Raw genomic sequence first — 144,179 nt, forward strand, 5'->3', positions numbered from 1 at the left:
GTATTTTTGTTCATTATCCTGTGATCCTCCTAATCATCATTGGTAATGGGGCAAAGATTAGAAATGTAGCTTGCTGCTGCAAGGTTTGAGGCATGATAACTCTGAGATAATAGCTGTTTCATATGAACTGTGCAAGATTTATGTTTCTTACCCAGTAAACAGTCTAATTGGCTGTCCAAAATGAAGGAAATATATCTAGAAAATTGAGTATGGTGCACTCACTGAATTCTAGATGAATGTTCAGTTTAACAAATCTGTCACAAGTTGACTTTCTGTACTTGTTTAGCTCTGATGTGTGTTTCTACCAAGGCTTGCTGATTAGCCTTATTTATGTATGCTTGTTTGCTCTGTATGTATGCCTTATCTGGAAATGGTTGTCTTGGATGCTTTCCTGGAACTCTGTAAACACTAGTTGGATAATTTTAAAGTAGCTTCCTTAAAACTCTACAACTGCCAAATGCCACTTAATATCTTAATCTCTCTTTTTCACATAGAGAGATGTATTGCCAACTGTTGTGGCCCAGCAGGAGCCGTTGGAGTTGCCACCAGACTCCGACAGCGAGGGTCCCTCTGAGTCGGCTCAGGATGTGGAGGACCCTGGACAGGGTTCCGACTCTGAGCAGGGCGCAGAGAGGCTGGTTGGCCACCAGGGGGCGCCTGAGGCATGGAGCAGTGGTGAAAGCCAAAGGAAGGGGGCTCCTGATGTCATGCCTTGGAGCAGTGGGGAGGAGTCACAGGACAGTGAGTCAGACATCAGCAGTGAGCTATTAGATGCTCATACCGGCGTGCTACCCGGCGAAAGGAGCAATTGAGCAATTACAGGAGGTAATGGCTCTCAGCTGCTGATAATTAGACTCCTCTCCAGACTATAAAGGGACTGCTTGTGGACACACCCTTTGCAGGAATCAACTGATCATTGGAGTTGGAGAAGCTCAGATCTGTGTTGTACTTTGGCAGGCTGGATTGCTGCCAAAGGGTGTAGCTGGATTGCTGCTCAGAGTGCTATCTTGACCTTGGCAGGCTGGATTGCTGCCAAGGTTGAAACTGTATGTAATAAAAGCATATTGCAGAGATGTTGTTTCGGAGTGACTTGTTATACAAGAGGAGGGGGTCAGAACAGCCAACACTCTCTTGGAAATCAAATCGAAGTAAACTTCGCGATATTTCAGGCACTGCTAGCACTAAGAAACTCTTCTGGATTTTAACAAATGAAGCTGTGTATGTATGCTGAGACAGTCAAATATGCAATGGGAGATAAATGTTTCATATGTGAATTTAAGAGACAAGTGTCATAAACTGTAGGCAAAATCTGCCAAAGTCTTTTCCTGGTGCTTTCCTTCAGAATAGAGGTCAGAGACAGGGTTTTCTGTTAAGTTATCAAAAATATTTTATGTAGTGATTTTGTACCTCTTCCCCATTTAGGATCCTTCTCTTGGATACTGCAGAGTAGAACATTAAGTTTGTCAGATGATTTCCATTTCAATAAAACAATATGAACAGTAACAAATTGATCTCCATGTATTATTTGCACAACTACTAGCTTCAAGGAGTTCCTCTGCTGCCATTTTTGGGATCCCTGGCATACTGAAAGGCTTTAACTGGAATACCTTTCTCTGTTAATTTTCTTAATACTCAGTAAAATCCTTTTCTGCCTTCAAATCTTAGTAGCATCAATTTGCCCCTGAATGGCGCCAGGGTGCCAGTACATAATTTGGCAACAAGGATGGGATTTGAAGCAATGGCTTTTTCGGGGGGGGGGGACCACAGAAGAGAGGGTGAAGAATGCCACCAGTTGGGCTCCAGTCAATCAAATTTTGAGTGCCGCTCCCTTAGGGTCATGGGAGTTTATCAGCCTTTTGTGGTAGGTCAGGCCAGGAAATGAACTCCCTAAGTTTCACTGGCACTATACTATGTTGATATAGGCTATAACAGAATCTCAAACACCTCACTGCATTTTCTCTTCCTTTCTTCTTATACCCTAGGACAGTGATGGCAAACCTTTTGGCTCCTGTGCCAAAACTGGTGGGGGGAAGGAGAGCACAGGGGGGTCATGCGCTGGCATGCCACACCCATAATGCTATGCGCGCAACCCCCCCTGCGTGCATGCGCACATGACCAGCGCCCCCTGCTTTTGGCAGTTTTTTTTTCGCCCTCCCCAGGTTCCAGAGGCTTTCTAGGAGCCTGGGGAGGGTGAAAACAGCCGCCCCTGCTCCCCCGGACGCCCTCAGGAGCTTCCCTAAAGCCTCCAGAGGGCGAAAAATGGACCTACGGGGAACCCAGAAGTTTGGGAATGGTGACTCCCGGTTTCTCCATAGGTCCATTTTTCGCCTTTCGGAGCGTTCAGGAGGCTTCCCTCCTTCCCTTCCAAAAAATGGTCCTATGAGCAAACCGGAAGTTCAGGAACAGACTTCCAGTTTGCTTGTAGGACCGCTTTTTGCCCTCTGGAGGAAGGAAGCCTCAAGAAAGCCTCCGGAGGAGAAAAACAGCCTCAAAAGAAGGCTGAACTCAGCTGGCCAGCGCACGCATGCGCGCTGCCCAGCTGACAGGGAAACGCCTCTCGTGCCCTTAAAAATGGCTCCCATGCCACCTGTGGCACGTGTGCCATAGGTTCGCCATCACAGCCCCATGAGATAAGGTGGTGTTTCTTCCCAATATTTTCTTTCTCAGCCTTAAAGCATGCTTGAATACACATTGTTGAAACTGTCTGTGCATAGTTTTCCAAGGTCACCTCTGGGCTCAATACAGAATCTGAGTTGGTTGAACATGCTGCAGTGAAATGCTTGCAGGCTTCTTGAGTGTAGCAGAGAAAAGGGAGAAGTCAGTGAAGGGAATGAGATGGATCCTCCTAACTGTGCTGTGAGATGCATGGAAAATTTTAGTAGCCACTCAGAAGGTGAGCAGCAGGCTCCATTGAGAGAAGATGCTCAGAAGAGATCAGAGACAATGGAATAATGCATTATTGTCCTGGCCATTTTGTAAATTAAAAATAAGCAAATAAGAGATAATGTGTCTAACCCTGGAAAGGTGATGTCATCGTTTTTTGAATGCTGGTTCAGAGGCATAGGAGGAGTTGTTACCAGAACCATCTGATGGAGAGGACACAGTCCTCTCTGAATGAAGAGTCCAGGGGCTGAGGACGAGGTAATGCCAGGAATATCTGGCAGGGGCGGGGTGACTGGATGAAAGCTACCTGCAGGAGTGGAGCAGCTGCAGAGGGCCAGCAGAAATGACAGACTCCAAACTACCTCTGGTGAGGAATAGCACAGTGGAGGGAAGCACAGAGGAGGTCAGCAAGGCTGCTTGCAAGGAAGATATCTTATAGCTAAGGATTGAAAATAATCAATCTATTTTCATGATCCACCTCTAAAAAGAGCTGAAAGCACTGGCAATCAATTAGCTCCATGGGCTATGAATATTATGAGAACAATGCTTGAAAAATTATTTATTTGGTAATTTGTTCATCAACATCAACTATATTGACTTTGATTTTAATTTTGCAGTAAAAGATAGCTGTACTCAATATCTTTGCATATTTGTACAGTAGTTTGTATGTTATCATTGAAAAATAGAGCAAATTTAGAATCAATGTTCATAGAACTAATACATGGAGAAAGTTAACAGATGTTATTCAGGCAATGATGGAACAAAAGAATCTACTGAAAAAACCTTAAATTCGGCAGCTGAATTATACATAGAAGACTTTACCTAAAAGAAAATGAGTTAAGTGACTGTAAATATAGAACTAGCTATTTCTAATTTCTTTTATCACTTTGTTCAGGGAGTTCTAAATTTCTAATTAAAGATAGGCAATTTGTTCCTTAGCAGAGAAATGAAGTATTTCAAAATATAGCCACTTTCCATTTAATTTGAGGATCTGCCTCAGAACTTTGTAACTTTCTCACTCTTATTCCTTTGTCTGTTTTGTTAAAAAAACTGTCTGCTAAGCCCTTCAAAGAGAAAGTGAATCACAGTTTAGAGGTATCTATAAAGATTTCTGGGACATTGTGTGGTCATATTTAATTTTATTCATTCATGCTTTCACTCGTTCAATTTATGTGATCACTCACCTCAAATGCACGAAATTAAAAATAAACAAAGCAACATATAACATAAAGTAATGATGCATAGCAAACATGCACAATCAATGCAGCCAAAAAACAGGCTCACCCACATTTCCAGGGCCCCAGAGAAAATGAACACCTACAGTATAAAACTCTTCATGGCACAGGGCTATTTGTGGATCCACCTGTTCAAATTTCCTTTGATCATCCCATGAAATCCACTCACTCTCTCTCTCTCTCTCTCTCTCTCTCTCTCTCTCTCTCTCTCTCCCTCCCTCCCTCCCTCCCTCCCTCTCTCTCTCTCTCTCTCTCGTTCTGGGTATTTATTCTATTTTGCTTTTAGTTCTTGTTTTTCTGCTTCTGTCCAATTGTAAGATGCTTAGAGTTGCTTTTGTGAATTGAGTGTCCATTTAAATCAAATAATACAAGTACTCCTCAACCTATGACCACAATTGAGTCCAAAAATGACACTGCGAAGAAAGATGATAGTTGAGTAAGTGTTGCCTCATTTTATGACCTTTCTTGCCAAGTTAAGTAAATCACTGAAGTTGTTAAATTTGTAACATGGCTATTAAGTGAATCTGGCTTCCCCATTGACTTATCAGAAGGTCACAACAGGTGATCACATGATCTTGGGATAATGCAATAAATACAATATTTTTCCACATGAAATATTCTTATCCCAAATCTTATTTCAAATCAATCTGGACCCTTATTCATTTGTAATTTCCCATCCATTGCTGTTTATATTTAAAAAAAATAAGTCCATAAACTTCTATTTAAAACTTATGTCACTAAGGAAAACATCCAGTGTTTTCAGACTAGTCATCCTAAGGCTCCCTAATAGTTGAAAAGCAGTCAACAAGCAATTTCTGAAAGTTAGAAATGAAGTTAAACTAAGAAATACCCAAACTTAGTTCTTAAAGGTGCTGGCTGTGGTTTGAGCAAGATGACTAGCACCTCATGCTCCCAAAACTATAGGATCACTTGTGGGTGATCTCAAGTCCTTTTTTTTAAATCCAGAGAAGAACAACAAAGAGCCACTGAACTTGATGGATCTTCCTTCCACCAGTTGTTGGCTCTGTCTTCAGTTCATATTTCTTCCCTTAATGTAGGCAATTTTTTCCATGTCACAGTAAAGGAAATAGTACTGCCATCACAACTAAGAAGCCCACCTCCTTTCCCCCAAACAAGTCTTACTTTGGGATGACAAACTAACAATGTGAAATATTTGGAATCAGTTTATTTCCCATTCACTTGTACAATTAAGAATATGCATGTTTATTCAAAAAATAAGGCTACCAAAGCCTGTCCCAAAATATATTACAACATTCAAAATGCTTGGCTTTTACAAATGACACAAATATTGAGATGATTGGAATGAACAAATTGGGGACAATAATGTGTGGATAGGCACTGTTGCCTTTCGTGAAGCAATTTCAATAGCCACTCAAATCAGAAGAGACAGAAAGTCATTAGTTACTGACAATTTAGTGGCTTGTATAGAGATAACTATGTCGTGTCACATCTGCTCTCATTCAACACATGTCTACATCACAGATGAGATCCTTATATAGCTGGCAGGCATGAGAGCTGGTGAAGGAGCAGATGGGCTTGGAAATAAAATGCTTACATGCCCTCCCTCAGACTGGAGAGCCTGCACTAGTTAGTTGTACAAAGAGCTTCAATAGTTGAATAGTAAAAAAATGGCCTGAACATATCATTTGAAAAATAAAATAAAAAATAGTAAATGAAATGTCACTTGAGGGTCTCAAGTCAGACGCATGCTCACTCACAATGTTCCAGTCAGGATTCGACAGTTTACCAGACTTTTTGGACTAAACAGAAAAAAAGACCAGTAGGAATAATCCAGATCATGGTTTAAAGCATAGTTCTCACAGAAATCATTCAACAAGGCAAATCTGTTACCATGCCTATCAACAAAGGGACATCCTGTTTCTATGTCTAGTTCAATGAATATTCATCATTCCTTTTCTGCATTAGCATCTGCTTTTATTTAAAAGGAATCCATTCATTCTCTCACCCCATCATTAAAATCAGATAAGCAATAGAATCAGCAGTAGCGAGTCTGTGCAGTTAATGTTGATGGTTCTGAATTCTGAATCCATTGGTACTCCCCAGAGTCCTAAAGGTATCCAACTTGTCCTAAAGGTATCCATAAAAGAAAAGAACTCCCAACCCCAAAATGTGACCACTCTGAGAAGGAAGAGCAAATTATCTTCATTTTTGTGCCCCATTGAGAATCTCAGATGAAAGCTGTATCAAGTATTCCACTCCTTGAGAGAGAAAACCTTTCATACCAGTTCCAGTACCTGGTGGAAAAAAACAGAGGGAAAAAATTAGTCCCCAAAACACAAATAATCCCGTCTCTTAACCAAGGTTAGATGTGCTACAGGAAGCTGGAGTTTTTCTTTACATGCCTGAAAATATAATGCAGGATGATAGTTATATTTTATCAAAGGAACATCTATGAAGTTGGTGAGCAGAACATGATATCCCTTATGCATTGTAACTGTTGCTTAATTGCTCTTCCCTCTTGTTCAGTTACCAAGTATCACAAACAAAGTGGCAGAGCAGTACTGTATTTAATAATAAAACTACTTATAATACTACACTTAGCTTTATGTGGGAACTGAAAAAAAGCAAAATGGCTGACTTTATTTTAAAAGCAAAAGGTGCCTTTTTCACCACCATAGGCTCCGGTTCAATGGACTAGGGAGCTCTGTTATGAACCAGTGTCAAAGGACTCTTGTATCAAAATGGCAGAGAAATCATTTCACAGTTGATTCTTCTACTTGTAACTTCAGGCTTAACAGGAATGTTAATGTCAAAAGTTTTAAGTTAATAAGCATCATTCCATCATTGCTATGGAAAGCAACTCAGAATATACCACCTCTGAACATGAAATCCCTCAAAAGCAAGGGATGAGGGCGTTAAAGCAGCTTCAGTTTGGAAACCAGGCTGATTTGCAGCAAGTCAGGCGAAATAGCAGATGATCAGAAGGTTCATTCAGTTTCAAACTAGCTCCATAATTTATCCCAGCTAATATAAAATAGTTCCCAGTTTTTTTCCCCAACTCAAGACTAACCGTACTTTTCGGAGTATAAGACGCACCTTTTTCTCCCCAAAAAGAGGGTGAAAATCTGGGTAAATCTTATACACTGAATACAGCATTATTGGCCTCCCCAAATCCCGCCTTGGACATCCTGTTTTTTTTGCAAAAATGGACATGCAGAGGGTTTGGGAGGTCTGCAAAGTGCTCCTGGGGGGCTGAGGAGGACAAAAATGAGTGAAAAACGGGCCTGTTTTTTGCAAAACCTTCCTTGTTTTCCCCAACAGGCCACTGCTATGGAGAGTTTGAAAACAGTACTGTCCTTGACTTACAACCATTTGTTTAGTGACCATTTCAAATTACAACGGCACTGGAAAAAGTTACATATGACCATTTTCCACAGTCCATTGCAGCATTCCTATGGTCACATAACCAAAATTAAGACGCCTGGCAACGCCTGGCAACATATTTATGATGGTTGCCATGGGGTTATGTGATAAACATTTGTGACTTTCTGACAAGCAAAGCCATGGGGAAGGCAGATTCACTTCACAACTGTGTTACCAACTTAACAACTACAGCGATTCATTTAATAACTGTGATAATAAAGTTGATAAAATGGGACAAAACTCACTTAATAACTATCTGACTTCGCAACTGAAATTGTGGCTCAATTGTGGTTGCAAGTCGAGGACTACCTATAACAGTGATGGTGAACCTTTTTTGGCTCACATGCCAAAAGCGGGGAGAGCACAGGGGGGTCGTGCGTGGGCGTGCCACACCCATAATGTTTTGCGCATGACCCCAGTGCGCATGCGCACACAACCAGTGCTCGTCCCCATTTTTGCTGTGCTTTTTTTGCCCTCCCCAAGCTCCAGAGGCTTTATAGGAAAGCCTCCTGAGGGTTCCTGAACACTCCGGAGGGCTAAAACCGGTCCTACGAGTAAACCGGAAATGACTTCCGGTTTGCCCGTAGAGCCGTTTTTTCGCACTCCGGAGGTTTCAGGGAAGCTCTTGAAGCCTCCGGAGGGTGAAAAATGGTCTCAAAAGAAGGCCAAAGTCAGCTGACAGGGTTGGCAAATGGCTCCATGTGCCACCTGTGGCACGCGTGCCATAGGTTCGCTATCACGGACCTATAACCTTCATCTGTCATATCCCTCATGGGTGTGTCATTGAAAAGGTATTGCTCAGCTATCCCATGACCACATCTGGAGATCTTCCAGTTGGGTGAGGATTCACTTGCAATCAGCTGTTTTTCACTGTGAAGCGCATGACACAAGAGATGTGGGGCTATGCTGTTTCAGGACTGGAGATATAGCCTCTTGCTCAGCCTCAGCTATCAGAAAAATCAGTGTGTGTACAAATCAGCAAATATATGTTCAGTAATTTGCAAGCCCTGGAGCAAATTTTATCCATTTTATTCATTTATAGCAACTTTTAAAGAAAAATATACAAGAATAGGATACAAAAACTAAAACCAACAGCCAACAAAAGTAAACACTTTTGTGGAAAAAATTAATGATGTGTTAAATCCTTCCCTCCCAATTATCTAACTGCTAATTACAACCTAAATATTTGTACTTTATATTAAATGTGGTACATTCAATATTATTGCTGGCATTTGTTGAAGTGATTTCTTCTATTGCTTTTAATTGGTCTCAATACTCTTTTCTAGCCCCCATTTTTCAAAGTTCTGTATTTGCCTTGCTATGTAATGCGTAGTATATAGGGACCCATTCCTGCTTAAATTTAGTTAAACCTCTATGTTAACTATCACTTGCCATTGCTATATATTGTCCCATTTTAGTTTCCCAATCTTGTATGGTAAACAAAATTTAATTTTTCCAATGCTGTGCCAAATTTATTCTTGAAGTTATCAACACGTACTGTATCAAATTATATTTTTTCATCTTTTCTGGGATATAATTAAAAATATTTGTGATTACAAATTTTATTTGTAGAATTATCTGATTATTTTGGTGTATTTCTTTCTAGCACTTCTGAGGTTTTTTTTTTTTTTACAAGACCACCATTTTCCTTATTGATTCTCACATTTCCAACATTTATTGTTATATGATTTGTCTATCTTGGTAATTACTTATGGAGTTATAAACCTTCAGGTCCTTGGTGCTCTCTGAACTACTAACTACTTTTTAAAAAGTTTGCTTCCACTTTAACACAATTTTTAATTTGTTTCTTTTCTTTTCCATATGTAATTCAGTAACAATTTATATACAGTATAAATCTAACAGGTGACCTTGATTTTGTATAAATGTTTCAATTCTATCATTTTTCTCAAGGTCCTTCCTTCTTTCTTAAGATCTCTTTTTATTCTTCCAGCAATTTGTAAATACACCAACCATGCTGGATTTCTACTTTAATTGAGCAGTTCTTGCTGTGTCTTCAGTTAACTTTCTGAGTCTGACCACAGAGCTTCTGACTCTAACAATTGAACTGAATCATGTAGTGGAAAAAGAAAAAAATGATTACATTGAGAGGGGCTTGGCAATTTAAATGACTGATGGGAGCTGACCAGCTGGGTGCACTTATTTATTTCCTCCACAGGAAGTAAAGTCAGTTGTACAAATTGAAGGATTATATCCACAATAGGATATTCACTATTTTTTGTGTGTATATATATTGTACCTTTAAACTAGTAGTGTATTGTTTTGGGTTGTTAGGAGGCTGTCAAAACCCCTATAATGTTTGCATTATTTAGGAATTCCACCAATTCATTAAGACTCTGGGCAATGTAGAAATGATGGAACAGATCTCCTTAGAGAGATTTAAAAGTTTTGATTAGCCATTTAATTGCTAATTACTTTAGTTTAATTTTTAACACTTAATTTGGAAATGACAACTGTGACTTTCTTTGTATTATAAATCATCATGATATTTTGAGAGTTGATGTTATGAAAATTGATGAATAAATTAGTAAAACAAAGTAATTTCAATGTCCAAAGTACTGCTATTGAGGTGTACATCAGAAAGGTTTAAAGAGAGGAGATAACAAAATTAATTTTCACTCATTTAATGACCAAAGGGAGATGTCTAAACATTCCCAATCCTTTTCATGAAGGCCAGAAAACGTGAGCTATTTATGAGTGCAATCTGGATAGACAATAAAGAACATCTCATATGAAGTTTATGAATCTTTTTGAATTTTCAATATTTCTGCATAAGTATGATCTAAGTTGTGTTGTGTTCTCAGAACTAGATAAACAAACCAAGCCAATTATACAAATGTGTGAAAAAGGTTATACTTATTCATTGATTTATTAAGGCAATCATCCAAAGCTATATATTTGTGTGCAACAAATATGCTGTGAAACAGTGGTGGCTGTACCATTGTTTGGGCCTGTTTTGCTGTCTCTGGACCAAGACAGTTTTCTATCATCTGACTTTTGAATTATACCAGTATTTTACAGGAAAACATCAGGCTATCTGTCCATGAACAAAGCTCAAGAAAATATGGGTCACACAGCAAGTCAACCACCTCCAAACCACGAGACATATAATCAAAGAATAGTTAAAGCAGAGGAAAGTTAATGTTTTGGGGCCGTCAAGTTATAGTCCTGACTTTAATCCTATAGAAATTTTGTGGAAGGACCTGAAATGGGCAGTTCATGCAAGGAAGTATAGCAACATCCCTGAGTTAAAGGTGTTTTGTAAGGAGGAATGGGCTAACGTTCCTCCAAGTCACGTGTAGGATTGATCAACGGTTTTCAGGAATGCTTAGTTGCAGTTATTGCTGCCCAAGAGTTCACCAGTAACTGAAAGCAAAGGTTCATAAACTTTTGCCATACACAAAGATGTAGCTATGTAGATATTTTTCTTAATAAATAAATGAACAAGTAGAATGTTTTTGACTCATTTGTTTTAATTGATCTACTTAATTGTTCTACTTTTGGAACTTGTGTGGAGAACAGATAATATCTTAGGTTATACTTATACTGAAATAGTGAACATTTAAAAAGGTTCATAAACTTAAGCATCACTTCATTCGTTTGACAATGTAGTGTACATTATTTTTGTTCTCTATACATGTCTTGAAAACCAGTGCCTGCTAAATACATTGCATTCCACATTGTTTCCTAACTGGACAGCACCAATTTGCAGCTGACATTACCCCCATCTCCTCAATAGATGCAACTAAATAATTTTAATTTACAAACAGCTGCATAAAAATGGAACTCTTGAAAATGTCTCTTCTAAGTTTCTGTAACCTTGTTGCTATCCCCGGTCAACATTTTAAAGCTTACCTTAATTGTACCCTGACTGTTAGCAGCAATCAATACATTGGACTCCTGCAAAAGAAGAAAAATTAATAGGTATTATGCTGCAGACAGTAAACCAAGTACATTGGGTGCTGTTTGCCTTAACAATCAGATATGGTTGTTTCCAGTATTCAAGAAAAGTATAGAATTTGACATAACTTTTGAGAAGGTGTGCCTGTATAGTTTGGGAACACCACCAATTGGTGTCATGATATTTCAAGCCATCTGACATACATGAAATCATTGAGAGATCTGTGAACATGGGAAATAAGTGAGAAATTCAAATTCAAAAGTGCTTCAACTGAACTCCTTCACTGACTACTGGAACAAACTAAGCAGGCAACTTTCACTATGTAACAGAATGGAGAATGATTGAATTTAACCATAATTTTGTAATCTATGTATTAATAAAACTCTTGTGTCTGTAACCTTTAATTGGTGCATCATAGGATAAAACCTTGTCAATAAAAGTACTTAAAACAAGCAAACCTACAGAATACCTGGATCCAACAGCCCAGAGACACTTAGGGTAAGATGGGCAGTGTAAAAATTTGATTGACTGATTGATTGATCGATCGATCAATCCTCCTTTGGGAAAACTGTGATGTTTCTGTGCTGCCAGCCTATTGAAAATCTTCATTTTCACCATTCTGTGACAGTTTTGCGACCACTCATGCAATCCCTCACTCTCTGCTTCTCCCACCGAGCATGTTGGGAAAGAAAAGGTAGGAAAACAGACAAGAATCCCTTGCACCCTTCCTGTCCCACATCATCCTGCCTCACACTCTCCCTCTGCATCTTCTCCAGCTGGTGTGGCACCTCGTGCACATCCCTACAAACCTATCCATGTGCACCTTCTCTGACCCACGTAATAGCACCTATACCTTTCCCAACCAACGCCACCCCCACCCCAACATGTGCTACCTCTCATACATTTATGCCTCACAAGTCTGCTAGCCTTGAACCTGCAACTTCCTGATAGCAGGAAGTTGGAGCCGCTTCCATTCCATGCCCACTTTTTTTTTTGCCTGCCTGTGGTCATTTTATTTCTCTGTTTAGGTGAGGAAATATCTCTGAAATGATGACTCAATGGATCCTGGATTGTCCAGTGTCTTCCAATATGCTAGCTGATCCTTTATTATTGTCAGTTTCTTTATGTTCAGCATAGCAATTCAACTTGCCATGTTGAAGCTCTCCAAAAGTTTAAAAAACCCAGTTTATAGTACACCCAAAATCTCTACCATTGGAAGGCAAAAAATATTTGGATGGAAAAGCATAAATTACATCAGATATAAAACAATTAAGAAGCAATAAACGTATTCAGGTATTTAAAGCAAATCCTTTGGTTTAACATTAAGAAGGGGTACCCTAAACAAGGAAGTTGCAAGTTAAAGTAATAATCCTATAACCTATAACAGTGCATGTTAGGGGCACTGTTTCCTGGCTACATTAATATCTATAATTATGCTTTTTATTTATTTTATTTTATTTCTATATGTATGTATTATGTTTGTATTTGGTTTTAATTGAGTTTATGATTGTTTGCCACCCAGAGTCATTTGTTTGAGATGGGCAACTGTAGAAATTGAATGAATGATGAATGATCAAGGTCTATCTAGTAAATCAATGACAAAGGTGAAATCAACCAATGTTACATAAAGTTGTTTTCTGAATACATTGATGTACTGTTAAATTAAGACCTTCAAAGTGACAGAGTGATTTATGTGCTCTGACTTTTATGAAATCCTACCTGCTCCAGATGTATACAGTTTGTCGCTTCCTCCTAATCCTCCAGTTTATTCAGAAGACATTAGGCTAAAGTTTGGAGTATGTCCAAAAAGGCTAGGAGATATTATTGCTTGCCATCTTTTTAAAAATTGGGACATATAATCCTTTCAATTTTCAATTATTAGATCCAACATGTTTTGTTTATTTCCTAAAGAGTATTTAGTTAGAATAGGGACTCACCAGTGGAGATTCTGCTTATATACCTTTGGGGATATCATATATTCTCCAGGGACTTTTCAAGGACCAATGCTATCATCTACATTCTAGTTTGAGACAGGTGACCACTAATGTATTGAGTTCTATGTGAGCTGTTGGTGGTAAAGTGCTATATAATACATAGGCAGGCTATTAGTCACCAATTTCTGGAATCTCTCTCTCTCTCTCTCTCTTTCTCTCTCTCTCTCTCTCTCTCTCTCTGTGTGTGTGTGTGTGTGTGTGTGTGTGTGTGTGTGAGAATTATACTGAGGCTGAAATCCACTTTATTGAGTTACACAAGAAATGTTTGGATTTTAATAATTATTTATAATGGAATTAAAATTGGACTAATAGCTGAATTAGAGAATTACATTTATCCTTCTTAACTCTACTTTGAATCTTCCTTGAAGCTTGTCACTGAAATCTATAGTCATGATCAAGCCATCTCTTTTTTATATTGATCTTTTTGGGATATCATACAATGGTCACCTGAGCGTAATGCACATGATTATGTTGAAAGTTAGATATGTTTCAGTTAAGTTGCAATCTCTTTGATTCAGCATCTGCTAGCTATTTAATACAGCAATAATTTTCGCACTGAAGTTAGAACTTCATCTAAACTGATCTTTAAGTTGAGTAATACCATCTGGATCATCTCATCTCACAGGAAGAGGGCCCTTGTATAACAAAAGAGTCAGAAAGAGAGGTAGATAGAATTTCTCTGCTCTGTTATGAATGTCAAAAGAACTAACCTGAGGAAGACATGTAGGTTTGATCAGAAATAATGATTACTGCTGCTTTAGAAATGTCTAGTGCCAGTTTGAGTGAATCAGATCAGTATCATGCAGATTATATAGACCAAATCTAAAGGACAAATTCAACAAGGAAAACCCATGATTGTGTTCCACAATTGTGTTTAACACTTTATTCATGGAGGATCAAAGGAAATGCCACTTGGCTTTTCTTCTTGGCTAGCTTGTGTTATTCCGATGTAACATTCCAATGTTATCTTTATCAATTCTGCCAGGCAATAAAATGTCTGTGTTTGGTAGTGATTGTTCAATATACTCAAAAAGTATTTGCAGAGAGGACCAAAACTTAAACCACAGCTTTAGATTCCCACTAGCAAGGAAATAAACATTAGTACAAAGAATTGACCCAAAAGATTTGCTATCTACCTGGATTAGCTGGGTATGACCATAATAAGACCAGACTTCTCTGGTATAATGTCATCTGAAATAAAAATTGATATCCTATCACGTATTTCATTCAAACCCAATTTCACTACTGGAAAGTAACATGAGGAGAAACTTGACAAGTAAAGGCAAGAAATAGTCTGGCACCAGGTCGTATGCAAAAAAATAGTATCTATTTTTTTTCAAGCAGTATTCAGATTTGTGAATTCCTTTTTCCCCTCATCCTGTGAATGACTGATATTGAGCAAGGGCAGATCACATACACATCAAAGGTGGGCAAGGCTTTTCAGCCTGAAAACCAAGAAGGCATTCCTAGAGACTCATCAAGGAATATGATAACTTTCAGGGTCCATCCCCTCTCCCAATTGTTGGGAGATATGCTAAAAGTGAAAAATGGGCACATTAAGCATGAATGTTAACACACGTATTTTGGATATTTTTATTCCCATTGCCCCTACAAAAGTCCCAAACGCATAGTATCATGTTTGTAGAGTTTCTTGCAAACTTTCAGCAACACTCTCTTGGAATGCTCTAAAGATGACAAAGTGGGGACTAAGGGGAGTATATATGGCCTTTGGGACACTTTAAAATATAATGTATTATAATATTAAGTCCATGAAGCGCAATTAACAGTGGCTAAAAATAAAATTAATTGGCAAATGAAAGCTATTAATCTCCTCTTTACAATATGTCAGAGAATGGAGGAAGAGCACATGAGGCAGAAGCATAAAGGAGGCCAAGTCAATGCTTGGCTTAAGACTGAACAAGAACACTGTTCAGATGATCAAAACATATATAGTAGCTTTGCCAAATGAATTTTATACACTCAATTTATTTAGCTGTCAGTCTCACATGTGTGACTCTGGCAGCCCACAGTTAAAGTAGCAAAAATCAAAACACATGTAATAAATAACCTTAACCAAAGTCCAACAAAAAATTAAATTTAAGTCATATAAATTTTCTAAATAACATTAAAAACAAGTTAAAACAAACATAAAACACAATATGTGAGAGTACCAAGCAGCAGATTACGAACATCTCACATATCTCTATGGGATCCCCAAACCTGATGGCAAAATCATGTCCCCGGGATTTTCTAAAAGGTCAGTTGGGACAGGGACAATCTGACCTCAGGGAGATGACCCAGAAGGCAAGTTCCTTGGCAGAAAAGGGCTATCATCCTGGATCCCAAAACTTCTTATTAGATGGGACATGCGCCCCTCTGTTGGATTTGATGGAATGGGTGGATGTAATCAAGAAGTGGTAGTCTCTGGGCCCATACCATTATTAAATTAATACAGCATGGGAAAATGCAATCATAGCAGACTAGAAGCCTTAAAAAACTTTGAAAGTCATGAGGCCAAATAATATAAAGAGGGAGAAATATGTTTAGAACCATATTATTTAATTTATAAAAACGTTTAAAAACCATATCCATTAGTTACAATACTATTGTAAAAATATAATTAATTAAGAAAAGTGAGCCATTTATGGAATTTCATGTTTGTTTTAGATACTATCAAGAGATGGAACTCTAGTTATCTGGTTATATGTATCAAAAAAATAAATTAAGGTTCTAAGAATTAGGAGTTAGCTTTAGCAGGGTACAATACTTGATTGTTTCTTGATACTTGTAATGCAACTTACTTTCCCTACCATAAATGTTAACTTTTCTGTATTAAATTACAATCTCTTTAAAAAGTGATATAACTAAACTTTAAAATTAAGAATCACTTGAAGTGAGTAATTAAAAGTAACTAAGCAACTAAAAACTTTTTAATTGCTTGACAAGCCTGAAGATAATACTCCATATAGATAGATTTTATGCTATTATTTATCAGACTGATTGTCTTCCTTTCTTTATAATATTTTGTTCAATTTTCTTTTAATTCACCCTGTTGTCCACACCATGTTTAATATCCTACTTCTCTGGGGGCGGGGCTGAAGTCGTGATGACATGATGTGCGATCTCAATGCTCTGAGATCGTAATCGACACTTTTGCCACTGGGGGGAGGGGTCCAAATGGATCTAAACTGTCCCGTAGAGACAGTGAACAGGAAGAATATGTCTTGCTGAACTCGGGGATATTGCAAAATTCCCGAAAGAAGCAAGAGAAATTTCTTCAAGCCAATGACAAAAAATCCAGCCAAGACTGATGAAGTCGGGGCGGCCCCAAAACGGAAGAAATGGAAAGTGAAAGTGTTTCCAGCTGGTGAGGAATCTTCATTGTTTTAAAAGAGAGACTGCCTATAAAAACTTAAAAATTGATTTGAATTGAAGAATAGAAGAATCAAGCGGCGAAATTAATCTTGCAACAGTTCTGGACAGTGGTTATCCCATTTTTTTATATGCTATCTTCATGGCTGAAACCTTTATAAGCTTTTTAAAATGGACGGATTAAGTTTTCTGTTTTTATCTTTTTTTTCTGTGACTCTCGGTGATTTATAGACCAAAGCTTTCCTCTTTCATCGCTGTGAGTATTATTATTATTTAATTCATTTAAAGACTGGACCTCTTTTTCTAATTTGAAATATAAAACAGATATAAAAAAAGAAATATTTTAAAAGTGCTACATGCCAGGAGGTTTTGTTGATTGGAGCTTGTATATTCAAGTGGAACTTTTCCCTTTCTTCGCGGTTTGTTTTGACGGCTCATTACAGAGCGATAGGGGTAAGCCAAATGTCCCTTTGAAGCATGTTTCAACCAGAGAAGAGGGGGAAAATGGCTTTTGTGAATCCACGTTTTAACTTAAAAAAAACCTTCCAAGTGAAAGCTCTTTGTTTAAGATGGCGGAGTGTCAGGAAAATGGAGAGATTGTAAGCCTGCAGACAATATTTTCAGAATTACTAAAATTAACAAATACATATGAGAGGATTGAACAAAAACTGGATCTTTTGGAACAGTTAACAGAAAGACGTGATCGAAAATTTGATGATATTCACCAAATGCAAAATGAGGGGATTAAAATCCAAAGAATTGAAGTGGAAAATGAATATAAAGCAATTAAACTTGCTGACATTTATGGTAATTGGTTTGTTTTTGAAAACGCAAAGAATGGAATACTGAAAGAGGAAATAAATGGAGAGGAAACCTATTTCAAAGGGCAAGACATAAAAGAAGAAGAAGAAAGTAAAGAATTTATGGTCTATGAAAGTTTATTAACGAAAATATGGATAACACTGCTGACAACTAAAGACAAGTGGAATAAAGAAGCAGAAAGAGGGCATCAGGATTATATGAGAGATCTTACAAGCAAGGAGTTGCTAGGACTAGTCCATACAAAGCTGTTTAAGAAGCTTAGAAGATTGATACTACAAATGGCAAAGGACATAATATTATTTTGTTATTGGAAAGATACACGTATACTGTATACAATGTGTAGTGTTATGATAAGCAATAATTGGATATGAATATTGAATGATACCCGAGATTATATATAAAGGTGAATAATAATAATAATAAAAAAGAGAACTAAATTAGACACAGTCAAGTTTTGATTATTAGGGGGAAAATGTTGTGACATAGAATATAGCCAAATAAAGAAAGGATAATAATAATAATCTATATATATGTATAGGTATAATATAAGGAAATTGGATGCAAATTGTAAACAGTGATTTGGAAAGGAGGATTAGAAAACTTTGTTATTAAATATTATGGATGTTTAGCTAGAATAGGTTATAAGGCTTTAATTTTAATGGAGGATTTTATAAATAAGTAAATGAAATGCCAATATGTGGTTATGTATTATATTTTGCTATATTTCATGATGGACGTTTAAACAATTATAGTCAAATAAAAGTGGAGGTATGATGATGGTAATATGTATAAACATTTGAGTTAAGATGCTAGAGTTAATATGAATTATATTTGATGACGGTAGAAGAGATGCACAAAAACCGTTTGTAACCAACTGATACACTTTCTACAGGATGTAAAGAAGGAGGATGTTTATGTTTGTTTTGAAAATTAAAAATAAATAAAAAAAAATTTGGCAAAAAAAAAATCCTACTTCTCTAAGACTGAGAATAGTCACCCGGGAAAAATTATCCATTTTCAGATTTTTAAAATGTTCTTATATTTGCAACTACTTAAAGTAAAATTGAGCCCCAGGTTTTTTCACATTATTGCATTGATCTTCCACAAAAAAACTTATAACACAGTACAAAAATCCTCTAAATTATCTTTATAAATTCTTAATATTTCAATTTTCACATTCATGTCCCTGTGCTGAAAGCTGCAAGTGGAAATCTAGCCAAAACCGCTTCTCAAGAGAGAATGAAGTTTTAGCACAACAGGACTCCGATCCATCATATATTTTAACCTTGAAACTTGTTGACAAGCAATAAATTGTCAAAGGTTGCAAAACAGAACCAACCCACAAGAATACCAATATATTCCAAGTAATTGGACTTGTTTTTGCTTTTGGAAATTTTGGTATTTAATGACATTCACTGAATAAGTGTTCTTTATACAATAAATAATAGTCAGTTATTACTGTGAAACAAGGCCTGATATTCCTAATGAAGTTGACAAAAATATCATACAACTATTAAACAGAGCATTATTACTGAAGGACATAAATAAATGATTTTTTGTGAAGTAGTTTAGGGACACTTCCTAATTTGAATATGAATTCTGTGGGTCGCATTATATTGCTAAATAAAAATCAATATAAAAATATTTTTTCTGTATCATGGGATTACCATATAAAGATATGAGATGTCATTTTAAAATAAAATGTGTGAGGTTTTAGATGGTTAGATATAATCTGATCAAATATCTTTAGGGTCTCCGGAATGTATTTTTGATTCAAGAAGTAACAGTTCATTATACAAAAGGTTATCATTACCAAACTCAATCATTGTATTCAGTTTTGCAAACATAAAGTTGGAGTCCATCTCCAGTACATTTCTAGTCAGTTGTATATTTTAATAACTAATTTTAATTAAAATATGCTTTATTATAGAACAAACTTAATTATGAAAAATAAATTGAAGAAAGAAAAGCAGAAATGTGGGAAGGAGATTCATGGGAAATATTAAAATCAACAAAAGTAGAACAATTTTGATTGTAAAAAGAATTACACATCTTCAAAAGATAATTCACAAGTCTATGAGATTTATTCTTAAGTTATCTCCTACATCTGTAATTATTTTGTTTCACAAGGCTTTTTTGCCTTAATTTATCAATGCCTATAAAAAAGTGACTGACGGAGTCTATTTTGGACTTAAAATTTTGAAAATGTAATTGCATTACTCATCGACAATTTTTTCTCCTGTGCACGTCTCTTCTAACACTTGATAGATAATATAAGCCAAACTTAATTTTAAAACTCTAACATACTTTAAATTCAGTTAATTTATTAGTAGGTTAGAAATGGAACACCCAAAGGTGCAAAGAAAGCAAGTTACTTGAAATAATAAGTTGTAAATCCACAAATTTAAATGTTCATTTTTCTGTTTTATTAATGTTCATAAGAGAATTCCAGTCAGCAATATATGTAGAAATTGAATTAAAATAGAAAGCATTCTAGTACACATTTCTATGGTCTGAAAATGCATATTTTGTGACTGGCCATGGTCAACAATGAATGCTCATAATTCCAAAGGCAACCAAGATATATTCCAACTAAGCCTTTGGAGTTAATTAATTGGAGTCAATATAAAAAACTATTATTTTAATTGAAATTGCACTCTCCTCCTGAAGTACATTAAGGCCCAATTACTTAACAGTTTACAGTATCCTTGGGAGAGGAAATGGCACAGATTTCCCAACCTTAATTTTCCCTCCCAGTATGCAATGAGCCATTAAGATACTACTCTACCTACTTCTAAGCTTAATGCACAGGCCAAATTATAAGCAAGCACAAAATGTGAAATTGTAGAAATTATTTATGCCCACACTGCACTAAAGTTGAGATCTGGCAATCTGACTTGCATTTTCTTTTAATTAAGTTTCCCCACACTTCCCTCCCTAATATAGTAGCAAATACTTGCATGATTTTTGCACCTGTGCATATTATACCACAAGACTGGGCCCTTTTGTTAGTTTATAACAATGAAGTCCAGAGGTAAGTCATCAGTTAACATTTATTATATTTTTAAACAAATAGTTTTACTGAATCAAAATGTCTACCTGCAAGAGAGGCTCCATGATTCACTATTTTAACCCTGCTTCCCTCCACTTTCCCACCCTATGCAAATCAATACCAGGTATTAACATGCTTACAATTTTAATTAAGAAAAGAGTGCTGCAGTTATCAAAAGATGGGTGACACTGACTTAGCACTATGTGGCATACCCAAGTTGTAATAGATAACTTGAATTTTTTTCTGGAATACAAGAACAACAACAACAACTTCATTCATGACTTTTCATACTAGGCACAGCAAACAAAAATCCCTCATGTTGTTCTTAGTAAATCCGATTTAGATGAAGTTATAAAACCTTCATATTCTACCAGTGGCACTTTTTGATGAATATCCATGGTTCTTTTGCAAGATTTGTTGTCTTTATAATTCTTGACTTTGGAATGTAAGATAGAAATAGAGACTCGGTGTGCTGATCTCTAAAGCCCAATATTGCTTAACTACCTCTAACCACCTAGTTTTAGATCCACTGATAAAATGCAATATAATAATTTCAAGTATTATTTTTACTGGATGAATACTTAATTAGATGTGCACATATAACTGATTTATTGACATGATAGGATGAAAATTTAATAATGTACATTATTAATGTCAAGGTTAAGTCCATCTAAAGCTTGCACCAAGATCTTCATTATAGGATAGAAGTGTAATTAACAAAGCTAAGAAGGAATTGGAGGAGACAGGAAAGGGCAAACTGTGAAACCTTCTGATTGCTGTTTTCCACAGAGATATGACACTATTTCAATTATTCTGACTGGGATTAATTCAAGAACATAAGGTTGAAAATACCATGTCCCGTTTCCTCTACAATAGCTAGAACCTTTAAAATAAAAATGTGATCTATGTTAACATAATCGTGAAATCAAATAATTAAATATCAATCAACCAGCCAAAATCTGGAGATCTCTTTATGGACGGATTAAAATTGGTTTATGCCAACTATAAAGTTAAAAAGCTTTTCTTTTTTCATTTTGCTCTACACAATGGCTTGTCAAGACGAAAATGATATTTCCTTCACTATATGGTATTTTCTGCAGTTATTAAGATTGTTGGAGGAGAAGACACAAAAAACCACCAGGGAAGTGATTGAAGCCTGGGAAACGGCCCCCTTGTCAGTCAACAGCAGTGCTAATCTACCAGTTTATCAAGTAATTAGATAAGAGAGGCTATGCAGCACATGTAAAAGACAGCCAACAACTTAATAGCCAACCATCAACACCCCAATCAACATCTAAAAAACCACATACAATAGGCACCACATAAATACCACACACAGAATAGCACATACTCTGCTAGAGAGAGGTTTCCTGAAGATGGGCTCCAGCACGAATCTGAAAACTCAGAAAACTAAACCTCTGGTTCTGGTGACCAACCCAGATTGGATCCTGCAATCAAAAACTTTTTTTTATTATATTCCCCTTCATTTCTAATTCCAGATTGTATCATATCTTAAACTAATGCATACAAGCAGATAGTAGGAAAGTTAACTAAGGAAGTGGGTTTAATTAAGGTTAGCTCAAGCAGATTTCTCTAAAGAATAGACAAATGCATGTATCCCACTTTAAAAAACATGTTTTCAAGGTTTGTATAAAGTTAGGATGAAATTTTAGATTCCCTAACCCAAACCTTTCCCAGTGCTCTGACTTAAGAGAAATTTAAGAACAGTTCTAGACCTGCACCAATTCATTTATACCGTATGTATTTATTCAAGTATTTTGGGGGGAACTGCTAGAAAAAATGGCAAGAAAAGCAATTCTTTTGGATAGATTTATTTGTAAATCTTACTGCAACTCAGTTTTCTTTCCCATCTAAGGCAATGCTCATGAACTTTTAACTGATCAGAAATAGCCAATTATCTAAAATTTTAGCTAAATTGATTTCTAAAATAGAGAAATGATTTTTCATATTTGTCTTCCTGGGCCCTGAAGCCATTTCCCACACTTTTTAAATCATGTCCTTATGGCAGCTGAGAGTGCTATGCTTAGAGTGTGTGTTCTATTTATATCCCGGCTTTATTTATACAAACAAGGTGGCAAACAAATGCACGTCTTCCTCCTTCTATTTTTCCCACAACCACCCTGTGAGGTGGGTTGGGCTGAGAGTGTGTCTGGACTAAGGTCATCCAGATGGCTTCCATGATTAAGGCGGAACAAGAACTCATGGTCTCCTGGTTTCTGGCTTTGTACCTTAATCACTATATGTGTTTATTCAGGAAAAGACACGTTGGTCCTACCTGAACATTGTTTCTCAGGATATTGCAGGAAGGTTCAGGAATGGAATGGGTATTATCATGCCTTGATTGGTCCAGAGACTGAGTCATAATTGTTAAGCCACATCTCTGACTCTCTTCCTCCTTGGCCCAGTTTCAACGAGGTTGCAGCTGCATGAAGTTTCTGGAAATGAATAAACAACCAGGCCATCCCCCGCTAGGTGAAGTGAACTACGGACACGTCATTGGGAGGTGCCTGAACTCTCCTGCAGTATCCTGTGAAACAACGTTCAGGTAGGACTAACATGTCTTCTCTAGGGATACTGCAGGAGGGTTCAGGAATGGGACGTACCAAAGCTATCATCCTAAGCCTGGCCCGGAGTTCCTGATGCGTGAACAACCTGCTGGGGCACCCTTCGGCTGAAGAATGCTTCTGCAGATGCGAACACGTCCAGCCAGTAATGCTTAATAAGCGGTGAAGGTGAAGCCCAGGTGGCTGCCCTACAGATATCCTCTATGGGAGCGCTGGTGCTTCAGGCCGTTGAGGTGGTCGCGCTCCTAGTGGAGTGGGCCGTGATACCAGCTGGCACCAGCAAGCCACGGGCCTCATAGGCCCTCGCAATTGCCGCCCTCAACCATCTCCCAATAGTGGCAGGGGAAACCCTCGCCCCCAGGGTAGATTACTGGAAGGAAATAAAAAGGGCCTCCATCTTCCTAATGGAAGCAGTACGTTTCAGTTAGATCTTAAGGGCCCTCCTAACATCCAGCCCATGCCATAGACGTTCCCTGTCGTGAGACAGGGTGGGGCAGAAATCCAGAAGGACAATCTCCTGGGATCCGTGGAACAAAGAATTAACCTTTGGGAGGATGGTTGGGTCAAGTCTAAAGACCACTCTATTGTCTTGGAAGGGCAAAGATCTTCCCTCCAGGAGAGAACTCCCAATTCCGAGATGCGTCTTGGTGACGTGACAGCCATCAAGAACGCAACTTTGAATGATAGGAACTGCAGACTAATCATCCTGAGAGGCTCGAATGGCTCCCTCACGAGTGCCTGAAGGACTGTGGAGAGATCCCAGGTGGGGAACCGGTGAACCACTGGTGGACAGAGGTTGGACGCCCCTTTTAGGAAACGTTTAATGATGGGATCGTGAGCTAAGGACAGCTGACCTTCTCCTGCTATCACCATGGCCAGAATCATTACCTGCCGACAGACTGTATTATGGGATAAGCCCTTTTCCAAACCGTCCTGCAGGAATTCAAGGACCTGAGGGGCAGAGGCCCCCATTGGATCTATGCTAGCCTGACTGCACCACCTAAAAAAGGTGGACCATGTTGCATTGTATATTCTAGTGGTCGAAGATGTCCTAGATGCTTCAATGGTGGAAATCATCCTTGTTGAGAAATTGGCTACCCTCAAGAGACTCCTTTCAAGTGCCAGGCAGTCATCTGGAGCCATTGGATGGACCAGGAGCCCCTGGCACAGGGAGACCTTCTTCCGAGGGGTCCTCCATGGAGGGGACAAGTGAACCAGATCCATGAACCAGGGCCTCCTGGGCCAGTGGGGAGCTACTCTGCTTCTTCTGCCTCTATCTTCCTGAGGGTCCCTGGGAGGAGAGGAAGGGGAGGGAAGGCATAGAGAAGTTCTAGGGGCCATTGGCTGCAGAGAACGTTGGTGTATTCTGCCCCTCAGGATAGGAAACGTGAGAAGAACCGAGGAAGCTGGGCATTCACTGGCGTAGCCAAGAGATCCACCTCTGGTGTTTCAAACTATCGACAGATCTGTTTGAATAGCTCAGGATGTAGTTGCCACTCACCATGGTCTACTATGGCCCTGCTGAACCAATCAGCCTGGCTGACCCTGAGATATGTTCCTATATGAGCGATTCCAGATGCCTCTCTGCCCACGTGCCTCGATCCACAGTGCTCTCGATTGGGTTCCCTCCTGGTGGTTTACGTGGGCTTTGGCAGCCACATTGTCCATCAGAAGTACGTGCTTCCCCACAGGAGGTCCCAAAAATTTCTTAGCACTAGACATGCCGCCTTGAGCTGAAAACCAATTGATATTGTGATGCAGGTCTGTCCAGCAACCCCGCACCAACTGTGACCCCATCAGGGGCTCCCAGCCATAGGTACTATGGACCCCCTGCTTGGTGATCTAGATCTGGCAGGAAAAGGACTGGGCCTGAAACCCCTGGCGTCCCTTTGTCTCTCAGCCCTGGCTACTCTTTTCTCCAGGGACTTTTGCCTCCACTGTTCATCCCTTTCCTGGGCTTTACATGGACGCTTAGGGGCTGGAGCCTTGCCCTTCTTCTCCCATGTCTTCAGGGAGACTGATACGGGCTGAGTGCCCTTGAAGAAGACGGCCCCACTGGCTCTGAAGATCAGGCATCTGCCATCTTGTAACCGCCACAAGTGCAGCCTACTCACGACCACCTGATGTGGTAGCTGCTGCCCAATGCTTCGGCTCCTGAAGACGCTGCCGGCTTGGCTGCTGCATCTGCACGGGCTGGTCTCTAGCTGTGCTCTCCCCATGGCGCGATGTGCGTGCTTGTCTGATGTCAGCCCCTTCGCACGTGTTGGGTCCAAAATGGCCACCGCTTGCAGCCGTGATACTCCTGATGCCGTCCTCCATGTGGAAAAGCTGAACTCGGCTTTTCCCGCTGACTGAGCTATTGCCGCGGTGCCGGTGAGGCAGAAAAATATTCAACGAGCAGTTAAGCCACCCAGCCTCAGCCAGACAGAGGCTCCCTCGGCTCCTCACTGGAAGAGGCCGAAAAAGGCCTCCTGTAAGCCTCCGGTGCTCCAGAGCAGGAGGCAGCGCTAAACGGGCCCTATATCTCCCCAGCAGTCCAGAGCAAATAGCAATAGTCATATTTGGAGCCAACTTGAGAAGAAAACTGTTTTTGAAAAAAAATCAATTAAATTAGAAAGGTTCCGGAATAGATATTTAAGAGCCAAGGCAGATCAAACCTCTCTTGGACCAGACTGAGTTGAAACTGGGCCAAGGAGGAAGAGAGTCAGAGGCGTAGCTTAACAATTATGACTCAGTCTCCGGACCAATCAAAGCATGATAATAGCCATTTCATTCCTGAACCCTCTTGCAGTATCCCTGGCGAATGGGACTGAGCAAAGGTTTGAAAATGCCATTTAGTAAAATGTTACCAGAAAAAAAGCACACTTCTTTGAAGCAGTAAAGCAAATAAATCCTTTGGAAGAAGCATGGAGTTCCTTCAAAGATTGTTCCTAGTCTTTTATATGTGTATATGAATGTCTAGATAACATTTTTGCTGGAACCATCAATGATAAAAAGAGATGTGCATACACACATACTTATAGCCCCAGCCCTTGAAGCAATAGTTTGAGCCTTCCAGAGAAAATGGCTGCCTATATTGCTTTTCACTTCCCTATTACAAAGGATTCTTTATTACAGAAGGAAACATAATTCTCTAATATAGCTTGTTAAATTCTGGTAGCACACAGATGTCAGACAAGCTTTAAGTGAGAAAGTCTATTATACTCACTAATAAAAAGTTAATTACTTGAACATTTACCATCAACATACTTGCGGAATGCTATTTCTTAGTAACCTCACAAGTTTTGAATTCATAGGAACTGAATTGGGTATTCTATTATGAAGCAGAGCAGATGGGAAAGAAATGAAAATTTAAAAATAGTGTTAGAAATTGAAAGGGTTAGTAAAAATGTTTATGTGAAACACTGCACAAACAATCCACAATGCAGCTTCATAAGCATCACAAGAAAATACTGCCAAATTCTACAGCAGAATAGCTGGGTTTTAGTAAAGGTAAAGGATCCCCTCTCACATATGTGCTAGTCATTACTGACTCTAGGGGGCGGTGCTCGTCTCAGTTTCAAAGCCGAAGAGCCAATGCTGTCCAAAGACGTCTCTGTGGTCATGTGGCCGGCATGACTAAATGCCGAAGGTGCACGGAACTCTGTTACCTTCCCACCAAAGGTGGTTCTATTTTTCTACTTGCATTTTTATATGCTTTTGAACTGCTAGGTTAACAGAAGGTTAATCTCATCCATCTGCAGTCCAAATAAAAAAAAAAACCCTCTTTTTAATTTTTTTTGGGGAGAGAGATTTTATTCGGAGTCTAGAAAAGGGGCATGTAAGAAAACTGATGCAGAGGGATGTTGGTTCAGTTACGTCATTTCCTTTCAAACAGATATGCCTGATCAATTATGCCACAAACTAAGATTTTTCTGGGTGGTCAGTGCAACATGGCATGTATTAATTGTAAGTTATTTTTCCTTCAATTTGCCAAGCAGAAAACTAGAAAATTCCAAAATTTTTGAAACACACACCTGTAATCTAACAAGACAAGACAAGGCTAGAATCACAGTATTTTATTAAATTAGATTCTTGAAATGGAGTAAGATTGATAAATTATGAAGAACTCAAAACAACACTATTTTGACTTTATTACTAAAGATTATAGTTACTCATGCAATTTCTAGTTTATTGTGATATTCTAGAACAAATTTTTAAACTAATTTTCAACCAACCTCATTAACATCTATTTATATAGCATTAAGGTGTGCTGCAGTAGACAGCAAAAACATAATTATTTTCACTCTGAAAATTCTGATACCATTCATTTTTAGGGTATTCTTTCACCAATTTCACACATAAGAAAAATATTATGAAATGCTATTTGGTACTGCAGATACCATATAATGTAGAGCTGCATAGGAGAACACTCTTCAAAAGTAGATTATTGAACCTCAAAGAAACACAAGGCTAATAGTACAATGAATCATAAAGAATAATTAATGGTATCCAGGAATGTTGACTTTGTAATACTCTTGCATGAAGTGGAAACGTTTCCTGGATCAGATGCATGTATGTATGTATGTATGTATGTCAGTGGTGGGATTCGGCCAGTTCGCACCACTGCGGGAGAACCGGTTGTTAACTTTCTGAGCAGTTTGATGAACTGGTTGTTGGAAGAAATCATTAGGGCAGAGAACCCACCACTGATGTATGTATGTGTGTGTGTGTGTATGTATGTATGCATGCATGCATACATGGAAGGAAGGAAGGGAAGAAGGAAGGAAAACACATTCTAAATTCACTTTTTTTATTTTCTCTAAAAACTTTCAGAAGAAAGAAAGTGTCAAAACACTAAGGTTTTGAGTTGGCAAGTGTGCCACTAATAATAACAGCTTGACAGACTAATGTTGATCTCAAGAGTGTTACTGTTGAGGCGATAATAATGAGTAAAGGAGTTGCTAAACTGGCCACCTTTTCTAATTATTCATGTAAAATGATATTTGCGATGGTATCCTAGAATATAGCAGAAGTTGTAATGCAAATGCTTTTTATGCAAATGCAAATAAGCACAATTTACAATTACTTTACAAAACTGCTGTTTAAAAATCACTTAGTATGGAACAATTTGTTTCTAAAAATACATATGTCAGTTCATGCTAAATAAATGATAGCATTTCTAATCTTACTGTCAACCCTGAAGCCATTTGGAGCGTCTTCAGGGCTGCCACAGCAAGGCTGATTGGAGCTGTGGGAATGGGAGGGGGGAGTAGAGATAGCTGGGGACTTGTAGCCAAAATAAAATTCTTTCTCCTGGGAACCAAGGATGTTCTCACCAGGTGCTGGGGAGGTGTGGACTGAAACCAACTGGAGTTGGAACTGTGACATGGTTGGACCATGTGATGGATATGTGGACTGGAGGAAGAACTTTGATTTTTAATTTGGGTGGGGAAAACCTCGGAACCTTCAGAGTTGGGTTTTCACCAGATGTGCCAATATGCCTAATAAATTTGGACTTTGAAGAGCACCTTGGCCTCAGAGTTTTGATTGCATTGGGTCTGTTACTTGGAACCCTGACACTTACACATTTAAAACTAAGGTGGACTCTTCTACAATTGGAAATATTAGAGCTCAAACTAAGGAAGATAATCTGCTAGTCCTATAATTGAAAAAAATTAAAGATTGTGTTCATAGATAGCAGATTGTATAGAAACTGGACAAAAGAAATTATGTAAAATTAATGATTATAGAAGGAGATTAGAAATACGCATTTTTAAAATGTTTGAATTTACTTAGCATTTTATTCATAGTAAGTTTAATAATGATTGTCACCGACGTGCCGTTCACATTTCATTAATTGATTATTCCAAATTATTATTATTTAGCATATGCTGAGAACATGACAGTAGAGAAGTAAACATATATACACAGTCCATGTAATTATATATGAAATTTTATATGGGGGTAAGGCATTCCTTAACCTACACGTGCTCCCTGGGTGGTGTTAAATGGTTGGCAATGACCAGATGCAGCTATACAGTTGTTTTGGGCCTCACAGCCATTACAAACAGAAGTGCATAAAATCAAATTCTAAATAATTCAAAGGTGACACTGAAGTAGTTTCTGAAAATCATTTTAGGAATTTGTTCAGTTAATATAATAGTAAAAATGAATTGACATTCCCTATATTTAAAGAAAGAGTTTATTACTTCCTATTAAGGCACATGGTATACTGTTGTATACCATGTGCCTTTATGTTATCAAATTTCAGAGTAGATGAAATGGCTCTATATTAGCTGGGAGAAGTCAAAGAATGTTCCAGAATTCTTTCTTCTATATGGAGCTTAAGGTCGTAGGGAGGGGCAGGTGCGAGGACAGTTTAAGAGCACGTAGTCGGTTGGGAGACCGGGGTTTTTGGTCATTCCCGGTCGTTTGTACCAACCCCGGCATACTAGGTGGTCAGGATCTACAGACCCAAGGCCTGAGACTGCTGTTATGCAATGCGAGGTCCGTTGTCAATAAGGCCCCCCTCATCCACGATCTAATTTTGGAGGGGGACCCGGACCTCGCCGGAATAACCGAGACCTGGTTGGGCCACGAGGGAGGTCTACCCCTTGTGGAAATGTGCCCTCCAGGTTATCGAGCATTTCACCAGCCTCGGGCCCAGGGAAGGGGCGGTGGGGTAGCAGTGATTATCCGGGAAGACTTAGAGCCGAGAGAGTTCACTGTGCCGCAGACATCCGGGTGTGAGTCCCTCGTCGTGAGATGGGGCCCAGGGAGGCAGTTGGGCCTGCTGATAGTATACCTGGCTCCTCGCTATACTTCAGCGGCCCTGCCCGAACTCCTTGAGCTGATCTCATCGGTGGCGGTTGAGACCCCCAAACTTTTAGTGATGGGGGATTTTAATCTGCCGTCGATGGGAGAAGCGTCTGAGGGGGTTCGGGAGTTCATGGCTTCCATGACAGCCATGGACCTGACCCAGTTAATTCAGGGCCCTACTCATGAGGGAGGCCACACCCTGGACCTTGTTTTTGTCTCTGGCCAGTGGACGAGTGATCTGGGAATAGGGGATCTAGACACTATTCCCCTGTCATGGTCGGATCACTCACTTCTCCGGCTGGACTTCCCTGGTGCTACCCCCCGCCGCGAGGAGGCGGAACTGGAAGGTATTAGATGGTTCCGCCCCAAGCGCCTGATGGAACCGGATAGGTTCCAGACGGAACTTGGGCCACCTCCTGTGGACCTGACCCGCCCCCGAGTAGAGGACCTGGTAGTCGCATGGAATAGTGCGGCTACCGGGGCCCTAGACCGGGTGGCGCCTTTGCGGCCTCTCCTGCGGCGAAGAACCACCCTGGCACCTTGGTTTACCGAGGAGCTAAGGGTGATGAAATGCCACAAGAGACGCCTAGAGAGTCGTTGGAGATCCTCCCGTTCCGAATTTGACCGAGCACAGGCACGAGCTTATTTGAAGACGTACCTTGTGGCACTAAGAGCGGCCAAACGTCAACATTGCGCCGCTCTTATTGCGTCTGCAGATAACCGCCCTGCCGCCCTGTTTCGGGTGACCCGTTCCCTCTTGTTTGAGAGACCACGGGAAGCCCCTCTACAGGGTAGAGCAGAGGAGTTTGGGAATTATCTACAGGACAAAGTCGCTCAAATCCGGATGGGATGGACCCCTTTCAGTGGTTCAGTAGAGACGCCCGTTGCGAGTCTTGAGGGACCGCTTTGGGAGGAGTTTGACTCGGTTGCCATCGAGGATTTGGACAGGTTGCGTGGACGTCTGCGACCCACCACATGTTTATTGGACCCGTGTCCCTCCTGGCTTGTACTGGCATCCTGGGAGGTTACGCGCGACTGGCTCCTGGGCCTGGTGAACGCCTCGTTGGGTGAGGGGTCTCTACCGGCCGCCTTGAAAGAGGCGGTGGTGAGGCCCCTGCTCAAGAAGCCTTCCCTGGACCCAACGGACCTAGTCAATTATCGTCCAGTCTCCAACCTTCCTTTTTTAGCGAAGGTTGTAGAGAGTGTGGTAGCACAGCAGTTCCCACGTCACCTGGAGGAAAATGATTATCTAGACCCGCGCCAGTCCGGCTTCCGACCCGGGCACAGCACGGAGACGGCCTTGGTCGCATTGGTCGATGATCTCTGGAGGGCCAGAGATAGGGGTTGTTCCTCTATCCTGGTCCTATTAGATCTCTCGGCGGCGTTCGATACCATCGACCATGGTATCCTGTTGCACCGGCTAGAGGGGCTGGGAGTCAGAGGCACCGTTTTACGGTGGTTTGGCTCCTACCTCTCTGGTCGGACGCAACGTGTGTTGACAGGGGAGCAGAGTTCGACCCGGAGGCCACTCACATGTGGAGTGCCACAGGGATCGGTGCTCTCGCCCCTCCTGTTCAACACATATATGAAACCGCTGGGCGAGATCATCCGTGGTTTTGGAGTGGGATATCATCTGTATGCTGATGATACTCAGCTATACATTTCCACTCCGAACCACCCCAATGAGGCCGTCGAAATGATGTCCCGGTGCCTGGAGGCCGTACGGGTCTGGATGGATGGCAACCGACTAAAACTCAACCCTTCCAAGACGGAGTGGCTGTGGCTTCCGGCCTCCCGGTTCAACCAGGTGCTTCCATCTCTGGCCATCGGGGGCGTCCAACTAGCCCCCATGGAACAGGTGCGCAATTTGGGCGTCCTCCTGGATACCCGGCTGTCCATGGATAACCATGTAACAGCCGTGGCAAGGGGGGCGTTCCATCAGGTTCGCCTGATGCGCCAATTGCGCCCCTTATTGGACCGGGATGCCCTACGCACAGTCACCCATGCGCTAGTGACGTCTCGCCTGGATTACTGCAATGCTCTCTACATGGGGTTTCCCTTGAGATGCACTCGGAGACTACAGTTGGTCCAGAACGCGGCCGCGCGGGTGATTATGGGGAGGACCAGATACTCCCCTGTAACACCTCTCCTGCGCGAGCTGCACTGGCTGCCTGTGGTCTACCGAGTGCGTTTCAAGGTTTTGATTATGATCTTTAAAGCGCTCCATGGCACAGGGCCTAGTTATATGCAGGATCGCATCCTGCCCCACACATCCCTACGACCAATTCGCTCACACAGAGAGGGACTTCTCCGGGTGCCGTCCGCCAAACAGTGTCGGGGGGCGACACCCAGGAGCAGAGCCTTCTCTGTGATGGGCCCAGCCCTATGGAATGACCTCCCCCGTGACATCAGGATTACTTCCGATCTCCGCTCCTTCCGTGTACAGCTGAAGACCCACCTCTTTCAATTATCCGGCCTGGCTCAATCACAATCGTAATTTTCCCATTCCCCCAAACTGTTTTTTAAATTGTTCTTAAATATTAATTTTATTGGGTTTTTACAATTGGGGTATTTTAAAGTAGATTTTTAACTGTCTATTGTTGTAATTTGTTTCCTCCTCCGTGTATATGTATATGTGTTTGTATGTATGTACGTTTGGTGTTGTTATGTATTTTATGTTATATGCTCCATTGTACGCCGCCCCGAGTCCTACTTGGAAAGGGAGCGGCTAATAAATCCAAATTTATTATTATTATTATTATATATTAGTAAAGGGATGATCTGAGTCCAATATTTCACTATTGCTAAAGGCTTTCTGAAGCAGTAATATAGATGAAATGCAAGTCGTCTTTAAAATGTCACTCAACAGAAGTCAATAATCTGAAGAGAGATATTTTCCCCCCATTTACAATGTCTAATTTTTAATTAAATCAGTTTAAAAATTACTGCCATGGTGAATTTAGAATTTATAAAAAACCGTAACTATATCAATTACAGATAAGCAGTGTTCTTCTAGTTATGTCATCTGTTTCTCTCATGTTTGTTTCATCCGATTTCTACACTAATCTGTAGAATATATTCCATTCCTACATTATTTGTCTAAGAGTTGAGGATCAGATCACTTCATACTGATAATTACAAAGCGGGTTCCTCAAGTGTCAACAAATTCAAATTAGCCCCATTTCTCAATAAAATGCATCAAAGAGCAAATCAACATATAGGTATAAAATTACAGGAGATTTTTACCTAGTAGTACTGTTTTATATTCTCTTGAATATTCTAAAATATGGAACAGGGTAGTTTTTCACCTCTAGCTTTCTTAGCGTGCTTGTTAACAGAATACCTTTTCAGTGATGCAGAATAACTATGCAATTAAGAGAGCTTGATTTAAGTAAACCAATAATTCTGGCCTCTTCAGTAGAACTGAAATTTATGAGTTTTCCACAATTCCCTATTATCATTATTTCAGAGTTTCTTTCTGGGTTTCTCTCTGGTAAGGATTCTAGATATTTTTTGACTAATTTGCATTCTATTTTCTCTTATCTTCATTTCCAGATAGTTTTCCAAAACACTTAAATTCTACTTTCTTTCCAGGCTAACCTATTTAAAATATTACAATGAACATAGCGATTAAATGACTTCTTTTATAATGATGCTAATAAATTGAAGCTATGCATAATCTATGAAATCACATGGCTTATATATAATGCCTGTACTCTGAACAGCAAGAGCTAAAATAAGTTTTCTTACAATACACTTAGTTAATGCCTATGTGTTTTTTTTAAAAGCAACATCAGCAGAAACATAATAGGACCTTTGCTCAAATGTAATCCAATCTAATGCATTTGGAAACCCATATCCCAGCTCCAAGATGCACGATGACTGAGGTGTCCTTAGAGTCAGTCTTTAATTAGACTCCTGGTGATGGCCTGGATTTGATGCTACAATTTTCTTGGTAAATTTTGCAAACTTTTTGACAGATTGACTCAGCCAAGGTCACCCAAGCTGGCTTTTTGTGGAATATGGAACTAGATCTCATGGTCTACTTGTTCCTATCTGGTGCCTCATTACTATACCAAACTGGCTCTCTCACAATGGTATTGCTAAGTTTCATATTCTCTGTTTTCATTGTGGGTTTATGATTAAGTAATACGGGTAGTCCTCGGCATACAACCACTGGGGCAGCAAGCATTCCAAGTTATGGTGGGGTAACTGAATCATGGTTATTGGATGACTAGAACCCTTGGAGTTCTATTCATCCCAGCAACCCCACAATCATGCAATTCCAATCTAGGCATTTAACCAGTTTGCCCTTACAAATGGTTGCAGAACCTTTTGATCACGTGAATGCCATTTGCAACCTTCTCTGCTGACTTCCTCAGAAAGTCAATGGGGAAGCCAAAAGGGAAAGTCACAAGTCACTGCGATAAGTGCCCCCCACCGATGCTCTCTATGCTTATGATAGCCATTTGCACCCATCTATACATCCTTCCCAACCCTCAAAATACCTCTTGCATCCTTGCACACTCCACAACGCTTTCCTGACCTGCACCCTGCCTCTGTCACACTCTTGTGCACTTTCCTGGACCCATACCATGTTTCTTGCACACCATCTCTCAACTTCAATGCATACCTCATGTACTCCCTCTCTGACCTGGGATCCCTAGCACACACCCTCATATTATCCCTGACCATGCACCCCTCTTGCACATTTACTGGCCCAAACTGTATCATGACTCTTACATACAACCTAATTAACCCTCTCTGATCTTTCCCTATCCAGCAGCAGTCACTTATCTGTCTACAGCCCTGGGACTTGAACTTACTACAAGGTTGCCCAATGCCTTTGGTTGTGAGAAGTTGGCAAGAGGTTTCTTTGTCTAATCACCATGGGATTTGGTTAATGATGGCAGCTAGGACTAGGGATTGCTGTTACCACATTAGTGGTAGCATGACTACATCAGTTAGTGATGGAAATTCTGGTCCCAATTGCTTTACGGTCTATGTTGTTGGCATCCCTGGGATGTGTAATAAAATATTCAAGCTAATGATTGTGACGTGATTGAAGCCCTAAACCTTTGTCCCTTCATGCAAAATTAATGCAAAGCATGGGGTTTCTAGCTTCTTTTGACCTCCCTAGTGTCCCTGGAACTTTCTCCCCAAAACAATGCATGAGGAGTGTTAATCTTCTCAATAGTTTTCCAATATATTGCATGCCCCAATTGATTTAATTATTTTCATTATTTCCAATTATGAAATGCCAAACATAGGCCCTAGAAACACTCTTATTTTTGTTTAAAAAAATAGTGAATAATCGAATCAATACTTTGTTTGGAAAATGGAAAGATTGAGAGAACATAACTAGCCCCAAAGCATGATAAGCTTCCATGCCGGACGACAGACTTGAATCCAAGCTTTCGAAGACCTAGCCCAACACCTTCGCTATTATGGATCACTAATAGACTCTTTTTAAACACTGCTTGTGACCCCTTTATTTGCAGAAGACTGAAAATTACATTTGCTTTTGTTTTCTTTCATTACTAATTTGAAAGCTATTTTATTACCATGATCTGGGCAACAGTATAATTATCTTTCCCTACAGTGATTGTTTATGTATTTTTTAAAGAGTGGAGATTAGGAAATTACATTTTATCTTTTTTTAATGATTGGGTTATTTCTATTACTCCCGGGGTGGTGGTGGTGTTGAAATCTCTAGCTAAGATACCTCTATGCTACATGATATGTAGGTGATACTATAAAAGTGATTTCAACTTTTGCATTTTAACCTTTAATTGCTAGAAAGCAACCAAGAGTGTGAAAGCTCTATTTCTCTCACATACCAGGTGAAACATTCCAAAGATTGATAATGGCAGCAGGAACTACCAAGCCACTGTTCAAAGCATGAGGTCAGGTCAGTATGTGGAAACTCAGCCAGAAGAGGTTTTCACCTCCAGCTTCTACTCTGGTGCAACTCAGCATTAAAATGCAGACAAAAGTGAGTAATGATGTTGAAAGAGAAAACTAGTTGCTATAATTAAAGGGAATAACAGAGCACTGAAGTAACACAGCCATACTTCCTGAACAACATAAACCTGCAAAGATTGTTTTCTAATACAACCAGAAAGAAAATACAATATTCCATATGAAAATGGAAAAATAATAATTTCAGAGAAAGCTAAGAAAATGGATAGAAAACAAAGTATCCTCCCCAGTCCACTTACTAAAACATGATATTCAGAGCACAAGGTAAAATTGGTACTAACACAGAATTCTAAAATTTCATGAACTCAAATAAGCTTTGTTGCTACAGACTTATGACCCTAATTGAGCCCATGACTTGCTGTAGTCATAGGTCGAGGCATCCAGTTGTCCGGAAGTAATTTTCTTTACGTTTTTATGGTAGTTGTTAAGCGAATGTTTTTTATTTACAAACATGTAAAACACACACACAAAACTTAGACGTACACCACATTTACACAATACAATACGAATAGGAGCTTCCTGTTCTTTCTAATAGCAATTGCCAATCGATATCGCTCACCTTATATTATTTCCCCTTCTATTATATTTCATTTGTATTTCACCATTCTTAACCCTCTTTTTTTATTTAAACAAAGTTTTATTGGTTTTCAAGTATATAGGGAAGGGTAAATAGGTATACAATTTTTTTTGGCAGCTTTCATACTGCTGGTAGAGATCCCAGCACGATACTCATTTATATAACATTGTACAACAAATTTATAGAAGAAAACAGTGAACCAAATCTTACTCTATATTGTTAGTCTTGTGTTCTTACATGTTTCTCTTTGTCGTTTTCTAATATATCACTAACTGCTATTGTTCCGAATAATTTTATTTTTGAGATCTGAGCCTTTTCGATATTGCTTCTTCCTCCCTGTCGCTAGAGAGAGCCTCAGTGCCCCTCTCCTTCCTGTCTTGGATCTTACTGTCTTGTGTTTTACTGACTCTTTCACTACTCCCACTCAGTTCCTCCTCTGAGAGTGGAAAATTCTTTTTAATGAAGGCCTCCGCCTCCTGGACTGTATTGATTCTGATCCTATTTCCGTCCCAGAAGATTAACATCCCTTCCAGAATCAGCCATTTAAACCAGATCCCTTTTTCATATAATTTTTTTGCTAGGGAGGAAAATTTCCTCCTTCTATCTCTTATTTTTTTCGGGATCTGTTTGAGAATGGTGATCTCTTCACCCTTATATTTCAATGGTCCCTCCCTTTGGGTCGCAAGTACCTCTTCCCTTGTGGATCTCCTGACAAACTTAACATGTATCTCCCTCGGAACATTGTGTCTTCTAGCATATGCTGAATTTATTCTATATGCTAGATCCATATCCCACATTTGTTTTTTATCTCTCTTGAGATAGTCTGCTAGAATTGTACTCATAATATCTTTAAGGTTTTCATTCTCTGTTTCTGGTAAGTTCTGGAATCTAAGAAAAAAGGACTTTCTTTCAAATTCTACTTTTGTCTGAAAATTTTCCATATCTATGTTTCCCTTATGCATTGCTTTCACTTCTTCCCCCAGCCCCGCCATTCCGTCCTCTAACACCAAAATTTGTTGTGTATTTCCAGCTATATGTTCTTTAACCACTCTGAGTTCTTCTTTGATCTCAGCCCTCATTTCATTCTGTCCTTTCATAAGTTCTTTAAACATTTCCGTAACAGATAATTCCTTAGGATCTTCCCCAGCCACTGCTTTCTGCAACATTGACGATATCTTAGACTGTTGCATCGTGGGACTTGGGGCAGCTGATGAGGGGGCTGAGTGCGCTTTGCCGTAGGGGGTTTCCTTGCCGCCATTTGTTTAAGTTCAGAGATGCAAATCCTTGCCAAGGGAAGTGGTGTCAGAGGGTTTCACAGCTATGCTGGTCTCCAAAGGAAAACAATCGCAACGGCACCCAATTTGCAGTTCCAAGAGTAGAATACACCAAGATGAATACAGAGAAAAGTCAGCCAAAGATCAGAAGATCCATACACAGGAGGAAGTCCCAGTTTCCCCTTGGGAGAGTAAACAAGCAATCCACTTTTCTTTGTTCTCTCTTTGGGAGTAACTTCCGGGATCGGACGACGACGGACGTGTTTGTCCGCCGCTCGTCTCCCCGGGGGGTCCCTTAGGGGACACAGGAGCCCTTGTAGGGGGGTCCTGCCGAAGGGCGGCTGGCCGAGGCACCCCGCATGTGGCGGCAGCCAGCTGGGGTGCTTTTCGGCTTCGCCTAGGAGCTGGGGAGCGGAGGGGGGGGCGAGAGACAGCTTCGCACTGCCCGCCCTCTCGTCGGATGGCTCCGGAGGCTAAAAGAAAAGTTGGAGAAGTGCAGCTGGAGACTGAAGGTGGGGATCCTGACCGATGCTCTTAGAGGACTTAGGAGAAAAGCAACAATCACTTTGTGAGTCTTTTGTGTTTCTGTCCTTGAAGAGAGATTGGGGGGGGTTACCATTCCCCCTCCTCGGACTAAGCGGCTTTGAAAATGGATCCTCAGGAAGAGAGAGGTTAAAAGACTGATTTATTTGACTTTTAATTGAAAATGACTTTCACAATTGCTAGAAACGACTCTGAACTGTTGTTTTAAAACAAAAAACTTTTGGCAACTTCTTTCCCTGCGAAGGGGAGGGCCAAGATGGCGCTCGCCCCTCTTTCTTTGTCATTCTTAACCCTCTTATTTTACTCATCTGTCTGCTATATTGGCTGATTATCTCTAGTAAATTTAAACCACTTGGATACATGTATATTTGTTAATTCTCCTTAACTATTTTTGGGCTTCGTTGTCTTCCTTCATTGATCCTTGTTTCTTTCCTCCATCCACCTATACCATTTATCCCATATCTGGTAGTATTCTGTTTCTTTTTTTCCCTGGATTTCTTTTGTTAATTTGTCCATTTCAGCACAGTCCATAACCTTTCTTATTATTTCATCTTCGCTTGGAATTCATTTGTTTTTCCATTTCTGGGCAAAGGCAATCCTCGCCGCCGTAATTATATGTAATATTAAATACTGGAATTTTTTTTTGTATTTCGCAGTCATTATTCCTAATTTAAAAACTTCAGGTTTCCATTCTATTTTGACATCTGTTATTGCCTCTAGACATTTTTGATCCTTTTCCAAAAATTTTTAGCCTCCTCACAGGTCCACCATAAGTGGTAGTATGTTCCATGTATTGATTCACATTTCCAACATTTTGGGGAGGTATTTGTTGAGATTTTAGCTAACCTTGTTGGTGCCAGGTGCCATCTGTAAAACATTTTGTACTGGTTTTCCTTGTATGCAACTGATAGTGTCATTTTTAAGTTTGTTCTCCAACATTTTTCCCATTTATCTAATTCAATATTATATCCAAAGTTCTGTGCCCATTTTATCATTTGTTCTTTCATGATTTCCTCTTCCATTTTATGCTTCAGGAGAAATTTGTATATTCTCCCTATCATCTTTCTATCTGAGCTTTGAATTATTTTATCCAATTCGTGTGGTTCTGTTTTGATGTCATATAATTTAGCATCATTATTGTGTTTAGTTTTGATTTGCAAGTAGGTTAGCCAGTCAACTTTCATGTTTTGTTCTGCCAGTTCTTCAATTGTTTTTAAATTTCCCTGTCCGTCAATTAAGTCTCTGTTTTATTCATATCTATAAAATTTGGATGGATCGTCCTATCTGTTGGTGATAGTCAATTCGGGATTTTCACATAGTGGATTTTTTTTTTTTGAGCCAGTTTTGCAATAACACTCTTCTAATTAAATGTTTTTGAAAGTATTTGTGCATTTTATGTTTATCATCCCATGGGAATGTATGCCAGCCTGCTTGCAAATCATGGCCTTCTAAGGTCAAAATTCTTTTATTCTTTAGCTCTATCCAATCCTTCACCCATGTTATTGTTACTGCTAATGTGCATAATTCCCAATTTGGTAATGCTAAACCTTCCCTCTCCTTGCTGTCTTGAATTGACTTTAGTTTATTCCTCGCTTTTCATCCTTGTCAAATGAATCTAGCAGTTATTTTCTTTAATTCTTGAAAGTTTTACCTGGGTTAATAGGTGCGACTTGCAACAAGAATAAGATTCTTGGTAAAATATTCATTTTGACTGTGGCTATACGTCCCATTAGTGATAGCTGAATATTTTTCCAGCTTTCTAAATCTTTATTTGTGTCACTAGTCTATTATAACTATAGTCTTTAATTGTGGAACATTTTGCCGACACCCAGATCTCCAAGTATTTCACTTTCTTAGTTATTTGCATTCTAGTTGCTAATTCCAGTTCGAGTTCTTGCTTTTTTGTCATGTTTTTGGTTATCATTTTTGTTTTGCCTTTATTGGTTTTTAGTCCTGCCTCTTCGCCATATTCTTCTAATTTTTGAATTAATTTCAGATTGGGTTCTAATGGATCCTCTAGAACAAATACTAAGTCATCGGCATAGGCTTGGGACTTATATTCTTCATTTTTGAGCCTCAAACCGTTTATTCCCTGGTCCTTCCTAACGGTCCTTCCTTATCACCCCAGTGTCTTCAGAGTTTCCCCCTTAATCTGCCGGCCCCTTCAGGATCCACAGCGCTCAGAAATGAGCTCAAACGAAGACGTTAGAGTTAGACGTTATGAGAACTCCCGTTCCTCAGCTCCAAGCACGATGACATCACCATAGGAACTCCCCAAATGTGATGGTTTTTAACTGAACCCATTAATCTCAATGGACTTTTTTTTTTTTGCTGGAAACCAGCAAAAAGTACTGTGAATGAAGGTCATGTGACCAGACAACAATACAACCAATCATAAAGCTGACTTCTTAACATGCAGCCATGTGATTGAGGAGGGACAACAATTTACGATGGCTAGGGATGCTTAACAGGCATCTATTTGGGCTGAGAAAGCAATAAGAGGCATTATGTTTGCTAGGAGTAAAAGACTCCTAGCAAAGGTCATAGCTAAGAAGTTATCTATTCACTAAAACCACTATACAAAGAAAAAATTAAATACAATCTTTGTCGAAAGAGGAAAGCTACTGAATTCTGAAGTACAAAGCCTGATACAGGTCAAAGATAAGATTTGTTGCATAATAGTCCAGTGATATCTGTTTGGATAATCCATTAACATCTGCTTATATTCCTCTTTCTTCACTGGTAATTCTAAGTAGAAGTAGTTGTTATTATTCTAGAAAAAGCCTAATCTTGGCCATTTAAGGATCCAAAATGAAAACTTCCATTAATCTGACATGTTCACAACTAGACTGAGGTTGATCCAAATAAATGACCTGCAAATTATTTCGCTCCTTGGTAAGAAGAAAAAAATTAGCAAAATATTTACCCCATCTGGTAGTGCCCTCCAGCATACAGCACTGACAAATTCATTTGTGTCATCCTCCTTACGGTCTTTGTCCAAAACACTTTTGACAGTGTCAAATTTGAAGGTTAGCAGTGTCTTTGAGAGACCTTTATAGTACAGGTAAAGTGAATTATTTTCACTTCCTACAATCAAAAACAAAAATACAGGTTGATTTACAATATTTATTTCTGTCAGTTCCAGCTCAACCTAAATTTTCTACTAAAACTTTTCTACTGGTTAAAGTACAAAACTCTAATACAGGAGTTAGATTAATTATAACATGTATGATTTGATATAAGCAACTCATTCCAAGTATTCAATACTCAGAAAGTGAATGAAAGGTGGCAACTACCAAGGTTAATTCAATTTAAGAAGCATACATCTGAAACTGTAATGTTTGCAACTTTTTTGTGCAATAGCATGACTCCAGATTCCAGAAGATATTTTCTATGGTCTGTTTTAGAAGTTAGAGTTCAAGGAGAATGCTGAAATACCAAACAGGATTTAGAAGATAAGAAGAAATAAAAAGTTCAGCATATAGACCAAAGGAGATTACGCTGACGAACTGGAGATATTTTTCACTATGAAAAGACCAGTAAGCTATGTTATGGTACTAAGGTTATGTTATATTACCAACTGCAAAATTGAAAAATAGTTCTTTTCCTTGTCGTTTTGATTACTCTGTTTTTTCAGTTGGTTTGAACTATAATGATTTGGGATAAACAAACATTTTCTACGTATGTTCTCAAAGTTTTGAACCTCCTTCTTTTACATTTCTTGAAAACAGATGGGCAGGCAGCTGTTAGGCATATTTTTAAACATAAGTTTTTCTTTTTTATGAAGAAAAGGGATGGATCCATTCATGAGTTTGTTGATATTTCATAGTGTGTTCAATTTTATTGTAATATATTGTCATAAACTTGACATTGATAAATGCTTAAACTTGACAGTATATTTAAATTTCTTTGCTCAAACAGCTGTTTACTTACCACAGGCAATATAGTCTCCATTAGATGCCAAGCCTACAAAATTCTTCTCATTGATGTGACCCTTAAAAGAACGCAAACAATGTGGCTTCCCTACATTCCATAGCTTTAGTTGACTATCTGTTGACCTGAGGACAGAGATACAAATTTATAAATAAATTGGAAATTAGGAAAGACTCCCAGGTAGGCAAAATCAGCACAGTGTAAAACTTAAGTTAGGCAGAAAACAGATTTCTGGTACCATCTGTGTCTGGGATAATGCAAGCAGAGAGGGAAGCTGCATTTAACAGAAACCACTCCCTGGGTTCTGCAAAGGTTTGTTTTCCAAGCAAAAACAAGTCCTTTGGGAAGAGGTAAATAAAACTTGTTTCAAGTAAAGAAGTCAGCTTTAGTATTAATCGCCTTGTAACTTATTAAACGATACATATTTATAGAAAAATGAAAAGCCATGGAGAATCCCAAGATACATTTTCCTGTAAAACCATGTTGAATTTATTGAAATTTACATAACTTTACTCTTACATTTAATTCATTGAGGCTTATGCTGCTGGAATGAATCTCAAAGAATACCTATTATATAGAATCACAGAACTGTGGAATTGGAAGGGATGATAAGGATCATCTACTCCAACCTTCCTTAATGTGAGCAAAACCAATTAAACCATCCACAACTGACTAGACTCTTTTTAAAATTCCTAGAGTTAGTGAACCCAAATGTACATAGTACACTATTCCATTATTATACAGGTAGTCCCCAATGTATGACAAGTGGGATTGGAGTTTCCATCATTACACAAAATGGTCATAAAACACAATGCCATGTGACCACATCACTTAGCGACAGCAAACACAGCAGTCCAAGTTGCCTTTGTAACTCCATACACATGTTGTCGTTAAGCAAGAGAGATGCATCAGGGGTGAAGAGGAAGCCTTCAGAGGCCCAGTGCAAGCTGTGTGTAAATTGGGGTCCCGCTGCACTGCAGCATGAGTTTAGGGAGGCCATGGAAGGAGTAGGCTCTGACTCTTGAGTTTCTTAGTACACTATGACTATGGGGTTGCAAGAAGCCTCTGAGCTGCAATGCAGGATGAAGCCATAGCTGCCATTACTTCAGGGACTAGTTTAGATCCCTTCTTTCAGTGCTGCTGTAACTTTGAATAGTTACTAAACAAATGGTTATAAATCAAGCCAATAGCACTTAGACTTATTTACCGCTTCACAGTGCTTTCCAGTTCTCTCTAAGCCAGTGGGTCTCAACATTCCTAATGCCGCGTTCCTCATGTTGGGTGACCCCCCCAACCATAAAATTATTTTATGTTTTCTGTATTTTTTAAAAAAATATGTGTTTTGCAATGGTCTTAGGCGACCCCTGTGAAAGGGTCATTCGACCCCCAGGTTGAGAACCGCTGCTGTAAGCCGTTTACCCAGTCAACATATTGCCCCCAACAATTTGGGTCCTCATTTTACCAACCTCAGAATGATGGAAGACTGAGGCGACCTTGAGCTGGTGAGACTCAAGCTGCTGAATTGCTGAATTAGCCTGCAATACCACATTCACTGTACCACCATGACTACCTGTACAGATCTGAGCATCAGGCCATTTTTGCTTACAGTTAAGCAAAATCTAGATAGCTGAAACTTGTACCCATTATTTCTTGTTAGTTCTTATCATGTGCAGGAACCGGAAGCTAAGGGGATTTTTAGTAAAATGTTTTTTATCTTTTTTAGGGGGTTCCAGGGTGGGGGGGAGGGCTAATCAGACCGGGAGGAGAGCCAGCGCCAGACAGACAGGTGAGTCCAGGAAGGACGGGGATGCGGTGGAGGGGGGGAATATAAAGGTCACTAAAGCAGAGGGTTGTCCTATTACAACGGTCGCGGGGAGGAGGGGATGCGAGGACAGGATAAGATCCCAAGGTCGGTTGGGAGACCGTGGCTGCTGGTTACGCCCGGTCGCTTGTACCAACCCCTGCAGTCTAGGTGGACAGGTGCTACAGAGCCAGGGCCTGCGGCTGATGCTTTGCAATGCAAGGTCTGTCACCAACAAGGCCCCCCTCATTAATGAGTTGATCTCAGAGGGGGAGCTAGACCTTGCAGGGATAACGGAGACCTGGCTGGGCCACGAGGGTGGTTTACCCCTCGTGGAAATGTGCCCACCGGGTTTCCGTGCATTCCATCAGCCTCGGGCCCTGGGAAAGGGTGGTGGGGTGGCGGTGGTTATGCGGGAATGTTTAGAGCCGAGGGAGTTCACTGTCCCTCAGATACCCGGGTGTGAGTCCCTTGGTGTGAACTGGGGCCCAGGGAGGCAGTGGGGCTTGCTGATTGTATACTTGGCTCCTCGCTATGCATCAGCAGCCCTGCCCGAGCTCCTCGAGCTAATCTCAGCGACGGCAGTTGAGACTCCCAGACTTTTGGTCATGGGGGACTTCAACTTGCCGTCAACGGGAGCGGCTTCCGAGGTGGCTCGGGAGTTCATGGCTTCCATGACAGCCATGGACCTGACCCAATTAGTGCAGGGCCCCACTCACGAAGGGGGCCACACACTGGACCTCATTTTTGTATCTGAACAGTGGACGAGTGATCTGGGAATAGGGGATTTAGTCATCACGCCCCTGTCATGGTCAGACCACTCATCCCTCCGGCTGGACTTCCCTGGCGCTATCCCCCACCGCGAGGAGGCGGAACCAGACTCTATAAACTGGTACTGCCCCAGGCAGCTGATGGAATCTGATAGATTCCAGACGGAGCTTGGGCCAATACCTGTAGCCTTGTCCCGCTCCCGCTCCGAGGACCTAGTGACTGCCTGGAATAGGGCGACGACTGGGGCCTTGGACCGGGTTGCGCCTTTGCGACCTCTCCTGCGGCATCGACCCACCCGGGCTCCTTGGTTTACTGAGGAGCTTAGGGTGATGAAGTGCCACAGGAGACGTCTAGAGAGCAGGTGGAGGTCCTCACGCTCCGAATCTGACCGAACACAGGTAAGAGCCTATTTGCGGACTTACCTTGTGGCAATAAGAGCGGCCAAACGTAGACATTGTGCTGCTCTTATTGCGTCCGCGGATAACCGCCCTGCCCCCGTTTAGGGTGACCCGCTCCCTTTTATCGCAGGGGGCGCGGGAGACACCCTTACAGGGTAGAGCAGAGGAGTTTGGAGAATATCTTCAGGACAAAATCGATCAGATCCGGAGCGGGTGGACCTCCGTCAGTGGACCAGACGAGCCGCCAACAGCGAGTCTTGAGAGACCATTCTGGGAGGAGTTTGACTCTGTTGCCCCCGAGGATTTGGACAGGTTGCGTGGACGGCTGCGACCCACCACATGTTTAACGGACCCGTGCCCCTCCTGGCTGGTACTGGCAGCCTGGGAGGTGACCCGAGGCTGGCTCCTGGGCCTGGTGAACGCCTCATTGGGTGAGGGATACTTACCAACCGCCTTGAAAGAGGCGGTGGTGAGACCCTTGCTCAAGAGACCTTCGCTCGACCCAATGGAGCTAGCTAATTATCGTCCAGTCTCCAACCTCCCCTTCTTGGCGAAGGTTGTTGAGAATGTGGTGGCGCAGCAATTTCCACGACACCTAGACGAATCCGACTATCTAGACCCACGCCAGTCCGGCTTCCGACCCGGGCACAGCACTGAGACAGCCTTGGTCGCGTTGGTTAATGATCTCTGGAGGGCCAGAGATAGGGGTTGTTCCTCTATCCTGGTCCTATTAGACCTCTCGGCGGCTTTTGATACCATCGACCATGGTATCCTATTGCGCCGGTTGGAGGGGATGGGAGTCGGAGGCACCGTTTTGCGGTGGTTCGGCTCCTACCTCTCCGACCGGAAGCAATGTGTGTTGACAGGGGGGCAGAGGTCGTCCCTGAGGCCACTCACTTGTGGGGTGCCACAGGGGTCGGTCCTCTCGCCTCTCCTGTTCAACGCATATGTGAAGCCGCTGGGTGAGATCATCCGTGGTTTTGGGGTTGAGTACCATCTTTACGCTGATGATACTCAGCTGTACATTTCAACCCCAAACCACCCCAACGAGGCTGTCGAAGTGATGTCCCGGTGTTTGGAAGCCGTCGGGGTCTGGATGGGGGACAACAGACTCAAACTCAACCCCTCCAAGACCGAGTGGCTGTGGGTACCGGCACCTCGGTTCAGCCAGCTGACTCCATCGCTGGCCATAGGGGGCGAACAACTGTCCCCCGTGGAGCGGGCGCGCAATTTGGGCGTCCTCCTCGATGCCCGGCTGTCAATGGAGGACCATGTGGCAGCCGTGGCAAGGGGGGCGTTCCACCAGGTCCGCCTGGTGCGCCAATTGCGCCCCCTACTGGACCGGAGTACCCTGCGCACGGTCACTCATGCGCTGGTGACATCTCGCCTGGACTACTGCAATGCCCTCTACATGGGGCTTCCCTTGGGACGCATCCGGAGACTGCAGCTAGTTCAGAACGCAGCCGCGCGGGTTATTATGGGAAGTACACGTTACTCCCACGTAACACCTCTCCTGCGCGAGTTGCACTGGCTACCTATGGCCTTTCGGGTGCGTTTCAAGGTATTGATCACCATCTTTAAAGCGCTCCATGGCATAGGACCTAGTTATCTGCAGGATCGCATCCTACCACAGACGTCCCTGCGACCTATCCGCTCACACAGGGAGGGGCTCCTCCTGGTGCCGTCTGCTAGGCAATGCCAGCGGGCGACACCTAGGAGTAGATCCTTCTCTGTGATGGGCCCAACCCTCTGGAATGACCTCCCCCCAGACATTCGAACTACCACCGACCTCCGTTCCTTCCGGCAAAAGTTAAAGACTCACCTATTTCAATCAGCTGGCCTGGCACTTTCTTAGTTTTACCTCCCGGGGATTTATTTTATTTTAATTGGGTTTGGGGTTTTAATTGGGATGTTTTTAGGATTAGAATATATTTATTTCTTAGTACAGCCTATCTCCCCCTCCAAATGTATCTTAAATGTATTTTATTATTATGACTGATTTTATTTGTATTGACTGTACACCGCCCCGAGTCCCTTTCTGGGAGAGGGGCGGTCTAAAAATCTAAGAAATAAATAAATAAATAGAAATAAATCATCCCTATGAGCGAGCTTGGTGTAGTGATTAAAGCCCCAAGGTAGAAACCAAAAAGCCGTGAGTTCTAATCCTGCCATAAGTACAAATCAGCTGGGTGACCTTTAGCCAATCACTCTCAGCCCTAGAAAGCAGGCAATGGCAAAATAGAAAAAAAAAGTCTTATTGCTTCCATTCATGTACATAAAAACTGATATGCCTCTCTTCAATCTTCTGAACTAACAAAAGTTAAAATAAAGAATAAGGTTTTGCCTGGAGTGTTTTTAAATTCCAAACGTAGTTTAATCATTACATAAATTGCCTTTTGCTAATTGTTTACTCCTTAATTTGATCGAACGATTGCTGCCTAAGTCTCCAAAGTTCAACTCGTCAATTGCAGCAAATCTCAGGTTGCATGTTACCACATGAGGGCACTCCTGCAATTCTTAGAACATCGGCAAGTAAAAAAAATCTACCTTTTAGAAAAATAATGGAATCAAATATTGCCTCTTTTTCACTGATTACTATACTAAAGAGAAACGTTAATTTAAGTCTTCACAGACCTAAGTATTTATTTCAGTATGTTGCTGGCAACTCCTAGAAGTGTGGCTGAACAGACGAGAACTAAACAAAACAAAAAACTACTAGTTATATACCTCTATCTTTCTCAGTTTCTTCAGCACTAATGAGACACTCTGGATCCAAAAGAAGTGAGAAAGAGTTTTCTATTTTTGTTCTAATAAAAGTACTAGAATATGCTGTGCAAGTTGACAGTTCACACAAACACATAGTATGAGCCTACAATCTTGCTCATAAGCTGTGCAAAATACTGATTTTCTGAAATTCACCAAGAATCAAAACGTGTAGAAGCTTTTTACAATACTCACGCAGAGACTATTTCTTCTCCACTAACAAACTTTGCATATGAAACAGCTTTGCGGTGTCCTTTGAAGACCATAATGGGCTGTTTAGTGTTCCGAAGATCATAGTAGTGGACACAGTGATCTTGGGAGAAATGTGGGGGAAAAACCCAAATATATTAGTCAAGTCAAAATCGAAAATAATGTAAAGACAGACTGAACATAAGGTTACATAGATTGGGGGAGGAGGTGTTTATTTCCCATTTATTGTAATTATCAAGCAAGACAAGTTTCTAATTTTTCCTCCTAATTAAAAGAAAGAACATCTCCTTCACATAAAAGAAAAAAATATTGCTGCTGCCAGCATTCTTTTTAAATCACTGCTGTCTGTCTTGCAAAGTAATCCAAATAGAAAGTATGCTCAGATGAACTAATTCTATTTTAGTGTAAGGTGACATTAATAGAATCTTGCAAATCTGGATGTAAATTTTTCCACTGTCACATTTATAGCCCAAGAAATTAGGTGTGGTCCCTTCTGAGTCATTTGCCACACCAGATACCTTCTGTGGGCTAGGACACCTCTTCTCTTACTGTTACCCCGACTATCCCTTTCCTGTTTCCCAAGATCATTCACATGTAACATTACATCTGTCATGAGTTAAATGCTGCTTGGCACCTTCAAATTTAAAGTCCTCCATCATGCCCCTGCTTAAATCCCATGGATTTCAATCCTAGGCAGGATTTTGACCCCTAGAAATGACTATTTCTGCTCAGAAACTGTGCTTCCCTATTCAACATGCCCTGATTTGGAAGAGAATCACCTTGCTAGGAGCTGGAACTGCCACAAATAAGTATTGTAGGTCAACTGGATATTTCTGCTACAGTGCAAAGAAGAGATACTTGACCAGTTTGATCAATCTTAGTTTATTTGAGACACCTAATTTCTCAGGATGCTTCCATGTAATAAATTCTATCTATTATGCTAGTTGTTCAAATTTGATCAGCAGTAATGCTATACAGTACATTCTCGAGTTATGATCAAAATGGAGCCTGCCTATTACAGTTGTAAGTCAAAATGGTCATAAAATGGGTTGATCATGCGACCAACCTGACTTTACAATTTTGTTTTAGAGCGTTCATTAAGCAAATCCATTGTTTGCTGGCACAGTTTTGCTGAAACCATGAAAGTGCTAGTTTTCAGCAAAAACATTGTAAAACATGTCACATCACCACGGAATGTTGCAATCCACCATAAATGCAGCAATGTTGCTGAATGTCCAAAATGCGGTCATGTGTCCATGGGAGAGGAGGGACCCCTGGAATTTCTTATCTGGCTCCTAAGGCTCTTTTTCGGGTAAGTTGTAACTTAAAATAGTAGCTAAATTACATGTCATAAGTTGAAAACTACTTGAATTACGCAACATAGCACTGCATAATGAAATGGGTCTCCTCAATCAGCAAGAGTATTCTAAAACTATTCTGTGAATTTGTAACTGATCTACAGATTCAGACAAAAGCATTGGCATAGGAGTTTTTGTGGAAGTGTTCAATGTTTTATGTAGCTGGCCAAAGTGGACTATAGATCATTTCAGCCTCAACAAAACTATCTGTCTAATATTTATTAAAGTCACTCTTATGTTGTAGTTACAAGAGAATAAAATGAACATTTCTCTGGAAAAAAAGTTTTAATAACATTTAAATGCAAAATAAAGTATTTGCTAACTGATGCTTTCTTTTCAGCTAAAAAGCTAGAATCTATGTTAACAGCCACATTTTAAATGATATGGACAATATATTAATCTATGGCAGGAAGAATGACAAGTATGGGCAATAAATGAAGCAAGCCAAAACATCTGCTTGCAGCTTTGAATTCTTCTTCCAAATATTGTAATAAACAACTGTATCTTGATGGCATATGGCTCCAGCCAAGCATATGTAGCATATGCTATCAATCAGCTCCTGTTCTGATTAATATCTGAATGGCTATTATGCTCTTAAATTAGTCGCTCAATAATTTATTATTTTACAATGTAGTCTCCATGCCCAATTGAGCTGTCATTATTTTTTTTAATCCATCCAAACTTGCCATTTTTGACATCAGGATTAATGCCCATCACATTAAATAGTGCTTGAACAGTGTGACATGTTTCGTAATTAAACATTTTATCAGACTCATTATATTTATTTGTTATATTTCTATCCTGCCTTTTTCTCCAAGTGCTAAAAACAACACATATGCCATTCTCCACTCACAATTTTTCCTCATAACCACCTACTAAAATAGGGTGCACAGGGAGACTGTGTGTACATGATTGGCTCAAAATTATCTAGTGAATTTGTATGGCTGAGAGAGGGAATTAGAAGTTGAGTCTCCTTGATGACAGTTAAATACTTCAATACAATATCTACACTAACTCACAACAGATCATATGAACCTTTGGCTGAAAACGATAAAAGTGTGATCTACTAAACAAAATTATTGTTTTTACTGTAAGTAAGAAATATAAAAATATCAGGTACTCTAGTCACTGCAGAAGCTTCTCAAAATGATTTATGATGGTATTGTCACAGCTAATACTGTTTAGGGCCTTTCTATTCCTTTTGGACTATAGATTTAAGATGCTCTAAAAATTGAGATAATTCCAGTAATATCAAGAATCAAGAGCATACAAGGAAACAGTGATAAATGCTTTTTAATCTTCATTCTTTAGTCTCCTTGCCACAGTAGTGTAGAACGATGGCTCAAACAACTTTCAACCCAGTCAATATTCTTTTTAATCTAGATCACAGGCAGAAAATACTTTCAGGGTAGGAAACAAGCTAAATATTTTGAGGAATATTAAATCAATGTTTATATTAGCTAGTCTAGGAACATAACAAAGATTGATATAATTTCATCTACATCCTAAATTTCAGATTTTACATATTTCAATGGTTAACTTTTTATTTGATGCGAAAAATTTAAAAAGACAACTCTTATGTGACAAAGACATTATAGAATTTGAAAGCTTGGAAGACAACCAAATTGAGATTACCACAATAGGACTATAAAAGTCAAACCAAGAAAAGGATCTGGACAAGGAATAGCTGCAAGAAGAAATCCTGAATGAAGTCAAACCTCTTTATGGAATTTACAAAGTAGGCTGCTGAAACCTTTGAAGCCTTCTTTTGAAAGTCAAAAAATTGAGGAAATATCAAATCCCATGATGCTATTGTAATGTTTAAAGGTCAAGATTGTGAAGAGCAAAAAGAGGAATACAAAGCTACGTTATCTGATATTTGTTCAACATTTCTGGTAAACACTAACCAGGACTAAAAAGATGACAATTTGTGGCTTGCTAGGTTAGGCTATGGGAAGATTTTTTTCATTTGTAATTTTAAAAGAGAGTGAAAAACTTACTATATTAGCTTATGCTCGATGTGATGAAGATTGGAAGCCAATCTTTATTATTCTTTATTATTGCCATCTGTTTTCTTTTTCTTTACCCTTTTACTTTTTTCGTTTTTCTCCCCTCGTACCTTCTAAATGTTTTTTTACTTTTCTTTTTCCTTGTAGTTGAATTTGTAATAGTTTTTACTACGTTTACTAAAAAATTCAATAACATTATTTTTAAAAAGCAGGAAAAAAATTGTTAAAATGCAAGGAGGGGAAACTAGAGGGGAACAAATGTTTTTTCACTGCTTTAACCTATTCTAGATCCCCTCCAAGTACTGTATAATCTACAGAATTAGTTTATTAGTATTAATACTATTATCTATTTTAGATGGGTTGTTTTTTCTATTTATCTTTTGTGAGACAAAGATTTAACTCTGCAATCAAACTTCTTACAATACTGCACTCCATCAGCTGTTTACTATATTATTTTTAAATGGATGTCTAATACCACCATTTATCTGCAAGGTAGACCAAAAGGTAGCCTAAAAGTGAACGCCAGGCAGGCTTTTAAACTTTTGAATTAAACAGTTTCCATATAGCTTGAGGTTACAGATGACATTCATCAAGTGATGGAAAGTAAACTTCACACATCAGGGAATTTTTATATGTATGTATGTATGTATGTATGTATGTATGTATGTATGTATGTATGTATGTATGTATGTATAGTTGCAAGAAAAAGTATGTGAACCCCTTGGGATTACGTGGAGTTTTGCATGAATTGGTCATAAAATGTGCTCTGAACTTCATCTAAGTCACAACAATAGAAAAACACAGTCTGCTGAAAATAATACTACACAAACATTAGATGTTGCAATGGTTTAATTGAACATAACATGTAAACATTCACAGTGCAGGGAGGAAAACGTATGTGAGCCCCTAGCCTAATGACTTGTTTGTTTGTTTTGTTTGTTTATTTGGATTTATATGCCAAGAGCTTCTCCAAGAGCTAATTGGAGCCAGGAGTGAGCCAACCTTGACTCCAATCAGTGTGATGATATTGGATGTGTTGCTGACAGCTGTCCTGCCCTTTAAAAACACACACCTGTTTTGGGTTTACTGGTTTCAAGAAGCACTGTCCGATGTGAACCATGCCTCGCAGAAAAGAGCTCTCAGAAGACCTACGATCAAGAATTGTTGACTTGCATGAAGCTGGAAAGGGTTACAAAAGTATCTCCAAAAGCCTTGATGTTCATGTGTCCACGGTAAGACAGACTGTCTACAAATGGGAGAAAGTTTAGCACTGTTGCTACTCTCCCTAGGCGTGGTTGTCCTGTAAAAATGACTGCAAGAGCACAGCACAGAATGCTTCATGAGGTAAAGAAGAATCCTAGAGTGTCAGCTAAAGACCTACAGAAATCTCTGGCACATGCTAACATTTTTGTTGACACATCTACAATAAGGAAAATATTAAACAAGAATGGAGTACATGAAAGGACACCACGGAGGAAGCCATTGCTGTCCAAAAAAAATATTGCAGCACGTTTGAAGCTTGCAAAAGAGCACCTGGATGTTCCACAGCATTACTGGCAAAATATACTGTGGACAAATGAAACCAAAATTGAGTTGTTTGGCAAAAACACACAACACTATGTGTGGAGAAAAAAAGGCACAGCACACCAACATCAAAACCTCAACCCCACTGTAAAACATGGCGGAGGGAGCATCATGGTTTGGGGCTGCTTTGCTGCCTCAGGGCCTGGACGGATTGTTGTCATTGATGGGAAAATGAATTCCAGAGTTTATCAAGACATTTTGCAGGAAAACGTACGACCATCTGTCCACCAACTGAAGCTCCACAGAGGATGGGTGATGCAACAGGACAATGACCCAAAGCATACAAGTCATTCAACAACAAAATGGCTTCAACAGCACAGAATACGCCTTCTGGAGTGGCCCAGTCAGAGTCCTGACCTCAACCCGATTGAAATGCTGTGGCATGACTTTAAGAGACCAGACATCCCAAGAATATTGCTACACTGAAACAGTTTTGTGAAGAGGAGTGGTCCAAAATTACTCCAGATTGTTGTGCAGGTCTGATCTGCAACTACAGGAAATGTTTGGTTGAGGTTATTGCTGTCAAAGGAGGGTCAACCAGTTATTACATCCAACAGTTCACATACTTTTTCCTCCCTGCACTGTGAATGTTTACATGTTATGTTCAATTAAACCATGGCAACATCTAATGTTTGTGTAGTATTATTTTCAGCAGACCGTGTTTTTCTATTGTTGTGACTTATATGAAGTTTAGAGCACATTTTATGACCAATTCATGCAAAACTCCACGTAATCCCAAGGGGTTCACATACTTTTTCTTGCAACATGGAATGGCTTGTAGAAGTTCTATTAAATATATTTCTACCAAAAACATAAAAGTAATCTCATTCAAAAATGTAATTGGCCAAGATGAAAAGGTTGAATGCAAGGTGGTTTTAAAATCGTTTTAAGCCATTCATTATTAGAAAAAACTGATGTTTGAATTTGTACACAAAAATCAACACACTTTAATTTTTGTAACTGAGAATTAAAAAGTATCTGCTTGTGAAACAGCACAGTTTTGTAATTGTGAGAGCTGTTGAACACAGCTGCAGACATTAACTTAACTATGAATTTTGCAAAAGAAAGAGAATTTACCATATATATTGGTGTCCCTGAAAAGTATTGGAATTGATGCATGTCAGGGCTCAATATCCTCAATTTTATCCTCCAGGAAAAACAAGGTTGCAATCATCATTGCTATGAGAAAACAAATAATAAAACAACTGATGTAGTGACTCCTCTGCAGGAATGGGATGTACTGTCAGCTAGGAATGCCTAGATGGAATACTGTGGGCCAAAATGATGCAGTCTCTCAGTTGAAGTGACTGACCTGGGGATCTTTTGTTAGCTAATATAGAAAGACAGTGCAGCAACAGAGGCACAGCCATATGCAACCTCAGAAATGTGAATGTCTGGCTTGTAATAATACAATTTCTCCTGTAAATGTAAAACCCCAACAAACTATATAATTTGAAGTTTTATACACAATTAAATTGGAAATAAGTAAAAATGTGAAGTATGGAAAATCATTCTAATCAGTGAAAAGGGCAAAGTTTGATTAGAACAGGGAACTGAATTCTGTGCCCATTTTCTAGCTGAGACAACCGTAACTTGGAAGAAAGTTTTAAAGTACATTTTGAAAGAAATTATGTCTATAAGTTTAGAAATAGCATCCCTAAAAGCTATGAAAACTCAGTTCAGACAGGCCGGAGAAACAAGGTTCAAAATGGGTTGACCATTCATGAATCCATGAATGCACTTATGGCACTTATAACACATTGATTCTTTAATGTCTTCGTAATGGCAGAGTAGAATTCAATGTAAGCAACTGCAAAGTGATGCACATTGAAACAAAAATAAATAACTAAATCAATCAACTAATATCTATGCACACACTAATGTCAAAGGGGACCTGGGGTAACTTATTGAAAGAGATCTCAGAATGGTGGATGATTGCACAATTAAATTTCAACCTAATTTTTGATGGATAAAGCATTAGGTAAATTTCATGTTATGAAATATTTGGAAACAGGTGAAAGGATAAGTATACATTTAGGTAATATAACATCCTGATTTTAGTGGAATGCAGAAAGAGAAATAATATTCAATTCTGAGGACTATGAAAGTGATTCCAAAATCTGTCTCCCCCCCCCCCAATAAATGCTTCACAGCTAATTTAAGATACAATTTGATTTTTAATGGGGGCAATTTGAACCTTGTTTAAACCAATAATACTAATAATCGCTAATAATAGGTGAATAGTTGAATGAAAAAAGAGAACAAAGTCAATATTAAGACTGTTTAATATAGTGATAATGGTATACAAACCAGGAAACTGTGAGTTCTAGGCCCTGCCTTAGCCCTGCAAGCTGGCTGGATGATTTTGGCCAGTCATTCTTTCTTTGGGCAGAGAACAGGGTGATGACAGGTCCTGCTAGTTCCTGCCATCAAAGGCTGGAGGGGGGTAGTGGACAAATGGCAATATGATTGGGTGTATGTGATGGAAAATAGGGAGTGGGGAATAACAGGTGACGAAGACCAGAGAAATCCAGAACTGGCTCCAAGGCCATGCAACCTGGGAAGAGAATGAGAATTGCCCACGATATTTCAGTGTTCTCATAACATCTTAGCAAGCTCCAATTGGCAAAACAAGGACTGGTCCCAGTGGGGAGGGGAGAAGGAATCTTTTCTGCATCTTTTTTGTGTGGGGAAATCTTAGAACTAGTCTAACAGTAGACTTGCCCAATCTGACTGCATTAGGTTGAAGCAAAAGGTTATTTTACTAGAGGAGTTGGTTGCAGTAAAGTCAGGCTAGCTCAAATGCGCAGAAATGGGGGGAAGAGAATAACTGAAGCATAAGTAAGCATGATAGGGCAGGAAAAGCAGGAGGTTGTCACCTAATAATGGTCTGGTCCTTGCTTAACAATTGCAATCAGGACTATCAAAATTGCCATCTCTAAGCACTGTGGTATGTGATATTTTGCCTATTGACCACTTTGCTTAATAACAGGAAATCTAATCCCAAGTAGGTTCTTTCAGCGAGAACTACCTGTACAGTATAAGGGGAATGACAGCAATGACAGATTATTTTAAAAAAACTACTTATAAAGCAAGTTCCAGCAGAAGTTATTAAGAAACATTTATGTTTAAAACAGTAAGCTAATCAGTTGTCAGGTTTAGTTCAAAAATACAACTATTAGTTTGTACATGGATTTCTAAAACAATTTTACCTCAAAATATTGAAACTCAATTACAATGGAATAAATACAAATATGTATGTATGTGTATGTGTATGTGTATGTGTATATATATATATATATATATATATGTGTGTGTGTGTGTGTGTGTGTGTGTGTGTGTGTGTGTTTGTGTTACAACCCCTGGTATGACCTGGTATCAGCACAAATACAACACAAATATATATATATATATATATATATATATATATATATATATATATATATATATATATATATATATATATATATATATATATATATATATATATATATATATATACATATACACACATACACATACACATACACACACACACACACACACACACACACACATCTTCACATTTTAAGCCCACAGCTTGAAGATGGCAGGTGTGATCCTGCCGAAACGTTGCAAAGACAATCTCAACCTTACACGGGAAAAGAATACAACAAAACCAGCATATATATATATATATATATATGTATGTATGTATGTATGTATGTATGTATGTATGTATGTATGTATGTATGTATGTATGTATGTATATATATATATATATATATATATATATATATATATATATATATATATATATAGTGTTGTATTTGTGCTGATAAACACAAACACACACACACACACACACACACACACACACACACACACACATATATATATATATATATATATATATATATATATATATATATGTATATATATATATGTATATATATGCAATATTAAATATCATTTTGCTTTTAAAAGGAAAGTACATTGAACGTATATTTATTATCATTTATCTCACACTATAATTCCATTAAGGGATGTGGTGACTCAGTGGCTAAGATGCTGAGCTTGTCGATCAGAAAGGTTGGCATGTTGGCGGTTCGAATCCCTAGCGCTGTGTAACAGAATGAGCTCCTGTTACTTGTCCCAGCTTCTACTAACCTAGCAGTTTGAAAGCATGTAAAAATGCAACTAGAAAAATAGGAACCATCTTTGGTGGGAAGGTAAGAGCGTTCCGTGCGCCTTCGATGTTTAGTCATGCCGGCCACATGACCACAGAGACATCTTCGTACAGCACTGGCTCTTCGGATTTGTAAGGGAGATGAGCAATGTTCCCTAGAGTCAGGAACGACTAGCACCCATGTGCGAGGGGAACCTTTACCTTATAATTATTTCTTTATAATTATGTAGCAAAAATAGTCCTTGAATTACAACAGTCATTTAATGATTTTCTGCAGTTACAACAGCCTCAAAAAGGAGTGCCTTATGGCTCATAAAGTATTGGACACTGTAAAATGTCAGGGTCGTATGATCACATATCAGGCACTTTTGCATTTATGACCAGCTGTAATATCTTGTGATCATATATCCATAATTTGCATTTTTGTCAGTTTCTAGGAAAAAGAAGCTCACTCAAGTTAAGTGAATGGATTCACTTAACAACCGTGCAATTCAGTTAACAATTTAAATGAAAATGGTCAGAAAATTCATTCCTGTGGGTGCCTCAACTTATGATTGCAATGATTTAGAACTAAAATTCAGCTCCCAATTATTTTTGTTTTATAGTGACTAAATTTTTAATATTTGTCATGAATTAAAACTTGATATTATTTATTTAAAAGTATATTCAAGTGTTCTTTAGCATCAATATTCAGTGGTGATTATTATTTCTTTAAATTGATATTTCTCATATAATTTTTGCTATTAATTTCTGTGCCAAGGAGGTCAACAGGAAGTTCTCCAGCTGGATAGATGTAGGGGTGTGTGCGCTCTTGAGAGTCTCACATGAACGCTGTCTGACAATCCAATTCCGAGATTCTTTTGAATCTGAACCCCCACTGGAGGTGGGGTCGAAGAAGGGCGGCATCTCATCAAACCCTGAGGGAAGCAACTGATCCCTCGTGGGTTAGAGATTTGCCTATGAATCAGAGTCAGGGCAGCAGTCATTAACATGGCTGACAAGATGCTGGCTTTTTGTCAAGCAAATGGAGCAGGCGGAGACTGGGACAGATGAAAGGCCTGGTAAGAAAATTTATCTAACCCACAACTATAAATTAAACCTGGAAAAGGCAAAGAAATCTTGAGAACATAAATAATACTGATGGTCAGATCGGGACTTTATTTTTTTCCTAAAGAAAGAAAGAAAAGTGGAGGGTTGTAACACCAGCTCCCCCCCCCCCCGAAGTTCTTTGTTTGAAAAGCTTTTGAACAGAAGAATAGAAAGCAGAGAAGTGACAAACCCACTCAATTCTAAACTCTAAATTTGGCTTTGGATCTCAAACAGAAGCCAATACTTTTACTTTGTTTGAATTCCTTCCAGCTAATATAACCAAGAAAAAAAAGCACGTCCTCTTACTGATAACAGACAACTTAACCTTGACTATGAAGGAAGTTTTAATTAACCAACTGCCATAAATCAGAATTTGGAAAAGCAGAGGCAGAGGAAAAACTTTTGGCTGATTACAAACTTATTATAAGTTATTTATTTTGAGCAGTGATTGAAGCAAAGACTATCGGACCTGGGAATTACAAAGGTTTTTTCCCCCTCTTCTTCTCTCTCTTTTTTTCTTGCTGTTTAATAAAAGTTAAGATGGACCAGAATTTGAAACAAGATTTGTACAACTAACTGAAATCTTGGAACTGGATATCAAGGAAGAACAAAAGATTAAGATGGTCCCCATTGCTTTTTTTCCACAGCAATTGAAATAGATAAATCTAAGGTGGAGTAGACCTCTGAAACCAGGATTGTATAACTAACTATAACTTTGAAACTGGACATCATGGAAAACTGGAAATTAGAAGAACTACGTTAAATTATAAAAAAAATATACGCTTAAATCAGTAAAATTAAGCTTAAATAGAATTCTGAAGCCAGGGAAGCAGAGATCTAAAGAAGAATTCAAAGATGAAGAAGGGGGGAAAGACATTGAAGGGGAAGAAACGGAAGGAAATAAAAAGCAGACAAAAAAAACCCATCAGTTTTGGCATTGGGATAGGAAAAATTGTAAAAAGAGATGTCCCAACAAAAGGGGGGGGGGGGGAAAGCAGATAAAAGTGGTTTTGAAGATTGTTAGTGGTATAAAGAAAATTGATGTAGGTGGGCTATGCCTCAACAGAGAAATATAAAATACTTGCGTGAGGGTGGTTTGGAGAAAATTGATGGGAGTGGAGGTGTTAAAGTAAAGAAAAAGGAGAAGACAGGAACAGAGAAGTGGGACAAAAGACTAGGAAAAAATCCGATATCTAGATATGGGAAAATATAAAGTAAGATAAGGGTTTTATTCCTAAATATGAAAATAAAATGGAGTTGCTAACTGGTTGAATATAATAATGGAAAGATAACTAAAAAAAGGCCAAAATATATTCAATATGGATAAATATGAAACTGATATGGGGAGGTTGTAAAGCAGAGCTCTGTGTTTCACTTTTACACATGATAATTAAACTGTTGCGAATTGACTGAAAATGACAACAGAAGGATAACTAAACGTTGGTTAAAATATATGAGACATGGATATATATAGAAATTTTAACATGATGAATAAAGTGAGATGTTTACTGCTTGTTTTTTTACGTAATAGATTAAGGGAATTGTAATAAACATTGAACAGCGTGGTGTGTCATTTATAGACAATTTAAGGATAATTTAATCCAAGTTATAGAAAAATAGAGAGGGAACATGGAATATATCTACAATGGGAAATTATTGAGATTTTAAGATAGAATCACAAATTGGGGGCGTTAAGGATGTATAATTATATAAAGATAATGATGAGAATAGCTAGGAATTGTAACCAGGTCTACATCTGGACCAAATTTAGGCTGGACTGTGTGTGTTAAAAGTACAATGACTATATATGTACACTTTTTGTTCTATTTTTTTTCAAGAAAGGATGTTAATATTAAATATGTATATCGAAAAGGAACTGTAAATACCATCAACATAAAACGGAGCTTGCTCAGAAGCTGAAATACACCAAGTAAATGAGAAGAGTGGGAAGAAAAGAAGATAGGCAAGGGAAGAAGAAAGGAATAGGAGAGAGGGCAAGGAGGGGGGAAGAGGAGGAGAGAAATGAGGAGTGGAAAGGGGGGGAGGAGAGAGGAGGGGAAAGTAGAGTAGGGAAGGAGACAGAGGGAAGAAAGGAGGTGGGGGGAGGAGAGAGAGAGTGAAGAAAGTAATGGATAAGGATAAATATGATGTATGGAGAGCAGAAGAGTTAAATAATTGTGTTTTGGGAGTTGATGGTAAGATGAATTGATGTAAACATTTAATAATACAAAATGATGTTGGCTATGTAATAGTATACATGTGACTATATGTTGTGAAAATAGAAAAATAATTTTTTTACAAGGATAATTTCTGTGACAAGAGTATGTTTCATTTTGTTTTTATGGTTTCATTTTTGTTTTTATGACTTTTATCAACACAATTGGTATCTCACTTTTTATTACAAAAGTAACTTAATTGGCCCAGAATGCTTTAGGTTGTAAACTATGTAACTAAGAAAGGCTTAAAATAACAGTGTGTTTTGCACATAATGTCTTTCTCCCTTATTTTTCTGGTATTTTATTATCCAATATCCAGAGTTCTTTGGAGTTAGGCATTTGTACACCTTGTATAACTAAACTGAAAACTCCATCTTAAGTGAAAGAATTATTGGCCCTGTGATCCTGAAGAGCTGCCTCCTGGACAGAAAGCAATTACTTTAGCTTTTGAGGATTCAATAGGTAAAACTGAGTTTTATTTTCAGAATGCCATCTATCTAAAATATCTCCTAAAAAAGAATGCAATTTGCAACATTTGCAGATAAATATCTAACAGATCTTCTAAGAATGACTAGCTCCTACAAGTTCCTGTTGTTTTTGCTCCAGGACTTCTTCCTCACAACAATTTAACTTATTACGATTGTGCCTATGGTTATAAATTTGCACCTATGGTTATAAGCTTCCTGGGTTATAGATTTCTTGGTCTGCTGCCCAAATCATGTCGGAACAATACTGGAAAGCTTCTAACACTCTTTTCAAAAAGATAGCAACAGAGAACTGAAATTCTCATTCCTCCAGCATTTACTTGAAGCAACAATAAGCAGAATTCCAGCATTTTTAGTGGCATCCTATTTCAAAAATGACTAATTCTAGATATGTGACTGTAGCCACTACTTGGCCATATATTATTATAAACCATTATCTAAATGGCTAGATACTCAAAAACACTTACACATTAACATATTAAAAAAATCTATTTTTCATGTTATTCATTTTGTCCCACACAAAAAGAGCAAATTGTTTCACCTACCTGCACAGCCAAAAGCAAGATGATACCTGGATGAGGGGCTGAATTTTACACAACACACATTTGCCTTTGCCTCAATGCTTGCTACTGAATTGTCCAGGTTGGTTGACCATAGCTTCACTAAGGAAAGATAAAAGAAACACAAGCAAAATGGGTAGATTAAGCTGCAATTGCTTTTCTGGGATTTTCAAATGAAATATTTTTTTTCCTTTTATTATTTCATTGCTAAATAGAAATATAACAACAGTAAGTAATGTTTACATGTGGATCTCATGCAATCTTCACAACGGATTAGTGGGAATTCCAAATGCTCTGCAAGACCTCTTACAAAATATATATGATATGATGAAATCACCAGCCACATCCCCTGCACTCCAGACAGGGAAGAAAGACAGCACTCAAACACAAGAGATTCTAAACTATCTTGGGACATAATGCAATAAACCAACATGTAGCCTTAATATAAAACCAAAGCACAAGAGACTTATTTTTAATTTCTGCTGAATTTTGTTTAATAGTTTTGAGTTTTATTCTTCTAGAAAATATTACACACTAGCAACATTTTTGAATTAAGTTGTTTTCTTTCAAACTTCAAACATTTTTAATTTAATGTTTATTAGAAACTTATAGTCACCTTTCCTATTAAATGAACTGATAAAAAAAGAAAATAGACAATCTGATAAATTTTTACCAAACCCTATTCAATCACAGTTCCAAAAGCAATCAGATATTTTTTTTACAATATGGTAAACATCAAGTTCTTTTCCTGCACAAATCAATAGTCAGAACCCTTTTATATAAAAACAGTGTCCACTTATCTTTTAATTACTATTCATAAAATGGTTGTTTGATTATAGTACCAACTATTTTGAGCATTGCTTACATTTCAAATTTGAAAACATGGTATAATGCTATGGTTACTGTATAAGTACAGAACTGAACATTCAGAAAATGACTGCTCTAGTGCCATAACTAGTCACAAAATAGAAATAACGGAACTGAGAGTATAAAAGCAAGTTAAAGAGATACTTTGTTGTGACTGCAATACAATTTCACACACAAAGCTTGAACACATATTTGGGAAAAAAGTTGCAATGAACCCATTTCCTCATATTTCCATGTGGCTTGAAAGTATATAACTTACTTTATTATGTGAAGAATCCTACACATATATTTTATTATCAAAAAGTTTCACATATGATATTTGTGCTTAGAGAGCCAGTGTTGTGTAGTTGTCAGAGACTTGGGCTCCAATTCTTCTGTAGACACAGAAACCAGTTGGATGACTAGGGGTCAGTGATTTCCTTCTCAGCTTAAATCAGCATCTGGGTCTGCAATAAGCTAACTAATAAACAAAAACCTTTATAGAATTGAAAGCCACTGTGAAATAGTAGCTAAGCTGCTGAAATAGAAGGGGTAAAACCCAAGTTTAGAAAGCATATGGGTGACCTTGTCACTGTCTTTCAGAGTCAGGTTCTGCAACAAGCCAGCTGGTAAATAAAACTCCTCCTCACTAAATGATAATAGCTTCCCTTTAAGAACTAGATACAAACAGTAAAAAAAGAGAGAGAAGTGAACACTGCAGCTATTAATTCAGCTGTGGCACAGTGATGGGTGGGGTGAGGAGGGGAGCAATACCTTTTGCATCATCAGAACCTGAAGCCAAGAGTTTAGGATCCATCAAATTAAAGTCCACACTCCAGCATCTTTTCTCATGCTCCTGTTTTATCATGGGGAACAGAAATAGGATAGAAAATTACTTCTTCAATATAATCAAGATAATGATGAAATGCATAGAACTTTGGTTAAATTTTTATTGATAAAACTTCACTATTTCTCTTCTACCCAATATAACCGATTGTACTGTTTGACAGCAGTCTCAGCAAGGATACCAAGAGAGCTCTCTCGATGCCTAGTTAAATTTTTAAAAAATTGCATTTTGAAGATCTTACATTACTCTTACAATGGTATAGTTTCAACTTGCTAGTAATCCCTTATGGAATTTTTGAAGAGACAACTGCTAAATTTCACCTCTAAAAACAAATTAGCCACTTAGTAGGATGTGCAAGCAGTATGTTTGTGTATAGATTCAGTTCTCAGAAGAACTTTATTTAATTAGCACATCCGTTTCAATATTCTAGCCTCCTCAAACGTGATTCCACATATGCTGGAATTTCTAATTTAGGATTGGACATTTTAAAGTCAGGTTTTTTTTTTAAAAAGTTCAGTTTAATAACTTCTACTACCCAGTTTTCAACCAGAAGCAAATTAAAACTTTTTGAGAAAAGAAGAATCTGAATGTTGTCTGCAAGCTAGAATTCAAAGAAGCAAGCCTATTGGCTTTTATAAGGTCTTTTACTCTATATTTTTATTTGGATAATCTACTACCAATTGACTCAGTGAATCAAATATTTCAAACTCTGGGCAAAGCAACTAGGATATAAATTATTGCAATAGTTTATTTGAATAATAAATTAAAAAATTCTACTGAAACATTAATACATAAATTTCCTCACAATCTTAAACAATCTCCAACTCTATATTGTTGAGCATCCTTATTCATCAATTGATTTTTGATTTTAAATGCTTTGTCCACTGCAATGTTTTCATTTAGTGCTTTAGTAGCAACTATTTTGTCAATATCAGAACCATTGAAGGTACAAAAGTGATTCTGGGTGCGAAGGACTAGCTGCTGGATTTATTGTCAAGGAACAGAAATAACAATACAAGAGATCATTTATTGAAAGCACGTGGTGTTATAAAAGGTTTGTTTGTGAATGCTAAAAAAATCATGACTCTAGATTTCTTTTTAACAAGAATTTAATAAGTATTTTTCAACAAGAATGTTAACAAGTTTTAATTTTATCCATGATGAAACAGTTAAAAAAGACAAAATGGATGTTGAAAGCAACATACCACAGGACAGATTTATCACATGTAAATATCAATGGTCCTGGCATCTGCAATGCCAAACCATAAAGCAAATGATTAATGACATTCATCTTCAATGAGCTGTGGTGGCTTACTGGTCAGAATGCCAGCAATTCGGCAGTTCAATTCTCACCGACTCAAGGTTGACTCAGCCTTCCATCCTTTCAGGGTCGGTAAAATGAGGGCCCAGATTGTTGGGAGTAATTTGCTGACTCTACAAACTGCCTACAGAGAGCTGTAAAACCTTGTGACGTGGTATATAAGTCTAAGTACTATTGCTATTTCTATAACAGAAGAGCCTTTTGGCTTAAGAAATGAAATTGGGAGGCACCAACTATGACTCTTCAGATTTTAAGGCCACATTATTAGAGCGAACACCATACATGTTGCACAAAGTCACAGTACTCTTTGCAACACACTCCTATAAATACATATATAATACTATTTTGTTCATTTCCTATAAACACAAGAACACATTTACCCATTTTTCTTTTGCAGCCAACTTGCCCCTCTCTGTTTTGCATGCATGTACATGCACACCACTTATTCTCTCATACTCATTTATTTCTTATAGAGGCCAAATTGTCTCATCTGTAATCATTTTCTCTTAACTCTATTTCTTGGTAATATTTTTGACCAAATTCCCCATAACAAGACCAGCATTTCTTTACCTGGTAGACCTTTGAACGTTGACCTGTGAATCCATCCCATAAGATCACTGTTCCTTCATAGTCACTGCTGGCCAAAAGGTTTTTGTGGTAACTACTCCAGCTGATACAGCTGAAAAAGAGAGATAATACAAATGTGAAAACATTTTATTCTACAACAATGGGTGTTGTATTAGATAATGTAATAATTCAGACTACTTTATGAAGATTTGCTAGTTTCATACCCCTGGTTATTATTTAGGCCAAAATTCTAAATTCAAATGGAATAAAGCAAAATAAAGCTAAATTTATTGGTGTCACTAGACTTTAGTATATCAAGAAACATGTATTTAAGAAGTTTAAGTTGAAGATATTCTTTCTTTGTTAGTGGTTGCAAGAGAGGCCCTGATTCAACAGACTGGAAGAGGTCATCTGCATTCCAAAACTAAAAAACAGAGACTTTAAACAGAGTATGCAAACTATTATATAATATTCTTAATTTCACATATTAGGAAAATAATGTTTAGGATTATCTAATGTGGATTACAACCCAACATGGAAGATGCCAGATGTTCAAATTGGCTTAGGAAAAGACTAAGGAATATTATGCTGATGCATGCTGAATAACTGAAAATGAAAAAAAGAAATCAGTTCCTACTCCATTGATTATAAAAAGGTCTGACTGTGTCCATTAGATCAAGATGTGTGATGTGTATCACATCAGTAACCTATTCTATGCTGATGGTGTTACCTTGATAGCCAAAACTGCAAAGGATCTGCAAACTCTAATAATAAAAGACAAAAAGCACAGTGAAAAAAGGAACTAAAATTAAATGAAACGTCTCCAAATCAATGACAATAGGTAGAACAACCAGTCTTAGAATTTACAAATGAAGATACTGAAGTTGGGGATAGCTTCTGCCTTTTCACATTAAGCATCAACAGTAAAAGAAGAAGCCATCAAAAATGCATTTCAAGCTAGCACTTGGTAGAAGAGCTACAAAGGTCCAGGAAAAGATATTCAAATGGCATCCAATGGATGCAAAAACTGGACTTTAAAGCAGTCGGATAGGAAGATAATTAATGCTTTTGAACTTGGGTGTTGGAGAAGTTTCTTGACAATATCATGGCAGTACCATGGATCATCAAGCAAATTAACTCAGAATTCTTACTCAAGGAACAAATGACCAGACTCAAATCATCCTACTTTGATACGTTAAGCGAAAACCCAGCCCTCTGGAAAAGTTCTAATGCTGGGATAGGCAGAAGGAACAAGAAGAAGAGAATGACCAACAAAAGGGTGGATGGACTCAGTTTCAATGACATTGGAAGACCTGAAAGACCACGTTACTGATAGATTATCATGGAGAAAATCTAAGTATATGGTAAGAAAGAGCTGAAAATGACTTAATGACACATAATTAATTGTTTCTTAGGTATAAATATACTTGAAATGTATGCCATATTTGTCATTATATTTCAATCAACCATTGAATTCGATATAAATTCCTGTTTCAGATGTCAACAGAACAAATTTAATGGCCTAATGACATTTTTTTATTCTGCACTAAAAGACAAGGCTTTGAATAGTCCTTAGGGCTTACAAAATGTACAGCCTGGCATCGTAAGTCTTAATTAGTTTAAAGCAGAAAAACCCATACCAGCATGGTGCAAAACCTAGTCATTAGTACCTTCCAAATCTATTTTCCCATTCTATACTATTTCAACATGTCCTACGCTATAAGGCAGGGATTGCCAACCTTTTTGGACCTCAGGGACCACTAAATTCATAATTCTAAATCCCGTGGACCACCAATTTGATTTTTTAAAAAAAGATAAATAGTATTTAGTACAATATAAACAATGCAAATAATTTTTCTTTGGACCACCAAAATTTTCTCGTAGACCTGCTGCTATAAGGCATGTACCAAGAATAATTTATTCTCAGATGAACATATCAGTTATTTTATCTACATTGCTATTTCACTCACTCCAGATCACTGCAGGAGTTATTTTAGAATCCCAGTGACTAAATGCTCCTATAATAAAATGTGCCATTACCTCCTTGAAGGTACAGTATGTAACACATATATATTTATCACTGTGATCCCTTTCAAGATAAGCAACTATATGTAGAGCATAGCAAAAAAGAAACAGGCAATAAGCCAACAAAATTAAAGGCATGAAATAAAAAAGTAGATATAGCTAAATGCAGTTTACACTAATACAATTATCTGTTTCATGTTATTCTTGAAATTGGTATTTGCTTCCACCATATTCATATAGTTTTCAATGACCTGCTGAAGGGCAAAACCCTGATCTATACACTTCCTGCCTAGCATAAAACTCTAAGCTATTTTGGATCACCTTTATGTGTGTTATCTACAGGCAGTTTTCAAGTTGTGACTAGTCATTTGACGATCACTTGAAATTAGAACAGGCTCAGAAAGGATGCTTTACAGCAGGGGCCTATTTGGAACTGGACTGTGGAAATGGCAGATAGCATTGCATGTGCATGTCCCCATTTGCACGAGCAGCGGGCGAGTGCGTACGTACTGCATTTGTGCCCACCACTCATACAGAAAAATCCCCTCTCCCCTGCCAGTCCGCAAAGCCAGGAAGATTGAGGAACTCTGCTTTATAGCACAAAAATCAGTTCTGACTCTTTTAAAACATTTCACCACCATCCCACCTGCAAACACATGACTGCATTTTGGATGCCTGGAGACCTGTTTTGACTGGCTGCCAAGCACCTCACAACCTGGTGATTTCCATTTGCAATCTTCTCTGCCAGCTTCGCCAAAAAAAAAAAAAAAAAAAAAAAACCCAATGAGGAAGGGAAGTTTGCAAGCTATTGCCATCTGCTGAGTGCTTTCCTAACTTTGGGGGCTGGCTGAAAGAGCTGCTGGGCTGCAGAAACAGGGTTCACAGAGGCCATTCCCTTCTGCCCATGGAAGAAACACTGAGAAGCTAATGAATGCCGTTATTCTAAAGGCTAGAAAGATTTGTATCCTTGAGAATGATTGCAGTTGCTAGCTTTCTAGCCTTCCTCAGCTAGTAAATGTAATTATTCCCAGGATCGTTTGGAAGGCATTAACGGTTTGCAGAAAGAGCCTTCCAAGTATTGCAACAATAGGGCCCGCTTGCAGGATGGCATGAGGCGGTCATGGTAGGAAAGTAGTGCCTTACATCAGCTGGGCTCAGCTGCAGCTATATAAAAAGGTATAAGTAAGTGGACCCAGGCATGGTAGCATGGGGAGAATACCCTCTCCCCAGTGCTGTGCTTAATGACCCATGCAATTGTTTAATGACCACAATTGTGAAAGCTGGCGGAGGGAAGTGAACCTGTAATGACTGCACTGCTTAATGACTGAGATTCCAATCCATTGTGATTGTAAGTCTAAGACTACCTGTAAAGGAAGGAATCAGATTGGATAGAAATGCTGAAATAAAAAAGAAAATATTTTTCTTTTTTAAGACAAATTGAAATTTTGGAAATGTTTAAATATTTTTAATGCTTTCAGTCAGCTATTTTAGTAAATTTGTTATTGTAGGAAAATAAACTGCATTATGTAAAATGATACATCATACTCCTTTAAAGTAATAATTTTCTTCTAAGAATGGCTTACTAACATTCTTTTACACTTCTATGAACACTTAGAATGTTTGCAAATATATCACAACACCTTAGCATTTTTGGATAGCTTATAAATGCAAGGACTTTCACTCAACAGGCACATAAATTAAGGTAATTTTTTCCACTGTAAATTTGGAGGGGGAGTGTGTCTATTTTTCTATAAAGTGCATCACTGCTTCAGATGATAGCATTACCAGCAGTAGACACTGAGAGACCAAGAGACTCTTTTTGTCTCTCTTTCCCCATAAGTACTACGTGAAGTTACGTTCACGCTATTTACAAAGGAAATGTTTTTCTCCATACTACAATGATTCTACCTCAACTGAACAAACTCTGGACACTATACAAGAAAATAAGATAAATAAAAATATACTAATGTAAGAAACAGGTACACAAGACTCTGCCCCACTGGAAAAGCTAGATGTTTATACTCTTCTGAAGGCTGGCATTGTTGGTGCCATATATACTTCCAGGAGGTAGGGGCAATTACAAAATAATAATTTATGGGGTATCCCCCAAGATGATACTATTTCATAGATGGAATCCACCACATGCTGATCCTGCAAGATCTTAACAGATAGACAAAAGCCAGAGAGATGCCATAGATATCAAAACCCCAAACCTTGAAAGGTTCTATAAGTGGCTAACCAGTATCTTTAATTATACCTGGAAGCCAAATGGAAACTGGTGCAGCCTGTGAAGTAGAGTTGTCACATTGGCAAACCAAAGTATGCCTAGAACTACTCATACTGCTGCATTCTAATTGGTCCTCAGCAACAGCCTCGTGTAGAGGGCATTGCAGAAATCCAAACAAGAGATGACTAAGACATTACTGACCATGAGAAAAGCCATCCAATTCATGAAAGGACATAGCTGGCGTACAAGATGCATCTAAGGAGTGGTTCTTCTTGTCACAGCTGCTACTTCTTCTTCAAGCCAGAGCCAAGAAGTATAATGGTATGTATGACAGATGTTATGAGACTGGGCAAAGAAACACTGCCAAGGGAACAGTCAGATAGGAATTAGCATAGACCATAGCTAGATAGCAGAAGGGAGAAGAGGTTCAGAAGAGATCCTTCCTAATTTCTCGGACCATAGAAGGAAGTGGGGGAAGGAGGGATTTGTACTTTCGGACTTGCAAGATTGATCTCAGCTCCCACAGGGAAAACCAGAAAGGAATCACAACTAGATAAGCTAATTCTACTTTATTGCGAATTACACTAACAGACTCCTACAACTCTTCCACAAATTATGCACAATTCTGGTCACAAGTAGTGCAACTTCATCCACAATTAATGTTGGTAAATCACTGGCCATGGAAGATTCTTGTTTTCACAGCCACTCAATTCTGATTGAACCTGAGCATCTTCTACCCCATTTATGATTCAATATGTTCCAGGCACCAGGGTCATGGGTCAAGATAGTTGGGTATCATTTAAGTATGGACTTAGATGGGCAATATTGCAAAGCAGGGGCTTCAGTCTCTATTGATTCTCCCCACTTCCTAAATACCAAATGGAACTAAACCAAGAAAAGAGGAGAATCAGTGAAAAACAACACACCCCAACTCTTAGAAGGATACTGTGACTGCTGATATGGAATACTAGCCTAACAGCTGCAGTGTAACCCTAAAAAATGCTCTCTAGCTATTTTACACCAACATAAAATAACCAAACAAAAAGATTTAAAAAAAAACATGTCCCAAACCACAAATGAAAAACTTTACTATTGATATCAAAGTCTGGCTTTTTAAAATTAACTCAAGATAAATGAAACAAGGGATAATGGAACAGCAGGGAAGCAGGGCCACCTGTACTTTGCACTCATTAAATATCCAATTAATGCTTCTTTAAACTTCTTCACACAACATACATTTTAATTCTATTTTAATTTCAAAATAAATTATCACATAATGTATTGAATTTTCTTCATTTTCTAAAAGTGTTCTAAGTTAAAAATTAGAAGATACGTTTTCCATACAGCACGCTGAGAAGCTTGTGTTATTAATGGAAAGATTAATGAATATGTTATACATTCCATCTGTTGAAATAATTTTGTTTATATAACATGTCATTGTCTACTCATGCTTGTAAATATGTTATGACAAAAATCCAATTTTTAAAAAATAAACTACCCTTAGAAAATAAAATGTTAGGTTAAATAAATAAAGCAACAGTCCTATGTCAGATCTTGTAAGGAAAAAAAGCTTCAAATCTTTAACTTTGCAATGCAGGTTGTCCTCGATTTACAACAGTTCACTTAATGTTCATTCAAAGTTACAATGGCATTGAAAAAGTAACTTATGACCAATTTTCACACTAATGACCATTGCAGCATCCTCATGATCCTGTGATCAAAATTCAGATGCTCGACAACTGATTCATATTTATGTCGGTTGCTGAGTCCCAGGGTCACATGTATTGCAACCTTCTGACGAGCAAAGTCAATGGGAAAGCCAGATTCACTTAACAACCATATTACTAACTTAACAGCTCCTTTGATTCACTTAACAAATGTGGCAACAAAAGTTATAAAATGGGGCAAAACTCATTAACAAATTTCTCACTTAGCAACATAAATTTTGAGCTCAATTGTGGTCATAAGCTGAGGACTACCTGTACATAGGTCAAAGTGAAAATAATAATGAATCTTGCATTAAGAAGTCATTGATATTCTGCCTTGGCATTCATTTTTGTTGCTTTTATTTCCATTAATATTATAAGGTAAATTACATTAGTAGTAAAATACATCTATCCTTACTAGAATGCTAATATCCAAGGATAAGCAATCATCAGAGCTGTCCTAAAGATAATTAACCAGATTTGGATTCTTTATGACAAATTGTTTACCAAAACATTTAAACAGTAAATTCTATCATCTTGTCACTGAATAATATTTCTGCAGAACCATTTAATATTAAGTAGTTTTTTTTTAAAGAAGAGAATGGTTGTAAGTCAAGAACTACCTGTACAGGAAATACAGGACACAAGACACTATTCTTAATTTTTAAAGTCGAAGAAGAGAAGCAATACATACCTGATTTTGGAATTACATGTCATTTCATTTTCTGGATAATGAATATCAACTGCATCCTGAATGACTGTGCCATATTCATAGACTTTAATCTTCTTTGTGACTCCCGCAATAGCAAAATAATCACAGTCTCGATCAAATTCAATACTAAGAAACAGAAACACAAAAGCCACAAACTTATCAATATAACATATAAATAGTTTTGTTATAATGATGCATATTATTTTTCAGGAGAACACACCATCTCCGACTTTCAGGTTAAGATACCAACATTTCTATCTCCTAAGTTTGCAAAAGAGTACCTTCTCACTAAATGTTCTGTCTTGTTGGTTCATTTTTACTGGATAGTATAAATTTAACATGAGAAAGGAAATTTAATCCAGAATAATAAAACGAGAAAGGAAAAACATGTGGGGAAGTAAATATTATTCCCGATTTTTTTTTAATGCAAAAGATGGACTTGTTGAATTGTTCAGCGTTGTATAAAACAATACACCGGAGCCAGGTTGGCTATTTCTTCTAAAATTGCCATATTACCAACTATCCCAATGTCAAGGACGACAATTTACCCATAAAACCTAAGAATTGTACACAGTTTGTACATATGAGTTAGTGTGTAATTGTGATTTCCTTACTAAAATAAGTGGACTCTTCTATTGTTGGCTATCCTTTCCTTTTCTCTATCAGGAACAGCATGGGAAATAAGGGATGCAATGTATTCATCCTAAAATGTACTTGCAAAGAATGCACTAAAAATAATTAAATTTAAGACAGAGAAATTTCTGAGTGATTTTAATGGAAGCAACAATTAATTATTTGATTTAGTGTTGTCTGACTCCATATATAGTTCACAAAGAAAACAATAATCAAGATGGCAAATCTGACCAGCAATACAAAAACATATACTGCACACCCCAAAAGGGGCTTTAGCCATCCTGGTTCAGAGTCCATTTTGGAACAGGGTGCAAAGGGCTGAAGAATGTGTCCCTAGCAGAGCAAATAAAATTGACAAAATGGCTTTGGTTAGAACTGAAGCAAGAAAATGCTGTAAAAAATATTTTATAGATATCTGTGAAAACGATAGCAGTATGCTAAATAATACAATTAAAATAATTTCTATGAAATTTAGTGTCCAAGAAAACAATGAAGTCCCAAATATTATGAAAACATGGAACAATTGCATAGGCCCGTGATGGCGAACCTGTGGCACGCGTGCCACAAGTGGCACGCGGAGCCATTTGTTAGGGCACGCGAGGCGCATGCGCGCGCTGGCCAGCTGAGTTCACCTTTTTAAAAGCTATTTTTCGCCTTCCCCAGGCTCCAGAGGCTTTATAGGAGCCTGGGGAGGGCGAAAAGAGCCTCCCCCGCCCCCCCGGAGGCTTCAGGGACCGTCCCTGAAGCCTTCGGAACGCTTAAAACGACCCTCCGAGCAACTTCCGGTTTGCTCGGAGGGTGGTTTTAAGCGTTCCAAAGGCTTCAGGGACCGTCCGAGGCTTCCCTGATGCCTTCGGAGCGCTTAAAACGACCCTCCGAGCAACCCGGAAGTCACTTCCAGTTTGCTAGGAGGGTGGTTTTAAGCGCTCCGAAGGCTTCAGGGAAGCCTCTGGACAGTCCCTGAAGCCTCCGGAGGGCCTCCAGGGGGTCGGGGGAGGCTCTTTTCGCCCTCCCCAGGCTCCTATAAAGCCCCTGGAGCCTGGGGAGGGCAAAAAAAACAGGTAAAAATGGGGGGTCCGTGCATTTTGCGCACATGCGCACTGGGGGGGGGTCGCGCGTTGCATTATGGGTGCGGCACGCCCGCACTCGACCCCACTGCGCTCCCCCCACTTGTGGCACGCGAGCCAAAAAAGATTCGCCATCACTGGCATAGGCTCTTTGATACATTTAACCTGGATGTGAAGACTGTACTTGCATTTGATGACTGGAAGAATGCTGGCATAGTTCATCTATATCAGAGGTAGGTTAACTACGGCCCTATTATGACTTGTGGACTTCAACACCCAGAATTCCTGAGCTGGCTAAGGATTCTGGGAGTTGAAGTCCACAAGTCATAAAAGGACCATAATTACCCACACCTGCTCTATACGAAAGAGGAAGAAATAGAAGACCCACAGGGGCTTATTTTGTTAAATTTGTATGAGAAGAAAGCAGAATTCTGACTAAAAGGCCACAACTGGTGATAAAGAGGAAAGTCTGAAAAGTCAAGTGCTGGGTTACATTTATAATGAGTTTTGCAGACCAAAGCTTGCAGATCATTGAGAATCATGTCAACCACATTTTTTTTGAAGATATCAAAGAACCCCCAAATTGATATCCAAATTCTGGTTAAAAAAATAACATGAAATAACTTTATAGATGTTGAATTAGCTGAATTTAATTCTTGAAAACTGCACTCACTATGCCAGAAGCTGTTCTGAAATGAAAAAACTAAATTCTAATTCTAAAACTTGGCAAATTTGGAGTAGCTTCAGGTTTTGAAGCTACTTTTTAAATTATGTCAGAGGAACAATGATCACAACACTTTATTAGACATTGTACAAGAATCTTTCTTCTCATTAAATTATTATTTATCATCTATTTTCTCTAAAGTTCTGGAAATCCCTTGGGTTCTGATTTTACATCATAACATTTTAAATTTTCCAGAAGAGAAAGCCTTTATCCCCCTATGAGAAGTTAAGATTATTTTCAGGTAAAGCAGTAGGGGAAAAACGATAAAAATCTCTAACTTCATTTGTGCTTCATAAATCTATAATTTTAATAAATTAAAAACACTGGGGACATCCATTTTCTAATTTAAACTCATTACAGTTTATCATTAATGTCCAAAACAGAAAAACAGTGATATTTTGAACAATTGTGAATAGAAGCACAAATCAAGGTTCTAGTTTTAACTAGGTATATCCAAAGGGAGAGAAGTTTCACCAAAAGATTAGTTCAATTGTGAAATGTAACATTACCAGTCCTATGTCCTTCCATGGTTTGCATAACACTCAGCCGGAATGACCCAGGAATGAGTATCATAAAATGATGTCCTACAGACACTCCTAAATAACTAGAAAGAAATTTTGAGAATCATGCATCTCCAGTTTGTGAAAGCAACTAAAATAAACCAGTTTGATCCTATAGATGTTTCAAAAATTAAACACGTTAGTGTTCTATCTGAACACTAAACAGATGAATAAAGGGAAAACAACAGTGGCTTCACATTTGAATGAACTAACCGGGCTGAGCTGTATTTAGGGTGATAAGCTTGTACGGTTCTTGTTAGCTATGCCACTCAAGACATTTGCATACTCCAATTAATCTTCAAGACAAAGACTCAAGATCTCACCAAAATGCTTCTTTAGAAATACTATTTGTAGAGAGAATAAAATACTGCTCTTAAAAAGATCAATATCTAAAAATGCAATTTAAGCAGCTTCATTTAATTATTACTTTTCAAACTTTAAGGGGAGATCAAGAACAGACTTTAGGCAGAATACCTATGGATCTTAAATGTAAGGAATTCTGTACCTCAAAACCATGTTAGATCGAAGAGGAGGAGCCGAAGTCGTGAAGAGATCGCAGTCGCTACTTTTGCCACTGGATGGTCTAAACGGACCTAAACCGTTCCGCAGAGATGATGAACAGGAAGAATACATATTGCTGATCTCAGGGACATCGCAAAGTCCCTGATTGATCAAAGAGAAGTTCTTCAAGCCGGTGACAAAAAATCCAGCCATTTGGCTGATGAAGTTGGGGCGGCTCAAAAACGGAAGGATATGGTAAGAGAAAGTGTTTCTAGCTGGTGAGGAATTTTTACTGTTTTAAAAGTGACTGCCTATAAAAAAAAACCTTAAAATTAATTTAAATTGGAGAACAGAAGAAATAAGCAGCGGAATTAAATTTGGACTGGTTTTGGACAGTGGGTTATCTTACTTTTTAAATGCTATCTTCACGGATGGAATTTATGCAAGCCTTTTAAAATGAATGGATTAAGTTTCCTTCTTCTATTTTTTTCTTTTACTATTCTCGCTAATCTATGGACTAAAATTCTCCTCTTTCATTACTGTGGGTGTTTTTCTAAAGTACACATCTGTACACATCCAAGTTCAATAGATGCACATTGTTTCCTCAGACAAAATTTTCTTATTTTATTCTAAAAGGATTTTTGGCTGTATTTGAATTTACATTACCAAACAATTATATGAAATCAAGTAATAGTTTATCTTTTGAGATAAAATAAAAATAAAAACAAAACAAGAGATAAGGAAAAACTTAGATACAATGCTGATTTCTATTTTTTAAAATATTATTCTATATTTATCTCCAAACTAGTTTTCTTGGATACATTTTACTTTAATAACATAATTAGTTCCTGAAGAAGATATTTTGTTTCAGACTGATCAAATATACATAAGATTTCATTAGGAAACTGTCACACTTAAATAGGCAAAAAAGCAATTTGGGCTACTTTTGTCTTGCTATTTACTTTCTAGTATTTTTGGTAACACTTTTTCACATCTGTCTTCAAATACTCAGAGATTACAAACTTTCTTTTCTGTACTCATACTAACATATGTGGGGTTGCCACAAAGAAGAGGGAGTTAAACTATTCTTCAAGGCACCTAAAGGTAGAACAAGAAGCAAAGGATGGAAACCAATCAAGGAGAGAAGCAGCTTAGAACTAAGGAGAAATTTCCTGACAGTTAGAACAATTAATTAATGGAACAGCTTGCCTCCAGAAGTTGTGAATGCCCCAACACTGGAAGTCTTTAAGAAGATGTTGGATAGCCATTTATCTGAAACGGTATAGGGTTTCCTGCCTAGGCAGGGGGTTGGACTAGAAGACCTCCAAGGTCCCTTCCAACTCTACTATTGTATATTAAAACCTCCAAACTATGCAAATACCATATTTTTCGGGGTGTAAGACGCACCTTTTTCCCTCAAGAGGCTGAAAATCTGGGCGTGTCTTATACACTGAATACAGCATTTTTGGCCTCCTGAAACCCCGCCCCCTTCACCAAAATGGCCATGCATAGCTTTTAGGAGGCTTTCCGGGTGCTCCTGGGGGCTGGGGAGGGCAGAAACGAGCGAAAAGCGGGGCTGATTTTTGCTCAATTTTGCCTCCCTCCAAGCCTCTAGGAGCACTCTATAAGCCTCCTAAAGGCTATTCATGCCCTTTTTTTGACAAAAGCCAGGACCGTTTTTGTGAAAAACGAGCCATTTTTTGCTCGTTTTTGCCCCTCCCCCACTCCCCAGGAGCCCTCTACAAGCCTCCTAAAGGCTATTCATGCCCTTTAAAAAAAAACGGGCCCATTTTCGAGAAAAACAGGCCATTTTGGGGAGGTTTGCAGAGCGCAAAGGTTAATGTCATATACATTTTTAATATTAACATATAATTGTAATAGTAGCATACAATTCATTTTATTATTATCATCACATGAATTAGGTATATAAAAATATACTTGGGTTGAATTCTTCTCAAGATACACATGGACAATTTATTTGCACAAGCATAAAGCATTTACGTTAGTTTCATATTAGTTCACCCTTCTAGCATAGAATGTTTTCTTAAAGAAAAATCTGCAACTGTAGAGCAAAAAAACTTAATAATTTGCTATTTCTTCTCTGCTTTTACTGCATGCCTACAGCCTTGTTTGTTACATAGATAAAAATAACGACATTTGCTAACTGAAGAGGTGTTTAATGTGTTTGTACGATATATAATCAACATTCACAATGAGATCTCTAAAATATCAGGAGCTTAACATTATTTATTAATACTAAATTTTACAAAAAGTTCCGCTGATAACTCGAAAACTTCCAGAGTTTTCCTAATTCAGAATATGCAAATTTCCATATTCAGAATATGGAAATATGTCTAGAATTAAAACTTAACAATGAACAATATAAGCACTTGCATTGAGATTCCACAACCATTCAAAAGCTCAGACTAAATGGGGATACTAAGACCCTGGTCAAAATGTATCAGGGGGCTGAGCAATCCTCAGAGAATGTCTTGGATCCAGGAGCAAAAAACAGGGAGAGCAGCTTGCAGTGATTCTAGCAAGAAATCAAAGATGCTCAACATATAGGTGGTCTTCAACTTATGACTGGTCATTTACTAAAAAGTCTTCAGTATTGTAATCCTTATTATTGTTTGAACCTGGTATATAGAATTATTTGGAGGATTGCCAAATTTTCTCTGTTTGCTTTAATTCCGGAAATGTTGGAAGATAAAGATTTTCAAACTGTATCATTTTGTTTTTCAGCCCCGTTTCTCTCTCAGTTGATTGTACTGCATTAGGTATTCTGGTATTTGACAATAAAGTATCAGCATGATCTACATCCTGCACGCGAGCAGCAAACACACATAATCAATGTGGATATTATTTAAGCAATTAAAAAAGCATCATTCATTTCTATAAGAATAGTAAGTTTTAGTTAAATGAAAGATTTTCAGAAATGCTCAAACACAAAAAAGAACAGAATACTCTGGCTGACTGAAATTCCAAGAGCAATATTTCAATGCAATATTTTTTGTAGCACACATGTATACATATTCAAAATCCAGAACAAGCTGGAGCATCAGGATTTTTTAAACACCCTTTTTGTTTACACAGTTGACAAAGGCTTTTTTCCCCAAAATATAACAGAAAACCAAAGGTTCCCATATGGCAGGAGTCTACATGTTTAAATAGATAGGGGAAGATGCCAATGCTGCAGAAATGTTAGTCCCCATTGGATAGCCTTGGGAACCTCATGCTGATGACATAATACTCTACAGGATGAGAAACGGGGAAGAAAGGCAACCTGGGACCCCTGCAATCCTGTTAAGTCTGCAGTGTCCTCGAGACAGAGACAGCAACTCTGAACGTCTCTCTGATGGAAATCGCTGAAGAAGTAAAGAGGAAATTAATCCTAGGGGATGGAATCGCAATCTTAGACAATATCATCAAAGAAAGGGGCATTTCAATAACAAGAAAGAACAGAAGTATTAAAACAATAGTCTTCCCAGGGATAATGCACAGCAGTTAAATCTGGAAACTGAGAAAGAGAAAGAACCCAAATGCTTTCCAATTATGCAGTTGCAAAATATTAGTAAGGATGTCATGCATTGCAAGAGCAAATCAATCTGTCCATAATCAAATAAAGCCTGACTGTTCCCCTGAAGCAATGACCAGCAAGCAGAAACTCACATATTCAGGGCACACGATAAACTAGGAAAATAGATGTTTGGAAAGGCTGAGGGAAAACAATGGAAAAACTGAATAAAAGAGATAACTGAATGTGGATTTTATCGATCTCATACTGCCATTTTAAATTAATTAAAATAGCCAACTCTCCCCTAGGACACCCTTGCTGACCTTGGAACAGTCAAGATATGAGTTCTGTTCAGTTACTAAAGCTGAACCAATTCAATGCAACTACCGTAATCAATGTAATCCATCCACTTACACTGATAAATTTATTCCTTATAAGAAGAGTTTTCACAGATTTTGTCAAAACAAAGTGGGTTCAAACTTATTATTATATTTTGTGGAATTTCTTGTACATGGAGAATATAACCTGCTTTTACTTGTTCACCTAATTTTCTGAGAAAAGAAATCCATTACTTATACTTGATTAGCAACTACTGAATTTATAGGGTCCAGTTATTTTTAAATGGGAATGGTTTTCACTTACAGGATGTATTGGTCCTTGATTTTTCATGCATATTGCATGAACAGCTGGGTCTTCCTGACAGCCAGTCAGGTTTTGCCAATATTCTATTTTATGGTCAGATCTCTCAGAATTCCAAATGTGCCTTATAACACCAAAAGCCCCCCCCCCCCCTTCTCCATTAAACAAACTCAGAGAATACTAATATCAGTTTCTCTGAGACAGAAGTATTCTATTTCTTCAGAAACTACCTGCTCCTCGGTACATGTATGTAATGCACAATTCTGTTTACTGTTGTTGCACACCTTTTCACAATATGGGATACATGTTCTCTGCACAAAAATGTGCATCAAAATTTAGACTATAAATGACATGAAAGCTATTCCATCTACCGTTTTATAATTCTCTTTAAAAAATCTATTTTCCCTTTAACAATAAAAATCTATCACTACCTCTTCTAAATATGTCTTCATTAATATTTATCTATAGTAGTAAAAAGTTTATGAACCTTTTGCATTTTCAATATTTAAAACATGATGTTCGCCACGTAACTCCTAAAATGAGGAAAAGAGAATCCAGTTAAATGATTAAAACATTATACTTATTGATTTATTGAGAAAAGTAACCCAAAACTTCTTATTTCTGTGTGGCAAAAGTATGTGAACCTCTAGGATCATCAGTTCATCTGAAGCAGAATTTAGAGTCAGGTGTTTCAATCAAGGTGATACTTGGTTGTGATGTGGGAAGTCCTGCCTTGTATAAAAAATAGAATTCTGGGGATCCACTATCACAGTCTGTTTTTCACAACTCAAGGATGTGGAAGTGTTTCATAGGTTGAACAAAGGAGATTTCTGAGTACCTCCAATTCAACACCATTACTATTGTTCCCAGGAGGAATTGACCAATCGAGATCATGCCAAGAGCAAGGCATGTTAATATTCTGGGACATCTTACAGAACTGCAGACTAATGCCTAAGGAACTAAAGGCCTCTCCTGCATTTGTGAATGTCAGCATTCATGAAACCACCATCAACAATGATGTACAGGCAGGGTTGCAAGGAGAAAGTTACTATTCTCAAACAGAACAATGCTATACATTTACAGATTGCAAAAGACCACATGGATAAGCTAAAAGGATATCGAAAGAATGAGACCAAAATAGATTTTTTTTTTGGCTTGAATGAAAAGTGTTATGTTTGTTGAAAGGAAAACACTGCATTCCAGCTTAAGAACTTTATTTTATCTGTGAAACATGGTGGTGAAAGTAGAGTTTGGACCTGCCTTGCTGCCTCTGGATCAAGACAGCTTTACATGATTGAACTATGAATTCTGAATTGTACTACCAAATTTTAGAAACAGAGAAGGTTAGAATGTCTGTCCATGAATTGAAGCTCAAGAGAAAGTCAGTCATGCAACAACCCAAAGCACACAAGTTGTATGACCAAAGACTGGTTAAAGTAGAATAAAGTTGAAATTTTTGAATGGCCAAGTTCAAATCCTAACCTAACTACGACGAAAATGTTATGGAAGGATTTGAAGTGGGCAGTTCATTTAAGGACGTCCACTGTGGTCCCTGAATTGAAGATATTCTGTAAGGAGGAGTGGTTTAAATTCCTCCAAGCTGATTTGCAGGACTGATCAATGGTTATCAGGAATGCTTAATTGCACTTATTACTGCCCGGTTGGAGGGAGGGGAGGGACCAGTTACTGCCAGCAAAGATTCACATACTTTTGCCACATTCAAAAATGTAGCTTTTGATTGTTTTCTTCTATACATAAATGAAGAAGTATAATGTGTTTGACTCATTTGTTTCCTTGAGTTTGCTTTATCTAATTTTGGGGTGTGTGGAGAATAGATAACATTTAGGTCATATTTATGCAGAAATAATGAAAGTTCAAGAGTTCACAAACTTTTAAGCACCATTATAACTCTAGCTACCTTTAGAGGTAAACCAAATGAACAGAGACCAAATGATTTCTTTCACAGTATATTAAAATATTTCACCCCATGCAGAAATGAAATGATGCTGCAAGTCACATACACCATGGTGAGCTTGTAGAAAGATGTCTGCTTCAATTCCTTGATGATTTGGAATAAAACACAATAATTTAAACTACATGAATACAAAAAGAATGAGAAAATTTGTGATGTGATAGATCAGGGGTCTTCAACTCCCAGGCCACAGCCCACTATTGGGCCGTCACCTATTTGGAACTAGGTTGTGTGAGAGGCGGGCCAGTGTGTGCGCACGTAACTCCACTTGCGTGAGCAGTGCCCCAATGGCTTCTTTGCTGCATGAGTGGAGCTGAATGCACAGTTCAGTCCCCTCTCCCCCACTCCCAGCCGGGTTGCCAAGCCGCTGTTCCCGATGCTCCAAAAGCAGAGTGCTGAGAGCAGAAGCTGAGAGGGACGAGCGTGCCCTACTCAGCTTTGCTCACTCAACAAGCCAGCTGCGCAGGACATCGGATCCACTTTTAGAGAGTCTGGCAATCTTGGTGAGTCTGAAAAAGCATGAGACAAAGGCTTTTCTTCTCCAACCCAAAATCTTTTGCAAATGGATGAAAAGCTTTGAAGGAGCAATCTTGCCCTGCTTCAGGCCTTCTGTCCTTTGCAAAAGCTTTGGGTGTGGAGAAGCCTAAAAGAGTGTGAAACCACACTCCAAAGGCTCCTCGGGCTTTTCTTCTCTCTTGTGTGAGTGGAGCCGTGGCCCAGTTCCCCCTTCCCACACAGCCAGGCCAACAAGTCGCAAAGGTTGGGGACCACTGTGACAGATAATGGGATCAAGGAATACATAGTATGTATCATGTATCTGAGAGGGTGATGTATACAATTACGACATGAGGCTGCCATATCTGTTGATGAAACTCTTAAAGTCCCATGGGAAAAATCAAGGAATCTGCAATATGAGTTTTTAAAACTATTTAAATTAATCTATACTATGATGAAAGTCAAGGTGATCATTTTGATGCCATCAGGTTATCCCTGGGAATTGGATTCCCAAATGATGTAAGCACTCCTCCTAACTATACCTTGAGTCTACTAGTGCAGATAGGTCAAAGGGTGCCATCATACTACTAAAACTGAAAATCTTGGAAGGATTTTTCTCCATAATGACTAAACAAAGTAATATATTCCTGAACTGTTAAGGGATAATCTTTTATGATGTGATTACTGAGCCATTCAAAAAATGATCGAACAAGAACCTTCAGAAAAAAGCAAATACACTCTTCTTTAAGATTAGTTTCATTAACTGCAAATCCAATCACATAAAAAAGCTGCTGTCTTGTTGGTTAATACACTAATACATAACTATTTCCTTTTTAACAGGAAAAGAAAGGATGGGAAAAACTGAAAAAGGCAGCTTTGCTTTAAACCAACACAAGTATATAAAATGACAATTTAATTTGATTTTTATTTTTTAAATTTTAATTAAAAATGTAGAATCCTTCAATTATTTAATAAACGAAAGGGAAAACTTTAACAATGCAAATATCAAGACCACAACATACAAGTATAGGGGCTTGCACATTTAATTCTTACAAGTCTATGTTTGAAATCTATATATTCAGCCACGTTTAGGATGCTAAATTTGGTTGCAAGCTGACTTCATCTTAAGTTATACCACAGATACAACATGGTTCTCTCTATTTCTGGAGTAGTAAAATGTGTTTCTGTCTGTCTGGTGCTTCCAATTGAGAGTTTTTAAATGAAGGACTTGGCAACATTTGAGAACAACAGGAGAGAAAGTATTGACATTTTAAAAAATAAAATGTAGGAGGTATCTGTTTTTTCGCAATTTTGAGAGGGAACAATTAGCTTATCAAGTTTGTTGGTCAGTTTGCTACGCGATTCTAAAACTATGTAATACACACACATATATACACACACACACAAATTAAAAGCAGTTCTACTTTTTAAAATGTCAATATTGGCTCATAACTTTTGAAAAATTTCACTCATTTAGAAATAAAGAAAATGAATACAAATGGTATGAGATCTTGCCAATGTACTATTGTTATCAAACAGTTAACAGTTCTTGTTATTACCAACATTACCTGTAAAGTAAACTAAGGTTGCCACCTTGTGGTTTGGTAAATTACTACTACTTGCCTGGGAAGGTGACACTTCTCCCCCTCACCTTCTAAATGAGAGTATTGTACTATTTTTTTGAGAATGCAAAACAGAGACAAAATATTTCTTGAAAACATTTCCTTGAAATTGAACTGGCATTGCTTAAATTCAGCCCAGCTGCCTTTGAGATAAAAACTGACTAAACACTGACCAAAGTAAATTACCCATGAGGATAGCCCATTTATTATAGATGATCCTAAAGACAACAAGATAAATTTAAGGAATGTTTTCAGCAGCACTAAAAAATAACACACTCTGAAATTCATTTACTTAAAATGTTCTCTACCAAACTAATATGGCACTTCCAGCATTATCTCTGTGAATAACTCTAGAAAACTTAACAAATTGAAAGGAGAAAAATGATAGAAGCGAATCCAGGAAATGATGCCAACAAGGAATTCCTTTCTTTGGAAATGGACTTCCTCTATTTTCATTTCTAAAATCAGAATGGAAGAACATCCAGTAAAAATATTTTTATTATATTGAAGCCCAGGGTATTTTAGAAAATTCTTTTGCCTATGTTTCAGCTGGTAAGCATACTGTTTTTGGTAAAATAATTTTCTAAAACACTTTGGACTTCAATATATTATGTTGTGTTTCTACAAAATAGATGATTTCCTACTGGCATTTGTGATACTCTCCCCATTTTATGTAGACTAAATGTAATAAATATGTTAAATATATTTATATAAATATGGATATGAATCTATATTCAAATAATAATTATTATTGTAACAATAGATCAGAAATGATGGATTATTCCATCACTTACTTTTTTCAAAATTAGTGTAGTGACTTATGCTAATTGTAAAGAATGAAAATAAGCTTTAAAAAGCAAATATCAAGATAATATAAACAACATCTAACTTCACAAAGTCCTGTGAATAAAACTATCTGCAAATAAATGAAGAGTTTTGTCAGAGTATAAATTTTCAGGATTTATAGCACTCAAACAGGTATTTATTACCTTGATACTATGCTAGATCCGTTGTAGAGATCACTTGCATAAGACAGTGTTGCCAAAGGTCGAACAGAATTGTAGCGAGTAAACTTAGACAGGCACTCTTGAAATTCATCCAGCTGGTTTGAAGTTCTACTATCATCTAGATGGGAAAAGCAGGGAGAAAAGAATGCAGTTTAAAAATTTACAAGAAGGGAAAAATGGTAAAACATAGTTTCAGTAACTGCCACTACACTTTCACAGATCAATTAAATACTATTTTTTTCTCTATTCTGCGGGTCTAGCATAGAAATGGTTACATGTGTAGTCCATTAAGATCTGAAAATATGTTCTGCAGTACACAGCAAATACAGAATTTAAGCAGAATACCTGAAAGTCATATACAATCTTTCATCATCCTTTCCCAGCCTGACGCCTATCAGAGGATTTAGTAGGTACACACAGATGTCATCCCCCACAAGCATGATTTGGGCATAACCAAGTACTTCTGTGGAAAATACATACAATGTAAAAGTAGTCTTCTATTAGTTTGCCTAATTCTAAATCTCTTAGTAAAACTAGCAAATATAGTTTGAGAGGGAAAATAACTTTTCAACTATTTAAGACATGAGAAAAGCATCCCATCAAACTTGCTGCAACATAACTGCATACCCATTTATGTAATATGAATACAAATCCCAATGGATGTTATATTCTATCATCGATATTTTAAAAAGCCACTTTCTTATTACAAAGCTGGGATGTAATCAGTGTAAAACTTTGTTATGTTGAACATGACAAATCTAGGGAGAGACAAGGATATGTCATGAAAAATGTCTGCTGGATGTTGAGAAAAACAGGTAGGTTGTCCAGTGGTTTGAAGAGGAATGTCCCATGATGTGAACTATAGAAGAATTGAATTATACTGTAGTGCAAATCTAACTACATGGAAGAAGACTGAGATGTGACACTGGTCTCCAGGATAATACATATATATAAGTAGTCCTCGACTTACAACAGTACATTTAGTGACCGTTCAAAGTTACAACAGCAATGAAAAAAGTGACTTATGGCCATTTTTCAGTTATGATCTTTGCAGCTTCTGACAAGCAAAGTCAATGGGGAAGCCCTATTCATTTAACAACCAGGTTACTAATTTATCAAATGCAAAGATTTCCTTAACAACTGCGGCAAGAAAGGTCATAAAATGGGGTAAAACCCACTTAGCATATGTCTCACTTAACAACAACAAAAAATTGGGCTCAATTATGATACTAAGTCAAGTACTACCTGTCACACTTATAAACAAGAGCTTCAACATTCCAGAAAAAAATATGACCTTGAGATTTATACAGAAAAAAATAGAAGGGGGACAGAAAGAAAAAAAGAAACATGGTTCAGGATCCAATCTGGGTCTATCATTGGGACCAGAGGTTTAGTCTTCTGAGCTTTCGGACTTGCGCTGGAACCCATCCTCAGGGAAAACTTCTCTCTCACCAGGATGTGTCGCTTAGAGATAAGAAACATCATTTTGAAGTAAATAATATTAGGAATATAGGAAAGGTATGGATCATACAATAATATTATGGTTGCAGATGTCTATTATCCTGCCCTGCCCTGTTCTGTCTTGTCCTGTCCTGTCCTATCCCAACCATAGCAAATTACTATGCAGAACAGAAGGAGGATGTTGGGAGGCAAGACAAACCACTTTATTCAGAAGCTAATAGGCATTCTACCTGATAGACGAGTCATCCTGGTAGAAAAGTAGCATTGTTCCAAATCTTCAAAATGAGCTGTAAGTCTCTTCCTCCTTGAAGCTAAAGTACTATTATACCATGGCTGTTTCTTAGTCTGAATGAAGGAAAAATAAAAATTATGTTCATAAATCAAACTCAGTACAACTATCTTTAATGTACTCATTATTTTATAAATTGTACTTAAGACATTTCAAATAGATATTTATCTCATTTTTAAAGTTATGTAATGCACAGATGAAGGGAGAAGCTCAACAGATTTACACATCTAAGTTTCAAAAAACAATAACAAAATCAAATGCCACAGTACTAAATGTACCCTCTCTTAAGTTATTCTCACACCAATATGGTTTGAACACTACAAACTAAAAAAAATGCTGAACCTAGATCTTCTGGAAGATAACAAAAGAGGCAGATTATGAAAATAAACATTAGTACCACCAATGTATCTTGTTCCAAAGATTTACAATCTGTTGTCAGGGGAAATATTCCCATACAACTCAATACACAATACATAAAATGGGTAACCAAATGTGATAATTAAACAACCAAGTCACCTGATTCTATCCCATGCAGAGCTATAAAGAAGGTAACTGGGCCCTTTATTAGTGGTCCATTCATAACACCAGGGAATCTACCTGGTTTCCCTGAAAATAAGACCTCCCTATAAGCACAATCAGGCTTTTGAGCGCATGCGCTAAAATGAGCTCTCCCCCAAAATAAGATCTCCCCGAAAATAAGGCCAAGTGCTTATTTCGGGGGTCAAAAGAAAATAAGACTCTGTCTTATTTTTGGGGGAAAACAGTATTGGGAGTTAATGCACAACTCTGCAGAGTTGTAGTGCCACATGGGCATAACAAATAACACCTATAAACTATCTAAACCACTGCACTTTGCCGAAAGGAAGCCTCTGGGTGGTTTTCAAGGACAGTTGCAGGTATACCATATTGCAAAAGGCCAATTGGGAGATGAATAAGTGACAACTGATGAGCAAATCTCCTTATCCAGTAATGGGGACCCCCTGACCAGAGCCGCCATCACCCTTTAAACAGTGAATGGAGAAGGACCCTCAGATAAGTCTGAACAAGGCAATGCCAGAACCCCATTCAAAACCAAAGATAGATAAAAGAATATGTTTCTTTATAAGCAAACCAAAGACAATTTGGGAGGCTGGCAGCCCTTTCCAGCAAGAAGTATCGTGTTGGTTTTATTGTTGATGGAAGATTACCGCATTTTTCAGAGTATAAGACGCACCAAGATTTTGAAGAGGCAAATTGAAAAAAAAGTTTTTGCAGTCTGCAGACCTCCCCAAAACGGCCTGGTTTTTGTCAGAAAAGGGCATGCATAGCCTTTAGGAGGTTTGTACAGTGCTCCTGGGGGCTGAGGCGGGGGCAAAAACAAGCAAAAATCAGCCCATTTTTCATAAAAACGCGCCCGTTTTTCGTCAAAAAAGGTCATGCATACCCTTTAGGTGGCTTCGAGAGTGCTCCTAGGGACTGGGGGGGGGGGTCAAGAAACGGACTGTTTTTTGCTCATTTTTGCCTTCCCCAGCCCCCAGAGCACTCTAGAAGCCTCCTAAAAGCTATGCACAGCCATTTTGGTGAAGGGGGCGGGGTTTCAGGAGGCCAAAAATGCTGTATTCAGTGTATAAGATGCACCCAGATTTTCAGCCTCTTTTTTGAGGGAAAAGGGTGTGTCTTATACTCCGAAAAATATGGTATCTGCAAAGTTTTGCAAATAGCAATATCCCTTAGATTTATATACCGCTTCATAGTGCTTTACAGCCCTCTCTAAACAGTTTACATAGTCAGCATATTGCCCCCAACAATCTGAGTCCTCATTTTACTGACCTCACAAGGATAGACAGCTGAGTTAACCTTAAGCCAGTCAGGGTCGAACTCCTGGCCATGGGCAGAGTTAGCCTGCAATAATTTATTCTAACCACTGCACCACCACAGCTCTTTACCAAAGAAATTTCAGATATTTGGAACAAATGGACCAAATTTAGGAAATAAGTGATGGGGGTAGTGGTGTTGCAGGGTGGCAGTCAATATTTTAAATACCAGGAAGTTAAATCATGTACATATATTCGTTGTTTATGCACTCCTACCTATATAGTTCTTGACAAAACTGTGGTTTTTTTTAACTCTCAAATTTATGTTGAGGTCGAATACTGCAGAAAAGCAAGTTTTAGATTAGGTTATTGCAGTGGTCGGCAAGCCGCGGCTCGCGAGCCACACTCTTTACACATTTTAATGCGGCTCTTCTGTGTGCCGGGCGCCCACTCCCCTCCCTCCTCTCGGGCACTTCAAAACAAGCGTCCCTTTCCCTTTTTTCTTTTCGACCCACAATGATTAGGGAGGATCCTGAAGTCGGGCGGGGACGAGAAGCGAGGAGGCAGAAAAAGAAACGGAGGCTAAGGAGCTTCCCCCCGCCCCCTCCCAGCAAAAATTTAACCGGGGAGCTGGGCGGGCAGTAGCAAATTAGCCGATCACGCCGCGTGATCGGTTAATTTGCTACTGCCCACGCGGCGTGATCGGCTTATTTGCTACTGCCCACCCGGCTCCCCGGTTAGATTTTTGCTGGGAGGGGGCGGGGGGGAAACTCCTTGGCCTCCGTCTCTTTTTCTCCCTCCTCGCTTCTTGGGGCTCCACCAATGGGGAAGCAAAGCCCGCCCCGAGTCCCTTTGGGGAGAGGGGGCGGTATAAAAATCTAAATAAAAGTAAAAGTAAAGTAAAGTAAAGCCCAGCGCCAGGCTTTGGGCTAACACAGAGGTCTGCAAAGTTGGCTGTTTTAAGACTGGTGGACTTCAATTCTCAGAATTCTGGGAGTTGAAGTCCACCAGTCTTCAAGCTGTCAGGTTTGAAGACCCTGGGGTTTTTTTTCTAAAGGGTTGGGGGTGCGAGGGTCTTGCAACTTGACAGCTTTAAGACTTGCATGCTTCAATGCCAGAGTTCCTGAGCCAACATGACTGGAGGAGGAATTCTGGGAGTTAAAGTCCACAAGTCTTAAAGCTGTCAGGTTTGAAGACCCCTGGGTTTTTTTTTTCTAAAGGGTTAGGGGTACAAGGGTCTTGCAACTTGACAGCTTTAAGACTTGCATGCTTCAATGCCAGAGTTCCTGAGCAAACATGACTGGAGGAGGAATTCTGGGAGTTGAAGTCCACAAGTCTTAAAGCTGTCAGGTTTGAAGACCCCTTGGGGTTTTTTTCCTAAAGGGTTAGGGATGCAAGGATCTTGTAACTTGACAGCTTTAAGACTTGCGTGCTTCAAATGCCAGAGTTTATTGAAACTAAAAACAGTGTACCATCCTATGTATTTTCGGTTTTAAAAATGTGGCTCTCAAAATAAATTTCAATCGTGGTTTTGGCGAGATTTGGCTCAGTTGAAAAAAAAGGTTGCCCACCACTGGGTTATTGGTAAAAAACACTCAATTGTGTAATTTCACTGGCAAGTGAATACTAAATATGTAGTTAAAATATTGATATTTTAGAAAATGTAATCCACTGTAGGAAAAAACAGTAGAATAGTCTTTACTTCACAGACTAATATCAAAAAGCTGCTCGTTTCCCTGAGAGTAAATTACGTTTTTATCTCAATGACATTTTTTTATTGTAAATTCAAACAAATTGAGGAACTCCTCCCCATATAACAATAAATCAGATCAGGTTTTTTTGCTCCATTTTTAATGCTGACTTAAAAACATGGCATGGGGGTGACCTTATAATCTATTCAGGAAGATGATAAAGAGATACTCTTAGGGCATGCAGAAACAACTTCATCAAGAATGAAAATGACACTGGTCAAGATATGAACAATGACAAGACAGAAGCAAATACATATACACCAGGGATTATTTGCATCATAGAGCAACAGTAAAGAGTCTACAAATAATTAAGCATTAATATATTGGAAGAGTTTAGCTGCTTTGATTTAATTACTGAAAAATAGAACAAATATTTCACTGAAAATATTTTGAACATTCCAGTTTCAAAAAGGTTATCTGCAACGTTTATCAACATATCTGAGTATATGAAGATTACTCTCATACCTGGGAACTGCCACTAAATCCAGAAGTTTGGCTATATTCTGTAGAATCAATAATGCTACTGTAAAAAAAACAATATGCATGAACAATAATAGTTAATTACATTTAAAAAATTCTGAATTTTAATTTATCTAATAATACAACTAAGAAAAAGTTTTATTGGAAGTTCTAAGGAGGAAAATTTCCTAGTGAGCTGCAGTGGCACAGTGCAGCACTGCAGGCTACCTCTGCTGACTGTCAGCTGCTTGCAATTTGGAAGTTCAAATCTCACCAGGCTCAATATGACTCAGCCTTCCATCCTTCCAAGGTGGGTAAAATGAGGACCCAAATTGTTGGGGGCAATATGCTGACTCTTAAGAGACGGCTGGAAAGCACTATGAAAGCACTATTGAAAGTCTAAGCGCTATTGCTAGTCTTTTTGAAGATGAGATTGGAATAATAGGTAGTCCTCAACTTACAACCATAATTGAGTGCAAAATTTCTGTTGCTAAGCAAGGCAATTGTTAGATGAGTTTTGTCCCATTGTACAACCTTTTTGCCACCATGGTCACGAAAATAACTGCAGTTGTTAAGTGAATCATGTGGTCGTTAAATGAATCTGGCTTCCCCATTAACTCTGCTTATCAGAAACTGGCTGGGAAGTTACAAAGGCTGATCACATGGGAAAACGCAACTGTCGTAAATACATGATAGTTGTCAAGCGTGCATATTTCGATCATGTGACCATGGGGATGCTGCAGTGTGAAAACCCGTCATAAGTCGCTTTTTCAGATGCCATTGTATCTTCGAACAGTTACTAAATGAATGGTTGTAAATCGAGGAGTACCTGTATAGAAATTTAAGTTGCTATTAAATAAGGTTGTGAGCAATACAACCACCTGTAATTTTGTAGAGGCAGAATTTGGCTGCTGAAGTAAATGGAGTCTTTTTGCTAGTGGAGGCTCTGTTCATCTTACTCTCTGCTACGCACTCTCAATCCATTTGCAAATATTACCTTATAACTCATAATACTATCGCTTTCTCAGTGTAGGTAAAAATAGTAATCTTTTTAAACAATATATTTAATAAACATTAAAAACAATACTCCAACAAAGATAGGCCTGGAAGACTGTTGTGGCCCGTCAGCTGCCAGCAGAGGGTCAGCTTGGGAGCCTTTGGAAGGCTCTGATAAGGAAACAGCATCAGGTGTCCTCCCCCAGGTGGAGAGGCAATTGTCTTTGGGGCCTGAGCTGAGTGAGGGGGAGGAACAGATGGGGCCCATTCCAGATAAGTGAATGTGCAGAGAGGAAAAGAGAGAACAGCAAAGGAAAGCAGTAAACCGGCTCTCAAGAAAAAGCCAATGTGGACACTAACCAGCCCCTCCCTGGCTGGGAAATAAATAGTAGGGGTTTGGGAGTGGCCAATTGACACAGGCAACTCATTTGCTTTTAGGATACAGCAAGCAATTCAGATTTCTTGGCCAGGTCTTTTGGGGCTAATTACATTTTTGTTTATCCATGTGAATAAAAGACTGTTCCTACCCTATTTGAAAAGGTGTTTGTTTTAATCACAAGAAAGCAGCTTATCATTACTTGCTAAGGATGGGTCAAAACACTGACACCTATCATTACAAAGCCCTAATTAATATCCCCCTCCCCTCCCCCACATCTGGGACTGTTGGAACTGTAGACATTTTTTCTATCCAATGTACTACATAGCCCTAGAGACAGTTACTTTGCTAACTATACAGGATGCCTTTTAACTGAGGTGATCTCTAATTTGTGAAGAAAATGAATTAAAGACGACATTAAAGTACTCACTCAAGCAAAATCTCCTGCTTTGTAGCTTTTGCATACAGTAAAGTAATAGCCTATGGTGAAACATCCCAGACTTTATAGATTTAAAACATCTACAGTGTTACAGATTTATCACCTTTGTATTAAGTAATTTCTATCTATGTTTGCTTCTACATAAACTATGCTTTAAGACAGGTTAATATGGAGTACAACAAGGATGGAAAGAGTAGGAAAAAATGTAAAGTGGTTTTCACTGAATTTTTTATGGCTTCTGTACAAACTTCAAAAATGGTTTGAAAGATTAGAATTGGACTGAGTACAAGCACACCACTTTTCACCATTAAAGCAGACAATTGTATAATTTGTCAGGGACCCTCATAAATCATTAAAAGAACATGTAAAGCAAGAGGATCTTTTTCAGGTTTGCATGCCTGTTTTAATAAACAGCAGAGAGGTGCAGGCACTCATTTTTTTAAAATCATTTTAAAACATATGTACATCTAATTCAACTGAAATTTGGTTACCTGTGTGAAGGAGATGGTGCTTCAAACTGGGGCACAGTGCTGTCTTCACTGACTGGTGAATACAAGCCACTCATTTCCTGGAATAAATATAGAGCCACACCACAAATAAATAATTTGATATTTATATCCTTTTGATAATTTTAGATTTTTATCAAAGTATTTGTTATTACTCGTCATCAAGTCATTTTTACCCCTAGCGACCACACAGATAGATTCTCTCTATGATAAACTTCTAATGGTACGCCACTCACCATTATTCCCTCCACCTGGCTATTCTTTTTCCTTCCATCTTTACCAGCTTTAAAGCTTTTTCCAGTTGTCTTTGCATGAAGTCTCTAAAATCAAAACACTATACTCATTTTTATTGCAGCTATTTTTTTCCCCAAAGGTGCTTTTTCAAGGGGCAACTGGATTTTGTTTTTCTTTGAAGATGTTTCAGTTCTCATCCAAGAAGCTTCTTCAGCTCTGACTGCATGGTAGGGAATGGGAGGATTTATATTCCTTGCAGGCAGCTGGTCATTTGCATTCTTTTAGTGTTGTTGAGGCCACTTAGAGGCTTATCTGTTCCTCCGGGTCACCTGAGTAGTGCAAATGGATGTGGAGCCTTCTTGGGTGGCAGGATGTTTTCTGCTAGATATTCATTTACTGGTGTACAGAAGCGCAGGTGGTTGGGGATTGGTCTGTGTGGTCTGTGACCGAGAGAACACAGATAAATCTCCAAATGGCTCCAACGACGCTGTAGAAGGAGACAAATGACCAGCTGTCTGTAAGGAATATAAATTTTTCCATTCCCACCAGCCAATCAGAGTTCAAGAAACCTCTTGGGTGAGAAATGTCTTCAAAGAAAAACAGGAAAGTCCAGTTTCCTCTTGAAAAAGCATCTTTGGGACAATTGTGACCTGGGTGACTGAGAATCTCCGCAGACATTTAGCTATTTTCTCCTTTTATATTTAACAGAGCAATATTTACAATTACTGTGCTTCCTTCAGAATTTACTGAAAAGGAGGCCAGAAAAGCTCCCATTTGAGTTATTTTAATAGCCAATAAAATAAGTTGGCTATTACCATCAAATGCAGAAATGTTAATCCATGAATATATTTATAATTAATGTTAATGCAAAAATTATACTTAAATGTTGTCAGAAAATAAATAGGTTTGCTTAGTTTGCTGAAATTTATAAGGTTAGAGTTAGGCTTAACTGAATGAACATTTAGCACTCTTACATTGGAAGAGTAACAAACTGAATTCACCCCAATGACACTATTTCTTCTTCTTTGCTGTACATCTCAGTATATCTTTCAAATAACTCTAAAACAGGGGTGTCAAACTCGTGACGACACGTCGTCGCATGACGTATCACAACTTTTCCCCCCTTTGCTAAAACAGGGGTGGGCATGGCTAGTCGTGACACATCTGCCCGCGAGCTGTGAGACACCCGTTCTAAAACTATCCAATACACAAGTCCAGATATCAGCCCAATGGAAGACTACAGATGGAAGAGCTCATTCTGCTATTGAATGACACTATTGTCATCAAAGAATAATTTCTGAATAAAACCTGAATTAGAATTATTGCTCTTATTTTTATCACTTTTTCCAAAGAAGGTAAAATACCACACAAACTTAGGAAAGCTTAATTAGATACGTTACATCTCTCTCACTGGAAAAAAAGTGTTCCTTGGTTAATTTACGTTTAACGTGTGCCTATAATTATAACTTTTTTGTGAAGTAATTTTATATGGCTGTGTTTTGTATGTCGATGTCCATACCATTTGTGCAAGACTGATCACAAAGGTCTTTCCAACTAAGACCCTATGACTTTTTGATGTTTCAATCATATGGGGTCATGTAATGTTGATAAGAGTATCATACCACCGTGGGTGCATAGAGAAGACTGAGGCTGCACACAGGTACTCCTCAACTTACAACTGTTAATGGAGCCTGCTCATGACAGTCCCAAGTTGTGACAGTTGTAAAACCAGTCAGTCATGTGACCAACCCAAGCTTTCAAACCTTTTTGTGATGGTTGTTAAATGAACCAATGGATTGCTATGTTTTTGCCAAAACCTGAAAGTGCCAGTCTTCAGCAAAAACATCGTAAAACATGATCACACAACTGTGATACACTGAAAATGGATGTAAATGTAGCCATTCATGTGGCTGCAGAGGTGGGTGAAACCATAGGAACTTTGCATCTGGATTGTAAGTAGTCCAAAGGTGGGTCTGCCATAAGTTCCACCAGTCCTAACTGTACAAAAGACATTTATGCTAACATTTTAAAGCTTTCAAATAATCCACTAGACTACAAGTAGTCCTCAACTGATTATTTAATACAGGGGTGTCAAACTCACGTCATCATGGCAGCATCACGTGACATATCGGGACTTTTCCCCTCTCCGTTAAACCGGACATGGGTGTGGCCAGTGCATGACACATCGTGGCCGCGAGTTTGACAGCCCTGATTTAATGCATTCATTTTATAACCATTGCAGAGTCCTCACGGTTATATAATCAAAATTCAAACTGTCATGTATTTACAACTCAGTGTCTCAGGGTCATTTGATTGCCATTAGCAATCCTCCCAGAGGCCTTCCAACAAGCAAAGTCAGTGGGAAGAGTTGGATTTGTTTAATGACATGATTCACTTAATGACCATGATTCATTTAATGATAACAATAACTGTAATCAAATACGACTTATTTAGCCACTGTATCACTTAACAACAGATGTTCAAGTCCCAACTGTGGCCATAGGTTTAGAACTAGTCCTCGACACATGACCACAATTGGGACTGGAATTTCAGTTGCTAAGCAATGCAGTTTTAAGCAAGTCATAACATGCCGGACTTGATTTTACAGCCACTTTTACTGCAGTAGTTGTGAATCATAAGGTTGCTAAGTGAATCACATGGTTGTTAAGTTTCTCCAATTGACTTTGCTTGCCGGAAGCCAGCTGGAAAGTTTGCAAATTATAATCATGTGACCGCAAGATGCTGCCACTGTCATAAATATGAGCCAGATGTCAAGCACCCAAATTGTAATTACTTGAGATAAAGCTTTATAACTGACAGAATTGTGGATGTATGGTAAACTTATAAAAAGTTAATTCTCCACCTTTATACTTGCCATCAAGTATGATGCAATCATTTTGATACCTATTAAAATAAAAACCTGCTTGTTGCAATGATTGTAGAGAGCTTTACCTCTACTCGTTTAATATCTTCTTCCAAAACACTCAGCTCCTTCTGGATTTGCTCTAACTGCTGTAGATTAAAAGAAAGATTTTAAATGTATAAGTTAAACCGGCAGGACTATCATAAATTACTTGCAATGGAAAAAGAGGTTGTGGGCACAATCAATGGTAAAAGAACAAAGTGCAGTAATGTATTTTTAGGTATGCATTCTACTAGCAGACATAGCAATATTGAAATGATGAAATATTATCAAAAATTATGTTCTTCACCATCAACAAGCACGCTCAATGTTAATAAATAAGATTTGCTTAACAGCCATTTACAAAAACCACAAGTAATACAGCAGTCCTTCGGATCTGAAAAAGACATGTTGTTTTGCAGTTTACTCTGGAAGCACAAAATCTACCATATCGGGGATGGGGGGGGGGGGGGGGGAAGGGCAGTGGAATTCTATTGTCACAGTAACTGTGGGTGTTACTTTGTGACACAGCTTATGATTTTCTATCAGGCTTCATTGCATAGGGCTAACCAACAGGTTCTGTCAGCAACTGCAGTTTCTAGCTCCTTTGGCTCTATATCAGAATCGCAGTGTCTTTGTAGAGCTTATGTAGTCGACCTCAAGGTCTCTTCTCAGACTCCACTATACCGTAGAGAAACTGATGAAGTACATCCCTTCTAATGATGTGTCCCACACATCTCATCTGAGCTCTGATAACCAGGCATCCAATGCTGGTGGACTCTGCACAATCCAAGACCCTCCAAATTGGATACATGATTTTGTGAATGCCAAGAAGTGGAGAGCATGCATCCAAAATTTCTCTTGTTATTTGCTATGCCTTCAGTACAGAGTCCAGAACTTACATCCATAAAGAAGGGAAGGGCTAACCACAGCTCTGCTCTGTAGAATTTGTTGATTGCACACTCTAGTACGAAATCACTTTGGTGCCTTTGTCCAAAGATCCTTCACTTAAAATGATCCTTCCAAAGTATTTAAACCTATTTACATTTGTCAACTGGGTGTTGTCAACAGCGATTTTTGGTTCTATGGGCTTGGTATTTGGCATGGGCTAGTGAAGTACTTCAGTCTTGTTCAGGCTGATAATCAGGCTGAGAAGCATAGCAGCTTCTAAGAATTTGTTCAGCATCAACTGTAGATCACTGTCTTTGTATACCAGGAGTGCAGAGTCATCAGCAAAAAGTGATTCTTGAATGACTGTGTGGAGGCACTTTGTATTATCATCTTTTATTGCTTTATTGTACATATAAAAATATTTCCTCATCAGCAGTACAAGTATGATCAATGTTAATAAACAGATTTTGCCTTTCTTAAAAGTCACTTTTTAAAAAACAAATATACTTCAAGTAATAGGAAGTCACTGATATGAGCAACAACTGATACTGAGACACTTGAATATTCATTTCTTAGTTTAAGACATTTAGTAAGCTAATTGAACTCAACTTGTGTTTGCCTAGAAATATGTTCAGTATGCTGATACTTTAGAATGACCATTGTCTTACCTGAAGGGTCGTTTTCAGGGCGCTGCGAAGGAGAGTCCAAGCAAGGGTTAAATACAGCCAATCTGCAAAAAACTGAATTGAAACTTTAAACCACGCCTCTGGTGCTGATTATCTTCAGATTTTTTCAATGAAGACGTGGAACTGTTGCGCGCTGAGAAGTCCAACAATGTAAACAAGTCAATAAGAAACCAAACCAACTGGAACCGTAACGTTCGAACTGTCACCAGCGGAGCCAGACCCCAGGGTGGGGTGGACTCTCCTTCGCAGCGCCCTGAAAACGACCCTTCAGGTAAGACAGAGAGGCTCACCAGGTCCGCAAACCAGGTTCTCCTGGGCCAGAAAGGTGCCACCAGCAGTACCTCCGCCGCCTCCGACAGGATCTTCCGGATGACTCTGGGAAGTAGAGGTAGCGGAGGGAAGGCGTACAGTAGTCCCCGCGGCCAAGGACAGTGCAAGGCGTTGACTCCTTCGCCACGCAGATTGTGGAACCTCGTGAAAAACCTCGGGAGGTGCGTGTTGGATGCGGTGGCGAACAGGTCTACCTGCGGACGGGCGAAACTCTGGAACAATAGCTGGAACAGGTGCGGATGCAGGCGCCACTCTGAGTGGTCTACCGTGGCCCTGCTCAGCCAGTCCACCTGGGTGTTGGTCATGCCCGAGATGTGTTCCACCTGTAGGGACAGGAGGTGCTTCTCCGCCCACCGTTCTAGGAGTTCGGCCTCTGACATCAATGATCTGGAGCGAGTGCCCCCTTGGCGGTTGATGTGCGCCTTTGTCGCAACATTGTCCGTCAGTATCCTCACATGGCGCCCTTGTATGCTGGACTGGAACTGGCGGAGGGCCAACCTGACTGCCCTCAGCTCCAACCAGTTGATGCTGTGAGCAGCCTCGGAAGGAAACCACCTGACCTGCGCCAGTTGACTGTGACAATGAGCTCCCCAGCCGTAAAGGCTGGCATCCGTCGTGATGGTGAGATGGACGGGTTCTTTGAAGGGGGACCACTTTGTCAGGGCAGGGGACAACCACCACCTGAGGGAACGCCGTATCTCTGAGGAGACTGGGATTAGCCTCGTCAAGCTGCTTTCATTGGCCTTTTGGTAAGGGAGCAGGAGCCACTGGAGCGGACGGGAGTGGAGTCTTGCCCAAGGCACGATGGACAGGCACGAGATCATTTTGCCTAGAAGCTGAGACAGCTGAACCACCTTGGCAGGAGCGACCACTGCACTTGTGCGACCCTCTCCCTGAGGCTGGTCCTACCTCTCCGGAGATAGGAAGACCCGGCAGGAGAAAGTATCGATGACGGCCCCTAGATGTTGCAGTCTGGTTGTCGGAAGAAGATTACTTTTCTCCAGGTTTATGGAGAACCCGTGGTCTTGAAGCACCTGGATGGTGTACTCCAGGTCTCTGGTCGCCTGTTGGTGGGATGACGACTGGATGAGGACATCATCCAGGTAGCAGTGCAGTCTTATTGGATGGGATCTAAGGAAGGCCACCACCGCCGCGAGGATCTTCGTAAATGTCCTGGGGGCCAATGATAGGCCAAACGGCAAGACTCGATACTGGTAATGGTGGCCTGCGTAAGTGAATCTCAGGTATCGGCGGTGGGCTTTGCGGATGGGTACTTGGAGGTAGGCCTCTTTGAGGTCTATGGATGTCTATATATCCCCCGGCCTGATGCATCCCAGGATGGACTGGAGGGATTGCATTTTGAATCTGCAATAGGTTACATGATAGTTTAATCTTTTTAGGTCCAATATTCCCCTCCACCCCCCGGAATTTTTGGGAACCAGGAACAGGATTGAGTAAAATCCTGTCCCCTCCTGACCCGCCGGAACAGCCTTTATGGCCCTGATATCCCTGATATGCCTGATCTCCTGTTCCATGAGGGACCGTTTGACTGGGCATGAAGGGACGGGGCAATTGATGAAGTGGCGGGGGGGAGGAAGAAGAACTCCAAGGTGAGGCCCATGCGGATCGTTTGTAGGACCCACTGGTCCGACGTGATCTGCTCCCACTTGGTGTGAAATAACTGGAGACGCCCTCTTATGGGAGCTGATCGTTGATGGTCATTTGTATCTCCTGAAGGGGCATGAACCAGACCCCCCCCAAAAGGGGCGTTTGGAATAGTGTTGCTGGCGACCTCTGTCGCGAAAGGACTGACAGTCCTGGGACCGATTGGTTTGCTGGGGATACACCCGATGAAATGGGGCGGAGCTAGTGGAAGGCTCAGTGTATTGAAATGGTTGCCTCCTGTAGGAGTTGAAACCCTTCCAATCGGACTTCTTAGTGACCGATGGCATCACCTTCTTCTTGTCCTTGTTTTCTACTAGGACAGGATCCAGGACCTCCCCGAAGAGCTTGTCCCCTTTAAAGGGGGCTGTGTTCCAGTGTCTCAGCCACAAGACGCTTCTGGTGGTGATATTAGATGCTAGGGCTCGGGAGGCAAACTTGCCAGCGCTCAGGGTGGCATCGGCAGTTTACTCCGTGGCTGCCATGATCTTGTTGATATCCTGACTCAACTTGGTGTCCTTGGCCGGAATTTTTCTCAGCAACTGCCTCAACCAGAGCAGGGCTGCCCTGGAAAGGAAGGAGGCTGAGACGGACGACTTAATCGCTGCCGCCTGGTGAGTTTTGTGGCAAGCAGTCTTGGTCCTTTTGTCCTCAGCCTTGAGCCCCTCTAATAAGTCAGGGGGAAGAACAGACGTAGAAGTGAGTGCCGCCACGGGAGCATCAATTGGAGGTAGCTTAAGCAAATCCTCCAGGCTGGCATCTACTGTATAAAGCTTCTTATCATTGTTGCTGGGGGTAGCCATGGTAGCAGGCTGTGCCCATTGCTTTTGAACCATGTTGAGGAATAGTTTGGGAACTGGGACTATCTCCTGGGCCGACACAGGTTCTTCAAAAAGGTCCCCAGATAGATCATCTGGATCTTGGGCCGTCGGAGCCGAGGGGGTAGACCCCATGCGGGTCGCCACCTTAGCTTTATCCAGGATGGTTTTGAAGTTGGTCAATTTAAATAGGCCCGAAAAGGTAGGCTTTTCGGAAGAACCACCTTCATCCCCCAAGAACTCGGGCTCATGCCTAGGTAATAAGTCTTCCTCCTCTTCCCAGGCCGAATCCTCTGAGGCTAGGGAGGAATGGAGGGACTGAGGAGGCTGGGAGAAGGATGCAATACTGGGAGCTGCCCGGGGCTCCAGATGGCGGTCTTGCGAGTGCCTCTCTGTTGCATGCCCGCTTCAATGCCCTGGGAAATAGCCGTTGATGACCTATTGCATTTCTGCTGAAAGGTTGGGCCCCTGGTCCTTGACTGGGCGAAGCCTGGGTCCGGGCCTGGGGGGTGGAAGTTGCAGTGCCAAGGGCCCCACGGGGGCTGGCCCCTCCTCCAGGTCCGAAGGACAGGAAAAGAGGTCGGCCTGCTCCGCCATCAAGGGGCCTGGTGAAGCTGCCATGGCCAAAGAAGTTGTGGGCGAGAATTCTTGGCCTTCCCCCTCGCTATCGGAGATAGGTTGAGCCTGGGCAAGGGCAACCTCCCTGGAGGATTCCAGAGAGTCCACCAACTGGGAGGCTTGGGCCTGTTGCTGGGCCTTGGAAAATTGTTTTTCTAGGGCCTTCTGGCGGCGTATGGCGTCCTTATCCTGCCCTGATCCCTGCTTAGGCCCGGGTTTGGAATAAGGTTTAGTGCCTCTGATGGCCTCCCTGGCAGCCTTGCCAGCCTGCATAGCAAAGGTTCTGGAGGAAACCCCCATTGGTTCAGGGTTTTCTGGGGTCTGAGTTGCCATGGCGTTTATAAAGGGCCTTAAACGAGACAGGTAGGGAACCACCTCCACTCACCACCTCACAGTAGCCCACCGCAAGCCAAAATGCTCAGGAAGAGACACAGAAGGTTGCAGGAAGATTTTTTGCCAGGCAGGCTTATGGCGCGAGCAAATCCAGCTCCCAGCGCCTGCAGGAAGATAAGGGTTGCGATCCAAGCGACCACAAGCACTTGCCGCTTCAGTCCGAAAGGCTGGGGGCCCAGATCGCCGGTCTGACTGGTCAATGAGGTCTCCACGCGGCTCCTGCTATGAGTCAGGCTTCAGCAGCTGTGGCATGCGGTTAAATCGAAAACGAAAACGAAACAGGTGGCTTCAAATGGAGGTCGGAACTCCCTGCCGCCTCTCCAGATACTTTAAAGTTGCCACTAATGCTTAGGGGAGCCCTGAGGGGCTGCGTCGAACGGCGGCTTGTAAAAAGCACGGACGACGACAACGGAGCTCTCAGTGGGGATTTCCTCCTGCAGCAGGGTTGCTGCGGCGGGGCTGGCTGCGGCAGTCCAACCCACGTGCTTCCCCAACAGCTGTCTGTGACCCTGCGGGGCCCGTGCAAGATCAGGACACCGGGAGGACCAAGGACGAGAGAGAAGCCAAATTGGGATTTAAAGTAAATTTATCTCACCAAGCCTGCTCCAAATAAATAACACGATCTTTTCCTTTCAGTAGTATAATTGAGAGTATACTGAAATGAATCTTGGGATTATAGAGCAAAGAGTAGAAAGAATGGGAGAAAGAACAGAGAATATCCATAAAACGATGATGAAATTTGAGGATAGAATTCAAAAAATTGCAGAAAAACATGAACAAAGTGATAAGAAAACTGTTCACATTGGAGAGGTTGATGAACTGGAACTCTATCTTAGACCTCAAAACATGGAAGAAGAAAGGGGAGAAAATTTGGCAGAGATAAGGAGAATACCTTTGCCAGAAGCACCAGTGATAACCAAAGACAAGCTAATGGAAAGAACAGAAGAAGGGTTTTGAGTTTTTAAAAGATATGCAATGAACAACAAGTTGCTAAGAGAAGTCCACATAAGATTTACTAAGAAAACAACTAGAATACTGATTTTACAAATGGCAAGAGATATTGGATGGCACTATTTCTGAAAGGATACAGGATGACGAAATGAAATGTTACAACGAAAATTAAGTTAAACTTAGTTAAATTTTGAGTATTATGTATAAGACAAAGTAATAATCATTATAGCTAAATAAATGATTAACAATGATAATAATGTATCTATATATAATAGAGGGGTAATATGGAATTTTATATAAAGTGTAAGTGAGAATATAAATATGCAATACCATTGGATGATTCCAGGATGATGTAATGAAATGCCATAATATATAATTTACTTTAAATTTAGCATGGTTCACAAAAATGGAAGGTAATAATAATTATACTCAATGTATAATTGTATATCTATATATTTGATTGATGATATGAACAATGGAATGTGCTGAAATGAGTAAGTTAACATATGAAATTAGAGAACAAGAAGATAAATAATTTTATAGGAATTGGAATTTATCTTATCTGTGGTTAGATTAAAATAAATAAATAAATGCACATGGAATTGAAAATTATTAGAGAATGTTACCAAAAATGAATCAGAATAGGGTATAAAAATATCTTATTATTGGATATTTTGAAGATGACGTAATGAATTACGACAATATAAATGAACCCATTTTTAGAATATTTTGTTTAAAATGAGGAAATAATAGTGAGTCAAATAAATGAAGTACTATAATAACAATGTATATAAACATATTTGATTGACAATGTGTGACTTTATATAAAGTTTAAGTGATGACTATGGAAAGGATGCACAAAAACCTTGCAACCAACCGACACACTGTACGTAATAGAAGATGTTTTTATGTTGTATGTTTTTGTCTGTCTATGTTTATTTAAAAATAAAAAACTATTTTATTAAAAAAAAAAGAGATAGACTGAATTGGCAAGCAGGAGAATTTGAAATTATTACTTAATATAAAGCATAATGCATGAGGCAAGTACTTATAATCCAGGATTAACTTCTCTGTACTTTAGAATACACAACTATGCATTTAAAACATCTAGCAATATGAACAGTTTGCTGCTCCATGTGTAATACTGTGCAACATATATTAGTTGCACAGCATGTATTAGTAATTAGTATAACTGTTTTTCCTTAGAATAGACCTAATGACTGTATAGTCATGCCTAATTTAAAGTTCATTTAGTTCAATGAGAGTTTTCTTAAGCATAGTCAAGCACAGATACAAATCTAATCCTACTTCTTTTGTCTTACCTACTCCTATTGTCCAAAGAAGCCAATAAGATTTTTTTAACATTATGTCTGAACCTGAATTCCAGAATAGCAAACTAAGAAACTGCACATGGCCTACATTTGTGGTTTGTGAGGAAAATAATTAACCAAGGATCCTGGACTGAACATAATTTCAAACAAAAAGCCAACATGGATTTGTCAAAAACAGATCATGCCAGACTAATCTTATTGCATTCTTTGATAATGTGACAAAATTAGTGGACCAGAGGAATGCCGTTGATATAGTTTACTTGGACTTCAGTAGGGCTTTTGATAAGGTAGACCATAACCTACTACTAGATAAAGGAGAAGAATGTGGGTTAGACAGCATCACCACCAGATGGATTCGTAACTGGCTGACCAACCGCACTCAACGTGTAGTCCTCAATGGAACTGCATCTACATGGAGGGAAGTATGCAGTGGAGTACCCCAAGGCTCTGTTTTAGGCCCAGTACTCTTCAACATCTTCATCAATGATTTGGATGAGGGAATAAATGGGGAACTCATCAAATTTGCAGATGACACCAAGCTGGCAGGAATAGCCAACACTCCAGAAGATAGGCTTAAGATACAGAAGGATCTTGACAAACTTGAACATTGGGCACTATCTAATAAAATGAAATTCAATGGTGAAAAGAGTAAGGTTCTACATTTAGGCAACAAAAATGGAATGCACAGGTACAGTATAGGTGGTACCTTGCTCAGTAGTAGTAACTGTGAGAGGGATCTTGGAGTCCTAGTGGACAACCATTTAAATATGAGCCAGCAGTGTGCAGCAGCTGCCAAAAAAGCCAACACAGTTCTAGGCTGCATCAACAGAGGGATAGAATCAAGATCACGTGAAGTGTTAATACCACTTTATAATGCCTTGGTAAGGCCACACTTGGAGTACTGCATTCAGTTCTGGTCGCCACGATGTAAAAAAGATGTGGAGACTCTAGAAAGAGTGCAGAGAAGAGCAACAAAGATGATTAGGGGACTGGAGGCTAAAACATATGAAGAACGGTTGCAGGAACTGTGTATGTTTAGCTTAAGAGAAAGAAGGACTAGGGGAGACATGATAGCATTGTTCCAATATCTCAGGGGTTGCCACAAAGAAGAGGGAGTCAAACTATTCTCCAAGGCACCTGAGGGTAGAACAAGAAGCAATGGGTGGAAACTAATCAAGGAGAGAAGCAACTTAGAACTGAAGAGAAATTTCCTGACAGTTAGAACAATTAATCAGTGGAACAGCTTGCCTCCAGAAGTTGTGAATGCCCCAACACTGGAAGTCTTTAAGAAGATGTTGGATAGCTATTTGTCTGAAACGGTATAGGGTTTCCTGCCTAGACAGGGGGTTGGACTAGAAGACCTCCAAGGTCCCTTCCAACTCTACTATTGTATTGTATTGTAAAATCAAGAGAAATCCAGCAAGAGTCCTCAGACAACATGCACTACTATACTTCTTTAGATATGATTGTTAAATTGAGCCACTGATTACTTATTTATAAAAAATAGTAAGATCATTCATACATGTTTTGTAATACTATACATGTATATTGCCTTAAATAGTAAGATGATGTTATGCAGCAGGCATAAAAGCTACTTGCAGAAATGTTGGTAGGAAAATGTAAGCTGTACTTAAATTATATTTGTTTCAGAATCACCAACACAAATGCTTGAAAAAGTTTACATAATTATAGAAACACTCTTTGCTTGCCTCCTGTTTGAACTTTTTCGGGTTTTTTGCTTTTGCTTTTTTTGGTTTAAAAATTCCAAGCAGCCCCTCAGTGTAAATATTATCAGCTCAAATTGTAATACTGAAATATAAATGCAACAATATCAAGGTGAACACTATGATTAGCCCACATTTTATCTTAGGACCACAGATAAGAGTTTATTCTACTCTAAATGTGGAAACAAATCTTCAAATTTAAGTTCGATGGGAAAATATTGGAGAGGTATCTCCTGAGGCTATATCAGTGGTGGATTCTGGATCCCGTTCCAACTGGTATGGTTGGAACGGGCCAGGCAGCGTCCACATGGACACACGCAGAGTGAACATGCGTCTTAGCACCTCCGCTAAGCGGAGCCTCATGCAGGCGCTGTACGCGCCGAAGACTTAAAAGACCGGTAAGGAGCTCGGGCAGGCAGGTGGGCCCTCCGGAGCACCGTACCGGAACGGTGCTCCGGGCAGGCTCTGGTACAACCCACCACTGGGCTATACATAATTTTTCCAAACAGCAAATGTTTAGGGAACATTCTAAAAATAACTTTAAATCTTTCAATGCTTTGTATGCATTTAAGAATAAAAATGATTTTTTAAAAATATAAGGCTATGATACTCACATGTAATTTCCATATAGAAAATGTAAGGAAGGAATCTATAACAGTTGGGCTCTAAATCCATGTACAGCTATTTCTTTGAGACGTGTCCAATTGTTAAATTTGAAAAAGTCAAATATTCATACTGTTTTTTTCAGGATAAGTTCTCTTTTGGCATTTATACAAATAGATAAAACTTGCAATTTGTAAGATATATCCCTTCTTGCACATTAAATCAATTTTGACAATTATAGGGAAATTCTGCATGTCCTCCAGTTAATTAATCATTATTTCATTATACTTCTCTTTTGTAAAGAGCTTGAAATGAACACCGATTCAGAATGAAGTACTCAGAAATATCACCAAAATCTAAAGAGACATATTTACTTGCAATAGGCCTTTGAAATTAAATTTTAAAAAGCCTTCACCAGAGACACAGTAACAATTGGTATAAAGCTAGAAAAAATTCAGGTCAGCTACAATTTGTTTCAACAATTTGTTATAGTTTCCAACAAATAACTTTAATAATTTTTCTCCTCAAACGTATGACAAGTAAAGCAAAACAACCATGCAATTCAATTCAAAAAAAGTAAAGTCAAAACCTCTCATAACTGATGCAGTCTAAAATTCCTCAGGTTTATGTTTTTGAAATAAACTGTAACAGATTGCCTGTACCCACACTTCTTAAAAAGTGATGAGCCAATCTGCATTATTTAAGAGAATAACAGAAATATGTTTTTAATAATAAAAGCAAAGTAGGTCATGTTACCTCTCTCTTATTTCTCCTAGCAACCTTGAGGAATTCCATCAAAATCTGTAGCTGTGCAGCATGGGACTCCTGTAACAAGTTGTGATAAACAGATGGAAAAAGAAAATTGGTAAGCAAAGAGGCATTTAAGACACTGGCCTTCTATGTACAATATTTAAGTATGGATATATACATATTTGAATCACAAACTGCTAACTGTAGTGACATTGAGAAAACAAACGGTTTATCCACAACTTAAAATCCATTTCAAATCATAGTTTCATATCTTGTATTATGAAATAATCATGTTTGTAGAGATTCTGCTCTAAGGAATTCAAAACACTAGGGAAGAAGCTCATATTCTCCTAATTAGTTCTTACCAATACTAGAGGCAATAAGGAAAAACCCCAAGCAAAACAGAAAATAATATTCTGTACTAGCCAAAAACTATGTACACTATGTGCACAATTATTAGGCAAGTGAGTATTTTGACCATATCATCCGTTCTATGCATATTTCCCAACTCCAAGCTGTATAAGCCTGAATGCTTAATGGATATAAGCAGATCAGGTGATGTGTATTTGAGTAATGAGGGAGGGTGTGGCCTAAGGAGATCAACACCCTATAATAGGGCCTATATCAAGGTGTGCATAATTATTAGGCAACTTCTTTTCTTCAGGCAAAATGGGTCAAAGAGACATTAACTGACTCTGAAAAGCCAAGAATTGTAAAACGTCTTTCAGATGGATGCAGCACTCTTGCTAAGATATTGGGGTGTGATCACAGAACCATCCAATATTTCGTTGCAATTAGTCAACAGGGTCACAAGAAACATGTTGAGAAAAAAAGATGCAAACTAACTGTCAAAGACTTGAGAAGAATCAAAAGTGAAGCTACCAGGAACCCATTATCCTCCAGTGCTGTCATGTCCCAGAACTGCAATCTATCTGGTGTGCCCAGAAGTATAAGGTCTTCACTGGTCAGAAACATGGCCAAAGTAAGGATGGCTGAAACCCAAACACTACTGAACAAGACTCTTAAGTTGAAACCACAAGACTGGGCCTAGAATTATCTGAAGACAGATTTTTCAAAGGTTTTATGGACTGATGAGATGAGAGTGACTCTTGACAAACCAGATGGATAAGTCTATGGCTGGGTCAGTAACTGGCATAGAGCTCCACTTTGACTCAGATGCCAGCAAGATGGAAGTGAGGTTCTGGTATGGGCTGATATTATTAAAGATGAAGTAGTTGGATCTTTTCAAGTTGAAGATGACTCAAAATCAATTCCCAAACCTACTGCCAGTTTTTGGAAGACACTTTCTTCAAGCATTGGTACAGAAAAAAGTCTGCATCTTTCAAGATGACCATGATTTTTATGCAGGACAATGCTCCATCGCATTCATCGAAGTACTCCACTGTGTGGCTAGCCAGCAAAGGCCTTAAAAATGAAAGAATAATGACATGGCCCCCTCCCAAACCTGACTTAAGCTCTATTGAGAACTTGTGTCCTTCTTAAATGGGAGAGTTACGGTGGTGTAAGGAAAACAGTATACCTCTCTGAACAGTGTCTGGGAGCTGTGGTTGCTGCTGCACAAAAACTTGATCGTTAACAGATCAAGAAACTGACAGACTCCATGAATGAAAAGCTTATGACTTATGACTAAAACAAGGGTGGCTATATTGGTCACTGTTTTTTTTTAATGTCAGAAATGTTTATATGTAGATTTTGAGTTTAGTTTAGTTGCATAATAATTCAGCACACTAATAGTTGCCCAATAATTGTGCATACATTGATATTCTCCTGAGAAAGCCAAAACCTCATTAACATTTCGGATTGACCGAGAGCACTGCAGTTGTTCAATAATAAACTCAATCCTCCAAAATACAACTTGCTTAATAATTGTGTACCCAATGTATTTTGAGAAAATACCATTCCCTCAAAATGTTGCAAAGAGACCTATGGCATAATATTTATTTCATACCACTTTTTCTTCTATGGAACAAAAATGGAAATACAAGCCATATACAGACAAGTATAAATTAATTTGGATATTGTCAAGGAATCCATTCCAGGAATTGCTAATATACAACATACCATAACACAAGACAGCATGGGAACGCTGGGAATGCACTCAACAATTTTGGGACATCCATAGATAAAGGAGCCCTTCTGCTCAAGATGTTGATAATAAAATATATGCTTGAAATTATTTGTTCAAATATTTTTATCATCATCTGAAACCTAGTGAAATAATACATTTGCTACAAGTCTAAAATATCTTATGAAAGCCAACAGATTATGCCTTCATTTAAAACTGAATAATGAAGGGGATGTTAACTTTTTTCAGCGATGTCACAAACTTGTATGATGGATAGAGAACACCCTGCTACTTTAAAAGATCTCACATAAGGCCATCAAAATCTCATAATTCATTTTTTAAATAAAGTAAAGCATTTTATTCTAATGATGGTAGGACTATCCACTGGGTATTCAAAGACCATTTATGGCCTTTAGATGCTACATTTCTGGTCTGTACATTGGTCCATCAATCACACTCTGGCAAAAAGGGTAATAAGTTTCATTAAAAGAAATATATTGTTTTATAATATATATTTATTAAAAGATTAGAAAAAAAGCTTACTGCCTCCAGTTGTTTTTTCTTCTGCACCAGAAGTTCCAACATTAAGTTAACATTGGCCAAATCAAGATTGTCTTGGTCTGTTTCCAACAAACCTTGAAATATTTGCCACCTGTGCCCATTCTAAAGGGGGGGGGGGGGAGAAAACAAATAATAATGACATGTTTCAGAGCCTTAAGTCAATATAGCATAGACATTTCATAATAACATAAATCAATCACAGTAATCCAATGGAAGCATACCACTCTGAGAAAAATGGTAAGAAAAGGATAAACTTGCTTCAGGCTACTTTTTTCTTTTTCACTATTTGCAGAAGCAATGCCCAATCTTCTTGAGGTGAGTCAGGACATGCATTACTGCAGTTGTGCAGAATCCCATACTTTGCTGTAGAAATGAGCCCTGAATAATATAATCCCAAACTTATACCACTTCCTTCCTTCACTCCCATATGCTCAAAATATTCTTTGGAACAATCAACTGTTATTAGAGCTTCAGTTATCCAATTCAGATCCAGAGAGGACTCCAAAGTCATGCACATCTGACAGAATCTCTCATGTCTCCAGTTTCACTTGCAATCCCATACAAAATACTATGCTTAAACTCCCAGATGCAGCTAGATTGATGAATGGGCATGAAAGGCTACATGCTGTAGAAGGGGGGAAAGCCCAGCAGCATGTGCAGAATGTTCTATAGGTTATTTAGGTAACTTATTTGGGTAATTAGATATGTAGTGGAAATTGTGATATTTCAGATGAAATGTTAATGTATCTATCTGTTTCAACATGTAGGGAAACCAAAGAATGTGGCCTCTTGTTCCAAAGAAAAGTTTAACAGAAACTGTACATATGTTTACTTTAATATGAAAGTAAATTCTTTTAGCCATTAGCATTTCAATTTCTTGTGTAAGTACAATGTTAACAGTCCAAATACAATAATGTTAGCATTAGTCCATAGCTATACCATTACATTTAGCATCTGTTTATGATTATCACTTGAATTTCAACAAAAATTGTTCACATATTTACATTTGTGAATAAACTATTTCAATAATATACTCAATGTGCTTAAAAGCTATGATCTCATGATAGATTAATTCAGTATGGCCCCAACTTGCTGGCTTTTTATAAGTCCTTAAAGACCTAGCTCTGTGCCAAGGCCTGGGGCTGCAAGTGTGTGCAGACCCATTTTATGGTTAATGTAGTTATTATTATGAGTGATTTATTCTTGGCTCCTACATATTTTTTAATATTATTAGTCACTAATAATTATTAGTCACTTGACAAGACAGGGAGCTAAATTAAATAAATACACAAATGTTTCTTGAAAGAACCTTAGAATCTATCTGAATGGCATATGCATACCACATTCACCTAAGTTCTCAAAAGAAAGATATAGATGTTGCGTTATGATATGTCACCATGCATTAAGTTTCATGTGATTTCCCTCTTTATACATCTAAAATGACTGATGTTTGCAGTTACACTGGCCACTATGATGGCGCATGTGACTTCTCAGACATATACCACTAGATATTTCCTATCGGTATCAAAGCTTAACCAGGAATTTAACTCATGGACCATCTTATATAATGATCTGAACTGGAATGGTCCAAGACTTAAATCTCCTGTAGACAATTTGAATTTCACAGAAAAAGACCTATGTAAATGAGAAGTGTACTATCAGTTTTAATATCACTGATATTCTTAGCTAAGTCTTATAAAGCATAACTTTCACGATTATCTCATTGTCATAACTTGTAGTAATTACAAACTGCACTGGAAAATACAGAACATTTTGAATCTATATTCACAAATTTATCAAAACCATTATTACTGTATATTAAAGAGTAAAGTTAGACTATATAATGAAAATCCCAAATAACCCTTTAGTTACGCAGATTAATTGAGTTGTCTGCCAAAGAAACAGACATTCTCAAATGCTTAGAACATAGGAATACTATGCACTCCGTCCCTCAATCCCCAAAATAAGAAAATGAAAGAAAGAAGATTGGGACATACGGTGCTACTCACTGAATGGTCCAATTTGAATCTCTTTTCCTCAAATCTTTGCTTCTGTTTAAGGATGAGCTCATTCACTACAGGGCAAAAAAGATCTAAGTAGTACTTTTTAAGATGATAGATGAAAGTGTCTTAGAAATAAATGCATACTAAGAAGGTCAAAGGAGTAAATTTCAACACTGCGCTTTTATTAATTCAGTAAGATTAAACACAACAGAGCAACAAATATTATTACTCACTTACCAATCAGAATAAAAAGATTTCTATTTTTTTCTGTAAAATGTATACTGTACATACAGCATTTTTAATTTATACAACAGTATTGATGAATACAGTCACTCATTTTATTTCAGAAAACTCTAAAGTACATCAAAATAAGATGCATCTTCACCATTCTGTAACTGGTTCATCAAATGTGACCATTAAATGCATTCAGATTTGTGGGTGTCCAGCCTCCTCTAACATATTAATGACCTAGACATCACAGTTCTAGTACATTTAAATAAAAAAATATTTGGTGAAAATAAACCACACCATTATCATCACACCTTGGGATTACTGTAAGCATTCTACCTGGGTTTCACTTAAACACGATCCAAAGCTACCATTGGTAAAGAATGTGACATCCATTATGCAAGTGAATCGGCTCAATACTGACAGGGAGAGGATGCTGAGAATCTCATACCTACAAATATTCAAAGGGACACGGGCCCTAAGGCTCTTCCTTGATAGCCTCCATCATATTTGGTACCCCTATTATTAGCTTTCAAGGAGACCACTGAAGCAATCTTGTTTTATTAAGCACTTGAAGGCTGTTTAATAATTTGGTAGCTATGCATATTCTAGAATTTGGATTTTGTTGCAGTTATTGTGATTTCATGCTTTTTGATATTACTTTTTACTCCTTGAGTAAATCAAGGAGATTGAAGCTCATCTAATATGCAGGAATATTAAAAGCTACATTTTAGTGTACACAATAGTCTACTTACAGCAGATGTTACCTATATCAAAATACCGTATTTTTTGGACTATAAGACGCTCCGAAGTGTAAGACGCACCTAGCTTTTCGGGAGGAAAACAAGAAAAAAAAATCTGCCTCCCAGCAATTTGCTTCCTTGCAGCAAACAGCGTGGTCAGCTTCAGCACAGTCTGATTTAGCACAAGCAGCTGATTGGCAGTTGGATTGGCCTCACGGAATACCTATCAGCTGTTCCAGGCTGCAGTGATCGCCAAGCATTGCCGCCTCCACACACCTCATTCTTGGCCTCCACGCATCCCGTTTTCAGCCTCCATGCACCCCATTTTCAGCCTGTTCCAGGCGGCGGGAATCATTGCCGCTTGGAATGGGCCAAAAATGGGATGCAAAGAGGCCAAAAATGGGGCGTGTGGAGGCAGTGATAGGTGGCAGAAGCCGATGGGCGGTGGTGATCCCCGCAGCCTGGAACAGCTGATTGGCAGCATTCCTGGAGGCAGATCCAACCACCACTCAGCTGCTCATGCTAAATCAGGTTGTGCTGAAGCTGACCACGCTGTTTGCTGTTTGCTGCAAGGAGGCAAATTATTGGGAGGCAGATTTTTTTTTCTTGTTTTCTTCCCAAAAAGCTAGGTGTGTCTTACACTTCGGAGCATGCAAGGAGGCAAATTGCTGGGAGGCAGAGGCTGAAGGGTGGGGGTTGGTGGGTAGCCGGGGATTCGGCAACGTTCGCTGTATAAGATGCACAGACATTTTCAGCCACTATTTTTTTTGGGGGGGGGGGTGCGTCTTATACTCCAAAAAATAAGCAGAATTTCCCCCCATCATATACAGAAGGTTCTTAACATTGCTCTTTTAATAAGTCTATAACTTTAACTATTGTCAAATGTACAAAATTTGCACGATATACAACCAAATTACATAATTGCACTTTTTCCTACCCTCCATATTTGTTTCATGTATGCTTCTCCTATTTACATATTCAAAAGGAAGAATAAACTCTAATAGTTTTATTTTTTCCTACTTCCAATTTATCATTACATGAAACATAAATAATTGTTTAAAATAAATTATTGATCAGCAATCTGGGGGCTTGCAAGTTCACTTGCAAACGGTCCAAGATCAGAAAAAATTATTATCAAACCACTATACAAATGCCACTATTTCCAAAAAATATGCAGAAAAAGGTTTGTAAACCCATCTTGGCAGGAGAATTGAGTCATAGGCACTATGGCTTAATAAGATTTTTTGGCGAATATACAATTCATTTAGCATAAGGCTATTTTGAACTGCACCCCCATCTCTTCACATCCCCAAATGAAATATGACTAAGAATTATTAAATTATTTGGTTACTAATAGTTTTCAATTTGTTGCTTTCACAATCATGGTCCACCACAGGCTCTCTCAACTTCATCACTTATTGTTTTGCAAAGCTAGTGTGATTTTCATATCACTGAATACCTGATATTCAGATATTACATACAGTATCCATGAATGTAGTCAATGTTGTACAAAATCAACAGAAGCATGTAAAACATAATAAAGAAATAAACACCCAGAAATAAAATTGTTACTGAGAAAGTTACCAAGATATGACTGAAGCCTATGAACATTAAAACTTACCTAAAAAGTTGGGATATAGATGATCAATGTTATCCACAACATAATTACATTTGGGACATCTATTGTTATCTTCTAGGCTTTGATGAATACATTTGTAACTGTTCAAGAAAAGAAACAGAACAGTGAAAACTATTGCAGAAATTTATTAAGATATGCTTTTGAATATGATACATTACATTCTGTTTGTTAATTGAGGAATTGGAGCTGTGGTACCAGGTGGTTGGGTACTAAAGTTAGATCAAATCAATGAAGCATCTTCAAGTTCTGGGCAATTTTTTTTTTTTTTTTTTTGTAACTATGACTGTTGCGAAAAGCAACAAAATATTGGATGTTAATAGGCAGTTTTAAAATATTATTGGTTGCAGATTTATCATCTTCAAAGATATTTTAATAACATACAAAAGTGGAGAAAGAATTGTATGCATCCAAACTTTCGAAGAGACAAATCACTTCAGAAAAATAAGCTTTTAAGAGTAAGAATTTTGAAAACCAGTGATGGCTTTGAAGAATTCATAATCATTTATAAGAATCTGAAGCATGTGTCATCTCCTGCTTCATCCACCAAATTGTTTTCATATATTTTAATAGTTATTTGTTTAAAGCTATGTCAGTACTACCATTCAGAAATAGAAAATGTTTTGTTATCCCCAATGAAGATATTGAGTTAGAAAGGTGCATTTAACAAAATAACTTTAGTTCACACATTTTCATTTTATAACTAAATCTCTCTTGTTAAACAGGTTTATCAAGCAACCTTACCAGAAACTGTGTCCACATTTTGTCATGTAAGCTTCTTCAATCATATCAAAGCAGATGGGGCTTGAAAGGGAAAGAAAAGCATATAAATATCAATGGAACCTTTTAAAGAAACTTTGTTTCTTTTAGTGGTAAAAAAGAGGGAGAGAGAAGGGAATGAACCCAATAGTTGATAAAACTCATTACACACTACCAGCATTGAGAAGCCTTTGTTAAACTATTAACAGAAAGCCCAGAGACCAAAAGTTAGTCATTTATATGATTTAAAATCTAAAGAAAAATCTAGAAAAATAGGCTGAGACATAAAATAGATACTTTTTAAAAGTAATTAAATTATTTAAGTTTAAAATTAAATTACTTAAATTATGGCAGAAAACATATCCAAGCAAGATACTTCTTTTGCAAAATAATGATGGAACTACATAAAAAATATACTAAAAACAACCCAATTTTCCAGGTCAACTAGTTGAAATCTTTGATGAAGGAATTCATTTTGAAAAATCAGAGAAACTCTAAAGCACTCATTTTATATATGTGTTCCTCTTTAAAAATTGAAGGTATTTTTCCTTTCATAATAAGGGATTCAACTATCAACATTTTAAAATCTGAAAAGGGAGTAGGAGTTTTTTTTCTAAGTGTACAAATTGTTAAAATATTGCAGTTTAAAAAAACAGGGAATTTTCAAAAGGTTCATTTTAATTTCTTCACACATTGCAGAATTATTCCAGATGGTATTTCTAGTCAAAGCCATATTCAACAAAAAGAGAATGTAATATAAAACAGCATGGACCACTTTCTCCTGTAGTATAGAAACAGCAAAAACACCTACCAAAAGAAATATAAATACATATTTTATTATTATTTTTTTGCCAAACATCTTAGTTTGCTTACAATTTCAACAATTTCAACATTGATTTTAAATATCCAGAAACGCTTTCAGTCTTCTATGATCAAAGATCAAGACTAAACTCTCAATTTAAACTGGGAGGGAGGAGGGAGGAAGGAAAAGGTCTACCTGCGGATTTTACTCCACTAATAATAACCAACTTTTGGAGGGATGGGGGGGAGGAACGGGATGGGTGCATAAATCCAAATGTCTGTTAAATCTCAACTGAAAACGCTTATGAATATTTGTTTTAAGATTCATTTCACTGAAATTATTTAGATTAAAAATAAATAAATTAAAGCTAATAACTCAAAACTACACATTGCTGCAATATTGCTTTGGTTAATTGTTCAAAGAAAACAAAAATATAAAAGTTTAACATGAAGTGTAAGGTAAAAACCCATTGGTGATCCTTGTTGTCCTGATATAGCATGACAGAAACACCACGAAGCTACAAATAAATATTCCCTGTGGTACTAAACCAATAAGTTATTATCTAGTTTAAAATGAAATTTAATCTGAAACAAAATGAGAATGACAGTTATATCTTAAACAATGACTTTCTTTAAATTTATTGTGACTGGAAAATTAATACACCTTCAAAGAAGTGGAAAGGAATCATTAATCAAAACCAGAAAACCTTTCCTTAAAATTGACATCTTTGCCTAAGAACTTTAAACTTTAAGGAATGGCTTGAAAAAAGAAGTTAAAAATAAATAACTGTTTTTTTAAATCTCTCTTCTAGTTAAGTTTGTAGAAAACATTACTAAATGTAACGTAATGAAACACATTAAACACATAAAATAAAGAGTTTTAAGGAATTTTTTTTCTGCAAAACAAGTTATATTTGTTGTAAAGTTCTTTGCTCAGATCAGCAAGCATGTGATAAGTGGGGATCTTCTTTCTAGACTAGTGTCTGAATGTCACTGGAGGATGACAGCCATGTTAGTCTGAAACTAGTTTCTAAAGCTTATGTCTTTAAAAATGTGTCAGTTGGAAAAAGTGCTGCCAGATTCTTTCTGATAGTCTGAAGAATAGTAAACCATATGTGACCAAAGGGGTCTTTGAAAACCCACATTCTTAACATGTTAAATGCAAGAAATAAGGCAGCCAATAATGTGGATGACAAAAATTGTTTAGAACAATAAGCAAAGGATTCCAGAATACAGAAAAACAGAATTGAAAAGGTCTTCTAGTCCAGTCCCCTACTCAAACAGATCTTATGCCTGTGGTGGCAAACCTATGGCACGTGTGCCGGAAGTGCATGCAGAGCCATCTCTCTGGACATGCGAGCTGTCGCCCATTGCGCTTCTGGCGCGCACATACGTACCGGCCAGCTGGTCTTCACGTACATCAGAAACCAGAAGACCTGCTGGGCGGTATGCATGTGAGTGCCAGAAACCGGAATATCATCTTCGTACCACGCACAAAGTGGCTGCTCTTCCGGTTTCTGCGCGCGCATGCACACTGGCCAGCTGGTCTTCGTGCACCAGAAATTGGAAGACCAGGTGGTCAGTGCGTATGCGCGCACTGGAAACCAGAACATAGTGCACACCGGGCAGCTGCTCTTCCAGTTTCAGGCACACGCACATGCTCCCGTTTCGGCACTTGGTGCCGAAAAGGTTTGCCAACACTGCCCTATGCCATTCCAGAAAAATGCTGTCCAATCTCTTCTTAAAAACCTCCAGTGATGGAGCATCACAACTTCTGGAGGCAAGCTGGTCAACTGATTAATAGTAGATCCAAATTAGAGGAACAGGAACTTAGATGAAATGCAAGTAAGGATAAAGACTTTCATATTAGAGCAAAACATCTTAAACCTTCTACAACTGATAGTGTCTGATCTGGTGATGGCTAATCAGAAAAAAAGATATTAGGTTTGTGGTAGATGACTTGATGCAGATACCGTGTTTCCCCGAAAATACGACATGTCCTCATAATAAGGCCATGCCACATTTTTCTGGTGGGCAAAAATATAAGCCCTCCCCCGCAAATAACCCCCCTGAACAACTCCACACCTCTGACCAGGCAGAGCGCCGCTTACCAACCTAGCGGTATCCCAAAGGTGCCAAGCAGCGGGAACCGGTGGGGAGGCAAAGATGATCGCGTTGCTTGGCACCTTCAGGATACGGCTAGGATGGTGAGCGACGCTCTGCCTGGCCGGAGGTGCAGAGTTGTCCAGTTCTTCAGCAGTGGCCGCTATGGGCATACGCTCTATGGTTGTGGGCCAGCTGCTGGCACAGCGTACAACCATAGAGTGTACGCCCAGAGCGGCCACTGCTGGAATACTCAGTTTGTAAGCCCCCGAAAAAGCCATGCTGGGATGGCGGCGGCTGCAGTGGAGATGCCCCTGGCTCTGCAGGGAGAGCTGAGCCAGGGCATCGTGAGGCTGGGAGGCGTGTGAGCGAGAGCGGAACAGCTGCTAGCACAACCCCCCTCTCCAGCCATTCAGAGTGCCATTCACTGGCATTTTGAAGACGCCAAGCCACGGGAGCCGGGCGGCAGCAAACAGGTGCTCACGCGGCTTGGCGATACCCCTCGGTCAGTGAATGGTGCTGTGCCCAGCTGGAAAGGAGGTTTGCCGGGTGGCTGCTTGTGAGCGTGGTTGCTTCATGGCTGTTGTGTTGTGCTGCTGCGACAGCGCAACACAGCCATTCGCCCATGAGGCTGTGTCCGGCTCTTTGGGAGCCCGCTCGCAAGGGAGCAGCCGCCCGGCAACCCCAAAACAATAAACCCTCCCCTCATAATAAGGCCCAAGCCATATTTTGTGGGTAAAAAGAAAATAAGACCCTGTCTTATTTTCAGGGAAACACAGTACTATTATTTAAATGGGGTTTTTTTGTAGATCATTGCAAAATAAACCTATAATAATAAATTTTATAATATCATATTATAATTCCATGATTCAACATTAATACTGTTTACAGCTTTGGTTACACAACTTCCAAAATACTATGTCGAAATAGATCCAGAAAGGGCCATCTTAGTTGTTTAGATCTAGGTGGAGCAACTATGCAAGGAAGAAAATAAATGGGCAAAAAAAAGAGGCTTGGTATATAGATACAAGAATCATGCATGTTGAAGAGAAATTGAATACTCCCCAGAAGGCAGTAAGCACGTTTGCCAATCAGGCACTTGAGGACCTAAATTAAAATGTCTACTCTATTAATTAAAAGACTTCTTTAAAAATAATGTATTAAATTTATATTGTCCAACTTACAGATACTGTTTTAGAAAGGCAGGTTTGAGGCACTTTCCTTACACAAGCATCTTCTGTAAGAAATGTGGATTAAAGCCTCTTTTGTCTGGGGTACTTAAAGAAGTCCTATTGACTGGTTCTGCTGGAATAGTGCTCCAAGGTAAACACAATGAATTAATTGGTGAAGCCCTATAAATCCACAACACGATTCTATGCCGATTTCAGAAAAGAGAATGGAAAATTGAAATGCCCAAAACCACAATTTTTCTTCCTGTCACTCAGTAATCAAAACAGAATCCTGCTGCTAACAAAGATATTTCAATCCTAGTTAATTTAATAATAATCTGATTTTAGGCAAATGCAGGGCAGCTGAAACCTCATCACCTACTAAACCCCCCCTTAACTCCACATAACTTATTCTTTAATCATAGGTGTGCACGTGTGTGTGAGAAAAATCACAAGCTACAAAATCCATAGCTTAAATCTTACAGTCAGCCATGAGTTCACCGAGTGGTCATTCCCTTCTTTCTTCCATGGCCAACTCTTTGATGCGGTCGCAGTTCCCAGGCACTTAGATGAGCTAACGCTCCTGCTAGCATGCCAGCAAGAGTCCTGAGCTACAAGGCACAACTGGAGGGCGGCATTATGAACCAGGGCGAGTGTTGCACTTGGAAGAGCAACGTTGAGAGACGCCTAGGTCTACACCAGCGCCAGCCTAACCCTAACCCCATGACACCCCCAGCCCCCCCCCGGCTCTGCCCCCAAACACACGGGAGTAGCAGGCCCTTCCCCATCGGTCCAGCGCCAACTCACCAGACGAAATCGTTGCTTTTGTCCTCGTAGGAATTCAGAAGGCCGTTGCAAAGCGGAGTCAGAAGCGGCCTCTTCCTGGTGCCGCTGCCGGCTGCGCCACTGCCGCTCCCGACTCGGGTCCCCGCCAGGCGAGAAAGGCCGCTGCCGCAGGAGGATCCGGACACGGCGGCCGCCACCAACACGGGTCGCGAGGGGACCGCTGAGGAGCCCGTCGCCATCGCGGTGCCCGTCGCCATCGCGGTACCCAAGCAGGCCGAGGTGGTGACCGAGGAGGCCGAGGAAGAGCCCGGAGGGCCCGCAGCACCGGGCCCGGCCGGAGGGTGCTGCGGCGATGGCCTGCTTCCGGACATTGCCGAGGCCTCTGAGCCAGCTACGGGGGCGAATTAATGCATCGCTTCCCCGCAAACGCCGACCAACTGCGGGCAGAGAGGAACAATAAGGCTTCTACGGAGAAAATAAAAACTCTCACTGTCGTCCCGCCTCAGGAAGCCAGTACGTCGCATCTGATTGGTTCCCGGACTCCCTCTGCCTCTCCTCCTCCCATCCGAAGGCAAAAGGGGCGGGGAAATGCCTCCCGCTTGTCTAACTTTACTGACACACATCCCGCACTTCTAAGGCGGGGCTAATAACGACGCATGCGCTGCTGAATAACCTCCTCGCTCCCTCGATGGGGCTGCGCGAGGAAAGCTGGACGGTCGCGCGAATGCGAGACAAACTGTCAGAACGGTTGAATCGGCGCTCTTGGGAGGGTTCGCCTTCCTTGCACGACATCGACTTGCGAGAAAGGATGAACTCTCATCGGCACGCTCCTCCATTTCCAAAGCCCTAGTCTTGGTGCTGTGGCTGCGTTCAACTATTGCTTTCATTAGACGGAGAAGGTTTTTTTCTTTCTTTCATAAAATGACAATAAAGTATAATAACAATAACGATTCTACTTATACTTATAAAATGCCTTTTGGGACTCCTAAACAAGTCGGCAGTTTTTCCCTTTGGAGATCAGTTAGATTTTTGCACATCCATTGGCAGGTCACCTGTCTCAACAAGAGACCGTGTTATCAAATTGGGCAGGTTTTACAGTTTCAGTGTGCAAGAGCCCTTGATGTGACATTGTCTGCTAGTTATATGTTTGCCCTTTCTTGCAACAGCTGAAACTTTTGGTTCTAGCACTACCTTCCTCGACTGGGAGCAAGACATCTTTGCCTTCAGACACATCAGCTTCTTTCAGCCAGATACCTTTGGAATAATTCAGAGGCCGTGATCGGGAATAATGAAGGGTTTTTTTTTAATTGCTTCTATGGGAAGATATGTATATGTGCCCCTAAACTCAAATATAAAAATTGCTGACTCTCCTGGTGGAGAATAAGGGACAAACAAACTTTTCAGAAGGAAGGCTTCTCACAGTGTCAAAACCTGTTCAGTCTGTTGCATTCCTTCCTGAGGAGAACAGTCCTGTGGTCCAAAGATTAAGGGGTTGTGATGCTGAAACAGCAACTGTTCCTCCACAACAATATTCACACTGTTGGAGTATTTGAATTTAAGGAATTCAGTGATTTGCAGTTGACAGCCAATTGTGGTCAGCTTGACTTCAGCTGCTCAAGTGTATCATGACTAGCCACCAGTGAAAGGAGGTCTCCATGGCAGATGATCTTGTTACATTCTGTTGCCATACTCTGTATTATGATTTACTGCAGTATTTGTTTTTTTCCTAAAAGTTAACTTCTGACCCCTCAACTTTCTCAAAGTTTCAAAAAGAACCATCCTGAAGCTTCTCCGGCACCATTCTTGAATCTGCTACTCCTTTTCTCTTACTCTCCCTTTTTTTGGATCTTTATGTTGTTTTAGTTCATTCTTCCAGGCAACGGCCTTTGTCTCTGCTTCCTGGTTGTTGTTGCTTCTTTTAACATTAAGACTTTTTATTCCTAATATTTATGGCATCATGCCATGCCCTATAATCTGAAACAATAGAGAATAGGTCTCTGATTTTTTTTAGATATATTTTTCCTTCAGGTATTTAAAAAGTATTATTGTGTCTCGCTCCATTTCATCATTTTTTAAAAGTCTGATTCAACTCTTTAAATTCTAAGAATTTGGAACCATGGGTTGGAGCCAATGCTGCTAATGTAGGCTAAAATTACATTTTGCCTTATTTGGTACCACATCATCTGCACAGTCCCTTCCAACAGCCACATTGTGGGGGGAATCTCCCTGGAGAATCTAACTCAAATCATGTTGCAGGTAAGGAAGGGCTGTCTGAAATGCAGCAAAGTCCCAGGAGTTCCCTTCATTCATCATCATCTGTTTCACTCAAACTGTTACAATCAAAAATTTATTCCCCTTTCCTTTCCCAGTCAGCTGACACAAACTGAATGCAAATTCCATATTTATTGGGATCAGCTTCATTTTGTTGCTGGACAGCAAATCACACAATAGTGACACCTTTTTATTTAAGAGACTGATGTGGATACGCAACATCTCTGGTTGGGTCAGAGCATAACAATAAACTATTACAACCAACAAAATGGTAGTAACCACAAACTGTAAAGCATATCATACCAGCAAAACCATTCTCCCTCCACACCTTCTGAACTCTAGTCTCAAACTAGAGTTTGAGTATTAGGTTTGAATAAAGTAGTTTGAGTAAACTAGTATTGGAGGAAGAACGAGTTGTTTGCGGGGTCCTTATCACCCACTAAGGGGATGGAGGGAACATGCTGCAACTCATAGAAAATCATCTATCACTTGGCAGGGGCAGCTATGGTAAAGGTACACTAATTAAGTCTCACTGGGTGACAACATCTAAGTGAGGGTACCTGGAAGCACCCACTCTATCTGACTCAGTCAGATGGGCATGCACCCTCAGAAACAGGCCTTCTTGCAAGTATCCTGGTCTCAGCTATTTGTGGCTTGAAAAGTGATAACCAGCACTTTGTATTAAACCTGAGAAAAAATCCATGCAGCATGATACCCAAAAGAATAGCTGTACAGCCTGTTACATGAGTCCATAGCTAAGGAACAAAATTGTGATGGACTGTGAGCAAACCCTCTCAGTTTAGGAATGGGCAAAGTTGATGCAGGAGAAGGCTGTGCAAAGCCAGCTAGCCACAGCTACCCGTTACACCTCGACAACAGGGAACCCAAATTGCTCCTCGAGCAATAGTTGTGAGTCCAGAGAGAACCCAAACTGCACAGCGGCTGTCTATTGGGGAGCGCTTATCCCACTGAGAGTCAGGGTTGAGGTGGGTGGACCCTGTTCCTCCTTATGCTGAAATTCAAAGCCTCCAAGCACTATGTAACCATATGAGTAGCATGGTCTGAGTGTCATGGGTCTGTTGCTGCTCCTTTTTATTGCCAACAATAGATGAAAGCATTAGGTGAGGTCATTTGGCAGGACGTGGTGAATACAGTATTATATGGTCCTTTGCACGTGCCTTTCAGCTTAACATAGAATGGAAAGAACGGGAGCCTTTCTTTGCTGGTGCCCAAATACTAGCTGTCTTTGCTGCAGAATCAGTGAGCCTGCCCAGAACTCCGATTTCTAAAATAACGTCTTGGGAGGAAGGCTACCCCTTGGACGAAGATAATGTGCTCCATTTCACGTGGGGAGAGCAGAGCCTGGATTCTTCCCTCACAGACCAAGTGGCAAGAGGTTTGTGCTCCTCTCCAGCATCTTTGCTTAGACAGGGAGGTCACTGGGCAGAAAAGGAAGCAAAGCTTTGTATCCTTGGCATATGCCACAGTGTGGTTTGATGGTTTGGCAGTGCTGCAGCCTCCTTTGGGCTGCCCATACAAGGGTGGACCCATTCTGGTGGTCCTCCCCAGATACCTTATGGACACAGTTGATTTCTGGTGAGAGCCTGGTTTGCCAGTGATCCTGGTCTCTTCGCACAATTGCTTCTGAATAGTAAGTTTGTTTAGGTATCTCCTTTGATTGTAAATGTACTTTGTTATTCAAAGTAAATGAATCTGATATGATAAAACAGCTGGTCATTTGCATTCTGTCACAGAGAGGTTGAGGCCACTTGGATGTTTGCCTGTGGTCCTCAAGGTCACCTGAGTAGTGCAAATGGGTGTGGAGCTTTTTTGAAACTGCTGAAAGCAGTTTTTCTGGTAATCTGTTCATACTCCCACACTATTAAGTCCAACAATCTCTCTTCAACTGGTAGGAATACCATTTCAAGTAACGGTGATACTCTAAGGCCCTGGGTGTATAGCCCAGACCATGGAACAGACCATGGTCCATCACTGTCTGACGGGCATGGAAGTCTCGAGAGGTTTCCTGGTAATGCACCCCTTCCCTTCCCCATAAGCTGAATTGTTATGCTAGCAATGCTGCACTTAGGGGAGCCCTCCTGATTTTGGTTGATTCCTTTTCACTTTCAAAGCTTTGTTTGTCTGTGCTCTACCGTTGTCTATTCGTTCGTGGCATTTTGGCAAAAATCATGCTTGTTGTTTGGCCCTACTTTCCTTTGCTTCCTCCATATCGATCTCTCCTTTTTACTTCCACTCTTTCTTTTCTCCTCCAACCGAACTTAAGGCAACATCTTGATAGTCTCAATTCTTGATGACAAGCATACGTTGGTTGTGAAACTCATATTGTAATACCATACTCCATTAGGAAAACAGTATGCCACTCACTCTCAAAAGGCCCAAGACGTTCTGGAAAACCATACAGTGGGGTAAGCGCACCCCGAGAAACAGCCGCTGTGCAATTTGGATTCTCTCTGGATTCACAACTATTGCTCGAGGAGCGGCTGGTAACTACCGTTGTACAGAGCTCTCTCCTGCAGCCATTCTTGGACTGAGAGGAATGCTCACAGTGTGTCACAATTGGTCCTTTCGCAGTTGGAGTCATGGAACGGGGCTGTACAGCTAGTCATGCTGCACAAACTTTCAGATTTTTTCCTCAGGCGCAATATAAAGTGTTGGTTCTTTCCCCAACACATGGGGTAGGTTGAAACTACAGTCCAGAAGGCATGGAGGGGAAGAATGGTTTCACGGGTACCGTACGGTGTACAGTTTGTGGTTACTATCATTTTGTTGGTTTTTATATTTTTTTGTTATGCAGTGACCCATCAGGGATGTTGTGTATAAGATGGGTCTCTTAAATAAAGAGGTGTCACTACTGATCTGCTGCCCAACAACAAAATCAAGCTGATCCCAATAAATGAGGAATTTGCATCCCGTCTGTGTCAGCTGACTGGGAAGGGGAATCAATTTCTTTGATTGTAGCAATTTGAGTGTAACAGATGAGGATGAATGAAGTGAACTCCTGGGACTTTGCTGCATTCAGACATTTCTTCCTTACTTGTGACGCGACCTGAGTTAGATCCTCCAGGGAGATTCCCTGCACAATGTGGCTGTTGGAAGGGACTGTGCAGATGATGTGGCACCAAATAAGGCAAAATGTAATTTTAACTTACATCACCAGCATTGTTTCCAAACTGTAGTTCCAGATTCTTAGAATTGAAAGAGTGGAGTATAATTCAGTTTTTAAAAAATTGATGACACGGAGGGAGACATAATAATACTTTGCAAATACCTGAAAGAAAATTATATCTGAAAAATCAACACCACTATTGTGTCAGAGTGTAGGACATGCCGTTATGACATGACTATTAGGAATAAAAAGTCTTAATGGTAAGAGAAGCAACAACAGCCAGAAAGCAGAGACAAAGGCAGTTGCCGGGAAGAATGAACTGAAACCAAATAAAAAAAATCCAAAAGAAAAGGAGAAAGGGAAAAAGAGAAGCAGTTTCAAGAGTGGTGCTGGTAATTCGTAGGGTTTTATGTGGATTGTGTTTTGTGTAAAATACCCATGGTTCAGCCTTAGTTCATTGGGAGGAGGGGAATAGTTTGGTCCTTCTTTATGTTTTAGGCTGCTCTGTCATCTACTTGGAATGAGTTCCAATTCTGGGTTCTTTTGGTCTCTGGTATGATTGCCTGGGTTTTGCTGCTTGGATCTCCAGGGCAAGAAGTTCTGTGGTTTTAAATACTGATTCTAAAACGGCAAAAAACTCTGACTGATTAGCATTGTGTATGTTATAGTTGAGGCCTTTCTGGCATATTGTGCTTTCCAGTAGAGAATGGTCAACTGGATGTGTTGATTATTCATTTGGGCTCATTTGTCTCTTTGTTTCTGGAGTTTAACTTAGTACTTTGATTTGGAATTTTGTTTTCCTTTTTTTGGCTTAGAGATGGAGTCATGACAGTATCAACATTTTTGGGTTTGCTCCAGTTGCTCCTTGAGGTTGTTTATGGTGCATCACCATAAAACACAAACCAACTAAGTAGCTTAAGAAGACAAACCAGAGGCCATCTATAACATGTGGAATAAGAGCTACTATGTAGGACAGATTGGCAGACTGCATCCATTAACACCAACTGGCAGTCAGAAGACACATACACACAGATACCCCTTAATCTTACAACACATGCACAGACTCAACTATAGTTTCAACTGGGAAACTGTGACCATCCTAGCCAAATCCACAAATGCTAGGGGATTTTCAGAGAGATTAACACAGTGGGAAGGGACCTTGTAGGTCATCTGGTCCAACCACCCATCCCCCCAAAGCAGGAGACCCTACACCACTTTTGACAGATGGCAGTTGAGTCCCTTCTTGAAATCTTCCTCTGATGAAGCTTCCACAACTTCTGAAGGCAAGCTGTTCCATTGGTTGATTGCTCTCACTGTCAGAAAATTTCTCCTTATTTCCAGGTTGAATTTCTCCTTGTTCTCTTTCCATCCATTATTCATTGTCTGGCCTTCGGGTGCTTTGGAAAATAGCTTGACCCCCTCGTCTCTGTGGCAGCCCTTCAAATATTGGAACACTGCTATCATGTCTCCCCTGGTCCTTCTCTTCACTAGACATTGAGCCATCCAGCAATAGACACATTGAGATAAAGCACATTTACACATCATTCAAAAGAGACAATAAAAAAGGCTAAGGAGGAAACAAAAAGACTAGAATGAATCCTCTCCAGTAGCCTACACCCTTATAAGCAGGGATTAACACCAAACAACCAAACAGAAAAGAATATCCTAAGCAAGGAGAAAATCATACCCTCCCCCCAACACTGACATGGCAAATTACAAGTAGTCCTCAATTTATTACCATAATTCAGACTAGAATTTCTATTGTTAAGCAAGGCAGTTGTTAGGTGATTCAAACCCAATTTTATGACTTTTTTGTCATGGTTCTTAAGTGACAACAGCGTTGTTAACAAGCGAAAATGGCTTGCCCCATTGACTTTGCTTGTTAGAAGCTGGAAGAGTAAGTTGCAAATGGAGATCATATGACCTGGGGAACTGCAACCACTATAAATACATGCCAATTGCCAAGCACCCAAATTTTGATCACATGACCATAGGAATAATGCAATGGTTGTAAGTGTATTGATTATAAATCACATTTTTCAGTGCTGTTGTAACTTTGAATGGTCATTAAACAAATGGTTATAAGTCAAGCACTACCTGTACTGTATATGAATACGGATCAAACCCTCATACCGATGATGGTGATGATGATGTTGGGTAATGAAATGTCTGCAAGCAAAGAACCAAGCTCAGAGAGCACCAAGGACCTTACAATTCAATCCTGACCTACAAAGATTCTCTTCAATTAGATCTCATCTTGCAAATTTAAAAATGGGGAAAAATGTATTTTCCACAGTGCTTCCTATGTGGCAAGTTGATGATGTTCTTTCATTTTTTTCAACAACTGGAATGATAACATATTGAATTAAATTGAATTCTTTGGCTAAAGGGGATACAAAGGTGGATACAATTTTCCAGAAAAACCTTCATGTAGACCTTTCTCTTGTTTCTGCTGCTTCTAGTGTAAAAATGCAAAAAAACAGATGAGATCACCACCTATATGAGGAACCATGGGGATTTTAGGGTAAAGGTTTGCCATTTGCCTTTGGTATTAGAACTATGATATCCTTATTTTGGTGGCATGAAGGCACTCCTTGTCCCCCTTCATATTCAAAGGTGCCCATTTCTTGTGGGCCATATAAGGTTCACCACTAGCACCTATCCACAGCTAGATAAAATATTAAGGCCGTGTCATGAAACACTGATTGTGATGACTTTGACTGCTGCACATATATATATCCAGGATCCCAATCTTTGTGCTGAGGCGTTGAGGAGTTGAGGTGCTGAGTAGCGGAGGAGCTGAGGTGCTGAATTGCGGAAGTGCTGAAGTGCTGAGGTTCTGAGGTGCTGAAGTGCTCAGGCACTGAAGTGCCGAGGAGCTGAGGTGCGGAGGTACTGAAGTGCTGAGGTGCTGAAGTGCTGAGGTGCTGAAGTGCGGAGGTGTTGAGGAGTTAAGGTTCTGAAGTGCGGAGGTTCTGAAGTGCGGAGGTTCTGAGGTGCTGAAGTGCTGAGGTTCTGAGGTGCTGAAGTGCTCAGGTGCTGAAGTGCTGAGGAGATGAGGGGCGGACGTACTGAAGTGCTGAGGTTCTGAGGTGCTGAAGTGCTGAGGTGCTGAAGTGCTGAGGTGCTGAAGTGCTGAGGTGCTGAAGTGCGGATGTGTTGAGGAGTTAAAGTGCTGAAGTGCGGAGGTTCTGAAGTGCAGAGGTTCTGAGGTGCTGAAGTGCTGAGGTTCTGAGGTGCTGAAGTGCTGAGGTGCTGAAGTGCTGAGGAGCTGAAGTGCAGAGGTGCTGAAGTGCTGAGGTGCTGAAGTGCGGATGTGTTGAGGAGTTAAAGTGCTGAAGTGCGGAGGTTCTGAAGTGCAGAGGTTCTGAGGTGCTGAAGTGCTGAGGTTCTAAGGTGCTGAAGTGCTCAGGTGCTGAAGTGCTGAGGAGCTGAGGTGCGGAGGCACTGATGTGCTGAGGAGCTGAAGTGCAGAGGTGCTGAAGTGCGGAGGTGTTGAGGAGCTAAGTGCTGAGGTTCTGAAGTGCAGAGGTGCTGAACTGCGGAGGTTCTGAGGTGCTGACGTTCTGAAGTGCGGAAGTGCTGAGGTTCTGAGGTACGGAAGTGCTGAGGTGCGGAGGTGCTAAAGTGCGGAGGTGCTGAAGTGCTGAGGAGCTGAAGTGCAGAGGTACGGAAGTACTGAGGTGCTAAAGTGTGGAGGACCTGAGGATCCTGGTAAGGACATACTTCTGGAATGATGGCCCAGTGGGTCACAGGTCACACTTCTAGAGCTGAGATGTCATTGCCCACCTTAAACCAAGCCTTGATGACATGTTTGCTTTCAGGATTTAGTTTTTACAGTGAAATGGGGTGTGGGGAGGGGGCAGACATCTTGGTGGTGAAGCCCAGTATGAGTGATGGGGTGGGGGTAGGGGGTAGTGAGTGGGCTGGTATGGAAATATATTCCTGACTTGTGATGCATTTTGGCTTCTCTAGATTGTTCAGACAAAAACTGAAAAACTGGAAGGAGATCTGAAGAGAGCGAGGGACCAGAGTTATATGTAAATCTTGGCATAGTTCATCAAATCTTTGCATAACTCTATTCAGTTCACACTTTCGATACAACATTCATAATTTCTCCATTGGCCATTTTATCAAACAAGTGATGAAATTATATTCTAGTAAAGCTTGGAAAAAATGGGTGGAATGTGTTGTAATTGTATCAAAAGGTTGATAATTCAAGTAAAAAAAAACCTCAAGTGGCTAATTTCTCTCTGGTCTTCATAATTTGCAGAAAGACAATGGAAATCTCAAAACTGCTGGCAGAAAAAGAGGAGCTTGAAGTCCAAATTCAGGAGCTTATAAAGAAAAACCTCCAACTGGCCAAAGAAAAAGAGGAGCTCTGCAAAGAGTATGAAGAAAAGATGAGCAGGTGAAAAGTTTTAGATAGCAACCCTGACTTTCTCTTCCTTCCTCAGCTATTTCAATTAGTTTTAATTGTAAACCAGTTTTATAATTCAAATAAAAAACCTAAGGGGGCTAATTACACTTTGCTCTTGATATTTTACAGAAAAATTAGTTTAGAGGAGCCTGGACAGCTGGAGAAACTCAGGCGAGAAAACGAGAGACTCAGCTGCAAGGCTCAGAAAGAAGCTGCAGAGAAAACAGAGCTCCTACGAGAGAATAATGATCTTAAAGAAGAACTTTATAGGTAAGAAATTTTTAGATAGTGATTTGACTTTTTCTTTCAAATTCAGATTTATTAGATCCCTTAAGCCAGATATACTGGATAAAAGAAGTATTCCATTCTTTTGTATGTATGTATGTATGAATGAATGAATGCATAACTGAATAAGAGAAGAGCAATAGGTATAATGTAATGCAAAAATAATTAGGGATGTACGTATGGTTAGTAATTCAAGTAACAAATTAAGAGAGCTAATATCTCTCTGGTCCTCATAATTTACAGAAAGATAGCAGTGATGTCGAAACTGACAGTAGAAAACGAAGAGCTCCAAAACAAAACAGAGATTCTGATGTTCAGAAACATTGAACTTACTGATGAGAAAGAGGAGCTCTCCAGAGAGTACGACGAAATACTGTGCAGGTGAGAAATTTTTAGATAGCCACCACAAACTACTTCTTCCAGAATTTCATATTAGGGTCTCCTTATCTTAGAAAGCTTGGGAAAACCTGACATTCTCCTTACTTTAGAAAGAAATTAACAAACTATGGCTCTTATACTTTTACATATACAAATCTAGGAGTTCAATCTCCATCCCCCGTTGCCCAACAATATTTATATACTTTCAGAGTGAGAGTTTCCTGACATCAAAGCAGTTCCCTTTATTTTAACTAAGAATACTTTGTTGTTGGCCCAGATTCACAGCTAACATTCTGATTTTTTTTCCAGAGAGGAACAACTAAGGATGGGCCGCTGTACCTTATTGACATACAGAGACCAGATGGAAGACAAGACAGAAGCTCAAGAGAAAATGAACCCTCAAATGGTGGAATATCAATTGAACCAGAAATGGCTTAAAGCTTCGGTAGACAAAATAAAAAAATCTAAGGAACCCAGGCCAAATATATTGAGGTGGCTGCAGAACTCGCTCAAACTCCTAAAAGCGGATTCCTCTGAATGGTCAAAACACACCCTGCCAGAATGGCTTAAAGCATCTGCCACCAACCTCCCAGAGGAAAGTGCTGAGGCATCCAGGGAGGACGTGAATGGTTGGCTACAAACATCGATAAATCATCTCCAGGAAAAAGGGCCAGAAACGTGTGAGTTAGATGTGGAGGGATGGCTTGAAGCATCTATTATAGGCATTCAACATCTACAAAAGTCCAAGTCAGAGTCTCGAGGAAGCCAGAAAAAAAGGGATGTCTTGAAACATCAATAGAAAACCTCAAGAAGCAATGTCTTGAAGGATCTGTGGTGACTATATTAGAATGACTTTGAGGATCCTTGAAAAACCTGCAAGAGGAAGGTCCTGATATATCTAAACAAGATACCAAAAATGACCAAAATAGCTGTAAAGAATCTTGAGGAGGAAGGACCTAAAACGCCACACCTAGATACTCAGGAATGGCTTGAAGCCTCTATTAAAGGCATTCTGAATCTACAGAAGTCCACGGTACAAATTACAAGAAGGCCAAGGGAGAGATGGTTTGAAAAATCAATAGAGAAGCTCTGAAGGACCCGTGGAAAACATATTACAATGGCTTCAAGGATCCTTAGAAAGCTTTCCGTTTTCTGAAGAACTTATACCACTTCCTGAAAATGGCTTCAACAATCCCTGAAAAACTTGGACAAGGTCCTGAAACATACAAACATACAAACAAGATGCCAATAAAGGAGGAAGGACGTGAAGCATCCCATCTAGGTACTCAGGAATGGCTTGAAGCATCTATTAAGGGCATCCACGATCTCAAATACTCTGAGGAATCAAAAACAAGCATGGTAAAGAGGAAGGAGAGAGTGATTTGAGTAGAACCTGATTGCTCTGAAAGACACTTAAGGAAGGAAGGATGACTTCAAACATCTTTAGCAAGTTCCAGAAAGCATGGTTCTACTGCATCCAAAGCAGATATGCAAGTATAGCTACAAACATCTCTGAAAAAACTCAGAGGAGAATCTCCAGAAGAAGCCAGAAACAATCTGGAGGAATGGCTTTAGGAATCCATAGAAAATGTCCTGATGAAACCAAGCAATATGTGAATGAGTAGCTTGAGATAGCCTTAAATCACCTCCACAAAGAAGGGCCTGAAACTTCCCATCTCATCCCATCTTGGGATAGGCTTGTCCCTCATTTCTGCTGCTTCTAGTGTTACTGCGATCAAGCTGACCAAATGAATAAACTGGAAACCTATCAGCAAGTATGTATTGTTTTGGTTTTCCAGAACATCTTGGGCCTTTTGGGAGTGAGTGGCATACTGTTTTCCTAATGGACTGTGGTATTACAACATGAGCTTCATAACCAACGCATGCTTGTCATCAACAATTGAGACTATCTAGATGCTGCCTTAAGTTGGGTTGGAGGAGAAAAGAAAGAGTGGAAAGAAAGAGGAAAGAAGGAGAGATCGATATGGAGGAAGAAAAGGAAAGAAGGGCCAAACAACAAGCATGTTTTATGCCAAAATGCCACGAACGAATAGACAACAGTAGAGCTTAGACAAACAAAGCTTTGAAAGTGAAAAGGAATCAACGAAAATCAGGAGGGCTCCCCTGACTGCAGCATTGCTAGCATAACAATTCAGTTTATGGGGAAGGGAAGGGGTGTATGGGGAATATCAGAGACCAGATGGAAGACAAGACAGAAGCTCAAGAGAAAATGAACCCTCAAATGGTGGAATATCAGTTGAACCAGAAATGGCTTAAAGCTTCGGTAGACAAAATAAAAAAAATTAAGGAACCCGGGCCAAATATATTGAGGTGGCTGCAGAAATCTCTCAAACTCCTAAAAGCAGATTCCTCTGAACGGTCAAAACACACCCTGCCAGAATGGCTTAAAGCATCTGCCACCAACCTCCCAGAGGAAAGTGCTGAGGCATCCAGGGAGGACGTGAATGGTTGGCTACAAACATCGATAAATCATCTCCAGGAAAAAGGGTCAGAAACGTGTGAGTTAGATGTGGAGGGATGGCTTGAAGCATCTATTATAGGCATTCAACATCTACAAAGGTCCAAGTCAGAGTCTCGAGGAAGCCGGAAAAAAAAGGGGATGTCTTGAAACATCAATAGAAAACCTCAAGAAGCAATGTCCTGAAGGATCTGTGGTGAATAGATCAGGGTGGCAGGGTAATAATAATAATAATAATAATAATAATAATAATAATAATAATAATAATATTTAATGCTTCTAGACCGCCCCCTCTCCCGAAAGGGACTCCAGAAAGCAAACAACAAGCATGTTTTATGCCAAAATGCCACGAACGAATAGACAACGGTAGAGCACAGACAAACAAAGCTTTGAAAGTGAAAAGAAATCAACCAAAATCAGGAGGGCTCCCCTAAGTGCAGCATTGCTAGCATAACAATTCAGCTTATGGGGAAGGGAAGGGGTGCATTACCAGGAAACCTCTCGAGACTTCCATGCCCGTCAGACAGTGATGGACCATGGTCTGTTCCACGGTCTGGGCTATACACCCAGGGCCTTAGAGTATCACCGTTACTTGAAATGGGGTTCCCAGCAGCCAAACAGAGATCCTTGGACTTGATGGTGTGGCGGTATGAACGGATTTCCAGAAAAATGGCAAGCTACAGGAATCCCTTCAGCAGTTCCAAAAAGGTGCACACCCATTTGCACTACTCAGGTGACCCTGAGGACCACAGGCAAACATCCAAGTGGTCTCAACAACTCCCTGAAACGGAAGGCAGATGACCAGCTATCTGCAAAGAATATCAAAGCTTCCATTCCTCACCCTCCAGTCAGAGCTGAAGAAGCTTCTTGGACGAGAAGGGAAATGTCTTCTCAGAAAATCAAGGCAGTCCAGTTGCCCCTTGAAAAAGCACCTTTGGGACAACTGTGACCGGGATGACTGAGAATTTCCATGGATGTTTAGCTGTGCACTTTGGGATGAACACCCTTGAATGGTGCAGGAATATGAAAGGATTTCCAGAAAAAATGCAGACTACAGGAACCCTTTCAGCAGTTCCAAAAAGGTTCCACACCCATTTGCACTACTCAGGTGATGCTGAGGACACAGGCAAACATCCAACTGGCCTCAACCTCTCTGTGACAGAATGCAAATGACCAGCTGTCTGCAAGGAACATCAATCCTTCCATTCCCACCATCCAATCAGAGCTGAAGAAGCTTCTTGGATGAGAAGGGAAATGTCTTCTAAGACTTGATTGTTTCTTCTATTTAATTTGCCTTCTACAGGTACTTAATAAAACCTGAAATCTCCTCATTAACTGGTGTGTTCATTGTTTTTTGGATTCCCAAAGAGCCATTTATCCGGCCACTGGGCCATTGCCTGATCCTTGGCCAAAAACACACACACAGAGAGACACAAACATATCTGATTTATCATATCAGATTTATTTACTTTGAATAACAAAGTACATTTACAAGCAAACAAAGGAGACCCCCTAACCAATTTACTATTCAGAAGCAATTGTGCCAAGAGACCAGGATCACTGGCAAACCAGACTCTCACCAGAAATCAACTGTATCCATAAGGTATCTGGGCAGGACCCTTGTATGGGCAGGTCAAAGCAGGCTGCAGCACTACCAAACCATCAAACCACACTGTGGCATATGCCAAGATAGGAAGCTTTGTTCCCTTTTCTACCCAGTGACCTCCCTGTCTGAGGAAAGATGCTGGAGAGGAGCACAAGCCCCTTGCCATTTGATCTGTGAGGGAAGAATCCAGGCTCTGCTCTCCCCACATGAAATGGAGCACATCGTCTCCATGCCAGGAGCAGCCTTTCTCACAAGACGTTTTATTAGAAACCAGAGTTCTGAGCTGGCTTGCTGATTCTACAGCAAAGACACCTAGTATTTGGGCACCAGCAAAGAAAGCCTTCCATTACTTACTTTCTAGGTTAAGCTGAAAGAAAAAAGCTTGCAAAGGGCCACATAATTCTGTACTACACCCCCTCCTGCCAAATGACCTCACCTAATGGTTTCATCTACTGGTATTAAAAAGGGGCAGCAACAAACCCTGGACACTCAGACCATCCTATTCATATGCTTACACGGTGCTTGGAGGCTTTGAATTTCAGCCTAGGGAGAAACGGGGTCCACCCACCTCAACCCTGAGTCTCAGTGGGGTAAGCGCTCCCCGAGAATCAGCTGCTGTGCAATTTGGGTTCTCTCTGGACTCACAACTATTGCTCGAGGAGCGGCTGGTAACTACCTTTGTACAGAGCTCTCTCCTGCAGCCATTCTTGGACTGAGAAGAATGCTCACAGTCTGTCACAATTGGTCCTTTCACAGTTGGAGTCATGTAACGGGCTGTAGAGCTAGTCATGCTGCGCAAACTTTCAGATTTTTTCCTCAGGCACAATATAAAGTGTTGGTTATCATTTTTCAAGCCACAAATAGCACAGAGCCAGTATACATGCCTCTCTCTGAGGGTATATAATAGATAGGGTGGGTACCTCCAGGCCTCCTCGCTTAGATGTTCTCACCCAGTGAGACCTAGTTAGCGCATAGCTGCCCTGCCCTATGAAAGGGTGATAAGGACACTGCAAGCAGCTGGTTCTTTCCCAACACATGGGGTAGGTTCCCGCCGCCCACCCCCTTTTGGACACACAGTGTACTCCAGCCTGAAGGCCTTCCCATGCAAAAGCCGCGGCCTGGCATACGCTAGCTTTCTGCTGCTGCTGCACCCCTTTCAGCCACACGGCGTACGCCAGACTGCAGCTTTTGCGAGTACACTAGCCTCCCGCTGCCACGCCCCCCTCATGCTTAGTTGATTATCTGAGAGAAGCAGCAAGCTGCTGGATGGCAAGGCGAAGTGAAGTGAAGGGAGGACCCGATCAGCATGCGTGATGCAACAGCTGCTTGGGAACGAGAAAGACTCTTTTCAAAAGAGAAAGACTCTTTTCAAAAGAGGAATGTTGGCCATTGGCGCCGCGCCTGTAAATGGGAGTAAGAGGCAGGCGGGTCGACTCCAGCCCACTCACTGATTGGCTGGAGTCCAGCAAATCAGTGAGCGGCGGGCTGGGATAGTTTAGTACAGACGGGCGGTGGAGCGAGCGAGCTGCGACGGAACTGGCAGGGTGAGCGAGCGACAGGGTCTGGGCAGGCGTTCCGGAACTTACTTCCGGGTACACCGGTGGAACCTCTTCTAACCGGTACGGTAGATTTGACAAACCTCTTCTACTGAAGCGGTTAGAACTGGCAGGAACCCACCTCTGCTGCCATCCCACCTACCCACCTGCAATCAGTTCTGTCCATATCAGATCACAAACTCCAAAATGAGAACTTTTTCACTCAAATCTTGGTTATTCACCTCATCTACAATTAAATCATGTATAAGGAAGACCTGACCACATTCTGGCCTGGCATTCAAAAGCATAATCAAACTTTAAACTTTAACAATGACATGATTGGATTTTTAAGGGGAAGATTAGAAGCTGTTTGGAAATAAGGACTAATCTCTTGCCTCCTTTTCCTAACACACTTTGATAAGCATTGTTTAAATATAATTCTTCACTTTCGACCCATCATCTTCTTCAGATACGGAAGGTGTTTGTTGTGTTCAGATTCTGAATTTTTAATATAGGAATTGCTACAGTGGGATAATTAATTTTGTCCCCATAATAAGAAATTTCTAGGAATGTATCAACTGTCCAGCATATGCATCACAGCACAAAGTAAGGCAGCATGAAATGCTCAGCAGCTATATAGGTCACCCTATTTTTCCTCTTCATAAAAACTTACAAGGGATTCGAAGCGATCCCAGGGTTTCTAAGTGAAGAAGGGAAGCTGCTTCATCTCTGGCAACAAAGGTTTTTTTTTTTTTTTTTGGCAATCCTGTCTCTGTGTTTCTCCTTCTCCCGTTTGGGGAATAGTTTTGGACTGGTGAGCATGTGAGAATATGTTGCATGCTGTGTGCTTTCATGAATGATTACCACAATGGTCTTTTCTGTTTAAGAAATGGTTGCTGTGGGATGTGCGGCCAATTAAAAAACAGCTTAACTTTGCATTTTAGCATAGGAAGTTTTGCCTGCCACAGTTCTGACCTTATTGAATGCCTCCATCACCCCAGCTTACCTTACTCTTTTTTTCCTTAATGGAGGACTGGCACATTTCCAAAGAAAGGACTGAGGTGATGCTATGATTTTTGTGCTCATTGAAAGGTTATGGGGGACAATTCTTGCTTAAAGGCATTCCTGGAAATAAAGTTGATCTCAAAAGTTCTTTTTCTTTGCAGCATGCCCAGTTTCACAAAGAAGAACAAAAGCCTCTGAAATAATCCAAAACAGATGAGGTTCATACTCACAATTCCAATGATTGTTGTGTTTGAAGGAATGAATTAGTCTTATCTTCTGTAAAATGTGGTTTTCATGAAATGAGCAAGGGTGCTGCATGTTTGTTCATCAGTTTGTTGTGTCCTCTAGGCAATATACAAAGAATTGTAAGTACAAAAACTAAAATGTAATATAGGGAGTAATATAAAATAATACCGTACAATGAAACAACAATATACCAAATAGTATAGAAACAATAACCATTGCTTAAGGGGCAAACTGCTAACCATAAAGATTTGACTTTATTTGATTTGATGCCAGCTGACCTTACTAGAATAGTATTGTTATCTATCATTTAAATATTTAAGAACAATAAGGTAGTTGAACCAACCTTTAAGGGGTGGAAATGTATTCAGAAAACGTTTATTTCAGCAATATTGTCTCTGACCACGAGAGGGCATACTTAACTCAAAGGAGAAGAGGTTCTAACTTCCAGGCCATTTGAAAAGGAGGTGAGATCATACCAGGATTAATGATTAGAAGAATAGGAAAAATTACATTCCTGTATTGGGGGAGGGGAGAATTCCCAGCATACAAATGAAATAAAAAATATACCATCCATTTCTTAGTGATCAATTTCATTAGGATACTTAAATGAAGTCATACTTAAATGTCTCTGTTAAGATAAATGTGATTTATAAATGCTTAACTTCGGTGATTGTACTCAAATACCTTAAAAACAAAATATTTGCAATGTAGAAAGCTAGTTTGCAGGAACCTAAGTAAGCCATTTTGGGTTGTTCCAGCAACACTATAAATTTTACAGCACTTGTAAAAATGAATACCTAAGCAGTACAGCGATGTGAGTTTTCCTGAATGTCCTTTGGTACATGTACAAATCTTGTAAAGGCTATTGAATTACCTCAAGTTGGTTTTTTTCTGCATCTAGGCTATATCAGAGATTTGTTTGGATGATGAAATGGGCTTCCTTCTTTGGTATGTCTGACCCTAGAGTCAGTATGTTGCTGTGGGTGATACTGGACTGTGGATGTTTCTTGTAATGGTTTTCCATGTTCTTAGATTAAGAGTTGTTTATTTTACATCATTCAAATTCAGCCTTAGTTTTTTCAGATGATCTTCAATTTCTTACTGCTGTCCTGTGAATAATCCATATAGGAGATGTTTGTGACATCTGTGCCACTATCTGCAAATATTACACTGTGGTCAGCAGGTTTCAAACTGGTTATATAGTAAGTTTCCTCATTCTGTACTCCTTGCTTTCTCCCCAAAAACTTTCCTTGTTGTAGCATTGACTACTGTATGACATTGAAAGTAGGAATAAGATCACAGAGCCTTGCAGAACATCGTTTCAAACTGAGAATTGAGGCATAGTTGCTGGACGTAAGCACATGCACAGTGGCACATGATTTGGTGAGCATGTGTTCGGTTTTCAGTGTTTTCCAGAAAGCTAGCAAATATAATTGAAATATACACTATTTGGAAAGATAGTTGAATGAGTCCCATAAAAATATTTCATGATAGGTTAGAGCAGGGACGTGTGGGTAGGGGAGGCAGGGGAGGCAGAGCCTCACCGCTCTCATCATGAAAAGGAAAAAAAAAGGGAAAAGGGGAAAGGCACACGTGGTCCCATTCCCCGCCTTCCTGAGTCAACATGAAAGGGACCATGGCTCGTGCTCTGCAGTCCTGCGGCTCGCGCTCCGTGGCTCGCGCTCCGCGGTCCCGTTCATGTTGACTCAGGAAGGCGGGGAATGGGACCACGTGTGCAGTAGGCTGAGGCTGCCTCAGCCTCCTGCACACCTGGTCCCATTCCCCGCCTTCCTGATTACATCACCAGCCTCACCAGCCATAAACCTCACCGCACATCACTGGGTTAGAGGTTTATGCCCCAGTAGCTGTGCATTGTGGCTGTTGCCATTTTACAAAATAGGGATTATAATATTTTGTTTCTTTGACTGCCAAATGAGTGAATGCAGTATCTGCAATTGATGACTGACATGATCTCCACGACTTCTGAGTCCCTTACACTTCATGTTTTCTAAGCTTAACATCTGAAGCCTAATTTTCTGATGCTCCAATGAGATGGACCTGCTGGTGGTACCTATGGCGCTTCATGGCGGCATAATTCTTGGAAAAATTATTTCTTTGTTTCAAGCTGAAGTTTCTACTCATGTTTTTCTATGGCCTTTTTCAGTTCCAGGGCGACAGTATTCCAGCATAGTAAATTCCCAGAACCTGCTGGTCTCAAAAAACCAAATCTCAACCCAGTCTTGCCAGGGTTGAGTTGAACCAACCAAACTCCATTGCCTACATGGTCTAAGGCAGGATGTCAACAGCATCACTTACAATGGTGGTGCAGTGGTTAGAATGCAGTATCTCAAGGTTGACTCTGCCTTTCATCTTCCTGAGGTCGGTAACATTAGGACCCAGATTGTTGGGGGCAATATGCTAACTCTATAAATCCCTTAGAGAGGGTTGTAAAGCATTATGAAGTGATATATAAGTCTAAGTGCTTTTCCTATTGCTATTGCTACTTCTGTGAATCAGATGGGCAGTTTACAAATGTGATATATAAATGAATATACCAGGGGTAGAAATATATTGTTGGGTATCACCAACATATTGTTGATACCTCACCCCATGTCTACAAAGACCTGACTCAATAGCTTCATGTAGATGTTAAAAAAAGCAGAGAAAATACCAAACCCTGTGGCACCCCACAGTGTAGGGACCAAGCACAGAACAGCTTATTCCCAATCAACATCGCCCAGATTGGTTGCAATGGAAGAAGAACCAGCAGAATTATGGTTCAGCAGAATTAGGGTTCACACCCCAATCCAGTGTTTCTCAAACTTGGCGACTTTAAGTCCTATGCTGGCTGGGGGATTCTGGGAGTTGAAGTCCACAGGACTTAAAGTCGCCAAGTTTGAGAAACACTGCCCCAATCCCTTGCAGTCAGTACAGAGGTCTAGCACTCTTTTCAAGACTTTCAAGAAAAATTGTTATGACTTTGTGTTAAATATATTGAAGTGAGTCTCCTGATTTTAAAGGAAGACGATCCACATGATTCTTCAAATAATGTTAGATGTTATAAATGGTGAGATGTAGCATCTTCTGAAGGAATAAAGCAGTTTATCTCAGTTTTACTATAGTTGAAACTTGTGGATATCCTTTTACAAAATATATTCATTAACATCAGTTTTCAATAATTTAGTCTGAAGCAATGTTCCCTCTAATTTTTTTTCAGTGTGAGCAGAAAACTATAGTGTTTGAGCGGCACATTTTCATGCCTGAGCAGCACCTGAATTTTTTTCACAGGTGTCATCTAAGACAACAACGAAATCTGTATTATTTGAAACTCAAAGTTATGTTTATTCAAGGTACCCGCTTAATTAAAAGTGTTATATAGTATCACTTAACAACGCTCCTGCTTAGCAACCAAAATGTTGGGTCAGAAACTCTGGCATTGAAGCGTGTAAGTCTTAACGCTGTCAAGTTGCAAGATCCTGGCACCACTAACCCTTTAGAGAAAAAAAACCCAGGGGTCTTCAAACCTGACAGCTTGAAGACTTGTGGACTTCAACTCCCAGAATTCCTCCTCCAGTCATGTTTCAGCGACGTCATCTACATGGATCTGCTCCATCTTCGGTTTTTTTCACAGGGGGCAGGGCTGCTGCTGAAGATGCCGATGAGCCCTTGCGGCCCTGCCACCACCAGAATAGCAGCTGCCTCCTCTTCCTCCTCCTCCTCCTCCAACAGCACCACCACATTTGCTGCCCGGCGCTGCGGCTGAGGTGAAGCCAAAGCTCCCGCTGGCGCCCCTGCCCGTGGCAGCGGCGGCAGCGCATCCCCCTCCACTCAGAGCACCTGAGCTGGGCACCGCGTTACCCCTGCTGCCTTCTCCTTCTCCGCCGTGCTTTTGAGAAGCCATGAGGCCTTTTTCCCCTGCTGCGCCCCCTCCGCTGCCTTCCTACTGGCTCCTGCGGCCTCATGGCTCCTCAAAAGCACAGCAGAGGAGGAGGGGGCAGGGGTAACGCGGGGCTCAGCTCAGGTGCTCTGAATGGAGGGGGAGGCGCCGCTGCCACGGGCGGGGGTGCCGGCGGGAGCTTTGGCGGCTTCACCTCGGCCGAGCGTTGGGCAGCAAATGTGGTGGTGCTGTTAGAGGAGGAGGACGCGGCAGCAGATATTCCGGTAGCGGCAGGCTTTGGGGGTTTACTTTAGCCGCAGCGCCGGGCGCAAGCAGCTAGGATTGGCCTCCCACAAAGGACCTCCCCGGGCTTGCTTTCCTGAACTCAGTCGCCCCGTGCTCATCAAAACAAGTCCAGGGAGGTCCTTTGCGGGTGGCCAGTTCTAGCCGCCTGCAAAGGACCTCACCAACCTCCGGTGCCTGTGACAGTACAAAACACTGCGCAGCAGTTGGAAACTGATGTGCGGTGTTTTCTTGCCACCTGTGCGGCTGCGCAGCCGCGCACCTTAGAGGGAACAGTGGTCTGAAGTTCTGTAACATGTTCTGTTCTTTCTACGGAACATATCAGCTTTGGTCTTAAAAAGAGGGGAAGGTGATGAAGGAATGAAAGAACTTCATAAACTAAAATCTTACGGCATTTCCAGTTCCCTGCATAAGTGGATAGATGTGGTCTTATCAAACAGACAATAAGTAGTCAAAATAGGAAACACCCTATCAAACCTTGTACCTGTTAACAGTGGTGTCCCCCAAGGCAGCGTTTTAGGACAGACTCTTTATACTTTATATAAATGACCTTTGCGATCATATTATAAGCAACTGTGTTCTCTTCGCTGATGATGTATAACTATTCAACACCACCGACAATGCTACCCTGCAAAAAACCTTGACTATGTGTCAGAATGGTAAAAAAATTGGCAACTCCAAATCTCAACCAACAAAGGCTCTGTCTTACACATTGACAGAAAAAAATCAGAACACAAAATATAAGCTGAGTGGATATAGCCTCATAGAAGATTGTTTCCGTTAGTTCCAAATGTCTAAGGTTCTTTTAAAAATTAGTTTGAATCAGATGGAATTATTTTCTTAACATTGGAGAGAAATAATGTCCTTTAATAAGAATCAAATCATCTTTGTTAATGTAATGAATTGTCTTAATTTGAAGGAGATCACAATAACATTTCAAATTTTATATGGCTAAACTCAGCCATGCTTTTCTTCATAATGTAGATGCTTATAGCTGCATATCAATGAAGATCAAATTTGGTGGAAAACACAAATCAAAAAATAAGCAATGCAACAGAATAGGGTGAAACAAAATAAAAACAAAGGAAGAACACTCATTAAGAAATATTATATCAATGAATAGAATTGAAAGTTGTTGCCCTGACTTCAGTTTTAATTTTGCTTAAAAGATATTATAATCATATTTTAGTTAGTGCTGAGTAATTAGTCTTTCTTATAAAAATTCAAACTTGAAACTTTCTGAAATTATCTTTACAAACAGCAAGTGATTAATGCATCAAGCAGTTCATCAACTGTAACTTCTAAACCTATTACTACCTAAAATGAATGCGATTAAAACTGCAAATTGGGTTATATTTCTACTGGCATTTTCAATAAAAGTGAGTATGACAACAAAAGAGTGTCAAGTTTTTTTTATTGAGTCTTATTGTTTACTATCAATGTTATATTCTTTCATAACCCTTCCATTTTGAGGTCATACAGCATAGAAAAGAGCAGACATCTTTATTTGATGCTGCTATAAATTTGAAAAAAATATATATTTCTAGTCCATCTGAATATCCAGGATTTAATATTATTTGAAAATATTATGATACTGCATATTTCATTTCCACTTATAACTTCACTAAGATAATATTTATGTTCATACATTACTTTTTGTGAGTTTATGATCCCATTATCCTCAGAACTGGTGAATGTATAACGGGAGAAATAATTTTGTATAATTACATTCTATATATGTTTTTGCTTGGTTAATGGGACCTAATTTTGGGTTATGCTGTTAATGATTTTTTTATTCTTTTTCTGACCTTAGGAGCTAATTCTGAAGAATTTCCAAACGATGTTACCAATAAATGAAAATGATAAAAATGTCAGCATTTCCAGCTTCTGCCTTTCATATATTGAGCCTCAGTGGCGCAGTGGTTAGAGTGCAGTACTGCAGGCTACTTCTGCTGCCTGCAATTTGGCAGATCAAATCTCACCAGGCTCAAGGTTGACTCAGTCTTCCATCCTTCCGAGGTGGGTAAAATGAGGACCCAGATTGTTGGGGGCAATATGCTGACTCTGTAAACCGCTTAGAGAGGGCTGTAAAAGCACTGTAAAGTAGTATATAAGTCTGTGCTATTGCTATCCTTTCATAAAATGCTTATGGTATGTTTTCTAATGCACTTTTCCTAGTATCTCACGTAATACAAAATTCCTTTTATATTTGAAAATAATTCAATATTATAATTTTTAAGAAATAATAATATTTCTTTTGAAGTTAGTCTTATAGACCAAGTCCAACTGAAATATCACCTGGCCTGGGCAGCGGTGGGTGTACTGACATGCGTGGGAAGGGAGGGGAGCATGCCGAAGATGGCATTGTCAGAACCCTCCCTGGCTCTTCCCTGAAGTGCCTTGCCGAATCTTGCTTGGGACGCTCACTTTGGACAGAATGGCGCAGCAGGAGCTAGTGAGGCTTCTTGGAATGCTCTTCCCTGAAGCACCTCGCACCAGCCAAATCCCCTGCCCTGAATGCCACCGCTGCCGCTCCCCGCCTTGCTTGGGACACGCGCCCTTCGCTGCCCAGTTCTGGTGGAGTGGACAGAGTTTAATATCTGCCCCTGGGGAACACGCCAAGTGGGAGCTGAAGTGGCAAGATCCCTTCTAGAAGGCCCTCACGATAGTAGGCGGCTCTACTTCGTCTGTCAAGTGGTAGCAAGGCAACATCAGCAGCAGGAACCCCAGAGGTTGCTCTGGCTCTGTGTATGGCACCTCTTCTGTAGGTGGGCTTGCATGGCGGTGGCAGGAGCAAGAGCCCTGCACTAAAGGTGGTTTCCCTCCTCCCTGCTCAAGAAAAGGATTTTGGTGCATTCTGAAAAAGCAGTATTGTAGATTTTTAGTTTTCTTAACTACAAAATGCGGGCACATCTCCTGTACTCCCCTATTGTTCTTCCTAGGGTTCAGATTGAGGCTCTGGGCTCCCTGATCAAGAGCAGGGCTGAGGCCAGACTTAATTTCAATAGCAAAATTGGGGGCTGGGAGGGGGA

At 39.7% G+C, this 144,179-nt stretch overlaps 2 protein-coding genes across 3 annotated transcripts; one reads left to right on the forward strand and one right to left on the reverse strand.

The window, feature by feature from the left end:
* Positions 1-5,289: 5,289 nt before the first annotated feature.
* COP1 (COP1 E3 ubiquitin ligase) lies at positions 5,290-120,174 on the reverse strand. 2 transcript variants are annotated; one of them, XM_081949561.1, is made up of 20 exons: positions 119,637-120,174; positions 114,742-114,801; positions 113,983-114,080; positions 111,385-111,461; positions 109,370-109,489; positions 106,747-106,815; positions 96,034-96,093; positions 92,833-92,909; positions 90,537-90,594; positions 86,469-86,583; positions 84,760-84,895; positions 72,023-72,166; positions 65,374-65,482; positions 63,410-63,491; positions 61,775-61,891; positions 48,306-48,423; positions 42,378-42,502; positions 41,371-41,531; positions 11,397-11,441; positions 5,290-6,394 (listed from the first exon to the last, which is right to left on the reverse strand). In XM_081949561.1, exons 1-20 carry the CDS (start codon positions 119,984-119,986, stop codon positions 6,377-6,379), a joined length of 2,139 nt encoding a protein of 712 aa, XP_081805687.1. In that variant the 5' UTR covers positions 119,987-120,174; the 3' UTR covers positions 5,290-6,376. The 2 variants fall into 2 exon arrangements, with proteins under 2 accessions (XP_081805687.1, XP_081805688.1); XM_081949562.1 differs by having other exon boundaries at positions 111,397-111,461; positions 119,637-120,169.
* Positions 120,175-129,004: 8,830 nt separating this feature from the next.
* Positions 129,005-131,218, forward strand: LOC309389955 (uncharacterized protein). Its single transcript, XM_081948921.1, has 5 exons — positions 129,005-129,053; positions 129,287-129,424; positions 129,563-129,703; positions 129,962-130,099; positions 130,406-131,218. The coding sequence occupies exons 2-5, from the start codon at positions 129,294-129,296 to the stop codon at positions 130,893-130,895; spliced, it is 900 nt and encodes a 299-aa protein (XP_081805047.1). The 5' UTR covers positions 129,005-129,053; positions 129,287-129,293; the 3' UTR covers positions 130,896-131,218.
* Positions 131,219-144,179: the final 12,961 nt, after the last annotated feature.

The sequence above is a fragment of the Natrix helvetica genome, assembly GCF_964273705.1.
Source record: "Natrix helvetica genome assembly, chromosome: 3".
In the NCBI taxonomy this organism is placed as follows: Eukaryota; Metazoa; Chordata; class Lepidosauria; order Squamata; family Natricidae; genus Natrix; species Natrix helvetica.

Bases quoted from the DNA above. Each gene is read 5' to 3' on its own strand.
- COP1 (XM_081949561.1), bottom strand. From the start codon at position 119,986: ATGTCCGGAAGCAGGCCATCGCCGCAGCACCCTCCGGCCGGGCCCGGT. The intron at 114,802-119,636 runs GTGAGTTGGCGC...TTCCCTTTCAAG, and splicing joins AAAAGCAACGATTTCGTCTG to CCCCATCTGCTTTGATATGA. The intron at 111,462-113,982 runs GTAAGTTTTAAT...TTTGCCCTGTAG, and splicing joins TCTATATCCCAACTTTTTAG to TGAATGAGCTCATCCTTAAA.
- LOC309389955 (XM_081948921.1), top strand. From the start codon at position 129,294: ATGGAAATCTCAAAACTGCTGGCAGAAAAAGAGGAGCTTGAAGTCCAA. The intron at 129,704-129,961 runs GTAAGAAATTTT...CATAATTTACAG, and splicing joins CTTAAAGAAGAACTTTATAG to AAAGATAGCAGTGATGTCGA. The intron at 130,100-130,405 runs GTGAGAAATTTT...TTTTTTTTCCAG, and splicing joins TACGACGAAATACTGTGCAG to AGAGGAACAACTAAGGATGG.